At 37.4% G+C, this 144,179-nt stretch overlaps 1 protein-coding gene across 3 annotated transcripts; it reads right to left on the bottom strand.

Moving 5' to 3' along the window:
• Positions 1-47,530: 47,530 nt before the first annotated feature.
• Positions 47,531-130,716, bottom strand: KIT (KIT proto-oncogene, receptor tyrosine kinase). Of its 3 annotated transcripts, none has more exons than XM_074275701.1 (21): positions 130,521-130,716; positions 94,760-95,032; positions 91,019-91,300; positions 89,768-89,904; positions 85,384-85,546; positions 80,559-80,748; positions 79,825-79,940; positions 67,341-67,458; positions 65,507-65,700; positions 62,539-62,645; positions 62,323-62,449; positions 61,668-61,772; positions 61,472-61,582; positions 60,361-60,502; positions 57,940-58,028; positions 57,074-57,201; positions 55,355-55,477; positions 52,971-53,082; positions 52,686-52,785; positions 51,985-52,090; positions 47,531-49,488 (listed from the first exon to the last, which is right to left on the bottom strand). In XM_074275701.1, the coding sequence occupies exons 1-21, from the start codon at positions 130,582-130,584 to the stop codon at positions 49,360-49,362; spliced, it is 2,916 nt and encodes a 971-aa protein (XP_074131802.1). In that variant the 5' UTR covers positions 130,585-130,716; the 3' UTR covers positions 47,531-49,359. The 3 variants fall into 3 exon arrangements, with proteins under 3 accessions (XP_074131802.1, XP_074131803.1, XP_074131804.1); XM_074275702.1 differs by having other exon boundaries at positions 65,519-65,700; positions 130,521-130,715; XM_074275703.1 differs by lacking the exon at positions 130,521-130,716 and adding an exon at positions 125,882-126,028.
• Between the last annotated feature and the right edge of the window lie 13,463 nt (positions 130,717-144,179).

The following is a 144,179-nucleotide window of genomic DNA, read 5'->3' as shown; positions in this document are numbered from 1 at the left end:
GGTAAATGAGTTCGATATACTTGACATTGAGCAAAAATCCTTTCGAGTTGTTCCATGTTTAGTTTTCTGTTTGACTTGTTTTGGCAAGCAAGAGACAGGGAGTGGTCCAAGAGAGAGATAAGCAACAAAAATACTTTTTTTTTTTCAGAATTTCCAGGCAATTATTGTAGGATGTTACTGAAATCTAGTACAAATAAGGGTCACATCCTTCTCTTTTGAGAAAATGTTACCCGGTTTCCCAATCTGTCTCTGGACAGATGTAAATTTTTTTATTTTAAATGAAATGCTCTGCAAAACTCAAAGTCCTATATAAATATCTGCCCACCAGTCATTCATCCTCGCCATACGGAATTACAGTAATTCTTCCACATTGAGGGGCTAGGGATATGGTACCTTGTAATCTGGGAAATCCACATAAAACTTTTGACCCTCTTTTGTACCAGAGAAGTCTCAATGTTTACGATATTAAAAGATAACATATATTGATATAATATGTTTATACATTTCTGAGTTTCTGAACCCTTTTGTGTCATCTGCAGATCTTCACAAGTCATCTGCTGCTTCTGCAAAACTCCCCCCAAATTCCCATTTCTTTTGTCAGCTTGCAGTATATCAAAACCATGATGGGGAAAATCACAACGTGGAAGAGATTAGCTCCAATTTTGTTCTGTATTCACCCACTTCTAGATGCTAGTACAAGCTCTTCCCCAGGCTTAGCAGGTGCTCCTCCCTCATTTTTCCTTCCTTCTCCTAAACCCAAATTTGTGCTACCTCTTTCACAGGTTTTATCAAATTTTAATTTTTAAAAGACTAAATGATGGTATGTATTAGAGCTACATAAGCTCTGACGTTCCCCATATCTCTGAGATGCTGTGGTTCTGATCCCCACTCTACAACATAGAGCAAGCTCTCCTCCCTCCAATGTTCTTATTTTACTCTGTCCCTTTCACATTTTACCTTTATAAAATGTATGGCATATTAGACTGTAAGTAGGAGCAGGAATTGTCATTTTTCACCTTTATATTTCTAATATTCAGTACTTGCCCAAGGTCATAATCCATCTAAGGGGGATTTGAACCTACAACCTCCAGTTCCCTTATACATAGTAGGCACGGTGTATGGATGTTCAAGGAGAACTAGCATCTCTGCTGTGAGAGCTTGCTGAATCTACCTGGCACTCAACTCTCTCTCACCTGTGGTCCCACCTGTGTAGTTTGCCCAGTGGCCAAGCCTCAGGAAGCTATGTTGGTAGAGCTGGTTAAGAGGCCACAAACCCCCTAGGGATCTAGATCAACCCAAAGGTGTGAAGACTTGCCTAGATATGAACAAGTTGTTCCAAGATGAAGTCCAAAAAAGGAACACGGTGGAGTGCTTAGAGCTTGGTTAGGGCCTAAGATGCTGAGGGCCATTATCAGTAGACCTGACTTTTGTTCTGCCATTGACTCTGGAAGAGACCATAAGGCTGATGACTTAAATCCAATTCATGTTCAAGGCAAGACATCCCCCTGTAATGTTACTGTTCCTCTTTGAAAATGAAAAACAAACAACAAAATGATCACATAATACATGGTTTGTTGGTTCGTTTAAATTTAAGTTGGTTTAAATTAAATTAGTTAAATTTAACTTGTTTAAATTTGTTTAAATTGAATTGGAGTGAGTCAGTCATAGGAAGGTGAGGTACTCAATTAAGTAGTTACCACAGGGTTCAGTTCTAGGAGAGGGGAGCCACTTTGTGGGGACAGTCAAGGATCAAGGGATAAGATAATTTATATGGTGTTCTAGAGTGAGAGATTAGAATTAGGTAATTGCTCTCAAACTCCACGTGATAAAATTAAATGGAAAATTGTCATTTCTGCTCCTTAGATAGACATGTAGCCCAGCAGGTCACTGCTTGAGTTATAATGAATATGCTCAGAATGATAGTAGGTGACAATTGTTTTTATTTTCATGGGATATCTATTCAGAAAAAGTACATTTATACTGTAGCAGGATTAGTTATTTTAAAAGAACTAATTGCTGTAACATCAGTGAAACACTGAAATATTTACTGAAAGAAGCCCCAAATTCTTCTCCTAGCATTATGGCTAACATAGCTATAATTTGTCTTAATACTCTTGTCCAAAGCCAACCCAGAATATTAAGGGTTGATTTCTGACTTATAAGTTGTATTCATATAGGTCCGGAATGTAGTTTTTAGATTTGAAGATGAAAAGTAAATTTATCTAGAAATTTATAATATAGCATACTAATATGTCCTCGGTTTATTCTGTGCATTTCCACTAAAAATGCTAGGCCAAGAACTAATCTATATTTTTCCTCCAGCTGACATTGTTAAAATCCCAGAACTTCCCCTTCCTTGAGAGAAAAAAATGAATAAAAATTATAGTAATGATAATTTAATAATAATAAATAGCATTTATATAGTACCTTAAGTTTTTTTAACTTTTTAAAATTATAGTTTTTATTTACCAGATATATGCATGGGTAATTTTACAACATTGACAATGGCCAAACCTTTTGTTCCAATTTTTTCCCTTCTTCCCCCCATCCTCTCCCCCCGATGGCAGGTTGACCAATACATGTTAAATATGTTAAAGTATAAATTAAATACAATATATGTATACATGTCCGAACAGTTATTTTGCTGTACAAAAAGAATAGGACTTAAATAGTAGTACCTTAAGTTTTACAAAATACTTTGTATAATTATCTTATTTGATGCTTACAGCAACCCTGTGAGATAAAAGCTATTATTAGCTTCATTTCAGAGATGAAGAAACTGGAGCTGAATGAGATTAAATGGATTTCCCCAAATCATACAGTTAATAAATTCTAGGCCTTCCTGACTCCAAGTTCAGTAGTCTATCCACCATGCTAGTTAACCACTCTATTTTGATATTATTACAACATCATTCACATCATTAATTAGCTTATGCTTAGAAGGAAAAGGGAAGACTAGAAAAGAAGTTGGGGCTAATGGTATGATGGTTGAATAAAAGGGTTTATTAAGCACTCTATTTGCCAGACATTAAGTGCTAAACCAAGAAAAAGAGATAGACACAGAGACAGATCAAGAGAGACAGAAAAGCAGAGATAAAGACAAATGCAGCACTTGAAGGAGCTTACATTCTAATAGAGGAAGACTATATATGTGCAAGAAAGTGGTGATTTAAAAAAAGGTTGTTTTGGTTTGGGAAATCACCGAGATATTGGATAAAACTAAAAGTAATCCCTTAATAGTCCTTCAAAAAAGCAATATGATGGCTTGAGTTGATCATTATTCACAGAACATAGGAGAAGAAGCAGATGGTATGAACAGTCTAGCTCAGGGCAGGTAGAAGTCCTGAAGAAAGATCAATCTTGGTGGACTCTGTCCAATCAGGACACCGTGTCTGTAGGATGGAGTTCCAAAATTCCAGATCTTGGTTAATGGGATTGTGTTTGGGGTCGGAGGTGGGGAAGGAGTATTCCCTTCCCTGAAGCTCAGGTCTTCAACAGGTCATTTTGTCTAAGACAATGCCCACTAGTAATTGGAGGCTAGATAACAACTGAGGCAAAAGATGGCCCAGTTTGCCTTTGCAAAAGAATCAATCTGACCTGAGTTTCTGGTTAATTCTGTTGTAAACGAATTGTTAGAAATTTACTGCAAAGATAAAAAGGACCCCAAAGTGCATGAAGCAAAGTGGTTTATTTATGGTTCTTGCAAGAAAAGGGTGATCCACCTAGGGGCAGTCCCAGGTGCTTAGGCTTAGGAATGAGCCTTTTATTTCCTATCCTGAAGCACCAGGTCCCTTACTTGTAGCCTCAGTTGGCTGGGAATGATGAGACTGACAGATTTCTTGGTCCTCCCATTGCATGTTTCTCCTTGACATGTTCACCCTCCCTCATCATATAACCCATGTTCAAAAATGGAAGAAAACCTCCTTTGGGGAGGAAAAGCTAATATTTAATTAACTCATTAAGCATGAACACTTCATACTTGCAGTTACCTTTCACCTACTTGTTTTTGAGTGATTTTTATCAGTTTATCAGTTCAGCAGCTCTGTATCTTGTTTTGTACAACTAACTTGGTCAGTTAACCAGACTTTTGTCCCCATATGGAAATACAGCCCTATAGATTGATTATAAAAATGTATATAGTTTTTTATGCTAAGAAGAGAACATTGTACACAACAACAGCAAGATTATGTGATGATCAATACTGATGGACGTGACTCTTCTCAGCAAAGTAGTGATTCAAGGCAATTTCAATAGACTTGGGATGGAAAATGCCATCTGTATCCAGAAAGAGCATTGTGGAGACTAAATGTGGAGCACAACATAGTATTTCACCTTTTTTGTTGTCTCTTGCTAGCTTTTTTTTTTCCTTTTTGATCTGGTTTTTCTTGGGCAGCATGATGCACATATTTAGCATATATTGGATTACTTGTTGTCTAGGGGGAGAGGGATAGGAGAAAGGGAGGGAGAAAAATTTGCAAGGGTGAATGTTGAAAACTGTGTTTGCATGTATTTTGAAAATAAAAAGCTATCATTAAACAGAGATGACTATTTTAAAAAGAATGTATATCGTTTTAAAGATATTAAGATAGCTCACAACAGTTTATTTTAGAGACAATGGATTATTCATTTTATGATTCATCTCTTTGTTAGAAATACACTGTCAGACCATTCATTCATTTAGTCATTATACATTCATCCAGTTTATGCATTTATCCCTTTTGTAGTTTTTTGTATCTAGTTGTTTGCATGTTCTTTTATTAGACTCCTTAAAAGCCTTTCTTTTGTCTTTCTTTGTATCCTCAGCACTTAGCAAAGTGCCTACACATAATAAGGGCTTAATATCTATTTATTTATTGACTGATTGACTTTGAAGGCCCATTGACAAGCTAACTGATGCTGTGCTATGATATCTTCTATTAAAGATAATACTTCATCCTCTCCCTTCCTAAAACAAACTCCAAATAGTTGACAGTTATCACCAGCTCCTACTTGAATGTCTATTCACTTATTGCACTTAGGAAAAGAAAACTGAACTTCCTTTTCCTTTAACATTTTCAAGTCGAACAGATGTTTTAAAGCAATTCTTTAAAAATGAAAATAATTTTTCAAAAATCATATCTCAAAGAGTATGAAGACAAATCAAGTGTTTTGTCAAGATGCATAGAATCATGTATTCAGCCTATACTGGGTACTTGTAGGTATTAAAGTGATCTGCTTCTCTGGACACTAAGAAATGCTTTCTTGAGATATTGGGGGTTGGGGAGGAGGGGATTGGGAAAAGAAGCCCTTTCCAAAGGGAGCAGGGATGCAAAGAAATAAAATACCATCCTTAAAAGAAGGAGCTACTGTGCCATTTTTTAGGGGGAAAAAAAAAGCTCATTTATGCTTTTCCCTTTTCATGCATTTTGCTTGCCAATATTCATTACAGGGCTAATCTCCATGAGGCAAAGAGGTTAAATAGAAAATATTAAAGAAACTTTAGCTAATGAATCAGCCCAAATATGCAACCAGGTGATTCTTGGTGGATAAATTGAGACCAGGAGAAGGTCAGATTTCTTAGGAGAAGTTGGGAATATGAATCTCAAATTGGAATTAAAAAAAAAAGCTCTTAATAGCTAGCTCAATTTATCCTCTACTAAAATCCAAAATGAGGTGAAAGTGCAGTGAAAAAGCTCAGGAGTTATTTCTCATCTTATGATTACCTCAGTTTCTCCTTCTTTATAGATGAGGGAGTTGGATTAATTGGGCTCTGAAGTCCTTTGGTCTCTGTTTGCTTCCCCCATCTCCCCCAGCTATAAAATGGAGATTCTAACACTTATCTAGAAATGTGTTGTGAGAATTAAATGAAAATTTATAAGGCACTGATTGCAATATCTGGTTCATACTATTGCTACATAAATATAATATAATAAAAGCACCATATAAACTCCTTTTTTCCCTTTCTTTTCTAACTCTATGCCCATCATTTAAAAGCTTGGGCTGATGAGAAGACCCTTAGTTGCTATGCAAACAGGGCACAAAGCTTTGGTAGCTCTAATTTGGAAACTTGGTGTGGTGCTATTGACATCCTGGCAGAAAATTGGCCTGCGAAATGGTAAATGGTTTTTATTTTTGCTTTTGTTTTGCCCATACCAAGTCTTGGTTCTCTATCTACAATGTCGTGCAAATTATCTGGGACAAAGCACAACAATTTAAATTCATTGACATACAACCTGCCTGGAAACTATTTCATCTTTAAAAAAAAAAATGGATGTCATAAAATATGACCTTCTTTTGCCACAAGTCTTTGTATTACAAAGTTCAGAATTATGTTAGCAAGATTTTTACACAGATTCTTTAATATTTTATCTTGAGACCATGCTTTTATTACCATAAATATTAAAGCCTCTTTTAAGAGCAATCAGTTTTTCTAACCCATTCTGGCTGTGTTCCCTCATCACCTTAGCCATTGGGGACTAAAGACTCTGGGGCTTTCAACCAATTAACATTTACAAAGGGATATTTGCTTTGAAGATAGAACAAGAAGAGAAGTTACTAGTATCCCCCATGCTTCAGGAGCACAACTTTCCCTAGAATACTTTTCTTGATCTCTTAGGAGAGTGGGATCAGTCCTCATCTTTTCTAAAGAGGTTCCACCAAGTTCACATCCACTGTTGAGTCACTGTTGAGTCTAAGTAGCTGCTCAGATTCACTTAATCTTTCTCTGCTTTGGGGAGCTATAAAAATATAGATATAAATATGCATATATATATATATATATATATATATATATATTCAACTGAAGCTCTGAGTTAGTAGAAATCATAGCAATTTGAAAGAAAATCTCATTCTTTGTCTCTGCATCTTTGGGCAATGATAATCCCCCCCCCACACACACACACACATACACAATCTTGGAGAAACTGATTTTTTTTTGAGAAACATAACAAATACAGAAAGCAAACAGACTCTTAAAGAAATGAGGAGTGAGATCTAAAGCAAGATGAAGGACTGGCAAGGAGGTAGAAGTTTCAGCCATTTTATTTTTGTCATCATTTATGAAAAGGTATCTTAATATTGCTTAATTTCCATCCTGATGGAAATAGTTTTGAGTTTAAAAGGACCTTAGAGATCATTTGTTTTAATTCTACCATTTTGTGGATGAGTAAACTGAGGCTCAGAAAGGTGACTTGCTCAAAGATAAAAAAGAGCAGAACTCAAATAAAGAGGTCTTTCTTTCATACAACTATGACACTTTGTGGGTACGAAAGAACAGCCCAGAATATCCAACAATGCTCTTTGCTTGAATGTTTTCATGGGGAAAGTATCTGAGAAATACTCCTTTATATGTCAGGAAAAGAAAGTCTCTGATGAAAATCAGAACTCAGACATGTGGACTCCCACTCCATGTCCTTGCATGACGTCTTGAAAGCTAGGAGGAACCTTAAAGATCATTATTTTACAGGAAAAAACATTGAAGCCCAAAGGGGAGGGGAAGCAACCTTCCCAAGGAGCTCTTTCTAATATACTATGATGCTGAACAAAAGCACATTATGGAAGTTGGGAAAATCTGGATTCAGGTTTCTGCTTCTGCCCTGGTTGTCTGATTGTGGACGAATCACTTCGTACCCTCCAAGTTACAGAAATCTCCAAGTTATAGAAAAATTGGTGATCTGAATCAGGGGAGGATGCTTCCATACTGGGACCTCCCCAACACCAATGAAATCATAACCGCACTCTGTCCAAAAACCATCACCAACGACAAAGCCCGTTGCCATTCTGTTCTGTTTGTTAGCTTTTTCTCCATCACACCCCTAATCATTTATGTTAACATATAACAGCCAGCTCGAACAGTCTAATCTCTTCAGAGTGTAAATAAATTAAGACTCAAGAAAACATTTCCCTGTCTGTTTTTCCTATCACTTCACAGTAAGATCTTTGACTTACCAAAGCATCTAAGCATGAAGAGCATGCTGCTCTTGGTAAGCTAAGACTCACTCAGACTTGTTTTCCCAGTAGCCACAAGTACCAGTGACAAATACTCCAACAGCAAAAAGCAAACCTAACATTTCCAGAAGCCACGGGAGCCAAGGAAAGTGAGTAAGAGCAGAGCGGGGCCCCTGGCATCTGGGAAAGGGAACTCAAAAGCCGAGGAAAATAATGGAGCAAGCGTGGAGAGAACCCGGCACATCTGCAAACATCCTGGAGACAAGGAGGAACAAGCAGCTGGGCACAGACCCAAATGGTTCAGGCAAATGTGCTGGCGCTTGTGCGTGATGGGCGGATGCAGGGGAGGCAGCAGATGCAGCACAGCTGGACCATGGAGCTTGTGGACCCTGACTTGCAAAACTGTGCTTGAAAAATGCATTCTTCTCCTCCTCTTGGATGGGAACTGTCACCGGACCCCAAGTCAGCGAAAAGATCAGAGAAGCAAGCAAAGGATTCTGGAGCTATTTGTCTTGCATCTCCTTCTGGTTGGACCATTAGCTTTCATTGATGAAAACACACAGGAAGTGTGCTAAAATTGGAAGGGATGCTAAATTAAGACAACAGTAGAAAAGATGGAGAATACCGGAAAGAAGCAAATCCTGGCTAAGTGATACTCCAGTCCAGAGACCCTGATCTACAGTGACTTGTTAACCTATTCCCTATCTCTTTTGAAGTGTTTGAAATCAAAGATATTTAATAAGTCCTTTTCTAATTTAAGGTTTTTTTAGAAGTGCTTTCTTCCCTCTCAGTCCCACAACTGCAGGAAATGAGGAGTCAGTCCATTCGTCAGTTGACAAGCATTTGTTAAATGCTTCCTATAAGCCAGGCTGCAGATACAAAGGAAAAAAAACCAAACAGTCCTTAAAGAGAGAGAAAGTATAGTCAGATTGTCTGAAGTTAAGTTCCATGGAAAGGGGAAAAATGTTTTCTTCCAGCAAATCCAAAATCTAAAAGCAGAATCCTAAATTCAAAGAATCATAGACCTAGAGCTGAAATGACTTTGAAGGTATTCAGTCCAATTGCAATTACAGATGAGCAAATGGAGACCCTGGAGTTGAAGGGAAGGCCATCCAGGTAATGGAAGGCAGAAGGAGAGAGAAAATTGGATCAAAAGGAGGAGAACTGCCGACTTCTTTTACTGGAGTGGATTTTGAATTTGGGGACCTTTATGTGAATCTCAACCACTCTATCTACTCCCAACTTATTGAATCAGTGGCCAGTTTCTTCATCTGTAAAAAAGAAGCATTTGAACTCGATGTCAAAGCCCTAAATCCTACAGACCTTTGAGCTCTACTCCGGCAAAGAGATAAAGCCAAGAATTTGCCACATCACGCTCTCATTTAATGTTTGCTGATACTGAGCTTCCACAAGTCAATGATTCTCAAGCTGCAAACAGTCTTAGAGAGGTCAAGAGCAATTGGGGCTGGGCAGGAAGGAGAAGAAAATAGCCACTGGAATTTAAATGAAATCCCAGTGCTGGGGATGCTTTGGAATATCGCTGTGGATTGGCTTCTTGCTTTGTTTCTGCAACATTTCTTTGCTTGTGGATATTTGGCCAGTTATGGTCCAACCCCAATAAACCAGTGATAAGACCCCCCTGGGGGCCCAAGCCAAGCCTTCCAGAGCCCAATTCAGGTCAGATCACATCATGGGAACCGACTGAGGTTGTCAAGAGTTTGGCTCCGGCCTGCTTTTGACTTGCCAATACTGCAACTTTTGTTCTAGCTGTGAAATAATTAATTCACAATATGTATTTATTTAATATATAGACTGTAGCCAATTCATCCTGACAGCTACCGGGATCTCTACCCATTTGAAAGTGCTGGGTGCCCCTTTTATGGCTGTGGGGTCATCCTCAGAATATCTGGCTCACTTCCATATGTCTGAACACCTTTTCCCTTACTTCAGACAATAAATCAAATCTCAGAGTGTGACCCAAAAGCAACATTTCCTTCAAGGTCCAAACACCGTCTGGGCTATTCTGAAAGTAGGCTAAGTCTTAGAAAAGGGGGAAGGGATGGCAAACATCTACAATAACAGCTTTATTATAATTTAAGTTTTATTGCACATTTTCAGTGGAGAAAGCACCTAATATATGTGGAGGACTTTAAAAAAAAACCTTCAAAAATGTTAAACAAAGTATACACGTTATCTCACTTAATCCTCATGATGACCCTCTGTACTGTAAGCAGTACAGGTGTTATCAAGGCTATTTTACACATAAGGAATCTGAAACCCAAAGAGGGAAAGTCCCAAGGTCAGAAGGTGTGACCAGTCAATTAAGTGGGTTTTGTGATTCCAAAATTTTTCCCTATGACATATGTCACTCCTACAGGTTTCCTTATTTTTCATTGTTTTCCTTTAACAAATCTAATTTTACCTAATAAATACAGTATGTCCTAAAAGTTTTAGTGCATTTAGAATTCGAAACTACACTGAGAATTTTGGAACATCTATAAATATATGGGCAAATAGGAAAAAATAGAAGTGAGGAGTTCAAATAGGAAGAAAAAGAATAAAAGAAAAATAAAGATCTAAATAATGTTTGGAATGGCAGCAGGGGTTGGTATCTTCTCAGGATGATGCTGAATTCCTAACTTTTCTTAACATTTTTTCTCTTCTGTATCATTGCACATTATTCATTTCTCTCTTTTCACCATCCCCTAAAAAAAGAGAGACAGAGATGGAAACACAGAGACAGAGATAGAGAAGAGAAGAAAAGAAGAGGAAAGGCAGAGACAGAGAAAAGGAGAAAAGAAGAAGAAGAAGAAGAAGAAGAAGAAGAAGAAGAAGAAGAAGAAGAAGAAGAAGAAGAAGAAGAAGAAGAAGAAGAAGAAGAAGAAGAAGAAGAAGAAGAAGAAGAAGAAGAAGAGGTGGAGAGAAAGAGAGTGAAGAGAGAGTAGAGAGAGAGAAACAAAGATAGACTGCAGGTATGTAGTGGCAGACAATGCATTTGATGGAAAAAGTCTATAGAAACCTGAAAAAAAGATACAAACTTTAAATTGCAAGGCATGTAATTTTTATAATTAGCAACTTTTTTGCTCCAAATCACTATTGATCAGAGAAATGAAAATTAAGACAACTCTGAGATACCACTACACACCTGTCAGATTGGCTAAAATGACAGGAACAAATAATGATGAATGTTGGAGGGGATGTGGGAAAACTGGGACACTGATGCATTGTTGGTGGAGTTGTGAAAGAATCCAACCATTCTGGAGAGCAATTTGGAACTATGCCCAAAAAGTTATCAAAATGTGCATACCCTTTGACCTAGCAGTGTTTCTACAGGGCTTATATCCCAAAGATACTAAAGAAGGGAAAGGGACCCGTATGTGCCAAAATGTTTGTGGCAGCCCTTTTTGTAGTGGCTAGAAACTGGAAAATGGATGCCCATCCATTGGAAATTGGCTGAATAAATTGTGGTATATGAATGTTATGGAATATTATTGTTCTGTAAGAAATGACCAACAGGAGGAATACAGAGAGGCTTGGAGAGACTTACATCAACTGATGCTGAGTGAAATGAGCAGAACCAGAAGATCACTGTACACTTCAACAAGATTATATGATGATCAATTCTGATGGACGTGGCCATCTTCAACAATGAGATGATTCAAACCAGTTCCAATTGTTCAGTGATGAAGAGAGTCATCTTCAGCTAGAGAGAGAACTAAGGGAACAGAGTGGGGAATACAACATAGCATTTTCACTCTTTCTGTTGTTATTTGCTGGCATTTTTGTTTTCCTTCTCAGGTTGTTTTTTTTTCTAGATCCAATTTTTCTTGTGCATCAAGATAACGGTATACATATATATATAATTTGTTGGATTTAACATATATTTTAATATATTTAACATGTATTTGTCTACCTGCCATCTGGGAGAGGTAGTAGGGGGGAAGGAGGAGAAAATTTGGAACAGAAGGTTTTGCAAAGGTCAATGCTGAAAAATTACCCATGCATATATATTGTAAATAATAAGCTATAATAAAAATTTTTTAAATTAGCAACATTTTTAAGCAGATAAGAGAAAAAGCTTCAAATACAAAGGAAAGGCAATTTGAATAATGTAGGATTATTCCACATTCATGAAAAATTGCAGGAAAGAATAGAACAGCATTTTCCCAAAAGCCAAGGAAATCAAAGCAACCCAAAATAACATATCCTGTGATCTAGAACCTATTTATCAGTGGAAAATAGAAATTCAAAGCAAAAAAATCAATTTAATCACTTCTAAAAAAATCGTAGGCAGATGGTTCAACTTGCATACAATACATAGAGCAGAGGACAAAAAAGAATTACCATTACAAACAAAAAAAGTAATGAAATAAATTCATGTGTACAGATTATTTTTAGTTGTGTCCTTTACAGGGTAAAAGAAAGTATGAGTAAGAACTGTCAGAAGATGAGAAGCTAAGGAGCTAAAGATTTAATAAGAATTTAAAGAATTGATGAAGCAGACATGGGAGGCTTGAATTAATACATGGATGGAATCCCCTGACATCTTATAAGGGAATTATTTTCTTATGTGGAAAGACATGATAGACTGGATAGTTGTGTGAATGAAGAATACGGTCTCTGACTTGAGAATAGTTTTCCTTTAGCTTCAGACTCCCCCCTTTCTAACTTCCCATTTCAGGTGTGAAATATTCTTCTGGTTCTTAGCTCATTTGTAGAGTTGAAATGTCTAATAAATAGATCTGGGAACTGAGAATGTTCATAGCATTTTCACTCTTTTTGTTGTTGTTTGCTTGAATTTTGTTTTCTTTATAATTTTTTTCCTTTTGATTTGATTTTTCTTGTGCAAGATAATTGTATAAATATGTTTACATATATTAGATTTAACATATATTTTAACATGTTTAACATATATTGGATTACTTTCCATCTAGGGGAGGGGATGGGAGAAGGAGGAGAAAATTTGGAAGGTTTTGCAAGGGTCAATATTGAAAAATTATCCATGCATATGTTTTGAAAATAAAAAAACTTTAATTAAAAAAAAAGAAAAAAAGTAAATAATGGGTGGAGTCAAGATAAACAGATCACATAGGTCATAAACTTTGATAAAAAGATGAAGGTTAGATGTATAGCTTCACTTACTCCCCAGGCATTCTTTGATGATCTCTCTCTCAAATCACCTTTTCTCACCCTGATTCAGGAATGACCTTTTTCTGTCACAACAGATTTATGATGAGAAAAATACAATATACGACAAAATCAGGCAATTCCTACCAAGGGAAGGGTCATTCTGTGATAATTCCCCACAAGATGTCTCCGTGAATCCCCAACCAATGATGATGAAGATGCATTTTTATAGGATTTTAAAGTATACAAACCACCCCTCAAAGCAACCCTGTAAAGTAGATATTGCAGATATGAGACTCGGGGCAGTGAGATGGCTTACCCACTGCCATTATGGACGTACCCACCATTACACTAGTAAAGGGCAGAGTCAATCCTAGAAAACAAGTTTCCTGATTCCAAGTCTGAGTTTTAGAGCTCCAGTGTACAATGATAAAGTAATTTTTCAGGAAATATTTTTCCAGACTTTAAAATCAAAGACCATCTGTCAACTGCTAAAGTCATTGAAAACAATGTCAGGAAGATGCTGACCCGTGCCTTTGGAGGATTTGGGAATCTTCCTTTATTTAGGAATCCCACCTCTGAGTGGACAGATAATTCCATTCTCTCCCTTGGACCTTCTCACAAATAGCACAGCCACGCTACAAGGAATGTTTTACAACCGTGAGGTGTCATAGAAATTATTCCAGGCTTAGTTGGAATGGATGAAGTGTTTCCACCTGCACGAAGTGGGATTTTAAAATGTGAAACAGTCCTTTTGGCCAACTCTAGCTCTCAGAATTGGTGTTTTCCTTTAAGAAGTTTAGAAAATAGAGCTAGAGTAGCAAATCCAATCAGAAATGCTGCTTCACTGAATCCCTTGGAGCCCATGAAAAGTAGCTTGGAGCAGTCAGCCAGCTAGGCAGGAAGGAGTCGAAAGCATAAGAACATTTTGATATCTTACTGAATCACAATTTCTTTGTTCTGTCCCAGAACCAGCAAGCTTTTGAAAAGTTGGATTGGTCCCAACTCAGTTCCTTTGGCTTCCTATGTTTATTGGGGACAGGATACAATCAAAACAAGATTCATTTTTGGGTAGTCAGATTTATAATGACAAATCTTAGTGCCTGGTTCTATCAAATGAAGGGGAGGAGCCTACTGCTCTACCTTCCCTTTGAATTCCCTTTGTTGCAGGAGCAATGGAAGAGGGAATCATCCCCCCTCCACCTCAGTAGCCCCACTTCTCCCATAGCTTCCAGATTTTTTATCCCCCTGAAGAGAAAGCCAGCCACACTTCAAACAGTATCAGGGAAGATGCACCCCACCAGCACAAATGTCAGCTACTGTACAAGGTGCCAAGGTGTCCCACCCTAGTTACAGCTCTTAACAGTATTAATATATTTTTCTTCATGAATTTTCAATTTCAATGCAGAAGTTTCTATGAAAAGGATTATTACTAGGTGTCATTGTATTACTGTATAGAAAAAGGCCCATGGTTCAGCTAAGAACTAAGAAAAGAACTAAAGGTGAAAGGGAAGAAAATAGATGAAAAAAATGAAAATTGTGAGAAAGTAGAAACTTCTGTTTAGAAAGAGCTATGGAGAGTAATAATAATTGGCATTTATATAGCATGGAAGGGTTTGCAAAATGTTTGACATAAATTACATTGAGATGAGGGAGGGAGGAAAAATTGGAACACAAAATCTTACCAAAATGAATGTTGTGCAGTATTTTCACTTTTGTTGTTGTTTGCCTGCATTTTTTCCATTTATCTCTGATTTTTCTTGTGCAGTAGATAATTGTGGAAATATGTATAGAAGAGTTGCACGTGTTTAACATATTGGATTACTTGCCATCTAGGGGGTGGGGGAAGAGAGGGAGAAAAAAACTTAGAACACAAGATTTTGCAAAGGTGAATGTTAAAAACTATATATATATATATATATATACACATATATATGTATATATATACATATATATTACATATATATGTATATATATATGTTTTGAAAAATAAAAGTTTTAAAAAATAAAAAAATCAATGTTGAAAACTCTACATGTATTTTGAAATAAAATGTTAATGTGGATGATATACCAAAATAAATTAATAAATTACTTCATTGATCTGACCTCAAGGCAATTCTAAGTATTATGGAGATAAATGTAGCAAAACCACTGGTCACAGAACATGAAAACGGGAAAGAACTTTAGGTTTCATCTAGTCTGACTCCCTTTCTTTACAGATGAAGAAACTGAGACCTTGAAGGGATAAAGTTACTTTCCCAAAGTCACATTAATGCTGAGGTTTAAACCTAAGTCTGATTCCCAATCAGAGTTCTGTGGTCCTCTTGTCATCAGTCGCTTTATGAGCCCAGAATGCTCTATAAAATTGGATGTTCTTTACAATTTTTCGTACTCTGAAGGCCCAGATGAGCATAGGGGCTGCAAATCTCTCTTTTCTCCAACGCCATCCTTCAGCCAGCTCCCAAACTGATATTCCTAAAGCTCCCGTCTCCATGTGTCACTCTCCTGCTGAAGAGGATCCAGTGATTTAGAGGTGGGAAAGCTCTAAGGGTCACTCAGTGACCAATAACCACATTATCTAGCCCAAGAAACTGAGACCCAGAGAAACGGACTGAGTTGTCCCATTTTTTTGCCTCTGGAATGAATCATAGATTCCTCTCTTTCTCATTTAAAACCCTCAAAATCTGGCTCATCTTTCAGTCTATATTTCAACCCTTTATGCCCTCTGAATTCCTGCCATTTGTCTCCTGTACACGATCCCATCTCAAAGTTTTGCACAGAGATTCCTCTGTCCCTAGAATGCCTTCCCTTTTCACTTCTGACTTTTACTCTCATCGAGATCAGATGCCTTCACCTACACCCACACCCACCCACCCACCCACACATTCTTGGTCCCAACTTCTCTGAGATGCCTTCCAACTTCGAGTGTCCTACTATTCCTGCAGACCAAACCCTCCATTCATGTTCCCCTCCCGTGATTTTTGCAAAAATGTCTGACCCCAAAACGGGAACACAAGGTTGTGCAAGGGCTAATGTTGCAGAATTATATTTGCATATGTTTTCCAAAATACTTTAATGCTTTAATATAAAAATAAAAATAAAATTTTAAAATTAAAAAAATATTTTTAAAAAATTTCTGCCCCATCCACTTACGCAGCTTCCTAAGGAGGCAGACATTTGATTTTGTATCCACAAGCATGAAAAAGAATCTTACACAGAACTGGAAAGAGATAAAGGACAGCCCTGCATTTGTGATTCAGTGCATACTCTGGCACAGAGCGGGCTAATGCTTTAGTTACAGGCATACCTAAAGCCATCAGGAGAATATCAAAGACTTGTAAACCTCAAAATGCTATGTTGGACTAGAAGAGAGTGTGTTTTTAGAGCTAGATGGGAAATTGTCTCTCTCAGTAGTTCAAATAACATTCAGAAATTCAATTAATGTTGGGCTCTTTAAGCAGAATCTGTAATTACATTACTTCCTTTTCAATACCCCAAATTGTACACTTTGGTAATAAAGCAGACTTACTCAAGAGACAGACTGGAGCCATTAGGGAAAAGCTAGCTTTGCTGGATAAACTTCATCTTTGAAAAAGTAATACTTACTACTTGGATAGTGTATTTCATTCAAAAATCTGAAAGAATTTTTTAAAGAGTGTCCAATGACCACATTACATCTTATTACAGGATAATACATCTTCCATACTTCTCTTCTGGAAGCTTTAGCTATTTCCCAGTTTCAGTGTGAGGTGTTTTTTGTAATCAGTTGTGCGATCTTAGCTCTATCAGTCTCTATCAGTATAACACTCCAAGTCACAGACTAGTCAAGAGCCACAAATCAAATAGTAAAGTATTTCATTAAGACAGAATAGCATAGTAACTCACACAGAAAAATACCCTCTTTCCTCCATTTATAAGTTGATTCTGGAGAAAATAATTAGCTCCTTAGACTAAATCCCCCCATTTATAAGGGGCTATAACCTCGTATATCTACCCAGTTGATTCTGGAGAAAATAATTAGCTCCTTAGACTAAATCCCCCCATTTATAAAGGGCTATAACCTCGTATATCTATCCAGTTGATTCTGGAGAAAATAATTAGCTCCTTAGACTAAATCCCCCCATTTATAAGTGGATATAATCTCTTATATCTATCCAGTTGATTCTGGAGGAAATAATTAGCTCCTTAGAATAAATTGATTAGAAGTCAATTTCAGTTACAATATAGAAATATTCTACTGGCTTTACCTCAGATCCGCCTCTGGGATTTATTCAGTAAGCAAAGTATCTCTTATTTGCCAAGCATTGTACTGGGTACTGGATATACAAATACAAAAACACCAAAGCAATCCCTACCCTAGAGGAGTTTACATTAGAACATGTATATTTGTGATTATATACTCAATAAACAAAGTAAAAAGCTAAGTACTTTCAGAAGAGAAGGAAGAGCACCTTGGGGAATGAAGGAATAGGGAAAGGCCTCTTGTAAAAAGTGACATTTGAATTTGGCCTTGAAGGGAGCCAGAGATCTGAAAAGTTATTTGAGGAGGAAGTGAATTCCAGATATAAAGATAGCCTAAACAAAGACAGAGACAATATAGGGAACACTATGTTTGAGGAGCCCTGTGTAGGATGGTTTGGCTGGAATACAGAAAGCATGAAGGGAAATAATTTGAAATATAGGCTAAAGTCAGGTTAGAAAGGAATTTAAATGCCAACGAGAGTTTGTATTATATTTTAGAGGCAATCTGGAGTCACCGAATCTTCTTGAGTAAAGGAGAAACATGGTCATCTGTACATTGGGAATATTCAGTCTGGTAGCTTTTTGGAAGATGCATTAGCAAAAGAAGAGACTGGAGGTAGAGAAATCAATTTGAAGACTATTACAATAGTCGATCTAAAAGGACCTAAACTAAGGTGGTGGCTATATAAGTGGAGAGAAGGGTACAAATCATGAAAGGAGAATAGGCAAGACTGGCCAATCTGGCCAGAATCAAATGAGAGGTTGGAAAGAGAAGAGTGTTTGTTTTGGTTTGGTTTGGTTGGGGAGTGAGGTGAGAGGAGGTCTATTTTGGATGGAGTTTGAGATTTCTATGGGATGTCCATTTCAAAATGTCTAAAAAGCAATTGTAGATGCAGGGCTGTAGCTCAGTAGAGCCACAGGGGCTGGATATATAGGTTTGGGAGATGATAACTGAGAAGATTTAGTAAAAGAGTAAATGCAGAGAGGGAAGAAAAAGAATATTCTATGACACTCTGTAATTAGAGAGGGAGATTTGGGAGAATGATCCAGTAAAAGAGACAGAAAAGAAAGAAAGTGCCATGAAAATCCAGAGGGCAGAGTGTATCCAAAAGAGAAAGGGACAGTCAACAACGTCAAATGCTGAGGGGACATCAAGAAGGATGAAGACCAAGAAAAGGTCATTTTCTTCCCCACGGAGTTGATCTCTTGAGTTCCTTTCTCTGGAATTTCTGGAAACTGAAAGCATCCAGTATAGGGCATAATGTTAGCATCTCCTTCTTAGTACATTATATCACAAATGGCAGTTTGGAAACATCCCCAAAGATACCCGAGCTAAACATCTCCAAATATAATAAGGTTGTCCTCCAGTAACATGCATCCCTTGAAATTCATGCCTCCTGGTGCAATCCCAGTAAAAATATAGTCCAAACATTACTATTATCTCTAGCCAATCCAAAGAAATATTGCAAGAGAAGCACTAAAAATGATTGGTTTCAGGCAGCTGGGTAGCACAGGCGATAGAATGTTGGATCTGGAATCAGGAAGACCCGAATTCAAATCCAGCCTCAGATGCTTCCTAAGTTGAATAACGCTGGGCAAGTCACTTAACTTTGATTTTCCTCAGTTTACTCAATAGGGTTGTTTGTGAGGATTAAATGAGATAATATTTGCAAAGAGTTTGTAAATCCCAAATTGCTGTGAAAATAGTAATTATTCTTATTTGTTAATTTTACATAATATAGCTCTTACTGGAGGAAAGATGGCGTGATAAAAATTTGGTAGGCTGGTTGGTTTGTTTTAATGAATTTGCAAGGCATAAAAAATGAGACTGATTGCATTCAGGACTAGTTAAATTTCCACAGGCCAAAAAGGGCATTTATGATCATGGGTCAAACTTTGGGAAGAGATTATACAGATAGATGGGACTTGGAGGACAGCCAGTCCACCTCTGTCATTTTACAGCTAAATGGTACAGATGGTCCAATGGAAGACGTATTCAAATCCAGCCTCAGACACTTACTAGCTGTGTGTCCCTGGGCAAGTCACTTAACCCTGCTCACCTCAGTTTCCTTATCTGTAAAATGATCTGTAGAAGGAAATTATAAATCACTCCGGTATCTTTGACATGAAAACCCCCAAATGGACTGAAAATTGACTGAATGATAACATCTGAGACTGGGAGATACTAACTGACTTGCTCAGGGACACACAGTAAGTGTTTGAAGCAGGATTTAAATCCTAGCTCCTCAAATCTTCTCTAGTCTAATGTCCTAGATATTCATATAGTATTATTAATTTTTAGGAAAATGCATAGATACAGAGATGTGTGGATTACTTGGGAAAATAAATCATTTTGTTATGGCTTAATTCTGTGACAGCAATAATTATATTGTGCACTTCTATTAACTCTGGGCTGACTCAGAACCTCTCATCTTGAGAGCTGACAACTTACCTTTAGTTAATTCTCTGGATGTTATGTAAATTGCATGTCATTGCAATGTCCCATCGCTCTCTTTTGTTGTGTTTTTAGTTCTATAATTTTTAAGGACAGAAATCGCTCCGAGGAAATGTGCAGAAGGGGGAGACCCGGAAAAGCACGCTTCCAGGACTGTTAGAGACATTGCAGCAGCGGTTGGAATGGTCAAGGCAAAATTTCAAACATCATTCAGACAAGATCCATCCCAAAAGGGAAGCCAGACAGCACGAGCTGACAAAGAATTGCCTGGAGTCTAAGTAATCCTCAGAACTCAAGCAAAGACATTCAGAAGGATTTGGCAACTGGGAACGTTGCTATTGACTTCTCTGAGATATGGCCTAGACTTCCTGAATGGGAAGAACAATGGGAACAACTTTTCACTGTTGAATGTAGAAAATTGCTTATTATGGTCAAGACAATAGAAAAACTAGAAGGCTGAAGATTGGAAAAAGTAATTTTACTAATGAAATTCATATTTACATTCAAGACTATACTAAGACTGCTGTTAGAAAAGATCTAGCTAAGCCTATAATACCAGGGGATTTTTTTTTTTTAATTTCCAATTGACTTGAAAATCTTGTCCCACTTGATGGAATGATGAACTCTGATGAAAGAATTGATTTATTGTGAAGCATACTTGTTTGATAATTACAAAAAATATCTAATTGGAAATAGAATACTGGAACACAAGATTGCACCATGCTACATGTCATGAAAACTGAAGAAGTTTTCCAAGAAACAGAGATAAACATGCTTCAATGTCCTGGGAACACCTTTAATTTAAATCCCATTGATAACCTATGGACTATAATTATGGGTAGAGGAGGATATTGAATAATTTAATAATAATAGATAATTTAAATAATAAAAGAACTGTTAAGGAGGAAAGACAGTAATGGAGAGAAAGAGAAAAAGAGCAAGGGGGAAGAGAGAGAGAGGGAGATAGAGACAGAAAAGAGTAGGGGAGAGACGGACAGGCAAACAGAGACAGGGAGACAGAGTAAAGAGACATAGAGAGATAAAAATTGAGAGAGACTGAGACAGAGAAAGAGACACACAGAGAGAAAAGACAGAGATTCAGAAAGGAGAGACAGAAAGACAGACAGACAGCAAGAGACAGAGAAAAGAGACAGACAGACAAAGACAGAGAGAGAAAGACACACACAGAGAAGACAGAGAAAGGGAGAATAGAAGAGAGTGAGAGAGAGACAAAAAAAAAAAGACAGACAGACAGACAGACAGACAAACAGAGACAGACAGAGATAGAGACAGACAGAGTTAGAGACAGAGACAAAGAGACACAGAGGGAGAGAGAAAAACAGAAAAAACCGTGAGAGAGAAAGAAGGGAAGAGAATGAGGGGGAGAGAGAGAGAGAGAGAGAGAGAGAGAGAGAGAGAGAGAGAGAGAGAGAGAGAGAGAGAGAGAGAGAGAGAAATAGAGAAAGAGAGAGAGAGAGACAGAGAGAGACCAAGACAAAGAAAGAGAGAGAGGGAGAGGGAGAGAAAGAAAAAAAAGAAAGAGAGAGAAGGAGGGAAGGAGGGAGGGAAAGAGACTGATTTTACTTGGATACTTTGGCCAGAAAGTCTGCAACTCAGCAGAAAACTAAGAGGCCAGCTAATTCCCTGGAGAGCAAGTGTAAGCTTTACATAACTTGCATTTTTTAAAATTATTGTTATAGACTTACTACATTCTCTTGCCTTTATGGCCTTTACTCCTCTTTCCTAACTTTCTTTTTCCCCAAATCATACAAGTGCTGAATGAGAGGGGTGGGGGAGGGCGATAAAAAAGAAAAAAAAAAAAAAATAGAATATCAGCTCCTGTTTTATAAACTGAAAAAACACAAAAAAAGTCAGCTTAGGTCAGTGACTATTTTTAAAGTGCAAAAAGCCATAGGGCAATGGGTCACATGATTGTCATATGTCTGTAAGTCCGGCTCTGCAAAGGTCTGAAAGGAACATTTGTTCCTAATATATCCCAGGGACTCCAGAGAACACTTCTCATTAACATTAACATGTTTGATCTTTTTTAAAGCCACCTTATTAATAACAATAGTAGGAAGTGAAATGAGCTTAGATAATTGCTTTAGAACTACACTACCAAAAAAAATTTAAGCCTGTATCAGCCATTTTCTTTACATTTCTACTTCTCGCTGATAGGCTGGTCTTGAATATTATTGTCAGGCTTAAAAAAAGTCTTATCAATAGCACTGAGACAGTGTTGTGTAATGGGTACATTATTAGGCAGGCCTGAGTTCAAATCCAATCTATGATACTTCATAGGTATGGGACAATGAACAAGTCATTTAACCTCTCTGACCTTGGCTTATTCATCTAAAAAGTGATTATACACACTGAAACAACCTCACAAGACTGTTATGAAGATCAAATGAGAAAATATTAAGGGGGAGGAGGGGACTGCTTTGGGAACTCAGTATTGGCCAATGTCACACACAAACATGTACTTTACATGTCAAAATAATCTCCAAATGGAGATTTTTTTGATTCAGATATCATAAACAAATTAGAGGGGCAGGAGAAAAAACATTACATGACAGATATGATCAAATAAGTTAAGGAGGATCAAAAGATCAATTCTAATTATGTAAAATTCAAACATTTTCACACAAACAAAATCAATGCAGCTAAAATGAAAAGAGAATCAGGTAAATGAGGGAAAATTTTCTTCCAAGTTTTTCTGATAAAAGTAGTATTTCTAACATATATTTGTACTTTAAATTTATAAAAACAACAGTCATACTTTAATGGCTAAATGGTTAAAAGATATGAACAGGAATCTTCGGGAGAAAAAATACAAGATATCAAGATGCATAAAATTATTTGTCACTAATTATTAAAAATGCTAATTAAAACAATGCTAAAGTTCCACCTCACTTTAATTGATAAATTTAATTGACAAAGTATCCCAAAAAAGCAAAATGATAAATGCTGAGGAGTTGTAGGAAAATAAGTATGTTAATTCACTGTCTATAAAAATGTGAACTGGTCTAGTAATTTTGGAAAGCAATTTGGAGCTATGCCCTCCAAAATTATTAAACTATTCACAATAGCCTCCAACACAGTGATATAAATATTGGATTCATATTTCACAGAGATCAAAGAGGGAAAAGGCCCATTTGTATAAAAATACTTATATCCTATTTTTTGGTGGCAAAAAATTGGACATTGGAGGGGAGACCACCAGTTGGGAATACTTGATCAAGTTATGGTATATGGTATATATATCACATGGATGGAATGTGCAATAAGAAACAATGAAGGGTACTATTTCAGAGAAATCTGTGAAAATTTATATGAATTGACACAGAGTAAAGTGAGCAGAGCCAGTAGAACGAGTTATATAATAATAACATTTTGTAAAGATAAACAACTTTGAAAGACTTTAGATTTCTGATCAGTGCAAAGACCAACTATGAAGAAACATCCTACTCACCTCCTGACAGAAAGATGATAGGCTCAGAGGGCAGATTAAGACATATATTTTAGGAATATGACCAATGGGGAAATTTGTTTATTTGACTATATATGCTTGCAACAAGATTTGTTGTCCTTGCTTTTTTCTATCATTTTCAATCAGAATAAAAGGGAGGAAAAGAAGAAGAATTTTTAATTTTTAAAAAATTAAAATTCAATAAGGAAAAATTAAAAACTAGAATGCTATATATTGGATATATATAAAATATATATTATTGAATGTAAAAATGCTATGTAAATGTCAATTGAGAAATAGTGCATATTGACCTCAAAAGTGTGAAAGCCTGGGTTAAATATATTATACATATTATGATATTATATATGGTTGTATATAATATAATATATGATGTATATTAGCTGAGTCACAGTAAGTCACTTAACCTCTCAATGCTCAGGCAACCTTCTAAGACTAAAATTTCAGAGAATCTGCTGACTGGAAATGATAAAGGAAATTTCCTCATCTGCAAACTCTATACCAATTAAATCACAGATCCAGGTGAATTATGAAAGCATACAGGTATCTGGAAAAAAAAATTATCATGTTCTTAAAAAATGAGTGAAATTGTGTGAACATAAAAAACAAGCCTCCCATTCATCCATTAACTATCTTGACCATTTTTTATTAAAGCTTTTTATTTACAAAATGTATGCATGGGTAATTTTTCAACATTGACCCTTGCAAAACTTTCTGTTCCAAATTTTCCCCTCCTTCCCTCCATCTACTCCCCTAGCTGGCAGGTAGTCCCATACATGTTACATATGTTAAAATAAATGTTAAATCCAATATAAGTTACTGCTAACATTGAGTATTTGAGAAGCCCATGATTTTCCAAGGTTAACTGGACCTCTCCAGCCTTTGGTTTACTGAACTGTGGTCGTTTGAGTATGTTGGGAAACTTCAATATTGGCAGTATGTTACAGAGAGAAACTGTTTGGGATGCCCAACTGGGAGTTAATGTTTGAAGTGCTGGGAAAATCAAGACTGGTTAAGCCCTATACAAATCCCCAAAGTATTCCATTGTGTTCAGCTCTTGCCAGAGGCAAGAAATGGACCCTCTCCTCTCTGGCAAGTTTGCCTAACAGTTTCAGCATCTCTCAGAGAGGAAAAAAAAAAAAAAGGCTGAATTCACCTTCTCAGTTCTTTATAAACTCTTTTCAATACGGGAGCCAAAAAGAAAGGAAGAAAAAAAATTTACTCTACTTGGACTCCACCTGGAAACAGATTCTTGGAACTAAAAATATGAAAAACTCTGTGTTTTGCCCAGAGAAAAATGTGCTGAAACAGATATTGCCCAGGTTGGTGGTCTGTTCCCACTGTGAGCTCAACAGCAATTTATTTAGAAGATGATGTTAGTGCACTGTGCACTGGGGTTTTCAAAAGGCATTCAGAGCGAGTGACTGACAGTAGGCAACAGAGCCAATCCCCAAAGCTTAGTCCTGTCACTCCCTCCAAGGAAGATTTTGCTTTTTCAAGGCTTCTACCTTGAATTGGAAACTTATCCTCCCAGCCCATCTACCCAGGAAATAACTAAGTGCCAAGATACATCAAAGAGGACAGATGAGACTAAGATAACTACAGCAATTTTTAATAGCTCCCAAAGAGTGGATATAGTATATTTAAATAAAAGACACTAATTATTCATTTACCCAATGAAACATGTTTCAAAAGGCCCATAAAGGCCTCTTTACCAAATGTGCAATGTGCAATTATGAACAATCTATTGAGCAATCAATATTTATTTTAACTGTTATTTATACTTCCTTGGGAAGAGAGAGAGAGAAAGAGAGAGAGCATAAAAGAGAGAATGAGAGAGAGAAAGAGAATGTATAAGAGAGAGAGAGAGAGAGAGAGAGAGAGAGAGAGAGAGAGAGAGAGAGAGAGAGAGAGAGAGAGGAGACAGCAATGATCTATCAGAGAAAGGGCCCTCTTAATTTAGGGTCAGTTGACCCTGGTTGGAACATTGGCTAATTCTGCTAACATGTGTGACTTTGGGAAAATCAAGTAACTTTGCTGAGTTGCATTTGCTTCACCTGCCAAATGAAGGGGTTGGATTAGTTGGTCTCCGAGGACCTTTTTAACTCCAACTCCCAAGATCCTGTGAGATATTTGTTATATAGATAATTAAAAATGAAAAAATGCACAAAGGATCTCCAATAAACCAATTTTACAACTCAATAATTTCTGCAATATGGTCAAGACTAGTGAAGTATGAAGGCATACAGGTATCTGGGAAAAAAATGAATTATGTTCTTAAAAAGTGAATGAAATTGTGTGAATGTAAAAAAAAAAACCCTCCCATTCATCCATTAACTATCTTGACCATTTCTTATTAAAGCTTTTTATTTACAAAACATATGCATGGGTAATTTTTCAACACTGACCCTTGCAAAAACCTTCTGTTCCATATTTTCCCCTCCTTCCCTCCACCCCCTCCCCTAGCTGACAAGTAGTCCAATATATGTTACATATGTTAAAATATATGTTAAATCCAATGTATGTATACATATTTATACAGTTATCTTGCTGCATAAGAAAATCAGATCAAGAATGAAGAAAAAGAAAAACTGAGAAAGAAAACAAAATGCAAGCAAATAACAGAGAGAGTGAGAATGCTATGTTGTGTTCCACACTCTGTTCCCACAGTTCTCTCTCTGGGTGTAGAAGGCTCTCTTCATCACTGAACAAGTGGAACTGGTTTGAGTCATCTCATTATTGGAAGGAGTCATGTCCATCAGAATTGATCATTGTATAGTCTTGTTGTTGCCCTGTATAATGATATCTTGATTCTGTTCATTTCACTCAGCATCAGTTCCTGTAAGTCTCTCCAGGCCTTTCTGAAATCATTCTGCTGGTCATTTCTTACAGAACAATAATATTCCATAATATTCATATACCACAATTTATTCAGCCATTCTCCAATCAATGGGCATACACTTAGTTTCCAGTTCCTTGCCACTACAAAAAGGGCTGTCACAAACATTTTTGCACATGTAGGCCATTTTCCCTCCTTTAAGATATCTTTGGATATAAGCACCAGAAGCACTGCTGGATCAAAAGGTATGCACAGTTTGATAACTTTTTGAGCATAGTTCCAAACTGCTCTCCAGAATGGCTGGATCCATTCACAACTCCACCAATAATGCATCAGTGTCCCAGGTTTCCCGCATCCCTTCCAACATTCATCATTATTGTTTCCTGTCATCTTAGCCAATCTGATAGGTGTGTAGTGGTATCTCAGGGTTGTCTTAATTTGCATTTCTCTGATCAATAATGATTTGGAGCACCTTTTCATATGGATACAAACAGTTTCAATTTCTTCATCTGAAAATTGTCTGTTTATGTCCTTTAACCATTTTTCAATTGGAGAATGGCCTGAGCTATATATAATAAATTTGAGTCAATTCTCTCTATATTTTGGGAATGAGGCCTTTATCAGAACCTTTGAATGCAAAAATGTTTTCCCAGTTTATTGCTTCCCTTGTAATCTTGTGTACATTAGTTTTGTTTGTATAAAGTTTTTAATTTAATATAATCAAAATTTTCTATTTTGTGATCAATAATGATCTCTAGTTCTTCTTTGGTTGCAAATTCCTTCCTCCTACACAGGTCTGAGAGGTAAACTGTTCTAATTTATCTATAATATCATTCTTTATGCCTAAATCATGAACCCATTTTGATCTTATCTTGGTATATGGTGGGTCCATGCCTAGTTTCTGCCATACTAATTTCCAATTTTCTCAGCAATTTTTGTCAAACAGTGAATTCTTATACCAAAAGCTGAGGTCTTTGGGTTTGTCAAACACTAGATTATTATAGTTATTAATTATTTTGTCCTGTGAACCTAACCTATTCCACTGATCAGTTAGTCTATTTCTTAGCCAGTACCAAATGATTTTGATGACTGCTACTTTATAATAAAGCTTTAGATCTGGTACAACTAAGCCACTTTCATTTGATTTTTTTTTTCATTAGTTCCCTTGAAATTCTGGACCTTTTGTTCTTCCAGATAAATTTTGTTGTTATTTTTTCTAGGTCAGTAAAATAGTTTCTTGGGAATTTGATTGGTATAGCACTAAATAAATAAATTAGTTTAGGGAGTAATGTCATCTTTATTATATTTGCTCGACCTATCCACGAGCACTTGATATTTTTCCAATTGTTTAGATATGACTTTATTTGTGTGGAAAGTGTTTTGTAGTTTTGCTCATATAGTTCCTGACTTTCCCTTAGTAGATAGATTCACAAATGTTTTATATTATCAACAGTTATTTTAAAGGGAATTTCTTTTTGTATGTCTTGCTGTTGGATTTTGTTAGTGATGTATGAAAATGTTGATAATCTTTGTGTATTTATCTTATGTCCTGAAACTTTGCTAAAGTTGTGGATTACTTCTCATAGTTTTTTAGTTGATTCTCTAGGGTTCTCTAAGTACACCATCTGCAAAGAGTGATATTTTGGTTTCCTCATTACCTATTCTAATTCCTTTAATCTTTTTTTCTTCTCTTATTGCCAAAGCTAGCATTTCTAATACAATATTGAATAGTAATGGTGATAGTGGCCAACCTTGTTTCACCCTTGATCTTATTGGGAATGGTTCTAGTTTATCTCCATTACATATGATGCTTGCTGATGGTTTTAAATAGATACTACAGACTATTTTAAGGAAAAGTCCATTTATTCCTATATGCTCTAGTGTTTTTAATAGGAATGGGTATTGGATTTTATCAAATGCTTTTTCTACATCTATTGAGATTATCATATGGTTTTTGTTAATTTGGTTATTGATATAGTCAATTATGCTAATAGTTTTCCTAATATTGAACCAGCCCTGCATTCCTGGTATAAGTCCTACTTGATCATGGTATATCATCCTGGGGGCAATTTTCTGTAATCTCCTTGCTAATATTTTATTTAAGATTTTAGCATCAATATTCATTAGGGAGATTAGTCTATAATTTTCTTTCTCTGTTTTCATCCTACCTGGTTTAGTTATCAGTACCATGTCTGTGTCATAAAAGGAATTTGGTAGGATTCCCTTTTATTTTTAGAATTTTAAGTTTGTTATTTGAGTGAGGGTTTTAATTTGTTCTTTTTCTAGTTATTTTAGTTGCAAGTCCAATTTATTGATCTTCTCTTTCTCTATTTTGTGCAAGTAAGCATCTAGAGATTTTCCCTTTATTACCATTTTGGCTGCATCCCACAAATTTTGATATGTTGTCTCATTAACTATCTTGATCATTAAACTAGAAATTATATAATAGGACATCAGATTTAAAGTCAGGAAATCCTAGGTTCAAATTTTATCTCATTACTATACTGAACTGAAAAACAAAGGAGTTTGAGTACCCAGTTGGATACCTTCTTATAATCTCTGGATGAAAAATGACCTGGGTTCTAGTCTTTGCTCTAGTGCTAACTTGGCCTCGGAAATATTGGTGAAATTTCTTAACTCTTCCATGCCATAGGTTCTAGAGCTACAAAGTGAAGTTGATAATAATATATCATTTATTATGTCTATAATAGTATTGTGTTTATAATTATATTGGGTCTACATTGTAGAAGCAATTGTATTTAAATCCTGAGGCCACAGAGACAAAAATGAAAATCTCTGCCCTGGAGAAATTTGCAGTCTATAATAGGAGGCAATGAGAAAAGAGAGGAGCTATCTTAAGACTATAGTTCTAGAAATATTGCCATTCTTCCTTGGATAAGGAAATTCTCATCCACAGTTCCTGACATCAGGTTCAATAATAATAATAATGATAAGTCAGCAAAGTGGTACCCTGGATAGAGCTCTGGTCCTAGAGTCAGGGAGACCTAACTTCAATTATAGCCTCAAATGCTTACTAGTTGTGTGATCCTGAGCTAGTCACTTATTTGCTATCTCAGTTTCCATATCTGAAAAATGGAAAAATAATAGGATTGTTATAAAGAACAATGAGATAAAATTGGTAAAGCACTTTATAAAGCTTAAAGTGCTATATGAATGTTCTCTAATAACAATAATAACAGTAATAATAATAATAGAGATGGGAAACATAATGTAAGTCCTGGAACAGCAACTAGTCCATTTTATTTCTTTTATACTTTTTATTTATTTATTTATTTTAAATTTAAAAAGAAAATAAGGAAAGGGAAAAAAAAACACATTGCCATGTGCATAGCAGAAAGGATTCAAAATATAAAGCAATAAATTTCCATTTCAAGAAAACCTAAATAATAAATAATGAATTATATTCAGAGCTGTCCATCTTTTTTTGCTTCCTTGTAGGTTTTCTTTTGTTCTCTGCTGGGAACTTCTTACTTTTAATCTTTCCCCCCTTTCTTTCTCTCCCTAGAAGGCTATATCTAATCTTGGATATGCACATATAACACACATATACATATATATGTGTATATATGTGTGTTTATATATACATATATACATATAGATATAAGCATACAAACATGTACATGCATAAATACATACAGACACAGACATAGGCATAGATATTCATAATATGCACATACATGTACATTGATCTCCATCTATATAAGATTGTACTAGACCTGTTTATCCTCTGTTTCTCTGAAGGATGATAGTATCATCCTTCCTAAGTCTAAGTCTTTTTATATATTTTTAAATCCACCAACTCATCATTTTCTATACAGCAGCAACTGTCAGATTCTTTCATAGTCTAAAATAATATTGACTAATATGGCTGATATACATTTTTAATCTTTTGAATAAATCTATTTTAGCTTTAACTTTTAGATCATGATTATTATATTTTATATAATAAATTATATTCCTTATCTTTATTATTATGCTTGTGTGTATCTCTTATTTCCTCTTCCTCTTGACTCCTCTGCTACCTTGACCTCCTATTACTTAACCTATCTCCTTCAAAGGATCTCTCTCTTATCCCCCCATCTCCCTTGCCCTCTTATTTCTTTATAAATTTAGAAATTTTACACCTTTCTAGGTATATACAATACATGTATTATTCCTTCTTTGACCTTTTCCTGATGTGGGTAGGATTCCAGAACTACTAGCCCTCCTCTCCCAAATAATTCCTTTGTGTCAGTTTTTCCTCTTGCACTTCATTTGTATAAGATAATTTCTCTTTTTACCTTTTCTTATCCCAATCTTTCTTTCAAGCTATCCAGTTACCAAAGACAGTCTTTATATTTCCACATATAAAATATAAACAGTATGTTCTTATTGACTCCCTTGGAATTAGTCTTTGATATTTACCTTATATTTCTCTTGGATCTTTTAAGTCAAATTTTCCATTAAGTTCAGGTCTTTTTGCACCAAAAGTCTGAAAGTCTGGCAATTAATTAAATATTATTTTTTTCCATTCAGGATTATGTTTAACTTTGCTGGATATGATATTTTAGGCCAAAATCCCAGTTCTTTTGTAATTTGTTTTATAGCATTCAAGATCTGTAGATTTTAATGTGGCCACTGCTGAATCTTGTGTGATTCTAATTATGGCTTTGTCATATTTGAATTGGTTTTTGCTTGTTGCTCATAATATTTTTATCTTGACTTGTGGGTTTTATCTTGACTATGATGTTTTTGTAGGCTTTCTTCATAAGATCTCTTTCAGATAGAGATTGGTGGATTTTTTTCTATTTCTACTTTCCCCTCTTGTTCTAACACTTCAAAATAATTCTCCTTAATTATTTCTTGTATTAGTGTATTGTATTTTTTTCATCATAGATTTAAAGCAGTCCAATTGTTCTTATCTTTTCTTGATTTATTCTCCAGTTCAGTTGTGTTTTTTCTCATGAGATGTCTCATACCCCCTTCTATTTTTCTTTCCTTACATTTTGTTTTATTATTTCTGGATCTCATAACTTCATTGGCTTTCCCTTGCCCAATCTAGTTTTCAAGGAGTATCTTCTTCCATAAGATTCTTGATTTTCTTTTCTAATTGATTGACTTTCTTTTCATATTCTTGTTTTTCTTATATTGTTTTTTTAAAAAAAATTTTCATCAATCTCTCTTTTGATTTTTAAAGTCTTTTTTGAGTTCTTCAATGAATTCTTTTTGGACAGGTGGCCATTTTGGATTAGAAGAGCCTTTTTTTGCTACAATCTTCTCAATTCCCATAGTAATTTTCTATGGTTGGGTTCTTTCTCCTTTACCTGATCATTTTTTTTATTTATGAGAGCTTTTTGGTATAATTACTTCTAGTCCTGGGGCATGGGGATGGGACTTCAAGTCTCTTTCGGTTCCCCACTCTGAATTGAAATCAGAAATGAGCTTTAGGAGAATTATTATGGCAGTTTTATAGAGAATGGATCTTTTGAAATAAACAATGGAACTAGAAAAAACTAATCAATAAGTTATAATTACATCAAGTGACCTAGAGGACCTGACCAAGTAGGGTAACAGCTTTTCAAATAGACAAAAGATGAAAGATGCAAAAGCTACTAGACAGGGAGGATGAGCAGAAGGTAGCAAAGGATTGGAGCAGGAATGGGCACAGGAGAGTGTCAAAGGTGACTTCAAGGTTATGAAATCGGAATCCCGTGATATCCTCACGAATGATGGAGGAAAGCTGGCATAAAAGGGAAGATGAGCTCCATTTGGGGAAGGTGGAGTTGGACAGTACAGTAGAGATGTCAAAGTAGGTCATGGAAGTTTTGGGACTGAAGATCAGGGGAGACACAGGTACAAAATGTTTGTGGCAGCCCTTGTTGTAGTGGCAAGGAACTAGAAACTGAGTGGATACCCATCAATTAGAGAATGGCTGAAACAAGTTATGGTATATGAATGCCATGAAATATTATTGTTGTATAAGAAATTATGAAAAGGATGATTTCAGAGAGGTCTGGAGAGACTTACAGGAACTGATGCTGAGTGAAATGAGCAGAACCAGGAGATCATTATATACTTCAACAACAATACTGTATGATGATCAGTTCTGATGGACGTGGCTCTCTTCAACAATGAGATGATTCAAACCAGTTCCAATGATCTTGTGATGGAGAGAGCTATCTGCATCCAGAAGGAAGACTGTGGGAACTGAGTGTGGATCATAACATAGCATTTTCACCTTTTTTGTTGTTGTTTGCTTGCTTGCTTTTTTCCTTTTCCCTTTTTTTCCCTTTTTGATCTATTTTTTGTTGTGCAACATGATAAATGTGGAAACAAATATACAGAAGAATTGGACATCTTTAACCTATATTAGATTTTTGTTGCCTAGGGGAGGGGAGAGGAGGAAGGGAAGGAGAAAAAAATTTAGAACACAAAGTTTTATAAGGGTGAATGTTGAAAATTATCTATGAATATATTTTGAAAATAAAAAGCTATTATTTAAAAAAAACAAATAGAGCTTTTAAAAAAAATTAAGGGAGAGCTTAGAATGGGATGCATTGTTTGAGAAAATTCATGGGAACAAATACAATCACCAACAGAGAGTATACATAGAGATAAGAAAAGGGGGAGACCTGGACTAAGAGAACATTGAGGATGTTTATCTAGCAATGGAGAGTTCAAAAGCATTATTGCTGAGGTACAAGGAGAATTAGGAGAGAGCAATGTTATAGAAGACAAAGAAGGAAAGAATGTCCAGGAGGAGGAGGAAGGGGAAAAACAGAGGAACAATTCAAAAATGCTCATTCAATCAAGGCAAAATTAAGAACAATTCCAGTAGAGAAATCAGACTCTAAGGAAGTAAAGGGAAAAAGAATGGACATCCAATGTAGCAAACTAGTATGGCATTAAAAGGGGGAAAAGATATGGAATGATAGTTTGAGGGGATAGTAAGATTAAAAAAGGGCAGCTAGATGGCACAGTGGATAAAGTGCAAGGCCTGAAGTCAGGAAGACCTAGTCATACCTTGTAGTTATGTTCATCTGTACTTCTCTCATTATGAGATATTCCGAATAATTTTTCAGATGGTTATTAACAACCCATTGGGTCAATCAGTGAAGAAGCATTTATTTAACACCTATAAAATGGAAACTAGGTGCGATAATGGACTTGGTGCAATAATGCACCGTTGGACTTGGAGTGAGAAATACCTGAGTTCAAATTCTATCTCGCATATCTCATTAACTATATGATTCTAAACATCTTTTAGCCCCTGCTTCTTTCTTGTTCTTGTTCAGTCAATAATAGGTATTATTCTCAAAGAAGTTTCTTATTATTAAGAAAAAGAAAGCAAATTAAACTATATTCAATAAATAAATTAGAAATGAGGGCTAAAAAAACATTTTTATTATATCTGTCCACACATCATACTGAGAAACTGTAAAATAACTATTATATATAATATAACTATTATATGTAAAAATAACTATTTTTATTATTGATTTTATCTTATTAAGTAAATTTTCATGTTTAAGAATTCACGATGAAATAATCTCTGAGACCTCATTCTTTCTTTTTCTAATATTATATTTATATATTTTTCAAGTAATAACATTTACAGAATTTATTTATCCCCTCCCACTATCACCCCATGGAAATTTAAAAAAAAAATCATCAATACATATCTACATAGAAGGGCAATACTAACTCTCACATTAGCCATATCAAAAATGTGTCTCTTTGTACATCACCTCTCTATTAGGTGGTAAATAGTGTGTTTCTTTTTCACTTTTTGTTCTTATGGTTTATCATTATGTTGACCAAGTTTTAAATTCTTTCAAAGTTTTTTTCTTTAAAATGTTATTATTGTATAAATTATTCTCCTAGTTCTGATCAATTCACTCTGTATTAATTCACAAAGTTCTTCCCACTTTCTTCTGAAATTGTCTATTTTATCATTTCTTATGGCACAATAACATTCCATTAAAATCATATATGTTATTGTTTGTCCTTTGTTCTGGAAAATGGTCAATGACATCAGGAGGGTCATATCTAAACTTGTAAGTGAATTGAATTTAAGTGAAGCATCCTCCCTTTCTCCCCCAGTCATCAGAGTCCCACTGGTTAAGATAGGTCAGGATGAGTGGCAATGGCCCCCAATCATATATAACAATTTGTTTAGCTATTCCCCAACAGGTCATCTCCTTAGTCTCCGAGTTTTGATTACCACAAAAGAAGTATTATAAATATCTTTGTTTATATTGAACCTTTTCCTCTTCAATTTCTATGGAGTGTAATAGTAGCAAGGGTGAGTTAAAAGGTATATTCAGTTTTATAACTTTCTAAGCATAGTTCTAAATAGTCTTCCAGAATGGTTGGACCAATTAACTAGACCAACAGTGATCCAATATATGTTTTCTCATAGTCTTTCTAATATTTGCTAATAATTTTGTATTTCTATCATTTTTGTTTGTCTCATAGGTCTGCCAATCCCCTAGGTCTCATGGGTTCCAAAGTTGTTTTTATTTGAATGTCTTTAATTATTTGTGATATAATATTTTCAGCTTGGATATTTCAGCTTGGATTTCTTCCTCTGGAAAATGCTTGCTCATATCCTTTGATTTCCATTTCTTGGTTCCATGCATTTCCTTTGGTTACTTCCCTTTCTGGAATATCACCCCTTTGACTACTGGCTTTCTTTAAATCTCAGCTAAAATCCCAACTTTTACAAGACGTCCTTCCCAATCCTTCTTAATTCTAGTGTTTTTCCTCTCTTATGATTTCTTATTTATACTGTATATATCTCTTGTTTGTACTTATTTGTTTCCTTGTTGTCTTTCTTATTAAACTGTAAACTTCTTGATGGTAGAAACTAATCTTCACTTCTTTTTTTGTTTTCCCAGTGCTTAACACAGTGCCTGCCATATAGTAGATACTCAATAAATATTTATTGACTGGCTTTGGGCAATGATTGTTAGTCTTATAAATTTGAATCAGCTCCTTATCTATGTTGGAAATAGGATATTGTCAGAAATATTTGGTGCAGATATTTTCCCTTGTTACCTGTTTTCCTTCTAACTTTTATTACACTAAGTTTATGGGGAAACATTTTAATTTTATGTAATAAAAATTGTCCATTTTAACTCTTGTGATCTCATTACTTGTTTAGGCATAAATTCTTTTCCTATCCATAATTTCTTTCTTGCTCCGTTAATTTGTTCATAATGTGACTTTTTATGTTTAAGTCATATATCCATTTGGAATTTACCTTCAGATGTGGTGGGAGGAATATTAGTCTAATCCTAATTTTTTCCAGATTGCTGCCAACTTTTCCAGTTGTTTTTTTTTTTTAAATAATGAGTCCTCTTCCTGTGTCATAACTATGTTTTTCCAAGTTATAACAAACACTATGCCCATGTGTTTATTTCTGCATGAAATATACCTAGATTAGGTTCCACCTTTTATTAAAAACCAGTACTACATTGTTTTCGATGATTATTACTCTTTGCAGAATAGTTTGAGATCTTGTATTTGTAGGCTTTTTTTTTTTACCTTTTTCTTATTATTATCCTTGAGATTCCTAACTTTTTGTACTTCCATATGAATTTGGTTTTTTTTCTAGCTGTATCTGATTTGCTTGAATAGGAAGTATACAAGTAGGGCCTCAGACGCTGCATTTGTGAGTAAGAGATATATAACTTCCCTAGTGCTTCCTGAGAATAAATTATAACACTCTGGCTATTCCCTCTGGGAAAATTCTTGTGCCTTGGGATTAAATAAGATACATTTTAAAGAAAGGAACTTATATTGACTATAAGGGATGGACACCTTAGATTATTTCTTAGACAACTGGAGACTTGCTCAGAAGACTGTAATATGTTAATATTACATATAATATGGATATATTTTATATATTATATATATAATATTATTTTGTTCTAAGAAAGGATAGAAGGGATTATTTCAGAAAATCCTGGGAAGTGTGAACTAATGCAGAGTAAAGAGAGCAGAACTAGGAGAATATTTTATACAAGGATAGGAATGTTGTAAAGAAAAAGTCAAGAACTTAGATCAAAAACCAACCATGTCTCCAGAGAGCCTATGATGAAGCACCTTCCCACCTCCTGGTAGAAAAGTAATTCAAGTGAGGTGAAGGAAGAGAAACACATTTTTGGCCACTGTGTAATTTTTTTTTTGCTTAACTATACTTATTTGATTTTTAAAAATCCCTTTTCTTATTTTATTTTTATTTCATTTTTTTCTCTCTGCTTTTAATAGGATCAAGTTTGGGAATCTACTGAAATGTTTTTGATGCACAGAATTGACCAGAAGGAAGTTAGAAGAAAACACAGATAAGTAGAACAGATTTGAGAATAATACATTGAATTTATTATATATTTTTTTAAAAAACAAGTGGTATAAAATGGAGAGTCATCATTTCATATAAAGTCCTTTTTTTTTGTCTTTTGTTCTATGTATAAAATTATCTTGTTTTTTGGTGTTTAATTTTAGAATAACAAGAAAGAAAATCTAACCTGCTAACAATAGTATAGTAGTATATGCTGCTGTCTTATATCAACTAAATGGTTTTTTAACAAAAAATCTTTCCTTACCTCTCTAATCCCTGTACCTTGCTTTTGAGGTTATCTCCAGTATAGCCTATGTTTCTCCTGTTTTTTAGGTAGTTGTTTGCACATTTTTCCCCATTAGATTTTGACATTCTTGAGCACAAGTTTTTATTATTATTATTATTATTATTGCCTTTTTTAATCCCAGAATTTAGCATAGTTCCTGACACAAAGTTTACATTTACCAAATGCTTATCAACATGACTTGATTTTCCTTGATATCATAATAATTGTGAATCATTTGAAGAATTGGCATATTTATATTGAACTTTAACAAATTGAATAAATCAACAAATCACCCTTACTTCCCTTAGCTCTGATATTTTCCATCTGCGGAGAACACATTTGGCTTGAATTCATCAAATCTGAAGTATAAATAAGGCCTAAAGATTGATATTGAATCTGTGAGTAAACCATAAGTTTTTAAACCTATTATAAAAAACAAAAACAAAAACAAAAAAAACCTTTCATCAATTTAGAAGGAAGAATAACCCAAAAGCCAGTGTCTGTGCATTATAATGTATATAAAGGGAAGTAAGGTCACTGGGTAAAGTAAAAGGATGCCATACATAATGTCTATTGGTATATTGGCTATGGAGTCTTAGTCTGTCCAAAATTCTCTGTGAATTTTGTATATATGTAACATCAGACCATTTCAGAGCTCAGGACTGTCAAATAAGAAATGAAGTACCCAGAAGCTTCTTTGACATAGCTTTACTTGTTCCCTCTCAAATGAGGAGAGGGAAGAAGGAAGAGAATCCAGAATTCAAAATTTTTAAAACAAATATTTAAATTGTTTTATATGTAACTGGGAGAAAATAAAATATTAGCTTAAAAAAAGATTTGTTTGGGAAGTGAGGGGGAAAGGAGAGGAGCAAGCCTGAATCTCCAATCCATCCCAGTCTGACCAGAAGAGGAACTTGCAAGATTAGAAGGGGCTGGAGGATTCGGGATTTCTCCTTTTCCCATTGGCATCCCATTATCATATCTTGACCAGCTTATGGCAATACCTCTTTCAGAGATGAAGACAGACTGGACATGATGAGGAAAGGTGGATCTAAGGCTCTTCAAGAGCAGAAAAGCTATACCATGTAAGAGGAGAACTTTATAAGTACCTCCATAAAAGGGAAAAAAGTACTTCCAGTATCCAGGCACTGGGACTTACCCTTTGGACTCTGTATGTACTAATGGGAAAGTATGTCACAGATTTGGGGGAAAAGAAGGATGTTCTCAGTCACTTTTTTACTATATCACTGAAAAATATCCCCCTCATAAAAACTAATTAAGTCTGGCTATCTACTGATATCACTGATAATCAAGGAAGGAAGCCCATATAGCATTATAAAAATGGTCCCCAATCTCTCTGAGCTACCCCTAAACTCCAAGAGTAGAAATAGAAGGTTTGACTTGAGGATCTAGTTTGCCAATATCAATGAGGATGAGAATGTAGCCAGTCTCTCTGTAAATATTTTCCTGGGGCCAGAGTTATCACCATATTGTGAATAAAGACTATATGACAACATACAAGATCTCATGGCTACTAAATGGCATCTGGTTGGGAGCAAGATGAGGTTGGATGATGGGGAGAGTTACTGACATCGCTACTGGGAAGTATTTATTATTTAAATATTTATTATACGGGCATATAATTTTTTTAAATCCCGTAGTTTCATACAAATTGGACCAAAAATTCTTATTTTACAAATCTTTGTAGAACTGAGCAATGCAGCCAAATGGCAGAGATTGACCTTCACAAATTTAAGGGTTCCCCCAATCCTCACCCCTTCTCCCCCACATGGGTATCACTGACCAGAAAACAAATCAATTGCTTCAGTCAGTCCATCTTGTCCCATCTCATCAACGCAGACTATCATGAACACCAGGTAGGGCGAGAGTGGAAAGAACTCTTGCTTCCTGATTCCACAGTATTTTATGCCAGATTTCCATGAAGACTTTCCTGATTTCTTTTAGTTCCTGGCCAGGACTTCTCTTGCGGACTGAGCTGGCCATTAATCTCTCATTTCAGTGAGTCAGGGATTCTTTTCTGGGTATCCCAGCTTGATCCATCCAGCGGCTCGCCAGGGGAGACCATTTGGCTGCTTTTCTCTGCACTGCTGCTGAATCAAAAGCCTTGCCAACGGGAATCCATTACACCAAAAGTTACATACGGCACCATTTTTTAAAAAACTCCAGCTGAAGAAAAGAGCACTTGCGGGACTCAGGATGCCTCCTTTGCCCTTTTGACTCCAGTTCCTTAGGCAAGGGTTGATCAATAGGGCGGTTGATCCTCTACTGTGCTGTATAAGGCTTCCTGGGGTCTTGATCTTCAGTTCCATATCTCCTGTATTTCTTTTCTTTCCATTCACACCTAGGATAAGTCCTCCTCAACTCTCCCCTAAACTATTGTACTAAGCCATCTGATTGACTCCCTGCCTAAAATCCCTCCCCATCCAAGTCCATTGGACACTTGTATTGTTCTTTTAAATTTGCGTTAGTGTTTTGTTTTGTTCTGTTTTGTTTTTGAGTAGAGACTCATCTGTAAATATAATTTCTTAAAATATAGACCTCATCATGAGACCCTCCTCCCGCAGTGATTCCAAGATCACCTCCAAGATCAAATATAAAACGTTCTGGTTGGCTTCCAAAGCCCTTCCTATATTTTCAGTATTCATACACTTTATTCTTCTCCATGTAGTTGACAATCCAACCATTTGTCTTCTTGATCTTCCTCTCTCTCTCTTTATCTAATAGCTTCCCTGCCCTCCTTCAAGACTCGGTTACATCTTAAAATACTGGCTTCTGATTTGTGTTTGTAGCTATTGACAGGTGGTATAGGTGATGGTCTAATAAAAGGTTCCACAAGTTTTGAGCTAACTTTCATCATCTTGTATGTTAGTAAATTGTTTTGAGTTCAATTTTGTAGGAAAATTCTACCAGTGACCAGAGCTGGAGAAGAACAGACCAGAGCCACAGGACTATATCTGATGCATCTAGAGAAAGGGAGACATCTACTTTTTCCTTTGTGTCTTTTATCTGTAAGGTCTACCTATCAAAAGGGACTGCCCTCTTTGATTTTGTCGATATTATCAAAAGAGGGTTGACCCCTTTGCTTTTCCATTCCCCTTTTACATTGTCTCCCCTCGTAAGTTCCAAGAAATTCTTAATAAAGTGTTTGTCTTCGGTATTAAAGAGACAGCTAAATGACTAATCTTTTTAATAATCTATTGGCCTTGTTAATAAAATGATTAAATTTCACTCTTCCCCTAAAAAAAGACAGTTAAACTCATCTTCTAAAGACTTTTCCTGATTCTCCCTATTGCTCTGAGATTAATTTCCATCTTTTTGGTAGATATCTTACACACATGTAATATATGCACATATGTATTATGTGATATATGTACATATACATATATAACACATATACACATGCCAAAGTATGTTTTACTTGGTCTAGGAAGTGATACTGGAGTTGAAAATAAATTTAATGACTGAACGGAGGATGGATTGAAATAAAGAGAGACCTGTGGCAGACGACATTGAGAAGAGGGCATAATGAAGTTGTTGCAATGGTGATTATTCTCTATAAACTCTGCATACCCTTTGATCCAGCAGTGTTACTACTGGGCTTATATCCCAAAGAGATCTTAAAGAAGAGAAAGGGATCTGTATGTGCAAGAATGTTTGTGGCAGCCCTCTTTGTACTGGCCAGAAACTAGAAACTACGTGGATGCCCATCAGTTGGAGAATGGCTGAATAAGTTGTGGTATATGAATGTTATGGAATATTATTGTTCTGTAAGAAATGACCAACAGGACGATTTCAGAAAGGCCTGGAGAGACTGACATGAACTGTTGCTGAGTGAAATGAGCAGGACCAGGAGATCATTGTATACTTCAACAACAATATTATATAATGATCAATTCTGATGGATATGGCCATCTTCAACAATGAGATGAACCAAATCAGTTCCAATAGAGCAGTAAGGAACTGAACCAGCTACATCCAGGGAGAGAACCATGGTAACTGAATGTGGACCACAACAAAGTATTTTCCCTCTTGTTGTTGGTTGCATTGTTTTCTGTCTCATTTTCTTTTTTTAATCTGATTCTTCTTGTTCAGCATGATGATTGTGGAAATATGTATAAAAGAATTTTATATATTTAATATATATTTGATGTCTAGGGGAGGGGCAAGGGAAAAGGAAGAAGAAAAAAAATTTGGAACACAAGGTTTTGAAAGGATAAATGTTGAAAACTATCTATGCATATGTTCTGAAAATAAAAAAGCTTTAAAAAAAAAAAAAAAAAAAAAGGAAATGTTATCCATACCTAGAGAGAGAACTATTGAGACTGGATATGGATTAAAGCATAGTATTTTCACCTTTTTTGGTTAATTTTTTCTTCCTCATGGTTTTCCCTTTTGTAATGATTTTTCCTTCACAACATGACTAATATGGAAAAATGTTTAAAATGATTATACACACGTAACTTATATTAAATTGCTTGCTGTCTTAAAGAGGAAGAAAGTAGGCGAGGAAGAGAGGAAAATTTTGGAACTCAAAATCTTCTCCAAATGAATATTGGGAACAATCTTTACATATAATTGGAAAAATAAAATACTGTTAAAAAAAAAAAACAAAAAAGGCGCGTATTCTCACTACTATTCATGATTATGAATCGTGTAACCCTGATCTTAAAAGAATCATAAGTATAGATGGTTCTTTTGTCAATGGAAAAAGGCAAGGTAGGTGTAATGGGTTACAATATTCTATCAGTAATGCTTGTAAAAAATTGAGAGTTAGCATGGTACAGTGGGAAAAGAAACATTTTTAGGAGTCAGAAGATTTGGGCTTACTCTTGCCTTTGTTGCTGCTTACTATTGGGGGGATGTTAAGCAAACAAAGACCAACAGAGAAAATGAGAATGAGTAATATACATAATCTAGGTGTGCAAATAGAAAATAATACAAACAAGCAGAAATTGGTAGGAGGAGCAGCAATCATTTGGACACTCCTTTTTTTTTTTTTTTTTTTTTTTGCTGAGGCAATTGGGGTTAAGTTACTTGACCAGGTGTTGAACCCTCTTTTTGAGCTAATCAAGGGAGGTAGAATGCATTGGGCATGGAAATATATTCAACTCAACAGGCAAATAAGAGAAGAAATGAGGAAGGTATTAGTTATAAGCAAACTTTGGAGAATGGATCATGAAAAGAGTCATAAAAGAAAAGAAAGGAAGAACTAGTGATTGATGTAAGGATGAGGGAAGGAATTATAGAAGCAAGGTGCATTAGTAGATTATATCAAGCAGAGATCACCATTCTATGCATTTTCTTCTCTCGCTATTTTTTCTCTTTGTAAATGGGGAAGGATGTCAAAAAAGAAAAATAATAAGAAAATAAATTACATAATAATAATAAATATTAACACTAGTGTTTTGAATTCACCCATGAAATGGAAGAGGATAATAGAATAGGTTAGAAATTAAGGTTTTTATCTTGGGGAGAGGCAAATGGGGCTGACTTGCTCAGGGTTATATTTGGACTGGGGTCCAGTCTCCTGATTCCAGGACTGGTTTTATATTCACTGTGCCACCTAGCTGTCCCATAAATAAAAGGAATTTTTTTTTATTCATTTTTCCAAATTATCCCCTCCCTCTCTTCACTCCCTCCCCCCCATGGCAGGCAATCCCATACATTTTACATATGTTACAATATAACCCAGATACAATATATGTGTGTAAATACCATTTTCTTGTTGCACATTAATTATTAGCTTCCGAAGGTACATGTAACCTGGGCAGACAGATATTAGTGCTAACAATTTTCATTCCCCTCCCAGTGTTTCTTCTCTGGGTGTAGCTACCTCTGTCCATCATTGATCAACTGGAAGTGAGTTGGATCTTCTTTATGTTGAAGATTTCCACTTCCATCAGAATACATCCTCATACAGTATTGTTGTTGAAGTGTACAGCGATCTTCTGGTTCTGCTCGTTTCACTCAGCATCAGTTGATTTAAGTCTCTCCAGGCCTCTCTGTATTCCTCCTGTTGGTCATTTCTTACAGAGCAATAATATTCCATAACCTTCATATACCACAATTTACCCAACCATTCTCCAATTGATGGACATCCATTCATCTTCCAGTTTCTAGCCACTACAAAAAGGGCTGCCACAACCATTTTGGCACACACAGGTCCCTTTCCACTCTTTGGTATTTCTTTGGGATATAATCCCAATAACAGCAATGCTGGGTCAAAGGGTATGCAGGAATTTTCTTTTTAAATGAGACACCAAATTTAACAAGGCTGGTCTTTATAAATTGTCAAGCCTAAATACTAAAAGTATTTGCAGGTTGTTGGGGCTTACTATAGCATGTGCTCCACTGGAATAGTTTTTGACAACCCATGCCCTCCTGAGGGAACAGAGTAAGGCTTTTAGGAAGGATTGTCATCTATGCTTTTTGAAGTTCCATTTCTATTAACTCAAAGGATTTCGTTAACATCTGACCTCCTTAAACAGCATTTCCCTTAACATCTCAGTTGCCATTGGCAATCTTGATCTTGATCCACCAGATTACATGCGTGCCCTCAGATGAGTCAAAGGAAGCTATTGCTCAGATGTCTTCTTAACAAACACTGGGTCTTGCCTAGAACATGAGATTGGCTATAACACTGTTTTTTGCACCATTAGTGATTCATCATCAAATGTAAATTTATCTTCTTGGTTACCTAAAGATAGGATTCATTTTTCAGTGGTAACACATTAAACCTCAGTTAATTTGTTTATTATAGAAACTAATTAGGAATCCATTAGAGAACCAGCCTGTAATATGACTTGAATGCTAAACTTGGGAATTGGATTACACAGAGTTGGTATTGGATTGGGGGAAGTTTTGAGGGGTTCAACATGCAGTAAAACTTTGACTATCTGGAATTCTCAGGGAATAAATCATTCTGGACATTTTAATTTTCCTGAGAACTAGAGATTTGCCCTCTTAATCAACAACGCTTTTCTTTAATTAAAAAAAGATTAGATAGTATTCTTCATAAAATTCATTGCACAAGTTTTTGTGGTAGCAGAAAAAAAATTAGGGGGAAATGGGTGGCTATCAGTTGGGAAATTATTAACAACTTGAAGTTTAAGGGGTTAGAAGTCTTAACCCCACCTCAATCAATATAATTATAGAAGGCTAGCCATTTCAGTTGAATCAATCAACAGAATAAATTAGGAATGAAGACATTTTCTTAAAACCTCATCACAATATGAATAAGTCATTAATTAATTTGAGAGGATCATGGGACTCTGACTACTGGATGAAAGTAAATGATGCTAGATGATGATAGGATTACCTGAAAGAATCATCCCTCTAGACCTAAATATAAAAATGAGTCAATCTAATGGTGAACTAGTCAATAACGAAAGAATGTATTTCATTATCTGAGAATTTCATTTCCAGAGTTGGACCTAAGTGCCCGCAAGGGAATCAATCTTGGAATTCTGTTTCTCCTCTTCCTCCCCAAATAATCTGAAGGACTAGTGTATAGACTAGTATTTACAGCTAGGATCAGAGAGACTAGAATAATAGCTTAATTGAGAACTCAGTGACACACCGAGAACAAATGAATTTAGAAAAGCCAGTTAAGGAAGGCAAAAATTTCTGAAGCACGACCCTTTTCACCAAAGAATGTTACCCATAGACTTAATAGAGAACTTCGCCATGTAAAGCACTAGGAATCCCGAGTTAATCCTTTGTCACGCATATCTTAGACTTGTGCCTGTCATTGTACTCTAAATTTAAGCTCATATTTGCCATGTGTCTGTGTGTTCTTGAATGTACATGTTTTAGGCTTTTTGGCAGAGGGGGGAAATTTTTGTCTGCAACTGCATTTATTATATCTTAATACCTTTGTCAAAAGCTAATTGAAACTAAATCTGATTATTAATGAAAAGCATACAGATGGGGGCTCAGGAGTCATATTTGGAGAGAACCATTTCTTCTACATTACTTCTCCCTGGAATTCTAAGAGAATATATAGTCAAACGACCAAAAGAGAGTCTCAAAGCCTAAGTGCAAGGATTAGTTTGGGGAATGAGACCAGTGGAGATGATAAAATAGCATTATAAGAGTAGTGTCCAAGTCTCAGACTGATTATCTCGGTTTGTCTCCCATCTCATTCTTATTGTGTTACCATAGACAAACTGTTTAAACTTTTAAAAAAATTTTCCAAAATTGAAAAACTGGAGATTGTATTTGCACAATTTACCTATCACAAGATGCTTTCCTTACGACAATCTTAAAACAGGATAAAAAGTATGGAAAGAATTCAGCTTGTGGAGATGGTCATGGGGTTTTTTTGTGTGTGGCAGCCGTAGGGGAAGAGAAGATTTCAGCTTAGGGAACAGCTTCATTGAAGGCACAAAACCAGGAATGAGAGGGACAAACCTGTCATATTCATGGAAATGGTGCTGTGGGGTACAATAGTGTTCTAGGAGGCATCAGTCCCATAATGCATTTTACCCATTTAAAGAGATTTCTAAATGTAAACATATGAAATATAATGAGCATGGATCTAAAAATGCTGTGGCTCTAGAATTACCTTAAGTGGTGGAATTTCAAGCACTGTGGCACCTGGATGAAAGGGATTTAAGGGCCTCAGGGAGGACACAAACACTCCAATTACTTAAGTAAGCTACATCTTGCTAATTAAGTTGGCTCTAACTAGGAAAGAGCTGCCAATTAGAACAACCAAAACCTGTGTTGATTCCTGATAGTCCAAGGTTTTATTTGACTCAAGGTATCCAGGGAGCTTTTCCACTATTTTGTGTTAGCTTTTGTCTTTAAATCAGTCTGAGACTAAGGGAAGGTCCACACTGCATGTGCTTACCCCTATTCCATGATGATAGAAGCCTTTTTGTAGCTGGACAGTTCCCTTGGACTTTTGTCAATCAACTTAAAAGCATTTATTAAACACCTACTATATGCCAGGGACTGTATAAAAAAATCAAACTCTTAATATTCTACGAATATACAAGATGTCCACATATAAAGTTAATATATTATCCGGGAGAAAGTGTTGGCAACCAGGGAGGCAGTGAGTGAATGAATCTACATCTAAGATGTAGAACCCAAAAGGACCTTCTTAGGATGCTCCAGATTCAAGAGACAAAGGTGGGGCAGGAGGGGAATACGCCAGAGAAAAATGCAAGAGAAGGAAATGGGATAATGCTTAAAATATCCAATAAATATAAGTCCTTTTAATAAACTTTTCTGGATGCACGCTGTAGGGATTAGGCTAAATAAGTGTTCCTATTGGATCCTAGGAGAAGTAAAAGCTACAGCAATGCGTTTGAGTGACATGGTGAAACTTGTGCTTTGGGGATATAATCTTGACAACTGTGTGGAGGAAGGCAGAGAGGAGCTCCAAACCTGGATGGCCAGTTAGTGCATTTAGAATTCAGGGCAGAAAAGCTGAGACCTTGAACTAAGGTGCTGGTGGCTCGATGGATACCCGCAGCATGATGGAGGTAGAAGTCCCAGGATTTTGCAATTGATTGAATGGATTTTTTTCTTGGGAAGATGGAGGATTTGGAATGAAAGGCTCCTCCTATTCATCCCTATACATTCACACTCACCACTCACCCTTTCTATTCCTGCTATCGGAGAACACTCAACAAATGTTGAACCCAAAAAACTCCAATATGTTCATAAAGGATGGTGCCCTTTGTGTATAAAAAATTCTAAATAGGACCAAAGTTAAGTAGGATTCATAGTTTAAGCTTGGCAGAAAAAATTCTACTGCATCATTTCCAGTTCTTGGATACTAATTCTGGGTCACAGGATGTCAGTCTCAAAATAATGAGGAAATAACAGCCCTAACAGTCTAAAGTTCAGTTAGAATTTAATTACATGCAGAAAGGTAAGGTGAATCAAGAGGGCATGAAGAGGGAGAAAAAAGGCCATGTGGCAGAGACTTACCCACCATGTTCCCGGTATCTAGCTTTTTGCTTTTCTCACTCATAGCAAACTCCTAGATCTGCCCTTACAAGTTGCTACCTATGAGATGGTGAAGAAGAATTTCACCTGTGTGAGTCTGTTCCCTCCTCTGAAAGATGAAAAGGCTGGACCAGGTGAACTATTTTTCATCTTTTTGCTTCTAATTACTTGGACCCACCATCCCCTGACTAGATGGCAGGTCTCCAGCTACCTTGTCAGGTTTCCTAGACTACCCTACCAAAAAATACTGAATGTATCAAAAACCAATGTTTCCCAAGTTTCAAAATTCAGTTTTTATTGTTCCCCATTTATGAGTGAATGTTGGTGAAATTCTGTGAAAAATAGGAATAAGCCTTGTAAAAGAGATCAATAAAGGACATTTGCAAGAAGCCCTAATCTGGCCACAACTTTTCTGGCTTCCAACATCCACAGGTAACTCCCCCCCCAAAAAAAAATCACAATTTACTGATTTATATATTTACACCTTTTTATTAGAATTCTTTAGAACTGTCAACAACTGGGCAACATAACCAAAACAAAAAGAACAAAAACAAAAAACACGTAGAACAAATATCCTTTAAACTTGCACCACTTACATATTTATACATACTGTATTTATATTTATATATAATATATATATAAAAATATTTTCAAGGACTTAAGGATTTGGGAATATTCAAAAGACATTATTGCTACATCTCAATATTTACATAAAACACCACAAAACAATTTTAAACATCCAGCCACTGCAAAGTAACTTTCGATTTAAAAATTAAAAAAAAATTATAAAAATATAACCTTTCAAGGATATCTGAGACAAAACTTTCAGTGAAGTGCCCCTGAAGTACCTAGATATCTACAATTAGCAACTGCTTTTTTTTTTTTTTCTACCGTAACTAATATAATAAAAGCCAATGCTATGGGAAAGGAAGGTTCTGGTGATGAAGATAAGCTCCAGGATAAACTGTCTGCATAACTATAACCCCCCCCCCAGTCACCAATGTTTAGAAACAGCATAGGCGAGGGCAGTGCAAATGGTGATCTTCCTATGGCGACCAGAGATCCGCCAGTAAGCCCGATGGAGACACAAGGGAATCCTTGTGTAAAACGGGTCGCAGATTCAATTTAATCGTTACTCAATTTGGGTAGCTATTATGGGGACTATGGCAAAATCTATTACTTTGTGCCAGAGACCAAAAGGAGAATTCTCCTCAGTTCATCGGGCCCCAAAGCAGAAAAGGGGGCTACAGTATGTGGAATCCATAAATAACATGGCGCCTCGAGTGCGAGGGGGCGTAAATAGGTACTTTAGATTCTCTTCTCTCCTGCTTTGGGTCATCAATCTATCGGAACGGACGAAGCAAGAAAGCAAAGGCAGTTCTCGGGAGGGAGCAAAGGCTGCTTTGTGGGCCCCCGGTACCCGCTCTTGGACTCGGGCTGGGTTCCCCTCAAAATAGATTATCTCTACACAGACACACGCACATACATGAATTTTTATATATAATATATACTGGCCCAAGGTCCAGGGCATGCCCGTAAATGAGGCTGAATCTAAGTTTGTCTTCCTGCTACGTTAAGGATCCATAGGAAATAGCTCGCGCTCTCATGCCCGCAGACATCATGCACTAGATAGGTAAGTAGATATTGCAAATGGCATCCAGAGGATCAGCTACAAGGCCATTCTAGGATTTGCAGGATGCTTATGGGAAATCTGTACAGCAAGTCAATAGGTTTAAAGACTCTTAAGACTGTGCTTTCTTTATAAAAGACAAAAAAAAGGTGCCGACTAACTGCTTATGTGATTTCTACTCTTAACAGACAGCCCTTTCCCCTTGGGGAGGCTCCTGGTTGTGCATGAAAGCAAACGTGGGAAGTTCTTCCTCTAAAATACAGGGCAACTTCTCGAGGAACGTGCCAGCCGGCCGTGCACACGGCCGATCCCCCCGTCTTCCCCTTGGCCGAGCTGCCCCTCGTAAAAGAGACCCCGGGTACGGGGGAAAGCTAACGCAGCGGCCGGGAGGCCCTCCTTCGGGTTCCCCACGGGAAACTTGCAGCGCTTTTTTCCAGGGCTCTCGAACCTGAATTTGAAATATCTAGTTTTCATGCAAACAAGTGGGTGTTTCAGAAAATTGCCTTAACATAATATGCCTTCCTTCCTTCCCGCTCTCCTTGTCTTATAATCTGACATTTTATACAGAAATGCTTGGCTATGACGTCTCTTAGAAGTACTCGTGGGGCAGGAAAAATGGGGTGCCCCAACCAGGGCCACTCTTCTCGTACCCCAACTGCTAATGTGACTAAAAAAGGTCAAAAGGGATCGGCTACTCCTACGTATTATCTGACAAAGGAAAAAAGGGTCCAATAGCAAGCTCCCTTCTCAGGCCAGATGAGGAAGGGAATGGGCTCAAACCCCTCAAAGTCAGGGCCCCAGGGGGGTTTTCCCGGCTAGCTCCTTACTGAGAATATGTACAACTTCCGCCCCTGCTCCATGATGATGGCTGCGACTATGGTGAGTGAGATCATTCAGGCTATGACAGTGTATTCACAAAGGACAGAATTACAGCAACGCACCCGCCGGGCTCCAGTGGCCGGCAAGCGGACAAACAAAACAAAAGCCATGGAAACCAAAGGACCGGCCCGTCCTCCTCTGGGCCCACCGCCACCTCCTTCAGGCAGCATCTTCATGTACGAGCAGGGGCTGAGTGGACGAAGCACTGCTGCCCACGGAATTAATTCTCACAGAATGGTCAACAGGATTCTCGTGGTTGGGGCTGCTGGTTGTAATGTTGGAATAAACCTGAGGAGAGCAAAATTAACATAGACAAACTCAGGAGGGTGGATGGAGTGAGCACTGGGCTATCTCAGGCCCTCCTCAGGAGTGTGGACACACCTAACTGGGCTATCTCAGTGCCTCCTCAGGAGCCTGGACACACCCAGCTAGGCCATCTCAGTGTCTCCTCAGGAGCCTGGACACACCCAGCTGGGCCATCTCAGTGCCTCCTCAGGAGTGTGGACACACCTAACTGGGCTATCTCAGTGCCTCCTCAGGAGTGTGGACACACCTAACTGGGCTATCTCAGTGCCTCCTCAGGAGCCTGGACACATCTAGCTGGGCTATCTCAGTGCCTCCTCAGGAGCCTGGACACATCTAGCTGGGCTATCTCAGTGCCTCCTCAGGAGTGTGGACACACCTAACTGGGCTATCTCAGTGCCTCCTCAGGAGCCTGGACACATCTAGCTGGGCTATCTCAGTGTCTCCTCAGGAGCCTGGACACACCCAGCTGGGCCATCTCAGTGCCTCCTCAGGAGTGTGGACACACCTAACTGGGCTATCTCAGTGCCTCCTCAGGAGTGTGGACACACCTAACTGGGCTATCTCAGTGCCTCCTCAGGAGTGTGGACACACCTAACTGGGCTATCTCAGTGCCTCCTCAGGAGCCTGGACACATCTAGCTGGGCTATCTCAGTGCCTCCTCAGGAGCCTGGACACATCTAGCTGGGCTATCTCAGTGCCTCCTCAGGAGCCTGGACACACCCAGCTGGGCCATCTCAGTGTCTCCTCAGGAGCATGGACACACCCAGCTGGGCCATCTCAGTGTCTCCTCAGGAGCCTGGACACATCTAGCTGGGCTATCTTAGGCCCTCCTCAGGAGCCTGGACACACCCAGCTGGGCCATCTCAGTGTCTCCTCAGGAGCATGGACACACCCAGCTGGGCCATCTCAGTGTCTCCTCAGGAGCATGGACACACCCAGCTGGGCCATCTCAGTGTCTCCTCAGGAGCATGGACACACCCAGCTGGGCCATCTCAGTGTCTCCTCAGGAGCCTGGACACATCTAGCTGGGCTATCTTAGGCCCTCCTCAGGAGCCTGGACACACCCAGCTGGGCCATCTCAGTGTCTCCTCAGGAGCATGGACACACCCAGCTGGGCCATCTCAGTGTCTCCTCAGGAGCATGGACACACCCAGCTGGGCCATCTCAGTGTCTCCTCAGGAGCATGGACACACCCAGCTGGGCCATCTCAGTGTCTCCTCAGGAGCCTGGACACATCTAGCTGGGCTATCTTAGGCCCTCCTCAGGAGCCTGGACACACCCAGCTGGGCCATCTCAGTGTCTCCTCAGGAGTATGGACACATCTAGCTGGGCCATCTCAGGCCCTCCTCAGGAGCCTGGACACACCCAGCTGGGCCATCTCAGTGTCTCCTCAGGAGTGGGGACACACCTAACTGGGCTATCTCAGTGCCTCCTCAGAAGCGTGGATACACTGAGCTGGGCACTTCATCAGGAGCACAGATATACCTAACTGGGCTATCTCAGCTTTTCAAATACAACCTGGCCACAAGTTTCTAAGGACATGGATCGTGTCATTATGAACACCTCATATGGGAACCTTTTCTCACGAATTAAGATCACAACCTGCCTAGGACTTAGATAAATTCTAGCACTGTCTCTAAAGCTCTACGAGACTAACTGATTTTTCTGGTGTTACTTTATAAATCCAGAGATGGAATTTGAACCTATGGCTTCTGAAGTTTAAAGCACATAAATATCTATCTCTTCCACTGGGATGACTGTTTGTTTTCAGGATTTTCAGAGTTATCAAAACACAAATGACATCACCAAACACTTTGGGCCAATCTTAAATTTTCCAATAATTTCTCATTGAATTATTAAGAACCCACGGGCAGAAAAAGTGGCCAAGTCAAAGTCTGCGATAAAGATTAATTGGGGGGTGGGGAGAAACAACCAATGACTTAAGGGGGAAAAGTTGGCAAACATTACCATCAACAAACTAAGAGGACCCTTACTTACAAAAACCTGGCTTAGTGAATTGGAGGGATGAGGAGGAGAAGAGAAGACAAGACCCAAGATTTCACACGTGCCATCCACTAAGGTAAGTATTTGCTTTGGAACTCTAAGCAAGGTTTCCATAGAACTTAAAGCTTTGTGCATTTTTCCCTGCTTAGGTGATCTCATCACTCAAAAAGTTAAAAGGCATTGATTAAGTTAGGATTTGGAAAGCCAGGGACCATTTGTGCAGTGCTTATGGCTTTGGTCAAGGCAGGTCAACTCTTGGCTCTGGGTCTCATTTCTTCCACTATCCAAAAAAAAAAAAAAGGAAGCCGGAAGCCAAACGGGAAGATCTCTAGGTCCCTTTCAGTGCTAACACTCTATGCCACAGACTACAAGATGAGAAGACTCACTGGTGATGATGGAGAAGCAAGAACAAGTCCCCTGAACTCTGAAAGGGGACTACCTTAGGCCAGGAGAGAAACAAGTCATAATACTCACGTGGTTAGTACTGTCCATGAGCTGCTGCTCAATGAGCTGCACGATAAGCTTGAACGTTGGTCTCTGTAAAGGATCTGCATTCCAGCAGCTTTTCATAATCTCATACCTAAAGAAACACAACCTTTAAAGATGGCGACCCAGCTTCTTCTCTTACCTTTCCTTCCAGTGTGAATAATACATTGATGTTCCCTGCTCTGTCCCTTCACCAATGTCTGGCACATTACAGTTACTTAATAAATGCTTATCCATGGCCTGACTGACGTGCTAATTTTAAAAGTATTATCAAACAAATTGGATCCTATCTGTCTAAAGTTAGACATGCTGTTTGTTTAAAACGACTGGGGAATTCGTCTCATCTTTGAAAACATCTTGTTATGGGGGTAAAAAGTGCCACAAAAGTTAACATTTGGCCAGCTATAATAAAATGACTCATGGAGCTTGGGGTCTGGACTCAGGAAGATCAGAATTCAAACCCAAACTAATGTGCAAATCACTTAACTATTTATGGATCATAATTCACTGAAGAAAGAAATGGCAAACTGCTTCAAGAAAAGGCCCTGGATGGTACTGGTAGGCCATGCTAGGATCCACAAAGTCACAGAGAATTGGATACAACTGAACCTCTTAACAATAATAAAACAGAACTGGGTGTGTGCTAGCCAAACCCCCACACACTCCCCCTTGTTCGAGAAAGGACTCACATTTCAGGAGGTGCACATTCCGGGCTGAGCATTCGGAAACCTTCCTTAATCATCTTGTAGAACTTTGAATCGACGGGCATGCCAGGGTACGGGCTGCTTCCTAAAGTGCAAACATGACTCAATTCAGAATGAAAGTGAATGCTGAAAACTGCCCCAAAACAGTCTCAGGGAGATGTCAGGAGCTGATTCAGTGTGACATTTCTATCTCTTGCTTCTTAACTCTCAAATATGGTGTTATTCTTTATAGTATAATGGTAGAGTATAAACAAATCAGTTCTTTTTTACCTAGAGAGAAGAGCTCCCAGAGAAATATTCCATACGACCAGACATCACTTTCAAAGGTATAAACACAGTTAAAAATACTTTCAGGTGCCATCCATTTCACAGGTAGCCGGGCCTGTGAGGAAAGAACAGGACAATACTTTGAGAAACTCACAAGACTAGTTAACAATTACCACTACAGTTGCAGATGGTGGAAAGAAGAGAAAGGAAATATTCTCAGTCCCCCCCTCCCCTGGATTCCTCCTCTGAAATGGATCAAACACTCTTCCAAATGCAAACTTTCCATCCATTGTCACCCTGACTTACTCTTTTATTAATATGAAACTCTTCAACCTTTATTTTTTTTCATTTCTTTTAAGGCATAATGTAATAGATAGACAACCAGCCTCAAGGTCAAGAAAATCTGAGTTCAAATCCTCCCTGGGCTAAGTCACTTAAATATTTTAAAATCAATTCTTTAGAATCAATAAAATGACAGTACTGGGGCAGCTAGTTGGTGTAGTGGATAGAGTATCAGCTTTGAAGTGAGGAGGACCCAAATTCAAATCTGGCCTGAGATACTTAACACTTCTTAGCTGTGTGACCCTGGGGAAGTCACTTAATCCCTATTGCCCCAGCAAATAAATGAATGAGTAAATAAGTAAACAAATAAATGAAAAATGAAGTGAAATAAAATTACAGCATTAACAATAATACTACTGCAACAGAGTTGTTATGAAGATAAGTAGGATTAAACACTTTTCAAAGCCTACCATGCTGTAATAAATAAGAGCTACCTTTTGGCTGTCTGATAATCAGAACAAACAAATGTTTAATGGTTCCTAAATCCAATAGCTTTTCAAATGGTCTAAACCACAGCTCATAAAAGATGCCAGCTGAAATGCCTACCAAAGGGATTAGATAAATTTAAATCTTAATTTTAATATAATTCTTAACAAGTTAGATAGACACAACAAAGTTAATGGGGAAATATTTTGCATGATCACATAGGTAGAATCTATATCAAATTGCTTGCCTTTTAAAAAGGAGACTTTAGAAATAAGAATTCTAAAATATGTGGAAAAGAAATGAATAAGATGCTCTCAGAAAAACCCAGAAAAACTTCCTTGGACTGATGCAAAATGAAATATACTGTATAAAAAATACTAGCAACATTTGTAAGATGATCACCTATGAATGGCCTAATTAGTCTTAGCAATACAATAATCCAAGACAACTCTAAAGGATTTATGACGAAAAATGTTATATACCCAGAGAAAGAATTGATGACATCTGAATACAGATTGAAGCATACTTTTTAAAAAATGCATTATTTTTGAGGATTTTTTAAATCTTATATTCTCTTTCATAGCATGACTATTATAGAAATTTTTGCATTATTACTTATGTATAACTCCTATCAAATTCCTTGTCTTCTCAACAGAGTGGAGTAGGGAGAAAGGGAGAGAACCTGGAACTCAACATTTTAAAAACAATTTTTAGCATTTTTACATGTAAGTGGGAAAATGAACTATCAAATAAAGGGGGAATACACTGAAAAAAGAAAAACAAAAAACAAAAAACTCCATGCAGAAGCTGGTGCTTGAGTTCAGTTTTGAAGAAGTCAGGGTAAAAAGTGAAGGACAGGAGTGAAACATCCCAGATTTGGAGTGACAACAATGTCTTGATAATGACTACAAGGTGGCATGGGTGGGAAAGGGCAGATGAAGCTGATGCAGTTGAAGTTGATTACTCTTCCTAGGAAACTCCAGCTAAAACGAAGGGTTACCTCCACACTTCAATGTTCCTCCAGAAGAACTTGAAAGGTTCACTGACAATGTTGATCATCAGGCAGTACCAGGTGCTTTAAGTGACCAATTAAGGAAGTCACTTAATTCATCTGAACCTCAGGGATTTGCCATCCCTGAAAGTACTTTTGAAATAGGTTCTCTGCAAACTATCAACACTAATCACCATTGCTTTATTGATTAAAATGGGAGCTCCAACACCCTGGATTTATCATGTTCTAGATTTTTGGGATTATCTTTCACATAATGAGTATTTTCAACTTGAAGGAAAAAATATCTCCCACTGTGACCTTCAGGTCTACATTTGTTACACTTCAGCAAAATCAAATCCTTTGCTATTCTCAGTCTACAATGAAAATTAAGCTTATTTCTGTTTCCTTCATGAGGCCCATAATTACACAATTACCATTAGGAATTCTATTATCGGAGTGTTAGTTGTAGTAATGCTCACCACACCATGCAAACTCTGTTTGGGATGCACTTACCTTGACTGCTAAACAGTACAAGAGACCCAAGATGGATTCACTCCCCCAAAACTTTTCATTTTTATCTAAGAATCTTAAGTATTTCAACTTTCTTAAAAAGCAGTCACATACTCACATTTCCTTTAACCACATAATTAGAATCGTTCTTGATGTCTCTAGCCAAGCCAAAATCACAGATTTTTGTTATTCGACCATGGGTAAGGAGAATATTTCTGGCTGCCAAATCTCGATGAATACACTATATTAGGGCAAGAGAGCAAGAAAGGGGAAAAATAATATTAAGCATTTTAGTTCCCAAATCTTTAACAACAAGAGTTTTCATATGCTGCTGAGCTATAAGGACACAAAAGTCAAGTATTAATATTTTTCTTACATTGCATTCAAAATAATATCTTGAGTGATATAATACTCACACAGAACAATTACTAGAAATCATTTATTCCTCAAAATGAACAATAACTGCCTATTTTTCCCTCTAGACTTTTCTCATTTGATGTTATCAAAAAAGGGAAAGAATACAATGCAAAGCCCACTTTTTGAAAAATTATTTTGCAGCTCACTTTTTAAAAAGTTTTTTTAATGAAAAATGGGAAGCTAATTGTGTCTCAAATGTTTGTTATGAATTCTTAAAGGAAAACCTTAGCTAATGATGTAAAATTTTAAAATCTGGTGAATCTGAGGCTCTGAGTAAGATGTTCCTTTCTTTCTACCACCTTGAGTCCATCCTCCTTTTAGTCTGTTATTTTGTTTGCAGATGCCATAGATGATGATTTAGACAGGACTTTCAAACATACTTAACATTAAATTAACTCTTAAAATGTATTATATTACTGTTTCCATGATAAAATGTGATTAAGGTGTTCAAGAAACATGCACTCAAGATACTTTTAATGCTAAACTTTCCCACTAATCATCAGATCTCTGAATTAATTTTGACCTACAAATAATATCAGCATGGCATCCTAATTGTGGATAAGTACCCAGTTTTGATAAGCTCAACAATTCAATGGGTATATGTGAAAATTCAATTCTATAATTTCTAGGCAGTCACCTTCCCGTTCAATGTCAATCATCAAGAAGTCTCCACGACAACTTAAAATCATATTAAAGCATAAGTAAGTACTTGTTTACTAGCATTATACTTAACACTCCAAAATCAGCACTGTCCAAGGAGAAAAGATGCCTGATTGGAATAAAAAGATCCGAGTTTAAAGCCTGCCTTGACTAACCAGTGACTCTGAATAAGTTCATCTCTTTGGGTCTCAGTTCCTTTTCTGTAGAATGAAGAACAACTTCACTTTCACCAGAAGGTGGAAATTAAACCTCAGTGACTTTCGTGTAATGGCGAAGGGGGTTTCAGTATAAGTCTTGTACTTGACAAATTTTAATTTCTTGCATGCGGGGATTCTATATCCTAAAAACTAAGGGAAAAATTAATCTGTTCACCTCCCATAAACACTCAGGAAAAAGAGATCTGAACGGGGTTGTATAAACTGCAAAGGCATTTGCAAAAAGATGGCAGCTAAAACATAAACGAACAATAAATTCTTAACTGCTCTGGGTTACCATCTTTCCAAGAGATTTTGCTATTATGTTGTGGCTTAAGATCAGGACTTAACTAGGGGCCCGTAGCCTTTTTAAAAGTACGCGTCTGTGTATATAAATATATAGAAAACAACACTTCAGAATAACTGGCCTCCTTCATGATCCCACATGTTTTATCTTATGCATTGAAAAGCACTATTTCTGACAAAGTCATGGGCTTTGCCAGACACTCTAAAGGGTCAATAAATGAAGAAAAAATTTGGCTTTTCTGGAGCTAACGTTCACTTACATTCTTAGAAGCAAGGAAACTCATGCCTTTTGCAACCTGGTAAGAGAAGCTCAACAGGTCTTCGATGTCCAAAGCCAATTCATCATCTTCCATGATGGCGGTTGTCACATCTCTCTCTATGTAGGAGCCTATTCAATTAGAAGTAGAAGAATTTTCAAGATCTCTTCAAAAAGTTAAATAAGTGAAACCCAAAATAAGGACAGTACAGGAGGGGGGACCTCCTGGTCTCTACTTGGACTGAATGAAACCTTGGGATTTATTTAGCGTTTTCCTAATATCTCACTATTAAAATACTAGACATCAAAAGGCGGAGAAAGAACTAAGGGTCCAAAAAGTCATCAGCTGAGGGCCAAACAACGTGTTTGGGTAGTGGGTGGGAAACTCGGCAAGATACGTTTCTAAATATTATTTTTAAGCAAAGTAAAACATGTTAATGTCAGAAAAAAATCCAGCATCTTGTCTATAATCTCTAAAAAGGAAGAGAGTTCATTTTCCATATAATGGGCTAACAAAGGAGAAACAAGGACATCATAAGTCCCGGATCCATGGATGTGCAGTCCGTGGACTAATCTACCTTCTCTGGACAGATCTAACTTTCATCCACCTCGAGCCCATTCCAGCTGCCAGGGATAACATTCAGCAACTGAGAGAATTTAGTATTAAAATCCTCCTTGCCAACAAGTTGCTCCCCTTAGTGGCCATGACACATCTTGGTAGAGAAGGGACTGGATTTGCAGTCAGAGGATCTGTTTTACAAGTCATGTAGCCTATTGGACTTGACCTCCCTCCTCTCTAAAATGAGGGGATCAGAGACAGAGTCTTTCCCAAGATTACTTCCAGCTCCCATTACAAAGACATTTACCCACCTACTCTGGTAGATCTCCTTTTGTCAGCCTTTGTCGGGACGACATAAGAAACACCGGGTTTCATGTCCATATATTCATTAGCACCATCACTGTGTGGGCAAAAAAGCAGAGTTAGCATCTGACAGAATAGTGGCTCAGAGGATACGACTGAGGGCCCCCTTCCCAGCTATAAGGTGGTGTAACAGTACAGAGCTAAACTTAGAAGCATTTCTTTTCCAAACTGTACGTATTTCAAAGAACTAATTACAAACATCAAACTCTAAAACTAGATTACAAAGAAAGAAAAAAGTGAATAGGAGTTTATGAACTGTGACGTGAGGAAATATAGAAATTGTTAGCATACAGATATTGATGAAAGAGCCTAAAATTGAGTTTGGTTTAGATAAACACCAATAATTTGGATGATTTTCTGAACCATCTGGACCTCTTGAATCTGCAACATTTGGCTGGAGACTCTTCAAGATTTCTAGTACTTCCTGCTTCTGATTTGCATGGAAACACCATGACAACCGTCTTCTGCACGGTATTCTGGTGCTTCCAGTCCCATATGGGATCCCAAAGCACAAAGTACATTAGAAAGGAGCAAAAAGATTTAGGCTGTGTTGGATTTTCTGTCCCTCTCCTTCAATTTAAAAAAAACATATAAATTACATACATCTATACAAACACACACCAATTTCAGAAATTAGCAAAAATTCACTCTTTCACACAAATAACATGTACTCTGGAAACAAGGTTGGAGGGTAAGTTTACTTTTATTTCATGTTGGGCGTACTTTGTATTTTGTTAAAGGAAATTTCCCTTGGAATGCAAAATTGGTTGTCAATTTTAGTTTGGAGCAATTTGCAGGTGTATTTATTTCTTAAAAGCCTAAAGCAAAATAAAATATCAATAGATATTGTTAAGAGTGCTCACTATGCTAGCAACATGCCAAAAGCGGATTTTTTGAACACATGAGCACTTGAGAATGTAAGCTCATTGGGAAATTAAGAGCTTTTTCATTTTTCTGTCTCTATCACCGGAGCCTCGAATAACTGGGGAAAAATTAATAGTTGGACTGGACTGGATGAAGAAGTTACCTAACAATGAGGAAGACGGGCCTGCCTTCATGAACATATGCCCAAATATGTCATGGACACTATGGAAGATGACACAATTAGAGCCTCCTGCTGATATTCCACTAGAGTGACTGGAACAACTGAAATCAAGCTGAGTAAGTAAGGAAAAGCTTCGTGTGTGTGCTAAGTGGTGAATATTAAGAGTTGCATATGAAAGAAAAAAAAAATTGACACTGTAAAGAAGGAAGTTTGGCAGTAAAACACGTGAGCCTCCCTTGGGAGGAATGGGAGCATTTTACTATAAATGCATGACAGTCAAAAAATTAGCTGGGACTACAAGGTGTTAACGGTAATAATGGTCGTTTATAGGACTGACTCATCTTAATAGTCTATAGTCAACATGGAAGTAGGGTAGTTATTTTCAAGATACGTTAGTATGAAGAAAAATAGGTGTTTCTATGGTACATAAACAAAGAGGCACAATACATAAAAATGACAAATTTCAGGGTTGCAGAACAAAATCCAGGGCTTTTGACATTTTTGACATGGGATTTTTTAAGGAATTTGTTTTAACAACTGACAAATCTCCGGACACAAGGAAGATTTTGCCTTTACAAAATTAGCAATAAAGAAACTCATGGTAACAGAAAACATGGAAAGGAACGGTGTCAGAAAGAGACAAAATCCATTCAATCTAAAGTTTAGGAAAGACTCATCTTAATAGTCTATAGTCATCATGAAAGTAGGGTAGTTATTTTCAAGATACATTAGGCATGAAGAAAAATGGGTGTTTCTGTGGTATCTAAGCAAAGAGGCACAGTATGCAAAATAATTACAAATTTCAGGGTTGCAGAACAAAATCCAGGGCTTTTGACTTGACATGAGATTTTCAAGGAATTTGTCATGACAACTGACAATTCTCAGGAAAGCAGGAAGAGTTTGCCTTGACAAAATTAGTCGTGAAACTCAGAAATAACATTATGGAAAGAACAGTGTAAGAAAGAGACAAAATTCATTCAAACAATCTAAAGTTTAGGAGACTGTGAATAGAGGGGAAGAAAACACCAAACAATTTTAAAGAAGGGTATGTGTGTGTGTGTGTGTGTGTGTGTGTGTGTGTGTGTGTGTGTATACACACACACACACACACACACACACACACACATATATAGGCAGAAACATCAATTTAGATTACTATACAGACTCACTTAAATCCTATTTAAATGATTTATCAGTTTAGATTCTGCATCTTAAGTCTCCCTTGGCTCATTTTTCAAAAAATAAAAAATAAAAATCAACCTTGATTGCCAGCTCTCATGACCTCTTATGTCTCCTATGTACTATTTATGTAAATCAGCCTTACCATGAAGGCTCCTTTGACTGAAGAAGGTTCTTATAAAGAGCTGCTTCTTCATGTTTTGAGCAAATAAATGAATCCCGCTTTCTTCTCAAAAAATTCAAAAGATCTCCATAGCAACAATATTCTGTAATGACTAATGTGGGCCCTGCAGGAGAGAGAAAGAGTTAGAAGAGGCGAAGTTTGTAGAGTAGCCACCAAATACTCAACTAAGTCAGATACAGTTGCAGAGCTCGAGCCTACTGATAGCAAAGAATTTGATTTTTCATGCTCCTCCTCCAAAACAAAATGACATCCATGTTTTTACTGAACTGCTAGATAAGGAATGAAACAACTGAGTCTTTTTTGCCTTAATTTTCTTATGGGAAAAGTCCACATCCGGGGCCCAATGCATCTGGTTGGTTTTGCCCATATCCTGTCGGAAGTTCTTTCTTTCAAACATTACGCTATTAACAGGCTTCCAGCATCAATCCCTTTGATTCACTTCTGTTTACCACAGAGTGTGACACCCTCTCTGTAATGTGATTGAAATGATGAAGGGCACATCTTCTGTGGTGTAATAATGAAAGCCGCTCACGTGGAACAGCCTGCTGTGACATGAAGTTGGATGGGATTTTAAGAAATCTAATGGAAATCTGGAAGTGGAGGAGCGGGGCAGTTGTTACCTGGGCGATTGATTGTTCCTATTTTATGATTCTGTCACTTCAAGTCTAAATTAACAAATTGAGATTAAAATTCAATAACTTAACAAGTCATTATTATTTTTTTTAAAAAACCCACTTTCCTAAAAACCTACTGACCGTAAATATGCTTTGTTTTATATGTCTTACAGGCCAAGAGGTATGTATTTTCTCAAGCATGGGGGCTGACTTCTGTTGGTGGCTAAGCCCTTTCCAACTCTGTCAAAATAAAGAAAGTATATATCCAAAGCCCCCTCCAAAGTCATCAAGCTAAGATTCTTTTAAAAGAAAGATTATTTTGAAATTCCCCAAGGCAAACCTTTAATGAGATAAAAGAATAGTGTAATGTCTCATGGGGAAACTTTCATCAAATGTTCTGGTCACAAAGTTCCCTTCCTTTGCTAATTAGGCAGAGAAGAAAGGATTCTAAATGTTACCTCCAATAGTGCACGCTCCAAGAAGATTCACTATATTCATGTGGTTACCGAGGTAACTCAGGACCTTCAGTTCAGACATTAGAGCCTCTCGCTCGGTCAAATGGGCACTTGCTGGAATTAAAAACATCAGATTTAGTAAGTTATATGTACAGCGGGATGATGATGCTACAGCTCATCTGGTACCCAGGACACTTACGCTTCAGCATCTTCACAGCAACGGTCATCGCCGCATCCGACTTAAACAAGCCATAGGCTGTCGCCTCCACCACTTTCCCAAAAGCTCCTGCACCAAGTGTTTTCCCTGTAACAGACCCAAAAGAGAAAGTGTTCTTGTTCTAAAATGCATGGTAAGCGTATCTTTAAAGTGTTGAAGGCACAGACAGAAGGGATAATAGCAAGGTTTTGCAAGGGCGAATGCTGAAAACTATCTTTGTACATGTTTTGAAAATAAAAAGCTTTCTAGTTGTGTGATCCTGGGCAAGTCACTTAACCCCAATTGCCTCAGCAATCAATCAATTAGTCAACCAATCAGAAAATAGATATATAGATAATAAATACAAAGCTTTATTAAAAAAAAATAAATAAAGAAGTGATGAAAGGAAGGAAAAGAAAAAGGTAATTTTGAATCCCACCCCCCTCTAGTTAAGGCAAAGAAAGAAAAGGAAACAGTTTAGAATAGAATTTCCCCCTCCCATGTAAACATCCATTTCAAATCAGCCTCCTTTCATGAGAAAAACAAGAGCCATGATTTCAGGTAGAGTGAAACAGAGGAAGTTGTTAGAATGATTTCCCCAAATTCACTCGGAGGCGTCCACAGAAAGGTTACATGGAAAACCCCGTTTCTCACTGACCAAAACTCAGCCTGTTTCTGGGAAACTCCCATTTGTGATCATAAGGAAGTTGTGTTGGGTCGATGTAAACATAGTTGTTTCCATTTATCTCTTCCACCACTTTCCACTGGACTTCATACATGGGTTTCTGTGAAGGAAGGAAAAGGAGAAAGATTTATCCAGAGAAAACCCCCCTTCCGATAAAAGCACTTCAGCCCTCCTCCTTAAATCAGTTACCTGGAAGTACTTGTAGGTGAGAACTATGAGGATGATGCACATCAGTACCGCCGCGACCACAAAGCCAATCAGTAAGGGTGTGAACAGTGTGTGCGAGGTGATTTGTTCTAAAAGGGAGAAAGAGCACAGTGGAATTACAGCCCAGAAGCAACCATCCAATCGCCTCTCCCCCCGTGGAGTACTGCAAGTGACAACAGATCTAAAGCTTTAGTCAATTCAACAAACATTTATCACCAGGAGCGAAGCACTGAGCTAGGTGCTGGGAGACATGGACAGAAGAACACAGACTTAGCCCCCACCTGCCTGCAGGTGGTCCCCAGGAGAAGAGAACCAAGGAGCAATAAATAGCACAGCCAATGGGAAATGCTAGTGGAGACCCCTTGTGAGGGATGGAGAGGGACCAGGGAGCGACTTGGGGAAGGGCAAAGGCCAGGAGGTGGAGAGGAGCCCGACCCATCAGGTCCAGGTAGGGGAGCTGTCTGTCCTTCCTTCTCAAGGAGAGACACAGAAGGCGGTACTGGGCTAAGGTAAAGCGGTTCTCTCCCGGCCTCCCTGCGGACTGAGGAGGCTGAGTAGTAAGGACACAGCACAGGATAAAAGAGGGAATAGATTGGACTGAACAAGATCCATTGACAAGCATGTTAAGCAAGTACTAAGTGCCAGCAGTATTCAAAAGCAAATATAATGTCTTCCCTCAAAGAATCACATTCTACTGGGGGATGGAGCATACAGAAAATGGTACAGACAAGATATTGGGGAGGAAGAGATGCAAGTGTGTGTGTGTGTGTGTGTGAGTCTGTAGAATTAAAAGAACTAGTCAAGGGAGTTGTTGGGAATAAACTGTGTTAAAAGAGAGAAGCTACAAAGTCTGGGAGTTGTGGGGAGGAGGTTTTTAACTTTTTGGGAGCCTCTAAGAATAGTTTTTATGCAGAAAATAAAATGCATAGGATTATAAGCAAAATTATTTTAAAATACAGTTCTCCAAATTTTTTTAAAATTATGGACCAAGTTTTTTTTTAATAGAAAATAAAATGCATAGGATTACAAATGAAATTTTAAAATATAGTTCTCCAAATTTTTTAAATCCATAGACCCCAACAGGAAGTAAAATGTATAGGATTATAAATGAAATTATCTTAAAATACAGTTCTCCAATTTTTTTTAAATTCATGAACTCCCAAGTTAAGAATCCCTGCCAGAGTCATCCCAGTTAATGGGCATTTTTCTCAGATGGTATTTTGGTTGCTAGAAGCAATGCTAAGAACACTGAGATCAGATTCTGTCTAGCCCCGATGTATGGGACTCCCATCCATCCAGTCCCTGTTCAAGATGCAAATATATTAAAGAGCATTATACATCCTAAGAGGCAGTCATACAAGAGGCTATGTTAGGCAAAGACTGGAGATTTAGAGACTTCAAGAGGGAAAAGTTTCAGAGCCAATATTGAAAGTGGAATAATCAATAAGAGAAGAATATAAAGATGGGGAGGAGGCTTTTGAGTTGGAATAAATTTGTGGTGGATCAAATTGATTTTGTTTCTCAATTGCCTCCAACAACCAGCCATTCATTCCCGGCGTTTACTCAAAGTTCCCTTTCCAGATTTCAAAAATCTTACAACTGTGTGAGAAAAGTTGTGTTCTCTAATACTCTGCAGGAGGAAGGGGATATCCTGGATTACTTGAAGAGTTCTTTCCACTTCCATGAAGTTTGGATGCAAAGGCTTCATGAAGAAATTTATGTTTCCTTTCTGAAATCCTTTTCAAGTTTTTCAAGGTCTTGGTCAAGAATCAGCAATGCAGAATAAAATAAGAATCTTTTCCCTCATTACTCAAAGACAAAGCTTTTTTGGAAGCACCCTAGTTACTAGTCCTTTGCCAAAACAAGGAACTAGAATGGAAAACATTTTCAGGTCTCCTTTGTAAGAACTCCTGAGGTTTTAATATTCTTTCTTCTGGACTTAGCAACCTTATGATCTGCTCTACCTTACAATAATGCCTTAGATGAGCTCCTTTGAAAAGAACACTTCCCCTTCTCTCATGATGACCAAGTAAGGGTCATTAGAGGTTTTCCATAGTAGAGTACAGCTCCATTACAGATAAAAAGAAACTGCCATGAACCACATCTTATATTTTACTAAAGTGGCTAACATGACATTTTTTAAAAATAGAAATATTTTGAAAATCTAATGCTTAAAGTGAATAGAACTACTATCTAGTCCCTTTCCCTATAATGGGTACATCAAGTCTCTCTTAACTACCTCCACTACTTTCCTTTAAGTTCTCATGCTAAAATACCACTGGTTCAGTAATCCTTTGCAATCAAATCACCTCCTACCCCAGGTCAGAAATTATTTTTTCCCCTATCTTCTTCTTGGGGCATAATATGATACTGGATTTGCACGTGGGACATTCTATTCATCTTGCATGACTTTTTAAACTATACATATATATTCCTTATTAAGCTAAGTTCCATGTCTTAAAAAAAAAAAATCTGCATTTCTCCCAGCACCTAAAAGGGCTCTGCAAACACCAGGTGCTTAATAAATGTTTGTTGTAACTGAAAAACAACAGAGCAGAATTATGGAACTATTCATGTTTTCATAACCATGATTATATGGGGTGTCCGATATCTTTCTCCATTCTTTCCTCCCTCCACTAAAAGTCTTGCTAGGTAGGGGAACAAGATACAATTTAGCTCAGATGGACGGAAGTGAAAATGAACAAAGTCAACATCAATCTTCAAATTCCCAATGATATGGTGACATTTCATGAAAAACACAAAATGAACTAAACTGTTTATGAAATGGAGTTTTAATATTGTTTGGGTCATTCAATACGATATGGTAAAAAAAACCAAAACAAAATCAAAACCAAAAAAAAAAAAAAAAATGATGAGATGTGCTTAAATCATGATGGACATGGTGGAAGAGACTAAATATCCCCTTAAATTGCATTAAAAAGAAATATACCTTTAATGTTACCTTTAATAGCAAAGTTAAAAAAGGCTGAACTCTTGCCAACATCATTGGAAGCCTTACACTCAACAGTGCCATTGTTTTTAAATGTACTGGAATCAATGGTGCTTTCAACCACTATTTTTCCAAAGGGTGACAACATAGAAGAATTTATCTTCACATCCAATGGCAGAACGGATGCTGGACACCTAGAAGCAATTAACAGTAATTCTTAGTGCATAAAAAAGATCTAGCATATATCCTCTTTAAAGAATATTTCTAATCTACGTCAGACTTCATATCTTAACATAAGCTTTCTTCTCTATTCTCCCCAAAAGCAACTCATTCTGAAATCAACATTTATTCCACAAAAGACATTGCATAGTTACTTAGATATGTTCATGGGGCATCTACTAAAATTTAATACTCAAAGATAGAAGGGTTTAGGAACCTTATCATCTGGTCTACCAGATGGGAACCACTGAAGCGAACACCTTCCCTTCCTTCATAATGATGAGCAAGTGAGGGTCATTGGAAGATTTCCTTTGTAGGGTCTATTGTGGGGTAAAACAATTCTGGTATAATCAATAGCCACCTGAGCATAGTTCTCTCTAAAATCTTAAAATTTTCCTAAATCATGATAATATGCCCAAGATGGGAAAAGAGGAGAAGAATAAGAGAGAGCTCCCCCAAATAAAAACTCTTTCAGTACCAAGATTAAAAAATGTCTCAGATCTCCTACACTAAATCTCCAAGACTACCTTTCTGGTAGTCTTCACCATAAAATACAATGATTGGACTAGCCAATAATATAATATGTTTTGTCTCCCCCAATTTCAAGTTTGAAGTTGTGATTCTTAAATCATAAAATTACTATTTTTGCTGACAAATTATGTTTTGAATCTAATCATAATAATTATGTTAATAATATATAATTAATATTATTATAATACTAAAATAAAACAAAGCAGTGCTGATTTATTTTTTAGTCTTCAGATAATAAAAAAGTCAATTTAAGTTATAAGTGGTTTTGCTGTTGCTCAGTTTTGTTATAGCTGATTCTCTCTAGGACCCTATAATTGGGGTTTTCTCAGGAAAGATATTGAGGTGGTTTGCCATTTCCTTCTTAAGTTTGTTTTACAGAGGGGGAAACTGAGGCAAACAGAGTTAAATGACCTGGCCGGGGTGACACAACTACTAAGTGTCTGAGGCTGAATTTGAAATCAGAAAGATATGTGTTCCTAATTTCCCAGTCCGCTGCCCCATCCACTTCACTGCTTTGATGCCCTAAGTGTGGAATGAAGCAAATAAGAACCTCCAAACAAGAACAACAAATATACTAGATGTGTTCTGTTTATGTTCTGTATAGCCAATCAAGGAAAGGAGTCTTTTTAATACCCAGCTTACAAATAACGTCTGTATGCTTGTAATTGCATGATCATTATTTTTTGGCAACTTGGTAATTAACTTCTGAAGTAATTTTTTCATGATCACTCCAGCCACATTTCCCACATACATTACCCCCTGTGTATAAAATGGAAATCTAATTACTGTGTCCTGGAAAATTGCTTTATCTACCTGCAGGCTAGAAATTGCATGATAAATCCAAAAAGATAACCACCAAAATAGAGAAGTCATTCAGTAATCATTTTTCTGGAAACAAAATTGCAAAAATTAGTATCTACCAAGGAAAACACAGCAATTATCCACCCCCTCCACTCCAATCAAAAAGCTACGCCAATAAAAAGAAAAATCAAAGATTTGCGTGTGTGTGAATGTATTCTGAATTCAACTGAACAGAAGTTGTTCCTTTTGAATTTAAAGTAGTGCCAGAAATAAATCATCTCACCTCTGAGGCTCAGTTCCTGGACAAAAATACCAATCTATTGTAGGTTCGGGATACCCCGTTGCCACACACTGGAGTAGACCATTCATGAGTCTGTCAGAGGTAAGAATCTCTGGCTTTGCTGAAAGAGAAGAAAAATAAGCACAATTCAGCCTGCTTCCAACGTTCACTTGCTCAAAATTCCCTTCCTTCTTCTTTATCACAGGTTCTCAGAGCTAGAAAATATCTTGGCAAGGAAGGAAGCTCGGTAGACAATGGAAGAAGGGCAGAAGACCTGGGCAAGGGCAAAGAATGGGTATATGACGGTGGGTAATAGGTTACATATATCTCTCTGGGACTCAATTTCTCCATTTTTAAAACAATAAAACTTATTATTTGTGAGTAGTGTCATAAAAACACTATTGTTCCAAGGTACAAAAACAGACCTAATGGATGGAAGTTTGAGGGAGGCAGCTTGTAGCTCAATAAAAGGTAGGACTTGCTAAAAAGTTAGGGCTATCCACTTGCCTGATGAGATAGTGAGGTCCCCGTCATTGGGAATGCTCAAGTAGAGACTGGATAAAATTCTGGCAAAAATGCCATACAGGAAATTCCTACTTTGGTTGAGAAACTAGATTAAGTTATCACAAAGACCTTCAAATCATGAATGAGCAAAGCCCTCAGAGGCTATCTCTCCTTGATATTTTCCAAATAAACAAATAAATTAAGGGACCTCCCCAAATCCCTTCCAAATCTCTCTTTTGGATTAAAAAGGTATTTGTCTTCAGGGCAGGATTCCTAAATTCCCACAGGAATTAAAAAAAGACTGAAGAGAGGCAGAAGAGAAAATCTTTGAATCATTTGAGATATTTTCTCCTACAAACACAGGATGGCCTCTAAGGTCCCTTTCCTAACACTACTATTTTCAATATAAAAATACCATAATGGAGAAGAAGGGAGAGGGGGAATTTCCTATCTCGTACTTTATTCCAAATATAGATAGGTTTTTAACCAAGAGATGAGTAGGTCAAGTAAAAAGTAGGTTTGTGCTCCAAGAACATCCTGATATGACACCTTTTAACAATGACAAAGAAACCTGGAAAAATGCTCAGTTTCCTCAAAGATTCAATATGGCGCTCTTCTCACAAATCATTGCTGGTCTAGGTTTCTTTGTTGGTTAGTTTTGCCCAGCCCTGTTATTTAATTTAAACAGGGAATAATTTACATGGAAACTCCTTCCCCCTCTCTATCAACTTAGGAAGGACCCACTAGATGTGCTTAAAGATTTGAATGTGAAAAGATAAGATTAAAATTGGCTCTGCTCAATCTTAAACAGAGAAATGAGATGTAACATCAAGGTAAAGTTAGGTTTAATGTCAAGGGAAAGCAAAATCAAAATCAACCTCCTCTCAATTGGAATTCTTCAGGAATATAATTCAATCCATGAGGATTTTCAAGCAAAGGCTGGCTGATCCCTTGAGTGAGGAGATTCCTTTCTCAATCCCAATCTCCCTGGCTACAAGACCTGCTCTTTTAACCTCAATATTAACAATGTTTGCCCTGCAATCATTCTATTTTCAGATGAGTTGCTGGTCTGCAAAAGTTGCCCCTCACCAACAAACAACATAAAAATTTAACATTATCAGCATTTTATAGAGCTTCAAACAACATTTACATGGGGACTAGCCTACATCCACAAAGCCGGCCATTTCTTAGGTGGCTTGAAATCCTATTTTTCAGCATCTGAAAGCTGTTATTTTAAAAGAGGGCAGGGATGTCATTTTAGTTCCACACATTACGGGTGGCCGCGGCAATATTATTTAAACAAACGACTAGTCTATCCTGGATTTGCAATATTACAATGTTGCTAGCAACTGATAGAAAATGTGACAAGAAAAAGGATTGAGATTTTAATCTTTGGAAATTTATTTCCTGAAAGGGCGGACACACTAAGAAAATGACAATTTCTTTGTAGAAGGATTCCAGCGACTCGCCTCCCCCCAAGCAATATGTCTTGGCACATGGATAGCATAGCACCCGATCCTTTAAGCCTGTTGGGGGGCAGCCCATGAAATCACACACACACACACACACACACACACAATTGGGTTCTCCAGCAATCCGAAGGTGGGCACTCTCAAGCACTGGAAGCCCATGCCAACTCTCACAAATAGAGCAAGGAGACAAAGCAACATACCATGCATGCATCCATCTGGCAAGTTTCATTTAATTATCCCAGCCAACAATGTAATTGGGCTGAAAGTAGGGCATGGTGCTAGCACACTGGAACCTGGGGAGCACATTATATTCCCTCCGTTTTGGGGTATGGCTGCTCCAGTTCCAGTCCCATCCGGAGTGACAATCAGTCGCGTCCCCAAGAAAGACCACCATAATGGTGTGGAATAAAGTATACAAGTGCCAGTATGGACCAGGTTGTAGATGGAAAACTCTATATGAAAACGTCTCACGTAATCAGAATAATGTCTTTAAAAATGAAAAGCTAAGTTTCTCTGCAGACCATAAGTCTTCTCTCAATGCATTATAACCCATTAAATATGCATTTCTTTTTTAAAGACATATGATCTATGTTGGACTGCTTGCCATGTAAGTGAGGAGGTGGGAGAAAAATTGGAACACAAGATTTTGCAAGGGTTAATGTTGAAGAATTATCCATGCATGCATTTTGAAAAATAAAAAGCTTCAATAAAGAAAAAATTGTTATCAAAAAGAAAAAAATAAGGACATATGATCATTTGAAAGACTACCAAGATCTGATTTCCTAAGTATTCTCTAATGTGCAGGGGTAACAAGAGGCACTTTAATTCTAACAAGGATAAAGAGAGTTGGAAATGTAGACAAGGTGTTGAAGTAGCTCCTTGAAAGCAGGGACTGTTTCAATTGTTGTCTTTGTTTCCCAGCACGCAAAAAATATATTTCATATGTCCTTGCTGATGATATTTTTCCTATGCAAATAAAAATTGCACTGTGGAAAACCAGGGTATATTGCTCTCTTCAGCACTGGAAGACCATGTCATCCTACTGCCAATCAATTACCTATCAACTTTTGCAGATGTTTTTCAATACTCTCTTGATTAATAAATTAATAATTTATTAATAATAATAAATTAAAAATCCCTTCTTAAAGTACAAAACTGACCACATTACCATGAAGGCTGATGATGCTATAAACATTTCTCTTGACTAAGAGGAGATGAGATTCTGATAAATGTTCAGAGGAAAAATCAGAGGAAAAAATTTAAAATCAAATTAGAGCCCCAATATCTAACGGTCAAAGGATAGGAATAAACAGTTCTTAGAAATTAAAAAATATTCTCAAATTTCAAAGGCATCTCCAATTCCCTAGTAATAAGAAATACTAATCAAAGAGAATTGGAGGATATCTACTTTATTTTCAGTTTTTTTCTACTACAAAAAGTTTTGCCGTTTATATTTTGGTATTTTTTATTTCTGACTTTATTTCTATGTTTTGTCAAAAATGACTCATCAGGGTATGGCAAAAATCACTGTGCTAGAAGGAACAATTAATATGATGAATTCAGAGGAATATGGGAAAACTTCTATCAACTGATGCAGTGTAAAGTAAGCAGAACCCCAAAATATTACATACATACTAACTGCTATCAACTGATGCAGTATAAAGTAAGCAGAACTCAAAAAAATTATTTATATCTATATCTATATCTATATCTATATATCTATATATATATAGATATATAGATATAGATATAGATATATATGCACACACTCCCCAATTTGTATTAACTTTTGCAGTGTAAATTAAGCAAAGCCAAGAAAATACAACATACACAGTGACTACAACATTTGGCAGGAAGAACAAAAAAAACCCAAATTTTACAATAACCAAACTTGGTCCTGGGAGAAGAGATGAGAAAATGTCTTTTCTGTGAAGATATGAGGACTCTGAATATAGAATACTGTATACACTATAAGGTCCTAGTTAATGTTTTGATTTTTTCTTTTTTTAACCAAACCATCTCATCTTTCTTATTTGTTTAAGACAATGGTTGGATCAATGGTTGAGATAGGATGGAAGAAGAGGGGCACATTTAGACATGACAATCATATAAAAATAATTAAATTAGAGCTAATCAACCAATAGGTCTCTGGAGGATCTGAAAGGCCTTCAGGAGGTCACTACCACTAGGATCACCCTAACCATGCACACAACCACTTTCTCTTAGCCAAAGCTGATGGGAGTACCACTTCTTATCTTAGCCAATCACTGATACATCAAAGATCCTCTACCCAAAAAGGAGTTCAAAGAACACCGAATTATAGATTTCAAGTAGAAAGAGATCTCAACCTCAGCTTATTTTACAATAAGGAATCTGAGGGCAACAAAGTGATTTCACCCAGGATCACCTAAGTGGTAGGGAAGGATTTAAAACTCACACACTTTTGAACCTGGTCTCCAAATAATAACTAAGAAAAAACTGTCATCATCACTTGAACTTCAATTCACTCAATTAGTAAAAATTGACAGTGCTCAGGATCAGATACATAACATAGTTATTTAAAAAATAACATTTTTAAAGAAAAATTAGTCTGGGGAATCATTGTTTCTATATATTATAAATCAGAATGATAATTTACCTTCAAATTCCAGTAAATGATTTTTTTCATTCATACAAAAATATACCTCAAACCTTAATTCATTTCCTGACTAGTGGGGGTGCTTCCCAGAATACAGGTCATATTTTTTTTAAAAAGCACCACCTCCTAATTGAGGTGACTGTTGTAATAGGAGCTGAAGAAGCTCCTCTAGTCCCCAGGTGAAATGGAAGATGGATGTGGTTACATGGGACAAGACGTCCCCAGAGTGCCACAGTGAGGTATTTGTGGTACCAAAGTAGCTGAGATGGGCACATACTGGTAAGTTTCCGACAGACACAATATCATGCAATTACTGTTGTGGCCAATGGGCATGAACCTGTAATGAAAAAGTCATTAGTTGGTGATTCCCCTCCCACCCTCAGGAAGTGAAGTTGTGATGTGAAGTACTCAAAAGCAGAGTTATTACACACTTGATAATCTTATACTAAAACTGCTACTTAAATTTCAACTAGACACCTCCGTGAATGGTGGAGGCGAAGGAGTTTGAATGAAAGGGAAAGTCTGGGCTCTGATTCCAGCCTTGCCACTTGAATAAATGAAATGTATAAAGTGCTATGTTTAATCTCTATCAGATTACTTGTGTCTTGAGAGGAGAAGGAATAGGCAAAGAAGGGAGGGAGAAAAAATTGGAACATAAAAGTCTTTATAAAAATGAATAGTGAAAACTATCTTTTCATGTATTTAGAAAAATAAAACACTACTATTGAGGGAAAAAAGAAATTTATAAAGTGCTGACTAGGCATAAAGCAGTATTAAGCATTCAAACAGAAAATATGAACCCTGTTCTCACAGAGGATATATTCTAATAGGGGGAAACACACACCCATGAAGAGATTTTAGGTCAGACAGAAAGGCCCCATGGTCTTTTAAGAGGGCAAAGACATTGTAGACACTAAAGCATCCTCTTTAATGTTATTTTCCACTGACAAAAGCACATCATGAGCCATTTAATAGTCCAGAATTTTTAAGAACTTTCTATTCCAAGCAGGATGGGCTACTCAGGTCAAATCACCACCAGAGTCGCCATTGCCATCACCTCCCTTCCAATCCAAGCTTTTGAATGACTACAAGATGATTAAGTAGTCATTTGTTGTCAGATAAAACACTGATTTTCTCTGGGCCTCAGTTTTTATAAAATTAAGGGGAAAAGGGGATTGGAAGAGATCATCCTTACAATCTCTCTAGCACTAGAATTCTTGAATGGCCGACTGCCTCGAATTGCTCCTTTATTTTCTTGTCACTTCTATGGTTATCCCAGTAATTACAGGAGCTGCTTGCCACTTCAGAGTCTCAATAGTGAGTTCTCCAAACACTCAGACCCATATCTGAATCTCAGGCTCTTTGCCAAAGGGATAATAAGGACGGCTGGTGGACAGATTGAAATCTTATACATGACTTTCTACAGTATCAAAGAACTGGGTAGAAATAGAGCAGTGATGATCAACTGCTGGGAAAGCTGCATAAACTTTAGTAGACGAAGGAAGGGAATGCTATTATGAGGTAAATTGGTAAAAAACTGATGGAGGATGAAATAAGCAGAAACTAAAAACCACTACATACAATCACTATAAGAATATCAAATCACACAAAGGAAGGAAAATTCTTCAGTAAATTAAAAACTATTAAGAAAAACCAAAAAAAAAAAAAAAAAAAAAAAAAAAAGAATAATGAAACACAATCCCTTCTCTCAGCAAAGAAATACCAAATTTTATGGTAAAATATCTTAACTCAATCTTAACTCAACTAAGCTCTTAAGTGCCAGAAGAGAAAAAATAATCTTAGATTTCTAAGCCCAAAAGGGTTGGCCAGACCTTACTATGTGTTCTTTTAAGGTGTTCTTACACCTGGGGTTTGTATATAGATTAAAGGGGTCCATGAATTTGGATGGAAAAATTAATCTTCAATTACCCCTGAAATTCAGTATTTCCTAACTATCTGAAACGTTATTTATCTGAATTATGTGAAAACGTTATTCTGAGAAGGGTTCCATACTCTGCCAGCCAATAGGGATCCATGACAAAAAAAAATGGTCGAGAAACCCTAAACAAATTACATAGACTGTCAGACAGTCAATCGGTATTATTCAATGTTTTTGCTGAAATTTTTTATTACAAGGAGGGAAAGGAAGTGTGCACTCTTTGAAGAGGGAATAATATTTCCAAAAATTTCTGATGAAATTGAAATGAAAAGGGTACCTTTGACTAGGCTTAAAATAAGTCACGGGTCTATTTTACTTATGGGTCTATAGATGTCTTGCAGTGCATGAATGGGAACCTCTATTAGGAAGTCTTAACCTAGAGCTATAAGGGGGAGGGGATAGGGAGTCAACCATAAACTTGAAGTTTTTAATAAGTACATTTCAATATTCCCAGTGCTAGGTCTAAATGATATTGTATACATTCTATAAGCAGTAGAATTTCATTTTTATAGAGGCAAATCAGGATTTCTTTTTGGTGAGCCACAAGTTATCTCAAGAATCTTGGAAAAGGAGATACAAATAAAATAAAATCCTCTATAATTCTATGTATTATACTTAACAAATTCTAAAACATCATTCTGAGAAGGGATCCCTGGGCATCATCAAATTGCTAAAGACTCTCTAATATAGAAAAGATTCAGAGTGTTTGGTTTGTACTTTGAACCATTCTTGGGGTAGTATTCACTAGGAAAGGAACATATCTTTACCTTGAGTACTTTTTCCCCTTAAATTATTTAAACCATCCTTTACCTGGATTTACCTTTGGCAAAAATAAGCAAAAGCAGATCAGGTTTTGTGAGGGGCTTAAGGGGCAGAGGAAATTTTCTCAACAAATGGCCTCATTCTGGGCAATTTATCGCTTTGGCTGCTTCAGGATACTTTATGATCTATAAATAATCACTAACACCAGACAGGATGTTAATTATATGGTGTAGTGATTCAGAAATAATACATTATTTAGCATTTCCTCAAATTGTTTCGAAAGCCTCTCTAACAGCTAGCCATAAACGGAACGAAATCAGTGGTTTTAGGAAACGTTAATTTAATACCATTTTGGAATCCAATCTAATTCAACATTTATGATGTCTTATGTGACCCCAAGGATGGGTGCACGGTTCATTAGTTCTCAATCTCTTCATCATGTTGCCCTACTTCCACTGTTAAAGAGTTAAGTATGAGAGAAAGGGGTACTCCAAAATGAAGAGAAATTCAATTATGACTTCAAAATAACTTAAAACTATAAATTTGCCCCATATAATTTTAAGTGCCAGAAGAGAAAAAATAATCTTAGATTTCTAAGCCCAAAAGGGTTGGCCAGACCTTACTATGTGTTCTTTTAAAGCAGGTGTTCTTACACCTGGGGTTTGTATATAGATTAAAGGGGTCCATGAATTTGGGTGGAAAAATTAATCTTCAATTACCCCTGAAATTCAGTATTTCCTAATTATCTGAAACGTTATTTATCTGAATTATGTGAAAATGTTATTCTGAGAAGGGTTCCATACTCTGCCAACCAATAGGGATCCATGACCAAAAAAAAAATGGTCGAGAGACCCTATTTCAAGGAGGTTGCACATTCTCCAGGGGAACAGTCACTGAATTTTAAATGTTAGTTTTCAAAATGTTCAAAGTATAAATAGGATTCAAAACATAAATGATACCAAGCGATAAATTCTAAACAAAATATTTTGTTTATGAAGGTAGCATTAAAACATTAAAGCTGATCAAGTTATGAAAAAGGTAGAAATGAGCTTTTCATTCCATTCTCAGGGACTAGATCAAAATGATGCTGTATACATTCTATATTTAGGAAGTAGAATTTACATTTCTATAGAGACAAATCAGGTATGGTATGGAGAAGGCATTAATTCACCTAAGGGTCACTTTTCCCCTACCTGTAAAAGGAGATACAAATGGGACAAAATCATTCATAAACAAAATCTGGGATGAAATCACTGACTTTAGAGCCTACTTTTTATAAAAGTATATTGGCCCTTATGATGAAACTACGGGTAACTCCAGGTGATCCAAGGCTAAGCCAGTGGGACGCAAGTCCTTGACAGGACCTTCCAAATTAGAAAGGCTTCAGCACCTAGAAAGCTTCTGAGAATTAGCCCAGGACAATCTGGCTTGTTAGCCAAGTCTAAAAGATAATGATTTCTTTTTTTCATGTCACAGCAGCTCCTAGATATTATCTACTAATTGAGGTACCATGGCATAGTAAAAATAGCCACTGAACTTAAGTCAGGCAAAGACCCAAGACCTCAGAGCATTATTAAGCTGGGCAACATTGGGTATGCCATTTTACTAGTATGAAGTCCAGTTCCCCCAGGAACCGGGAACAAAGGAAAATATGCATTTCAAACCTTAAAGTGCTCCTTATCAGCTATTTTGAAAGATAATGTCATAGTTCAAAGCATGTTGGGTCTTGAAGTCAATGGAGAGTCTGAATTCTGTCAATTATCTAACAAAGACTTACAAATCAAACCTTGGCTGGAGGGCTGACACATTTTGCTAGTAACTAAGCAAATTCAAGAGAGCCAGGATTTTGAGCATGAAGGGGCAATACGGTCCATCTAATAAAACTTGCTGATTTTATAAATGACAAAGCCAAAGTCCAAAGAACAGAGATTTCATTTAAAGCTAATAAAAGATTTTTAAAGCTTCCTCAAAAACTTATATATGGCTTCTCAGATATAAATTGGATTTCCAAGGATCCAACTACTAGTCCAAATTAGATTTACCTGTGAGAAATCTAGTGAAAGCAGAAAATGAATATGCACTCAACACCAAATATTTGGAGTTTAGAGTCCAACCTAAATGTTGCCATTTAATCATCATCGTTTAAAAAGCTGGCTTTTCTGTTTAGAGTAGCAAAGGAGGGAGGGGGATGCAGGATGACAAACTTTGGCTATTATGATGATGTTAGCAATTTCAGGTTCTTCTGTTTTGAAAAACAAATGGAAAAAGCAAGGAGATGTTGATTAGTGGGGAATGGGTAAATGAAATCTGGTTGAGAGGAGAAAAGGAAACACTTCAAGCTGAAGCAAATTGAACAAAAAATGACATATGCAATATCTATACCAACACAATTGGAAGTAAACTACCAACAAAAAATCCCCCAAACTAGTAACACTGTAATAATAGTTAAGGTTGGCCATCATGCGTTTTCCTCCTTTCTTTTCAGAAAGGGAGACTGGAGGTGTGGAATATGGCATATACTATCATTATTGGTTAATGTGATGATTTTAACAAACTACCTTTTCTCTTTCTTAATTTTTGTTACAAGGTGATGGTTCTCTGGAAAAGAAGAGAAAGATGGAGGACACATTTCCTCTCCCCCCCATTTCTAGGAGACAACTGACTTGCCCCTTCTGTTAATCAATCACCTTTTGCATAAAAAGAAAAGTTAAGCTTAATAATCATATTTCCAACCCTTTAAAGCAATATGATTCTTAACTGGGCTCCTTTTTACTTATTTAAATTAAATGTGACAAAAATTATTTTTCTTGATTAATATATTCAAATGAAACCCATAAGACTGGACAAAAACATCTGAAGTTTAAAAAAAAAAAAAAGCCTCATCTCTAAGGCAATGTCCTTAACTCAAGTAAAAATATCTTTCCAATTAAAAAACAAAACACTTTACATAGTTTGTAAAGAACTGGGAAACATTCCAGGATGGAGAAAGTTCTCAATTTCCTACAGTACTGATACTTCTAGGAACAAAACTCAGCTCTTGAATACTATAGCTCTGGACAATGCTCAGGGTTCAGCGCTTTTCTCAAATCAGAATCAGAAAGTTAATGGGTTCTCAGGCTAGGTGAGAGCTGACACCTGGAAGGGAATTTCTCTTCTACTTCCTCTGATAACAGCTTTTATTCTTGTTCTTCCAAGTTCCTCATTGGTTTTACTTGCAGTCTGCAGACATCCACAATAAGCCTTGTCATTTCCTACTGTTAACATTCATTTTCAATTCTTAGAGGCTTGTCAAGTCCTACATCTTACAACCTAACACAGCAATGCCAGAAGAGTTTGGGTTTGAAGGAGATAGGCTTGTTTCTTGGAAAACTATGGGATCATTTGGGAAGCGTTGTGGTTTCCTAATGGCAATCTAGTCCAGGGCTTCTTAAACTTTTTCCACTTATGATTCCACTCTTCTTGTTCAAGGCATTTTTACGTGATTCTGGGCTATAGGTACATAAAATAGGTATACAACTCAAACATTTACTGATAATAAATCATCATTTTGCGACCACCACATTCAGTTACAAGACCCCAGATGAGGCTGTAACCTGCAGCTTTGATCTAGCCTGTTCTCCTATTTCTGTTTATTTCCTGTTGTCCATTTGTGCCATCTGTCCCAAGAAGGGGGATAAATCAATTTCGCGACCACCACATTCAGTTATAAGACCCCATATGGGGGGTTGTGATCCAATGTACCAAGCTTTGATCTAGCCCGTTCTCCTATTCCTGTTTATTTCCTGTTGTCCGTTTGTACCATCTGTCCCAAGAAGGAAGGCTGATGAATAAAGCCCTAGGAACTGTCCATCCAAACAGTCTGGCTACAGATAGTTTTCATCCATATTTCTTTCCAGCTCTTTTGGGTGGGTACCAAGCTCTTTTCTACTGAACCAGGATAATTAACACAGAGGACACATGAACAACTTTATTAAGTCTACCATCTTCTTCCTGGACCTTGTAATGGATCTTTTCTATCACAGGCTCTCATTCCTTATTTTATATCTCACCCTAATGTTTATGATAAAGGAAGTCATTGAATATCAGAGTTACTTCAGATATAAAAGAATATCAGGGTTAGTTCAGATATAAAGGAATATCAGAGTTACTTCAGATATAAAGGAATATCAGGGTTAGTTCAGATATAAAGGAATATCAGGGTTATTTCAGATATAAAGGAATATCAGGGTTATTTCAGATATAAAGGAATATCAGGGTTATTTCAGATATAAAGGAATATCAGGGTTATTTCAGATATAAAGGAATATCAGGGTTATTTCAGATATAAGGGAATATCAGGGTTATTTCAGATATAAAGGAATATCAGGGTTATTTCAGATATAAAGGAATATCAGGGTATTTCAGATATAAAGAAAGTATGAAAAGGATAATCTCCATTGGTATGAGAAGGAACCAAACTGATAACCAAGATGCTTGCTACCTCAAGGATTAAAGTGAGGTTATAAAACCCCAAACAGACAAAGATTTGGCAACCAAAACCGAAGCTTTCATACACAGGCTTTCAAGAATAAAGTCTACTGGCTTTTAGATTTCTTGACTAGAATTGTTTATATGCAGAATCACCACAAAGAACTCCAATCACAGAAACTCCTCCTATCCCAGAATGACTTAAGGAGTCAAAGACATTAAGAGGTTAAGTTACTAGCCCAGGGCAGAACTGTATCAATGACCAACAGTCCTCCATCCATTATCCCATTTACCTTACAGAAGGTTATGATATGCATCAAAATGGTCACACTGAAATACTATTTAAAGGGCAAAGGAATTAATCAACTTCTTTCTCAATCTCTGAATTTCCATTTTAAATAACAATTCGTGAAGTTTCGTTTCTTTTCTTTTTTTTTTTTTTTTTTTCTACCACACAGTAAAGTTATCTTAAGAAAGGGGAAATTACAGCAAGCCAACTTGGAAGAACACCTCCAAGGTCACCCAGTAATAAGCAGCAGCAGCGGCAGCAGCAAAAGATAAACTCCCAGGTGCAGGGTTCTCACCACCGGTCCACCCTATTTTTCTATTGGTCCCGTATTTACAGAACACATATTCTATTCTTCACCTGTTACAAAGACAAATCCCTTAGGAAAAAATTACAAAGAACCATGGAGTTTTACTTACTCTTTACATAAACATTAAATGTTACAGAAGCGGTGACATCCTTATTAGACACTGAAAAAGTGTAAGGACCTCCTTCAGTTCCTTTTAATCTGTTAAGGTGAAGCTCACTTATATACCTACAAAAATAAAATGAAAAGAAATGGTCACAGACCTGGGGAATCATGCATTTTTCATTATCTCCGATTGGAAACATGCCATTTTAGTCACCTGGAGAAAATAATCAACGAATGTTTAGAGAGGCTTCTCACAGCTTGGGATGATGAATTCTATCATGTGGGACTTTATACTTCTGATCTTGAAATCAGACAAAATCCTGGAAAGTCAATTTTGTATATGAGAGGTGTATAGCAAATTTTTGTGGGCATGGCTAGAATAAATTTCTAAAATTGAAAGTGTAGGGGAACAAGGCACAAAAATCTAAAATGATTTCCTAAATTTTAAGTGATTTTATATACATGAATATGTATATAAAATTTTATTTTTTACATTTATTTTTATATTATATATGTGTGTGTATAAAATCCACATAAAATATATATGTTTATACACATATCCACATACATAATATATGAAATTCATGCCTTGCTCATATATCTCTGCATAAACGAATGGGAAAATTTTGTTATATTGTAAATACAGACAACACTCTTTAAGAACCAAAGAACAAAGAATATTCCAAGATTTGTCTCAAACATTTCAAATCCCAAGTATCAGATCTGCCATCTTTGCTTTACCTGATAGTGCTCAGACTTCCCGGCTTGGTGTAATCATCCCATTTGTCACTCACTGTTCCATTCATATATATCCACTGAAGTTGTTCAGGTTTGGGAAATGCTTCATATTCAACCACTAAGTCTATGTTTTCTCCATCATTTATAAAAATTGTGGTATTCGTCTTGGGGAAAATGTTAATGAATCCTTTTTCTAATGATAACAAAGAAAAAGCCAAGGGGAAAAAGTTAACAATGGCATTTTCCAAAGCCTTCATTTATCAGACAGAATTCTCACTCTAAATGGATTAAATAAAATATTAAAAGATTAAATATAGAGTAAATTCATTTGTAGTATGGAAATGAAGTCAAAGCACTTCATCCATTCATCAAATAATTATTAAAATTCTATTTTGGACAAAATACTGTATACAGAGGGGGTGAAATCCCATTAAAGAAATGTAAGGAAAAAAAGAAACCTATAATTACACATACAAAATTTATGAGTACATACTTCACCAAGGAGCTTTCTTAATGTCATATAACTAAGAAAATCATGTTACCTTTGGGCCGTCAAGATCAACAATTAAGGGAGTTACCTGAGATTTATTTGGATAAGAACCAAAGTGACAATAGAGAACACCAATTATAATTATGTTAAGTCAATAAAGATAACTTAATAATAATCATCGCCAAAGTGTGGGGAAAAAATACTAAAAGGGAAGGGGGGGTTCGGAAGGGGACATTGAAAAAATTTAATTATTCTGTTAAATATACACATTTTGAAAAACACTGTAAATAACTAGGTTTGCAGTTCCATATTCAAGAATTTTTAAATTTCCAAATATACTGAGCTGAGAAGTGTCAAATACATCGCAAAAGGGGAAGAGAAATATTTTACTATATTTGAAATTTGCTGTTACACACAACATTCAGTATTAATGTATGAAAATCAGTTTACAAATCGAATCCAGAAAACCTTAAATTTCTACTTCCTATTATTTAAATACTGTTATTTATGATGTGAAGTTCAATAAATATGTACTTCTAAGGCTTATCTTAAAATTTATTTGCTTAAAAATACTCATTAGTTTTCACTTAATTCTATAAAAGAAATAAAAGTTGTTGGTGAACTTTTTCATTCCCCTCCCTTTTTCTTTTTTAAAAATGTTTATACTATGGATAGCTTTTATGTATTGAGAAATAAAAGTAATGAAAGAGCAAATATTATCAATAAATAGCAAAATTTCATAGGAAATTGTTTCTTTCTATTATAGCCAACTCCTTCACCCACATCAATTTTGTAGAAATTAAAGAAAAAAACAAAAAACTGTCCATGTACTATTTAGACCTTTTATAAATTGACTTGGGAATAGTCGGCTCCTAATAAATCATCTAGATGTTTCCCTTTACTTCCCAGTTTTCATCATAAACTACCGTGGAAGCTACAAAGGAGTTGAAAACATTCTAGTCAACTACTGGACAATGACTTCCTAAATTAATTTAGGTTAATTTCAAAAGTAACAATACTCTCTTGAATATGGCTAATTCCTCAGGTTCTCAAGCTCATAACTCAAAGTGCTACTTGGCAAAATGTCCAGAAATGTTTGCCAAAAAATATTTGCATTTAAAAGATTTCTCTCAGGTTCTCTCTCTCTCTCTCTGTTACAGCCTTATCTTAAATCCCCTGTGGTTTTTTCCCCTGCTATCTTTTTTTCACATGCTCAGTGTAATTTTTTTGTCCAGTAGCTCCATCACATCTCTTGCCTAGGAAATGAAAATATTAACAGAATTGCACGATTCCTTATGGTCTGCCATTATATAGATACATACCCTAGGATCTCTGTATTGAGAATTAGATGATATCATTTTCATACCCAGTTAATTAAGTGATCGCCGACTTTCTCCCCTTTTCCAACACAGAACTCCCTTTGCCCAACCACACCCCACCAAAAACCACCCACTAAACATACAAACCCAGATCAGGTTTCAAAGCCACTCTTCCAGTTATACATCATTGTATTCTTGGAAATAGATGAATGGATTAGGGGAAAAAAATCCGATTACATACCAAGATGCGCTTATAACAGTTTTACTAATTGCTTTCTGAGGCTGATATCATACCAACATGCTCCCTAATCAACTTAGCTAATTAGCACTTATGGAGTTTAATATTTAAAAAGCATGGCCTTCTATTCAAATTAATAAAAGGGCTTGCAATCGCATTTGGGGCCAAAAGAGTCTCCCGTCTCTGTATCCTGGCACCATAATTGTTAGCAAAGTATCTCTCCCATGTTCAATCGGATGAAGTAGTTTCCATTATGACATTGGAAGAGATGCCAAACTATAAAACAGCAATTGAACTAGAAAGTGCACAAATCTCCAACACTGTTAGAGAAAACATTTGTGGAATAAACTTAAAAATGAAAACCAGAGGAAACCCAAGACCACATTCAATGGGGGACTACTATTCTCCACAAAGTAGTGATGGAGGGAGGGATGCTGAAACAAGGTGGATATTACACATTTCATTGCTATAGAAAATGTCACAGAAAAGGAAATCCCTTCTATCAATGTTAATTGTTACTTTCTCAGCAATTAAAGAATTGCCTAGAACCTTAAGGGGCTGATTAAGCCCAAGAACTCATAGCCTTTTTTCCATGATAAGTGTTGGAACATGAATTTTCTTGATAGTGAAAATGACAGAAAAGTTTAGGCTTTTGGAGGGATTGTTGCTATTTTAAACTTTATGCCTTTCTCATTGAGGTGAATTACGTGAAACATCATTCACCTAACACTAAAATATCAGTTACCTGCAAATATTCATGCAGAAGGATTGGCTGGTCTTAACACCTCACCTACATGTAAAAAGCATAAAGATGATTTCAGCTAAAGCTTGTAGGGAAGATGGAGGAAAGTAGTGGTAACACCAATTACTAACAATTTTAAGCTGAATTGTGTTTATTTTCTCCTCACTAGCTCCCTCTCCACTCTTCAAGAGCAGTGACTGATTTTCCAATGGCTTTTCCACCAAAGAAAAGAAATGCAATGCATCAGTCTAGAACCTGAAAGCGATCCAATAACATTATCTAAGTTGATGGAGAAAGGGGTTGGTGGGAGGATGTTTGAGCAAAGGATCTGAGTAGCATGGAGCTAAAAGCAGATTTCTGTTAATTAGAAGAGAATATTAAAGAGAATTCAATTGCCTTGTTTCATGGAGGAGGAAACAGATCCAAAGATTAATTACTACCCAAATCACATTGCCAGTGATGAGATGAGAACTAAATTTTCTGATTATGCAAAGTCTATTCTCTTTCTATTACAGACCACAGAGTAAATGGGAGCTGAATGAGTTCATGATGAAGTAAGATAGGAGGCCAATTTCACCATGAAACTTATTTCCTGAAATTCTAAGAAGTCTTTAAATGCATTTCTTTACATTTCTAAATTCATCCTGGGTGGCTAGGTGGCTCAATGGATAAAGCTCTGGACCTGGAGTCAGGAGTCTTACATACTTACTAGCTGCATGTGTGATCCTGGGCAAGTCACTTAAAACTAGTTTGCCTCAGTTTCCCCATCTGTAAAGTGAGCCAGAGAAGAGAAATGGCAAAACCATTCCAGTATCCTAACCCCAAATGAGATCAGACAACTGAAAGGAATGAACACATCCTATGTGCTACCATTGCTTAAGTAGACCACACATCCAAACTGAAGATGAGAAGTGCCTTGTAAACCTACATGGCATTTCCCCAAATTAAGTATGCTTCATTAAATCATTAACTGCAACTTATATTCTGTATCGTAGATAATAGTCATTTTAAACCCAGCCACTGTCCTAGAGATTGGTGTTAAAAGGTAAGAGAGAAAAATATAAAAATACTAGACAACATCGAGAGGCAGCGTGGTTTAGCTAACAGAGGGCTAGATATCTGTCAGGAAGTCCTTCCTCTGAAAAATACTAGCAGTGCAAATGTGGTTAAATCACTTAACCTTTCTGCGACCTAGGGAAAGCAAGTTAGAAATGTGCTATCCATCTGCATTCGTTGTGAACTCACAGGTCCAATTTCCTCCCGACTCTAGCCCTCCACCCTCAGACATCCCAAAACTATCCTCCACCACTTTGAGATTCTCAGTTTCAATTATTCTTCTACTACCCTCTTAAATTTAAAAGGTCTCCTAGAAACATTAGTCTATCACAGTGATGTCAAATAGAAACCATACATTAAGTTATGAAGGTCCCTGTGAGCCACACATTGATTTAGAAAACCATATGTCAACATTATCTATGTTCAACTGTATATTCACTTTGTTAAATATATTTCAATTATATTTTCTCAATTAATTCTGGTCTTCAGAGTATCAGTCTTCCTGAGGGTTCTGGAGGCAAGCTATAGCTACAATGTTAAAAAAAAATTGTTGATGGTCATAAGGGTGGGGAAAACAGAAAAGATTAATGATCACCTCAAGATTTATTACATTAGGTTTTTCCAGTAGAGAAATTTTCTTCCTTTTTTCTCAAAGTAGAGTTACAGAAGCACAAGAAGATTTTTCTAAATTGCAAGCTTAAGTTTATGTTGGCAAACTGGGTTGTGACTTGTATGAGGAAAAAAAATAAAGAAAAAAAACACAGGTCTCACCTGAAACAACCTTATTTATGTCTTCACATACCCTTTTAAAAATTTTCAAAAGGCATTAATTTGGTCTCTGTGTTACAAAACATGTCAGGCCCATAATATCTATTACAAAGAAAGCTCAACATTTCATAACAGTGAAGAAAAAAAAGTACCCATCACCCAATTTCATTTCTAACCAAGACAATAATATATATATTCCCACACAAGATATTTACCTACTACTTTTAAGGTTGCTGTGACATTTGCAGGTGCATAAGTATTATTGGCAAAACACATGAAGATTCCAGAATCATTAACTCTTACTGAACCGATTTTCAGTATGTGCTGACGTTCATAAGCGTAATCACCAAAATGCCAGCTTTGAGTACTGGTGCTGATCTGTGGGTTATAGGAGAGACGAAAGGGAAAAAAAAAAAAAATCAAAGATTAACATCTAAAAGAGATGCAAAATCTTTCTCAGATAAATTAAAAATAGCAGCAATTAACTTCATCATATTAATATTCATGTCCTACATTGCTTAAGAAGGAATAATAAGGCATCATGACAAATCTGTCACTGGAACCTCTCTTCATATTACAATACCATATTGAAAGTATGTCATTATAGAGAAAAGAAAAGAAAATGCGCATGAATACATTTCTTACAAATAAATATGGAATCCAAAACTCCACATGCCACAAAGATCCAATTTATAGCCCTCAAGATAGGGAATCAGTCCTCTATGGAATATGAAATAGATCTATGGACATCTTCTCCAATGGAATGGAGACTCCATGCGGGCAATTCACCTTTGCATCCTAAAGCACCAGGTCGGCACAGTGTCTGATGCACACCTTGGCAAATGCTAGTCGACTGCTTGATTGATAGGTTAATGCTAATAAAGCCTCTAAATTACATGGGTTAAGGAGGAGAATGACATATTCAAATAAAATTAAGAGAAAGCTACAAAGGCATTTGGCTGGGTTTTCAATACCTCCCATTAAGTGATGTCTGCTTTGCTTTCTTTGAAATAACTGATAGCTCTAGGTCTTATTCAGCAGAAAATTACCCAAAGTTGGAGAATTCCCATGATACAAGTAGTTTGGACCCTCCTAAGTCTGGAGACCTAGATTTGACTCCTACACTAAAGGACTGGCCATAGGTTAATCCCTCTTTCTGAATCTCAATAAAATAGTAGCAATATTTTCTTTTTTATTAAAGTTTTTTTTATTTTCAAAATATACACATGGATAATTTTTCAATATTAACCCTTGCAAAACCTTGTATTTCGATTTTCCTTTTCCTTCCCCCAATTCCTCCCTTAAATGGCAAGTAATGAAATATGTGTTAAATATGGCAGAAATATATGCTAAATCCAATATATGCATACAATAGTTATACAATTATCTTGGGTAGCAAAATTTCCTACTCCATTGTTTATTTGTGACTGTTCTAAGAAAAATGTGGCAATTTTGAGGGACTACAGAAATGTGGAATTTTTTTAAATGTTATTTAGCATGGCATTACTACAATAGCTGCATTTATTTATTATTAGTATCTTATTTTTATTTTTTTATTATTATTAAGATACTTCAGCCAGACAGGGTAAAGCAATATCCCAAATTATCTGAAAGTTGGCTAAGGAGGAGTAGCAGTGAAATTACCTCAAAGGTGCTTAACGGGCAGGCATTGGGAGGGTTTTTCATTTTAAAAAGTGGAAAAGGGGGGCAGCTAGGTGGCGCAGTGGATAGAGCACCAGCCCTGAAGTCAGGAGGACCTGAGTTCAAATCTGGACTCAGACACTTAACACTTCCTGGCTGTGTGAGCCTGGGCAAATCACTTAACCCAACTGCCTCAGCAAAAATAAATAAAATGAATAAATAAATAGAAAAATAAATAAAAGGGGAAAAAATTAACACTAGCTACAATCCTTTTTCTAGTAGAAGAAATTAAACTACTAAAATGTAATTTATGATTTGCATCAAGAATACGATCAGCGCAGTTACAAAAAAGGAGCTAAGAATAGTTAATATATATTTTTTCCCCAAATCAAGAGATACTTGTTTGGCCACTACCTACTGAATAACCACAGAGAAGTCCTTTTCCCTAAATGGGCCTCCTGTTCCTTATCTGTAAAATGAGCAAGTTGGGTTAGGGGACCTTAAAGGTATCCCTTCTAGCTCCGCAATTCTGTGAAATCAGCCTTTGCCATATCACGGGGTAGAGTTTAGAATCACCGGCAGTAATCGACTACTGAGAATTCAGGCCTTAAAAACAAGGTTTGCAAGCGGAGATAGTAAGGTCAAGTGACATTTTCACATTAGCCTTTATCCAGTTCAGCGTTTGACAGACATTTCCTGTGGCTAAGTTAATGTCACCGAGCAGAGAACAGAACAACTCTGGAGCTGCCTTCTGCTATCTACTTCTATTTCCTACAACAGGCAGCCCCAACCATTTCCATGATCAGTAAATTAAGTCATTCAGGGAAATTCAAGAAGTCGTTGCTAGAAATAAATAATCCCTCTCCTTAAAGGATCTAAAAATTACTACCAGACCCAAACGTCATCGGGAAGGGTCCAGTCTAAAGTAATTTTAAAAGGACAAGTGAGAATAAACAATGTGATTTTCCAGGGTTACAACTCATCAGAATTTAACGAGTTTTAAATGACGTCTATGACTTCTTTGGTTAAAAAAGAATGTTCAATGTTAAATCCAATCAGATCAATTTAATTCCAAATTGTTTATAGAATCAAAAAGCATATGTTAAAAAACCAACAACAACAACCTGCAAAGCCAATAACAAAAGCCTTTCCTATAGAGAAAAATATAAAAAAAATTTAAAAGGACTAAGATTATTCCTGAATGTGGTCACTCAATTGAGGAGCCACAATTAAGCAAAATGAAGGCAATAAATGATTTATAGTGACCTGGCACAAAGCCAGAAGCCCCATCTGCAAGTCACATACTGTCTGCATATGATTCAGTTTTTCTTTAACCCTTGATGCTACAGATCAGGATTTCCCCAAAGAGCTCCCACAGCTAAGTGCTTATCAACCAGCACCAGTGGATTAATTGGGAATGGCATGCAGGGCTCTGGGGAAACAGCATTCAGAACAAATTTGCCAGAGGCAATTTGATTTGACCGGCTCAAAATGGCTAATTTTCTCTATACACAAAAGGCTAAAACACACATATAATTTCAATTTTTCCCCAGTTGAAGCAAGGGATTATAGAAAGCCAATTAATATGGGATTGTATTCTGTAAGATTAGTAGAAAATCCATATATATGTTTTTGCTTGATTAAATTATATGATATGGAAACTAAACTTGCTTCCTCTGCTAATTCAAACCAATGCCACAGGCCATGGTTCACACCATCATCTTAGTCAATAGCAGGCTTCATTTAGCAAGGTATCATTACAAGTCTACATGAATACCATTATAATGACTTTGTATTGTGTTAATCACCATGGTTACCTGTCTGGTAAAGAGTTCTTAAAACAAGCATAAAACATCCTATGGCATATAGTGCCTGGAGAGGGGGAGGGGACAGAAAAAGATCTCTTTCCCTCCCTCTCCTTCTCTCTCCCTCTCCTTTTCCCTTACTCACCCCTTATTTATTATTATTTTTTTAGAATCTTGCTTACTTGGGCCATGAACAGTATAAATTTTGACAGTTAAAAAAGCTATAGCTGTGACATTATCCTCAAAATTACTAAGAAAATTCTTATAGGAAGAGTTTAAAGAAAGTGTTTATTAAAGACAAAGAGGATTTTAATGAATTTTAATGAAAGGAAAAAAATGAGCTGGTGTTAATGTGTCTCCTAAAAAGAGTCCTAGGTAACCTGAGGTGCAGAAAAAGATTCCTAGAAAGATAATCAACCATTTTATTACCAGAGATTAAGACAACTAAAAGGTTAGTTAATAGTGTTTTGGTACTAAGTACCCAGTTAAACAGCAGGAAAACCTCCAGCAAAATTGCTAAGGAATATTTGGCAATCAAATGCCAGTTGGTTCTTAATGGATGGACCATTCCTTACACAGGGGAACTGCAGGACAATTCTTTAACTATAGAAGAAGAAATTCCATACATCTCTTCCTATCACTTTAATAATAAAAATATAAGTGAGATGAATAAGCAAATCTGCATATTGTTGATCATAACATCAAAATAATGAGTCATTTGTACTTTAATCATTTCCCCCACAAATCTCACATCAAATTCATCACAGAGATACTCCTAACATTCAGCTTTCACTCTCAAAGTTGCTTTTAAAAAATTAAAATATAATTAAAAAAATAAAAACTGAAGGATGCCATGCTTGTAGCTTTATAAATCTGTACATTTCTCTTCTTTGGAAGGTAAGGGGGGGAGGAGGAATGTTGAGACTAACAAAATAGCTTCATAGTTCTGTTTTACTCATTTTGCCTAATCAGCTAAAAACTTGTAGGCAGACAGTGACATCCCTAGAATCTCTCATTTTAAGGTTTTTTTAAGAAAAAAGAAAAAACATGAAGAAATTCACATTTTGGGGATGAAAGCCTCTATATTTTAAAAAAATTCTCTTTAAAGAAGAAACCAAGACAGTGTAGAAGCCAAATACCATCACGGACGTACCCTGTTATTCTCCGTTATCCACATGGACACCACAGAGCTAGCCACATCTTTAATGGTGCACTTGATCTCAAAGCTCTCTCCCTCCCTGAGGAGGTGGTTTGTTTTGGACAAGCTGACTTCTGGAGGGCTCTGAGGGGCTGTAAGAAAAGAGTGCATGTTTCAATCAGCAATTTCCTGAAAAGGATTGACTCCTCTGATAAAATTTCACCATTTAAATACCCTAAATTTATTAAATCATGGGACAACCCATGTCCAAATTTTAATTTTTATCACCACTTAGGAAAACATAAGCTTAGGGCTTTATCACCTGCTTATCTCAACTCTTTTTCTTAAGATTCCAACAGTCAAAATATTATGTCGAATAATGTCATTAATATTGGTCTGAAAAGTTTAGGAATATATCTAGACAGTCTTTAAAAATATGTTTAGGAGCTAACTCAAGTTTGGAAAAGACCTAATCTTTAGTCCCAGATAACTGTTAGTGTACTCAAGTTCATGGACTGGTATGATTAAGCTCTTTTAATCAAATAAAAGACATCCCTTTTCCCTCCATGTGCTTTCTGAGACAATGCTTTGCTTCCTTCTGATTTTAAATTATTTGAGAATATTACACCTTCCAGCATGATCCTGTATCTCCAAGAAAGAATATACCATTTGGTGCTTCTTGGTTTAACTTTTTATCCAACAAAGAAGTGCTTTTCAGGACTGGATTTCAGGAGTGCTGAAAGGGATCTCTAGAGTTTTGTTATTTAGTGTTTTTTTGGGGGGAAACAATTTATTTATGTCATTAATTTATTACCTCTTCCCCCCCCAAGGACTATCTGAATGGATGTCACCAGAAGGGTTCATATCTTTCAAGTCAACCTGTTTTATAAGGTCTGATTCAAAATTCAAAAAGAAAAACTTTTATAAGCTTGGATGTATTTTTAAGCACTAGACAAATTGTTTAAATAAATAAAATGTTAAATAAATCCTAACTCGCATACTCCATTAAAATTCGAATTACTCCCCTATTGCTGATTAAATAGATTTTAATAGCGTGATGAGTAATATAAACTTCCACTAAAGTGGAGTTGAGTAAACTCTTGAACTTTCTTCCAGCTCAAAAAATCTGTCTGATTCCATGACCATCCTCCTAATCCAGATTAAAGTGAACTTCCCCCCTCTCTCTTGCCTAGGGCCAGTTTTGTAACCTGCAATATTCTACAAGGCTAAAACTCCAGCCCCAAGACATCCTCCAGCTCCATTTACCTGGTCTCACTTTCAAAGTCAGTCTTTCAGACAGCTTCAATTGCCCACCTAGGTAGGCAGAGCACTGGACGCAGATCTTATTGTGACTTCTCTTCACATTTTTAATCACGATGCCTTTCTGGATGTCAGGAATAAAGATCAAGTCTTTGGGAGGTGGCTTTCCATTACATAATCTCAAGGTAAAATTGGACACCTCCGGGTCTGTTACAGGGCAATTGACTACAGCATCATTGCCTTCTTTTCCGTAGAGAAGAGGGTCCAAAAGGAAGGGAATTTTGGGATCTGTAAAAATCAATAAACAAGGAAAAAAACACTCAGAGGTATTATAAGAATGGATTTTAACATTCCCTATATATTCCCTGAGTTCAAACCTCTCAGTTTATAAATGAACAAACTAAATTTAATGGTGGCCCAGAATCACAAGGAACATAACTGTTGATAACAGGATTTGAACACAGGTGTTAATGCCCAAAGTCCTATTCATCCTGACTCTCAGTTTTACAGGCAGTGAAATGTATTTCAGGCAGCAGAAAATGTATCAACTCAGTTTACATTCTGCCCTAATCCCAAGACCAAAGAATTAGGAAAAAACGAACATATCTGAGATATTCCAATGTATCACTATCCATATTATATTTCTCTATTCTTTGTCCCTGTAGGGCAGCTTCTTTTCCTCTGATTTTCTTGAAAATGAACCTTTCTCCTATTTACAGGAAAGAAGGAAAGGTATACTCTTATGAGAAAGGAGGAAAAGACTATCAGAATTCTCCCTTTCTTGACTATCTCGTCCAGCTCTTTAGTCTCCCAGTTTCCAGCTTGGGGATGCATCTAGAATGGCACTAATTCTAGAGTTTTACCTTCTTTTACTCTTACAAGTACAATAGTACTAATACTAGAACATTTCAAGAGGAAATACTGAAATTCTGCATTTCCAAAAAAAGTATCAGCCCTGAACCACAATTTCTTTGTTCAGAAGAACCAGGACTCTCGGATATAAGTTTAAAAAAAAAAAAACTCAATTCTTTTTACAATTGTTGCTGAGTCGCTCTTAATCATACCCTACTCTTCATGAGCCCACTTTGAGGTTTTCTTGGCAAAGATATAGGGATTGGTTTGCCATTTCCTTCTCCATCTCATTTTACAGATAAAGAAACTGAGGCAAAATGGGTGATATGACTTATTAGTAAATGTCTGAGTATGAATACCAACTCATGAAGAGGAAAGCCTCTGTGATTCCGAGCCCATCACACTATCCACTGTGCAATACAGCTGCCCATATTCTTCCCTCAACATCTGACCTTAAAACCTCTAACATCAGATTTTAATTATGTTTTAGAAGAGAACATAGTCTACTATAGTAATGAACTTAAAAAATAATTATTCCAAGTGTCAGGTATAGAAATAAATGTAAGTGCTAGATGAGACTAAAGAAAAGCTCCATTTGATTTCACAAGTAGCAACAGGTAAGCTAGGGAACATAAGCTACAGGTCAGTCCCATCCATCTAATCATGAACAATGGAACACTCTAGCAAATGTAAGGTGTATAGATCTACCTTTTAACCTTTACAAAGTCCCTTTGTACCTGTTTCTAGATCCACAAAGCAGAGTCTACATATTTTGTCATGTCAGCTATTTATATGAAATGGATTTATTCTATATACCAAGATGCATCATTGTACCCAACCATAAGGCTGAATGTATTAATTAAATATTTAAATATCAGCTAATTTAGTATGTCTTTGCATCTGTTTTACATTAACCAACTTAAGTTGCACATAAAATTATCCATGGATGGATAGATGAAAGAGATAAAAATAACAAATCTGAAACAAGCCAGCAAATAGTCCCCAAAAGTGAGAAACCCTTTGTATTTTTTTTTTTTAATCAGAATAGCCTTTATTAAAACATTCATGCATAATTTCAGGATTCTTTAGTCTTTCAAAGTCTGATCTGATACCAGAGAGAGATTAAATCACTCAAGCCCAAATACAGTGATTTATATAATTCCCTGATAAAAGCCCTAGCATAAATTAGGGAAGAAGCTTATCTGATAGAGAACACTTAGAAAATGTCTTCTCAAATGAGATGCTTCTAGACTGTAAGATCCTCAAGGACACAGACTGCCCTTAATTTCCTGGACATCCCATCTTGTGTCACACAACAAATATGACAAACATTTCTGAAGAAGAGCTAAATGTCATAGAAAATTGAAATTATTCCAGATAGTGGCGAGTTTAATAGGATTTTTCCCCCTTAACTGGAGGATGTATTTTCTGAAACTGTCTCAATTGGGATAGGAAAATCTACCAGGAAGTTAGTTTCAAGGATTCCTTAGTAAATACATTTGTTTATTCACATTAAACACCTTTGGTTAAATGTGAAAGCATGTTTTTGTGCTCCCTTTCCTCCAATTCAAATACTTTTAAATTTTCTGATTTGCCAAACTTTGCAAATGCAAAAAGTTTCAGAAGAAGAGGTCACACTGAAAACTTTGGGAAAGAAATTACTTGTTTAATATTATTCTTTTGACCTTCTAGTGAAATAAGCTTTCTATACAATTACTCTCTAACATCAGATTTTAATTATGTTTTAGAAGAGAACATAGTCTACTACAGTAATGAACTTAAAAAACAATTATTCCAAGTGTCAGGTATAGAAATAAATGTAAGTGCTAGATGAGAGTAAAGAAAAGCTCCATTTGATTTCACAAGTGGCAACAGGTAAGCTAGGGAACATAAGCTACAGGTCAGTCCCATCCATCTAATCATGAACAATGGAACATCCTAGCAAATGTAAGGTGTATAGATCTATCTTTTAACCTTTACAAAGTCCCTTTGTACCTGTTTCTAGATCCACAAAGCAGAGTCTACATATTCTGGGACAACTCATGAAACCTTTAAGTATTTCATGAAATGTGAAATACACACTAACTGTTTCCAGGGGGTCAAGATTCCTAAACAAATCAAATATTTATTCAGCACTTAGATTGCTCAAGGAACAAGTGTTTAATTTTACTATGGACCAAAAACCACTCCCTGCCTGTTCTGCTGACCATAAGCACCACCTTTCCTAAACACAAATATCTGGTTTTATGGGTAAATTAGAGCCATGTTGGATTTTGCTCAATGTTAAAATAGTTTTCTGGCAAGAAGGATTAAGTCTAGATTTAAGAGTCTAGACTGACATCATGGAATATGTCAGAGGATTTTTACCTTGATCATTAAATGAAAAAACCCACTGATGTTATTTGAGTATGTGAAAACTGCCACTTCTCAGAAAAAGTCTCCAGTCAGTTTCTGAAAGGTACATTTGTTTAAGCTTTTAAGGAATTATGGTAGTCTTAAAAAAAGGGGGGGGGTGGTTTCCTAAGTGGAAAGATGAATATTTAAAGGGTAAATGTTATTTCTGAAGGGAATTTAATTTACAATCCAAGAAATGTGTTTAACATGATGGGAAAATCTGATTAAACATACAAGATCATCATTTTCAACAACAGTGGACATTTCTATACTATTTTCAGGGCTGCAAAGCACTTTATACACTAATAAAGGAGGTCTTTATTAATACTTCTAGATTAGGCTCTGGCCATGAGGAAAAAGCAGAAAAGGAAGAAAGTTTGCAAAACTAATGAATTGTGTGCTATGTTCCTTCTCAAAGCCAATGACCATTTTCTTCAGGGCTAAAGATTTCTGTACTCTCTCAGACTCAGACCCATAGAACAGGAAAGCCAACACATTTACCTTTAACGAATACATAAATGGAACTGCTCAAGCCTTTGTCATTAGTACATGTATATCTGCCTGTATCTTGGGCCTTCGCATTGGTTGTGACCCACATTGTCGCATTTTTGCTCGATTCAAGATGGATGGCATTCTCAAAAGTCCAGTTTACCGAAAGATGATCAATACAGGACAACTTAATCTCACTTCCAGAATTCACTGTTAACTGGGATCCAGGTGGAAAAATTGATGGTGGAGAATAACTAGCTGGACTACTAGTAGGTTGAAGATAACCTGCAAAGAGGAAAAAAAAAAAAAAAAAACAAACATGGTCAAGAAAAATAAGAGTGAATATTGAAAATAAAAAACTTTGATTATATCAAATTGAAAAGTTTTTGTACAAACAAAAATGATGCAGATAAGATTAGAAGGGAAACAATAAACTGGGAAAACATTTTTATAGTCAAAGTTTCTGATAAAGACCTCATTTCCAAAATATAATAGAGAATTGACTCTAATTTATAAGAAATTAAGCTATTCTCCAATTGATAAATGGTCAAAGGATATGAACAGACAATTCTCAGGTGAAGAGATTGAAATTATTTCTAGCCATATGAAAAGATGCTCCAAATCATTATTAATCAGAGAAATGCAAATTAAGACAATTCTGAGATCCCACTACATACCTGTCAGATTGGCTAGAATGACAGAGGAAGATAATGTAGAATGTTGGAGAGGATGTGGGAAAAACTGGGACACTGATACATAGTTGGTGGAATTGTGAACACATCCAGCCATTCTGGAGAGTGATTTGGAACTATGCTCAAAAAGTTATCCAACTGTGCATGCCCTTTGTATTACTACTGGGCTTATATCCCAAAGAGATTTTAAAGAAAGGAAAGGGACCTGTATGTGCAAGAATGTTTGTGGCAGCCCTCTTTGTAGTGGCCAGAAACTGGAAACTGAGTAATAAATTTGGGCATATGAATATTATTGTTCTGTAATAAATGACCAGCAGGATGATTTCAGAAAGGCCTGGAGAGACTTAGAGGAACTGATGCTGAGTGAAATGAGCAGGACCAGGAGATCATTATACACTTCAACAACAATACTGTATGATGATCAATTCCGATGGACGTGGCCCTTTCCAACAATGAGAGGAACCAAATCAGTTCCAATAGAGCAGGAATGAACTGAACCAGCTACACCCAGCGAAAGAACTCTGGGAATTGACTATGAACCACTACATAGAATTCCCAATCCCTCTATTTTTGTCCACCTGCATTTTATTTCCTTCACAGACTAATTGTACACTGTTTCAAAGTCCGATTCTTTTTGTACAGCAAAAAAACTGTATGGACATGTATACATATATTGTATTTAATTTATACTTTAACATATTTAACATGTATTGGCCAACCTGCCATGGAGGGGGGAAGGGTGGGAAGGAGGGAAAAATTAGAACAAAAGGTTTGGCAATTGTCAGTGCTGTAAAATTACCCATGCATATGTCTGGTAAATAAAAATTATTTTTAAAAAAAGAGTGAATGTTGAAAATTACCTTTGCATATATTGTGAAAAATAAAAGGCTATTATTAGAAAAAGAAAATTTTGTAAAATCATGGTCAAATGGGGAATTTTTGACACTTCTGATTCTCATATCTTAGGAGTCTCCTCAAAATACAAAAAGGAAAATTATCCTGTGGGTTTGTCATTAAACAGTTAGCTTTGTCTGAAGTTCTGATAAAGTACATTCAAAAAAATAACTTTCCTCTGCAAAAATCATGGAATGATGAAGGTCAGACAATATACAGGCCTGAGCTTGCTGAGTGCTAAGGGCTTTCTCCAGGTTAAACACAGCTGCAGGTGACTTTGGACCCACGCCATTGCTGAGTATCTGACATGTTGAGGCTAGACTAGTGGTGAAGGGTGAGCCTGATTTTGCCATAATACTCAGCATTTTGGAGTTTTTCCATAATTCCTCTTAATTCAAATTACTTCAGCGGGTAGGTGCCTGGATAGTGTTATCATTGCTATTAATGATGATGAGCAGGGCCATCATGAACCAGAGATGGAAAAAAATAAATAAACCTCTTCAATAGGGTGGTAGGATACAGATTACATTTACAAAAGGAGAAGATATATCCACGTTTGTAGGTAGAAAAGGATGAACCTTAGTAGCAAGAAGGAGCATCATCATGGAGACATGAAGTAACTGATCAGACCCCAAACATGGCAGGGACAAGAAGAGTCAACAATGTATCCCAGCTGCATCCATCCAGGCAACTTTCCAATTGTAACATCAAACCATAATGCTAATATTTGAGGCAAAATGCAAATAAAAAATATTCCCAGGAAGGATGTATGCCAATGTGGAATGAAATGAGCAAAACTAATATAAAGGGGGAAAAATACTCAATTGTTTCAGATTTATGATTAAATCAGTCAATAAAAATAAATAAAGATAAAGACAAATAGACTAAAAATAAATATAAAGACAAATAGATAAATAAAGCCAGGTAAATAGATAAGGACAAATAAAGAGATAAAGACAGATAAATAAAGACATAAAGATAAATAGATAAAGGTACGTATATGTGTGTGTATGAACAAAATGCTCAAAAGGAAAAAGTCACTTAAAAAGCACTAAGAATGTGTCATATGCTAAATAAAACACCACCATTAGGTACTATCTAAATTTCATAGCTGAAATTCTATTGCATACTATTCATAATTTGATCCCTTTCCTTAAAATATTACATTGTTTTGTATAATGGTTTTATTGTATTATTAAAAACTTTTGTAATGTAGTTGTATTAATAATAAAAACACAAAATTGCTTTAAAAATGAATTCGATAGCCAAAATGCCTAAAGAGAGCTTTTATATTTATTTAGGTCCTACAGCAGTGAAGAAAATAAAGACAGAGATAGTAAATAAATAACGATAATTCAATTTATTGTTCCCCGTTTGGGGGGGAAAAATCAGTGTCTTTGGTAAAGGAACATGGTCGTTGATATGGACAGGGCTAAATTCAATACAGGGACTCTTCTAAATAGCTTGAGCCGGTATATATTCCAGGCAATTCAATTAGCTCTTTGCTGAGAGACACTTAAAAGTACATAAATGCATTAAGATTCAGTCAGGTAAATGTGTCTGTTGCTGCAAAGCTCCAAATCAAAAAGTCAACACGTCTGACAGAAAACTCAGCATCATTCCTTCATTAACGGGGGCTGCCAACAATAATTTTCCCAGTTAATTCTGCCCCAAATCCAATCCTCTATTGCTTTTCCTTCCCTTCCAAGGCCCACTTGAGTCTAGGACCTGAGTCTAGGACATGGAGCCATGGTACAACCTCATAGTACTGGGTGCCCTTGGTCTTGACATGGGTTCTACTCACTGTCCCCAGATCATCCCTATTCCTTCCACATGCCCGTGCCTTTATTTCCCCAACTGACAAGGCCCTCCAACTACACCCAAACCGCATCTTCAAAGCTCAGGTCATGGACCACTCCATCTATGAGCCTTTCCTTCCATCCTTCAGACCACAATGACCTTCTCTCCTCCCCCATCCTCCCCCCTTCTGCCAGACTTTCAACACACACTATCCATAGGATTCCTTTAGCACTTTAATCAACACTCTCACTTGTCTAATTTTTGTCGCCTGACTGTTGCACCTGTGCCTCATCTTATTGGCTGTCAAATACCCAAAGGCAAAAACCAGGGGTCACACTGCTCTGTGGACCCCAGTGTGTGGACGGTGATCCATCCCAAATAGCAGGTGCTGGAAATTTTCTTGTTTAATGAATAAATAATGAGAAAGGGCAGGCAGCAAAGAAAGGCCTCTAAATGCTAGCTAGCTGCTCTTATTATTATTGGTGACCTATCACCAGAATAATATGAATATTCCATGAATAATCTTAGGCACTTGAAACTGGTGGGCTAGAAAGAAAATGAAAATACAGAGTGATTGCATGATGAAATCTTTATAGAGTCCACTACAGAATTAAAAGGTGGTCCTACATTAGCAATTAAAACGTTCAGTTTTGTTTGGGAAAAATCAATCACGTCTAACAAATTCTCAGTTTCCCATGCTAACAGATGAGACACTTCTTGACTGGTTTACACTTTTTAATGGATTTTGATGTTTGAGTGACAGAAGCCTTTGAGGCTGGGGAAGCAGTTCTTACGTGTTACATATCCCACATAACAAAATTCTCTTTTAAAGGGTCTTTTTAGATCCTGATTTAATGAAATACATTGCATGAACTCCATTAAGCCAAGTAAATATGGTTTTATGAAGAAGTGACCAGCAAAAGAGAAGAGAATTTCATATATCTTTGTCTTCAACTTTGGTTTTGTGCTTTTATCTTATTAACAGGGGGGGGGGAGCAGAAGCACAAGAGCCATGCTACTATATAAAGACAACTTTAAAGAGCAATAGGACTGGGGTCAGATACACTGGAGCCAATTTATTAAACTCAGAGCAAAACTGTTTCTCTTCCTGTCAACAAACTAGTCAAGTGTTACTGCCTAGAGCATCAACTCCAATCCCTCAGTTTATTCAATTTAGTTCTGGGTTGTCTTGTTTTTCTTAACACTTTTCCCAAATTATACTTTACAGACATGGGAAAGTCATGCTAAATTAGGAATTTGATGAGATCTATAGGTAAACTGTCTTGAAACAAACTTTATCAATGACCTATGACACTCATTTTTGTGACCTCTCCCTTCAGTTTTTCAAAGTACAGGTTGAATCTTGTATTTTTCAAACAGTAATACTGATAACTGAATGATCGGTGACAAGTGATGTCTCTTAAAGGTACAGATTTTAGTATTTCTTTAGGTACTTGCAGTAGCTAGCAAGGTGCCAGGGCTCATAGATGGTACCCCAGTAAACAGAGGTTTAATGTAAAAAACGTAGGAGCATATATGCTAAAATGTTTGTAGCAGATCTTTCTGGGGTGGCAAGGAATTGGAAATTAAGTGAATAGCCATCAATTGGGAAATGGCTGGGTAAGTTGCAGCATTTCAACATAATGGAATACTGTTGTTCTGTGAGAAATGAAGAGAGGAGTGTATTTCAGAAAAGCCTTACATGAACTGATGCGGAGTGAAATGAGAAGAACCAGAACACTATACATTGTAACAACAATATTGCACAATAATCAACTTCGACAGAATTAGCTCTTCTCAGCAATACAGTGATCCAAGACAATTCCAATAGACTTGGGATGGAAAATGGTATTCACAAGCAGAAAAAAAAAAAAAAAAGGCTATGGAGATTGAATATGAATCAAAGCACATTATTTCATTTTTTTTGCTTTCCCCCTCTCATGCTTTTCCCCTTTTGTTTTGATTTTTCTTTCACAACATAACTGATATGGAAATATATTTAAAATGTTTACATATATATATAATCTATATCAGATTGTTTGTTGACTTAAGAGGAGGGAGATAAGGAAAGGAGAAAAAAATTTTGGAACTCAATCTCACAAAAGTGTATGCTGAAAATATTCTTACTTTTAGTTAGGGAAAAAATACTATTAATGGGGAGGGGTGGCGAAATAAGAGTGTATAAGATATTTAGTTTTCTTCAGGTTAAACATACAACTGAAATTGACTTTTGGATATGTAACATCAGTGAATAATTGTCATTTGGGCCAGACTAGATTGGTGGGGTGGGGAATGAATGGTTCAATTTTGCTGAAATACACAGCATTAGGGATTTTTTTTCCATAGTGCCTTTCGATTCCAACTTTCTTTCCACTTAAAATATTTTTATCCAAATAAAATCAAGTCTCATATAAGCATTTAATTTAAACGGAAAAGCAGTTTATGTGGAGAAGGAACAAGGTACAACAATGAGGAAAAAAACCTACACAGAGATAGCTAGCCTAATTTGGGGAAGTGAAGAAGGAAGAACTGATTAGATGTGTTGTTGTAACTAAGGGAACCAACTTAATCTTAAGTTATCTGGTTCACCTACCCTTCAGTTCCTATATTGTTCATAGACTGAGACATGGAAGGCCCTTAAACCACAAGGCAAAATAAAAAGCACATGAGGCCTTTCACATCCCCAGGGGGTAAAACAAACCAAAGTAAATTTGGAAAATTTCTCACCGATAGGGGACAATTCATACCCTTATGAGTAAAAACCAGTGGATGACCCTAGATGTAGAACCAATTAAAAGTTTATGGATTCCAGTTCACATCAAGTCACTGTTCATCATCTTTAAAAGCCAATCAATAAAAGCATCTACAAGTCACAGAGACAAATAAAATGGCAGAAATAAGCCAAATGGAGCTTAGATTCTACTTTGAAAATATATTCTTAGCAATAGTTAAGACTTCATAATTACACAAACCAGTTTGATATTCCTGGAGGAAAATACATAACTTATTAGTGGGAAGAACAATGGCTCATGTTCTTAAGACGTAATTGATTCTTATAACTTGGATGTCAAAACTTCAGTTTAAGGTTCATACACATATCCTTCCTGTTCTCTGCATATTGGAATGCTGATGTTTGTTAATGATTGTTAAATTAAGTTTTAAAACAATTTTAAATACGTTTAAAAGGTAATAGGAAAACTACTGGATTTTGGATCCAAAACTTACTATATTTATGGTTTTTTTTTCCTTGGAATACATTTTTCAGGGATTCGGATGGCACAATACATACAGTGACACAATCGCTTCAAATCTCATGGATCCTTGTTCCATTTGTAAAATGGGTGGGGAATAGATTTCAATACAACTCTAAATCAACGATGTCTCCATCCTAAATCTAATTCAAATATCTCTTATGATGTTTAAATTTCTGGCATCTCTTTAACCACCTCAACTTCATTCTTTTATTCCCTTCCCATCATTTTATAGCCAAATTGGACTGCCCCATCCTTCAAATACTTTGTAATCTCCTACCTCCCTGTCTTTGTTCATACCATTCTATGAGCCCAACATGACATCTCACTTAACAACAGAGTAGATGTGAGGTGAAGGATTTTTCCCTGCTCTAGGTCTAGTATTTGCTTTTTCTAGAACTCAGAATTTTTCTCCTAGTAAAAATCATCTCCTTCTCCCCAATGCCTGAAATGATCTCCCTTCTAATCTCTTCTTGAAATCTCTAAAACTGAGCTCAATTTCAGTCCTCCATAAGACCTTTTCTCATCTCCCATCCGAGTATTTGATGCTATCTCCTTAACGCACCCTGTAAATCATTTTATACTTTGTCTACCAACTTCCCCATTACATGGTTTTTCCCCTTTGTTAATTTTAAGGCAGGAATAGTTTAACATTTTGCCATTGTGTGTGCAGCTTAACACCTAACAGTTCCCTACACACAGGAGATGCTTAATCAGAAAATATAAATAACTAATAGAAGGGAAGGATGCATCTCATTTGTGCTTGTATTGCCTGGCACATAGGGCTCTCAATAAACTTTCATTCTCTAACTCAGGAGAGTCGTAAGGAAAGTATTTTGTAAGCCACAAAGCATATACATGAACTATTTATTATTCCTATAATCCAGAGTTGGTAGTTTGATAGTTTTGCTATGCCTAAGCAGTTCTGAACTCTGTGCTGCTGCAAATAGGAATTTCTGGGCAAAATAGCATATGACAGAACCTTCATTATACAGATTAAAGTCCTTATCTGGTCCAAACACAACATCATTAAAACACACACAAGCCCATGAGACGAGGGCAGTAATAAATGTAGGTCTGTTATACTGATGCTATCTCATCTTCTTCTTAATCTTGTTTATGGGGCCATTCATTTTTTTATATATATATGAGGAAAAAACCCTCCTTATTCAATATCGTTTCCCATGCATCCCAAAGCAAACACAAATCAGAAAACTGAGGTTATCCAAACAGAATCATGGCAAGAGCATTTGCATCAATTTCCCAGTGAAGAAAGACTATCTAGCCCTCTGATCTCCAGCCCCATTTTTAGCATGCAGTTTGAGCTGAAGTTCCATCACAGCCTTCTAAACTTTATGGAATTAGACCTTGGCTCTTCAAAGCTTTATGAATACCTTCTCACTGTTAAATGTGAGAACCTACAGGACTATAAAGGAAGACTTCAAAGGGGAAGGGGAGAAAATGGGCTGGTCAATACATTCCTGGTTAAACAAAAACATAAAAGAATGACCCAATTTGATCAATTCAAGGAGCATTTATTAAGCACCTACTATATGCCACAAACTGGGGCAGGTATCTCCATTAAGCACTTACCATATGCCAGGAACTGGGGCAGATACCTCTATTAAGCACCTACTATATGCCATAGACTGAGGTACATACTTGGCAAATATAAAAATTAAGAGAATGAGATTAACTGAGATTAATAATTACTAACAACTTTTTTCTAAATTTTCAAAGGTTTTTTTCACCAGATACCTCTTATTTCCTGATTCATCTGGTACCCCCCTCCTAAATATATATATATATATATATATATATATATATATATATATATATATATATATATATATATATTTATTTATTTATTTATTCTCCATAAATACCTTGCTTTTATTTTGGATGAATTTACACATGTGCATACTGAATCCCCCAATTAAAACTAAGCTTCTTAAGGGAAAATATGGTTTAATTTTTATCTTTCTTTGTCCAGGATAAAGCATAACAGTAGGCACTTAATAAATGCTTCCTATACTTCAGTTACATTTCTCAGCTTAAATTAAATATAGTTGATGGATACGATAACTTAAAAGCAAGGATTGCTTTGAGGGCTGTTTTGTAACTCAGTTGTTAAGTCCATAAAATGTAAGTAGGGGTAAAAAGGAGAAAAAAACTAAATTAAAAAAAAATTCATTTGCTTTGAGAAGTGAAAGTGTCTTAGTTTCTTAAGTATAACATTGATTTGAGAAGCCTTACTCCAAACTAGCCAAAATCCAACAAGGATTTTTTTTTTGCTTTTGGCCATGAAGACTAGTAATATGAAGGGGGTGATGGGGTTGGGTTCCAAAGACCTGGAAGGATTTCCAACCATCCAAGCAAGGAGTGACTGACTTCTTTAACAGAGCAACCAGGACTCAATGTAAGCAAGATTGAAAAAAAATCAGTTACTTATATTCTATACAGTTTGCTGCATGGGAAGATGCAGCTCTTCAAGCTAAAAGATGACATTTCATTTCCTCTTTTTTGTGTTTGTCTTCTAAGCTGCATTTGTACCACTCGTAGGATGTACTTTCTTGGATTTCACAGGTATCCAAGGCCCTGGGTCTTGCAAAACACCTATTTAAGAAGGGAGGGGAAAAAAGAATGGAAAAGGAGGAGACAGTGTTTAAAGGAAGTAGGACTTCCCCTTTCATCAATGTTCTGATCTTAAAGGCAGATATATGGTGGGGAAAGCCCTCACTCATTATGAAACAATTCTTTCACGGTCCGGCAAAGGTACATTTATGATCACATGAAATTTAGTTCACCTGGACACCAAAGGGACTCTCAATGTGGCAGAGTGGATCCATCCCTAGAACTGGAAATGTATGTTTCTAATGTCTTTCCTCCAAATAGTGCTCCCCTGGAGAACTGTAGATATTTAAATTTCTGAGGTTTTGTTTTTTAAATTTATGGAAAGCATTTATTGAAAACCTAATAGGACAAGAAAAGATGGCTATGGATCTGAGACACCTGAATAAGAAGTCCCCCTCACCTGGGATAGCAGGTTGTGGACATGTTTAAATGTTTATTCCCCTGAATTAAAACCCAGTGGAAGGCACCTAAGGGAGAGCACCAGGGGAGGCTACCTCCCAACATAAAAGTGCTGACACAGACTGACTTTGTCTATCCAGGCACACAAACAAGAGGAGCATTTATTTAAAGGGCCTTTTCTCTCAAGATCCCACAGCCTCACTGCCTCAGAAAGTGTGTCTTTGGCTGCTGCTTTCCAGGAACAGATGGATTTCCGCAAGATCCTGCAACAGACCCAGTGAACATAAACTGCTTTCTTGATGGCATTTTCCAGAGTACATGTGGCACTCATTGGGAAGCAAATCATGGGAGGAGGAGAGCATTTGTAAATTAATCGACCACCAGGCCCGTTTTCTCTCCAACATAAAAATCAACCTTAAGCAAAAGCAAAAAGGCAGATTCTCCATGAGCTCCAGAGCTTGAAATCACTTTGATTAAGAATAGAACTTTCCCCAAACTTGAATTCTTTTGTTTACAGATTTAAAATCAAATAGAAAAAGAGCTACTAAAGCTTACATTAAAATGCTTACAAATTGCAGATTGACTTAGAAAACCACAAATTGACATTACCTATGTGCAATTGTATTTTCCCTGACTTAAATATTGCCCAATTACATCTTCCCCCCCCCCCAGGCTGGGGTTAAGTGACTTGCCCAGGGTCACACAGCTAGGAAGTGTTAAGTGTCTAAGAACAGATTTGAACTCGGGTCCTCCTGAATTCAGGGCTGGTGCTCTATCCACTGCGCCACCTAGCTGCCCCTCCCAATTACATCTGGTTTGGGCCACAATTTTGATGCCGTTGGCTGAAAATCCCTATAGACCAAGTACATTTTTTAAAACAAGAAAAATCAACTGGTAACAAAAGGCAAATTTCTATTCTGGGACCTAAGATGATCTGTGTTTTGGAAATGAGAAGGAAAAAAAAAAAAAAATATATATATATATATATGAGGCTCCCATTCTTCACCAAAAATAATGACTCTGACTTCCCTGAAAAATAGCTACTGGGTTTACCTTAAGCTGGGGTACTTTTATCAGTGCTATCTTGTACCTCAATGACTAAGCCAGTAAGTTGCATTAGTGAAAACCCTTAAAATCCAGGCCTGACATTATGAAAATGGTTATTTTTCCCTATCTCCTATTTTTTGGGTAGACAGTACATTTTTTCCATTCTCTGTCATTTTCAAAATGACACCGTTTTTGCAGCAATAATGCAGCTGTTCACAGGGAAAATAAAAACAAAAGCAGAGAGGACGTGTTTTATCGGGGAGGCTAGGTATTTTTCAAGTTGTAAGCAGCTATTTTTGCCCTTCATCGCTCTCTGCCTCTGGACAATCCCCAACACTCCCCCCCAGTGGAAGGAAATCAGGTCCTTGCATCTGCTGCTCCAGATTGTTGTAACAATCACCTAAGAAGCAAAGGCCTATCTATACCTAAGAAGGGGATTCTTGGACCAAAATCACCCCTTACTCAAGGTCCAGCATTGAGCAGGTCAATTTCGAGTTTAAAAAGTCCCTTAAAGATTATTTATTCCAACTGCCTCATTTGACAAACAGGGAAAACTGAGACCCAAGAACTTGGCTAAAGTCACCTGGATGCCAACTTTGGTGGCATTCTCTGCAGTGCTTCCAAAATACTCAGGTATGAGACAAATATCCAGAATGTGATGCATGTTACAAAGAGAAATTACATATGAATCAAATTCCAAAGGTAAAATTTTAATCTTATGGGAAAGGTTAAAGGGAGCACACTGGTAAAAATTACCTTGTCATATACATATGCCTTTTTATTTAAAAATTTTCAAAGCATTTTCAACATTCACCCTTGCAAAATCTTATATTTGAATTTCCCCCCTTCCTTTCCCCTGCTGTCTCCCCTAGAGGGCAAGCAATCCAATAATACACATACTCTTGAACACTAGTGGAAGATTATTCTTCCATTGACAGTTTTAAATATGACTTTTTTTACACTTAATAGCTAATTGTTATATTCTTTAGGGACTAGTAGCATTACCTTAGTTAGTTTTATTCTTAACTGGTTAAAATACGCCCTTCTCAAAAAAATTAACTGTTAAGGAAAATGATAAATGTTGAAGATGTGGGAAAATTGGAATACTAATCCACTGTTGATGGAGTTGTGAACTGATCCAACCATTATGGAGAATAATTTAGAATCATGTCCAAAGGGCACTAAAAATCTGTATCCTAAGATCATAAAACTCGCCAAAAATATCTATAGCGGGTGGCAAAGAACTGGAAATTGAGGGGACAATCACCCATTGGGGAATGGCTGGGCAAGTTAGGGTGATTGAACGTAATGGAGTATTATGTGCTATGGGAAATGATGAGCAGGTAAATTTTAGGAAAAACTGATAAGACTTAGAATTGAGGCTAGATGAAATGAGCAGGATCAGGAGAACATTGTACACAGGTGTACTAATGACCAATCGTTCTTGATACTCAGTTCTTCTCAGCAGTACAGTGATCCAAAGAAATTTCAAGACTCAGTGATAGAAAATGCTGGCCACATCCAAAGAAAGAACTGTGGTGTTTGAAAGTAGATCCAACAAGACGACTTCCACATTTTATGTCAGTTTTTCTTTCTTGTGAGTTTTCCCTTTTGTTCCATTTCTTCTTTCACAACATGACTAACGTGAAAATGTATTTTGAGAACACATATGTGCTCTATCAGATTTGTTTGCTGGCCTGTGGAGGAGTGAGGGAGGGGGAAGGAAAGGGATGGAGAAAAAATTTATAAAACTTACAAAAATTGAACGTGGCCCTCTCCAACAATGAGATGAACCAAATCAGTTCCAATAGAGCAGTAATGAACTGAACCAGCTACACCCAGTGAAAGAACTCTGGGAGATGACGAAGAACCACTACATAGAATTCCCAATCCCTCTAATTTTGCCGCCTGCATTTCTGATTTCCTTCACAGGCTAATTGTACACTATTTCAAAGTACGATTCTTTTTGCTCAGCAAAACAACTGTTTGGTCATGTGTACATATATTGTATTTAATTTATACTCTAACATATTTAACATGTATTGGTCAACCTGCCATTGGGGGTGGGGGGGAAGGAGGGGAAAAATTGGAACAAATGGTTTGGCAATTGTCAATGTTGTAAAATTACCCATGCAAATATCTGGTAAATAAAAACTATTAGATATGAAAGAAAAAAAAAACTTACAAAAATTAAGGTTGAAAACTAATCTTTACATGTAATTAGAAAAAATAAAATACTATTAAGTATCCAAAAAATATCATTGAGAATATTAAGTGTCCAACATTCATGGCCTGCTAAGAGCAACTTTATCTAACACCATGCAAAACTCAGCATAATTTGTTCAACAATCCTAATTCAAAAGACTAAATTTTGTCTCTGCTTCTTCACTTGTGAGGAAAGCTGGATGACAGCCTGGGTTAGAGGGCAGTCAGATGTAAAAAGCAAGTTGACAGTGGGCTGTGTCATACTTACCTGCGTAACCTTGACCAACGGTCATTTCACCTTTGGTCAAGGTCACTTCACCTTTCTGGGCCTTCCTTCATCCATAAAATGACTGCCATGCATAAATGCTGACAAGAGCTCATTACTCCCTTCCAAATCTTGTTTGGATACGAAACCCTATGATATCCAAAACAAGGAATTCCCACTGGATAGAAGTTGCCTTCAATACCAAGTTACTGATTCATGTTCCGGTGAGAAGAGGTGATGCAGTGCTATCACTGTGCAGGGCAGAATGAGGGGAAAGAGGTTCTAACCACCACATGACAAAATAGGCTGACTCCTTACATTGGCTTTGGATGGCTCCCTTTACTCTCATTCAGTTCACAACTGACTTTCACATTGGCTTCCTTGCCAAACTTCATAGGCCCCCAAATGGTGGTGGTAACAATGACAATTCATCTGAGTTGGGGGGAGATGGAAGAGTCAAGAGCAAGGTAGCCAAGGGGCATCTTGAATTTCAGACTTAGAGTACCAGAGTTAACTCCAGCACAATATAAGACAAGTCATCAACCTTTACTTGAAAAGCCTTCAATGAGGGAAAACTCAGCACCCCAAGCATCTCCTTCCATTTGGGGATCTCTTTAGATAGACAATTTTTTTTTTCTTGAATCAAGTCTACCTCTTCTCCTTTGCAATTTCCACCCACTGTTCCTAGTTTTCTTTTCCCACCCACATTAAGCTAAACAAATCAAATCCCTCTTCCATATGACAGTATTTCAAGCACTCAAAAACACTATTACATCTTCCCCCAAGGCTTAGCTTCTTCTGGCTAAAGATCCCCAATCCCTTCCATACATTCTCATGGCACAGTCTCAGATGGCAGTAGACAACAACTGTCACAAGAACATGGAAGGGGTATACTGGTGATAACTAGCCAACGTACCGCTGAAAATCTCGCCACATGCCAACTTTAAGCAAGCAAGACATCAGCTGCCAACTGGCTGGAGGAATAGCTAATGGTTAGAGAAGGCATTTCTAACTCCCACACTCTGTATCACAGCTGGTTCCAGGCAACGGGACCAATGAATTAACATATATAAAGTGCTTTACAAACTTTAATGAGTTATGTAAATGCTAGCTCGAGGTTGTTTGTCCTTTGTCATGGAAAGAGAGTGATGATATCCCAAGATAATCAACTTGGAGTCAATTGGATTTAGTTAGTTGTACAAAGTCATTTGCCTCATTCTCTCTTCCAGTCATCAACAAAATCAGCAAGACAAAAGTCAGTATGACTGGTGGGTAATTCAGAGTGCACACCTACAACAAATTATTCTCATCCACCCATTCCTCTGGAGAAGTCTCCCTAGACATCCCCAAGTCATCCACAAGTTGGTCAATTATCCTGTCAGTTTACCTCAACCAAGACCATTTTCCTGGGTAGCAGGGATGCTGCTGAGCATGCTACAGTTTCTTGGAGCCCCTGGGGAGAACTGACCCCAAGTGGATGGATGAGCAGCCTGGCAAGGTCTCAGCAAGCCCCCCCAGAAGCGCTGCTCCTCCTTGAGGAACTCAGTAAATTTGAAATAAAACACTGATACCATGGCAGGGGTAACTGTGCAGTAGAGAGTCAACTTATTGAGTTCAGTTATAGCCTCAGATACAGAGACCTGGACAATGCACTTTGTTTGCCTCTGTTTCCTCATCTGTAAAATGGGGGGTTGAAGGAAATGGCAAACTACTCCAGCATTTTTGCCCCTAGCATAAATCCTCAGAGTACACTGGAAGCCCTCTGTAAGGCCCTTGCTTCCATCTCCCTTGGCCACCTTATTTTATATACTTTTCAATCCAAACTAGCCATTCCCTCTCCATCCCGCTTCCTGCCTCTGTCTCTGGACATTGACCATCTTCCTCCTATCCTCCCAGCATTTCTAGAATGTATTCTCCTCACCTGTGCTGGAGGTATAGACCAGTATCTTATATGCTATCCCAAGATAAGCTCCAAATGAGTACATATGAAATGAAATAAATAAGGAAATTACCTATTAGAGCTATAGATAGGGAAAGAGTTCATGATTAAATAGAAATTCAGATTAAATGAAAAATGCTGAGTGCATACAATTTAAGAAGCTTTGCACTAGCAAAAACAATGCAGCTCAAGTTAAAAGGTCAGCAAGCAGATAAATAGAAGGAAAAAATCTTTACCAAAAGTTCTCTGATAAAGGCCTCATTGCTCAAATAACTAAGGTTCGAATTCAAATCTGAACAAATGACAGCTATTCTCCAGTTGATAAATTGTTAAAGGAAGAAATCCAAATTTTCCAGAGCAATTGAAGAATTTTCTCAATCTCTAATAATTAGAGAAATGGAAATTAAAACAGCCAGGATATCACCTCCCATCATTAGAGATGCAAAATTGAGGAAAAAAGGAAAATGACATGCTATGAAGGGCTGTGGGGAAACAGGTATATTAATGTACCGTTGGTATAATAGTGAACTGTTCTGTCCATTCTTGAAGAAATTTATACTGAAAAACTATTAATTTGTGCCTTTTAACCCAATAATATTGCTAAGTTTCTTTGTTTTGTTAAAGCTTTATTTTCAAAACATATGTTCAGATAATTTTTCAGCTTGATCCTTGCATAGCCTTATGTTCCAAATTTTCCCCTCCTTCCCCTTCACCCCCTTCCCCTAAATGGCAAGCAATCCAATAAGTTATATGTTAAAATATATTTTAACATATATTAAAATATATGTTAAATCCAACATTTGTAAGCATTTACACAATTATCTTGCTTATTGCTAAGTCTGTACCTCAGAGAGCAAAGAAAAGGTTCTCTATAGTAATAGCTCCTTTTTTGTAACAGCAAAGAATTTAAAATTGAGGAAGTGTTCAACAACTGGGAAATGACTAAATAAGTTATTGTATATGAGTGTGATAGAATATTACTGAACTGTACAAAATGATGAAGGGGATGATTTTAGGAAATCTTAAAAGATTTCTGTAAACTGAATGATGCAAAGTGAACTAAGCAGAACTAGAAGAATGGTTTACACAGTAATAATTGTAATAAAGACAAATATAACTTTCAAAGACTTAAGAATTATGAACACAATAACCAACTACAGCTCTAGTGGACTAAAGATTAAACATGTTATCCATTTCCTAAAAGGGAGCTAGCTGATGGATTCAAAGTCAAGAGTAAGGTTTGTTTTTGAAATGAAAATTTACTTAACTATCGTTGTTTTTCTTGCTTTGGCTCAATAAGGATAGAGGAAAAGTAGGTAATAAGATAGACAAGATAAATATTAATTTCAAAATAAATTAATAAAATAATTGAATATAAAGATATCTAGCTTCCTTTAGAAAGTCAACACAAGGATCTTCCTGATTCTCCCTCTGCTCCTTTCCTTTCCCTCAGTTTTAAGTGCTCCCTCCCTCCTGAAATCACTTTGTATGTACTTTGTATTTCCATTTTTAGGTATATGTTGTATCATTTCTACCCACAGTACATGCGAGCAGACTATAACTTGTTGAAGGAGAGGAATGATCCTGCTGTTTTGTATTCCCATCATTTAATATTTGCTGAGGGAGAAGAGGGGAAAGGGAAAAAAAAAGAAGGAGCACTTCAGGCCATCCACTCCAACCTCCCCACATTTTACAGGGTTAGGGAACTGAAGCCCAAGTGGTTAAGTGGTTGCTGAATGTTACCCAGGTGGGAGACAGAGGCAAGATGGCTGAGTAAAGGCAGGAACAAAGGTTACCCAGATGGGAAGTGACAGAACCAGCAACCAAAGTCCAGATCTTCTAGCTGTCTCCAAAGGCAGCACTCTGAAGTGATTGCGATGTAAAGACAAAGGGTATCAATTAAACCTTAAAAATAAAAAAATGTGTAGAATCGAATGGGTAAGTTTAATATTGTACTATTTTCTTTCTACACCATATAGAATCTGTTTAAAATGCAATTCCAAATACAAGCAGCCCTATTCTCAATATGTCTGTATGACGCCTTCTTTGTTAAAGAAAAACCAGAAATGAAATCTAAAGACCTTGAAGCCACAGCAAGAAGATGAAAGCAAAGAGGAAGTGGATGATAGAATCAAGTGAAAAACTGGCCACAGCACACTTAGGGACCAGCATTGGATACAGCCAGTCTTAAGATAACCTTGCCAGAGGTCTTGTTATTAAGCATGTCAGCTGTTTATTTAACAGACATGAGGCAATTCTACTTATCCAAAGGCATAAGGGAAAAGGGTTTTTGGATTTTCTCTTTTTTTTTCCCCCAAATATGAAGCAATGATCTGGAAGTAGAACAAGAATGAATAACTCAAAAAAAAAAAAAAAAAAAAACATACTTGGGATCCTGCCAATCAGTAGAGACTATATTTTTGGAATTTTCTAAACTAACACATATTTTCTAATGGTCAAAGGAAGTAAAACTTAAGTAAGCAAACTCAAAAAAAAAAAAAAAAGCTTTCTGTTCTCTTAACTTTGTCACTTTAATGGCCAAAGGCCACGAGAGAGCTAAATATATTAATGAATTATTGTAAAGTGCACCTAGTCAGACCTCAAGAACATTAGGTATTTACTCAGAACCTGCCATGGCAGGATTTTGTAATTTTTTTAAACAATTAAAATACAAGCACAGCGAAAGCATATCACCTAACAGAACGTGATTTAGAATCAAGAGGACCCAAGTTCCAAATCTGACTGCAGCACTTGCTTCCTGTGTGACTTTAGATAATTCACTTAAATCTCTGAAAAAAAAATCACTTGTCAAATGGATTCCATGACTTCTCTAAGGTCCATTCCACTATAGTCCAATGAGTCCAATATTCTAGGCCTCCCACTGACCAATGCCCCATTGCCTACAAGAGTCAGACAGCTACTTAATGAAACCCTAATGAGAGAAAGCCAAGAATGAAGTACAAACTTTGCCAGGGTTCTCTATCTTGGAAGTTAATGCAAACCTGCAAAAACAGATTTTCTTTAGTGAGCAAATCTGCCTGGCTTTTACACCTAGCATTTGGCCTAACACTGGGTCTCCCTGACAAACTCTGGCAACCACTCACATGGGCACAGACTTCTCAATTCCCCAGGCTTTCTAAAGTGTAAAATTTTGCAGCGTTCACCAGCCACAGCTACAGTGATTCTAGCAGAGACACTAGATTACGGATGAAACTTCAAGCATATCTGAACAAAATCTGGTTAGATATATATCCCATCTCCTAGAACTCTATTAAAGCTTCTTAGAAGAAACACTCAGGAAATACACCTTTATCATACCAAATTAGCTACACTGGCAAGTGTTTTAAACACTAACCACAATAGCAACCTTTTCATTATTTAAGAGACTAGTCTTACATTTTGTTTGTTTGTTTTTTTAACTAGATTTCTAAACTGCTAGTCAGATAATAAGTCTCCCATAATTTATTTTGTAGCCATTCTCCATCTGAATAAACAAAATAGAAAATTGGATCAAAACAATTAAATTGGTTTAAAAGCACACTAATGGGCAAGATTAGCTTATTCAAATTTGTTTCTGCATTTATCAGAACCCTTGCTGGTCAATTTGCTTAATAGGTTTTCACTTTTCTCTTAAATTTTTCTTTGGTGACAATCACTCAAAATAAAATAAAAAACCCAACACATTAAACCTGCTTCCATTTAAAAAGAAAAAAAAAATCATTAATGATAGGCATGGTTGTGAAATTGTTTCTTCTCAATCTCTTTGTAGAAAACAAAAATAAGTCATTTCCGTAAGAACTCTATTATTGCCCTCTATTTTCACAGATAAAAAAATGTTTCCAATCTATTTCTCAAGAAAGCTTTGCTTTTTTTCATTGTATGGCTTTAGAATAATGGGCATTCCTAGGAGGGGGGGAAAGGGCCCATTCCAAAATTGTAGCCTTTTACTATGTAATTTAAATCAATGACCAGTTGGAGGAGACTCAATTGAGGAAGGAAATTTAGTATTTTTGGAAATCTGAATTAATATTATGTCAAGCCCTGGCAGTATTTTTATCAAATGACTATAATTAGAGATATGCAAATTTTTCTCCCTGACAAAAGCCAAAGGAGGAAAAAAAGCACCTAATTGAGTAATGATATTATCCTCGTTAGGGAATATTAAAAACATACATGTGTGGTTCAATACTTTTAAATCCAGGAAATATCATTATCTTTATCAGAACTTAAGAAACATTACTCTAAAACAATTCCACAGCAGCAAAATCATTTTGAAATCCCCTTAGAAGTAACTAATTCCAAATATCCTTTCTGGTGCCTGGATCAATCAATAACTTTTCAATAATAATGACAGTAATGACTTTGAGACTGGCAAAAATCATTTATTATTATGATCCTGGGAAAAAGGCACCATTATCATGCCCGTTCTAAAAATAAGAAAACTGGGGCCCAAGGATATATAGATGGTAATATCTGGGATCAGAATTCATACTCAGGATTTCCAAACACTCTCACCACCCAGGCACCATATACTGTAGCTACAAACATCCCTGCCCTCAAAAGGATTATGTTTTGTAGTGGGTGTCTAATATGTTCACAGATGAGACAAGAGATATACAAAATACATAGAAAGTTCTCTTGAGCAATATAGCCTAGAAGGGAGGAATGAGGGTTTCCCCCCAAAAAATGGATGTGACAAAGCATTCCAGGTAAGAAAGCAACTCTTTTTTGAGGGAGTAACAACAACTGCTCTGGAAAATCCAGGGACAAGTCTGTAAAGGCCTTTAAATACCAAAGGAGAATGCATTTTATCCCAGAGCCCACGGGGGCTCCAGACAAGGTGACTGATGATTATAACAAGCTTAAATAGCTAATATCAGGCAGTTTAAAGAGCTGTGTCTAAGCAGGGGCTGGCTGGTTGTCTTCCCTCCCTGTTTTAACATTTTATCGGTTTCAATTTCCTATCATCTCTTCTTTAATTGCTTCCTTAGTATAAAGCCTGCTATCAATGACCAAGTTTTCAAGCTGGTGGAGAGTGCTAGCCTGTGATTTACCCAGAGTGCTCAGCCCTGGGACCCTGAGGATGTCCTACCTGAGGGAGGCTCAGCGAGCTCAACCATTGGATCAACAGTCTCTAAGGCCCCTTCATCACTCAAGATGCATCCCCAAGGTACCAAACCGTACCCACACCTTCATTTCCATCTTCGACTATCTGCTCTCTCGGAGTCAAGGAACCCAAGGCCGAATCTTGGTGATTTTGAAAGCTGCTTGGGAGATGGATACTTTCCCCTATTTAGGCCTTGAGTTTCTTTATCTTTAAATGAGTCTCTGTGGTCTTCTTCCAGCTCTAAATTCTATGTGCCATTATTTCTGATAAGCCTATATTCCTATCCTCCATCCCCTAAAACTTTATGAATTTAACCAAATAAAATTGTAGTTTTGCTTTTAAATAAAAGTCATCTTATTCTTTTCTTTGCCTCATATATATGTATGTGTGTGTATGAATGTATATACATATGTAAATGTGTGTATATAAACATATACTGAATCATTCTTTACTAGCTCATAAATGTTACTAGAAGATACAAAGATATATAATTATATATGTGTATGTATATATATAGAGAGAAGAAGAACAAGAACAAGAAGAACAAGAACAGGAGTTCTAAACCTGGGATCTGTAATGTTTTAAATATATTTGTGTGTAAATATATGAACACATGATTTTGATAAAATAATCAGATAACTGATAACTTATTATTGTCCTAAACCTGGCATATTTTGCCCAGATTCCTTGAGTTTTAGTTCTTATTTTCATCACTAGGTGAATACAAGTCAACTCCAACTTTTGCTTGAAAGAGTTGGGGCAAAAAACTTCAGTGATAAGCTGCAAATGGAACAGTAATTAATGGTATACAGTTTAAGGGATGCTTATCAAGTAGAGGATGACTAAATAAATTATGGCATATGAGTATGATGGATGCTGTAAGAAATGAAGGGAATGGTTTCAGAGAAAGCTGGAAGATGTGTATCAACTGATGCAGAATGAAGTGAGTGGAATAAAAAAATGTAATTTTCATAATAGCAATACCATAAAGACAAAAGCAAGTACCTCCAGGATCAATTGTAAAATCCTGTTTGGTGTTCAAAGCTCTTCATAATAATCTGCCTCCATTCACCAAGTTTCCAGTCTTCCATATAGTGACATTAGCTTCCTTGCTGTTTCTCAAACATCCTTCAAGATCAGGAAAGCCTGATCTTTTTATAAAGTAAAGCAGGGGCAGCTAGGTTGCGCAGTGGATAGAACACCAGCCTTGAATTCAGGAGGACCCGAGTTCAAATCTGGCCTCAGACACTTAACACTTCCTAGCTGTGTGACCCTGGGCAAGTCATTTAACCTTAGCCTCAGGAAGAAAAAGTAAATAAAATAAAGTAAAGCAAATGAATTTTAATTTGACCCTGAGAATTCTGCACACCCTCTCCCTGGGGGCACTGGCACACAAACCTGATCCAGGTATCACTTCACAACAGAATGAAGTTTCACTTTGCCCTCTGGTGCCATTGTCTCCTTCCTTCCTTCCAAGTCAGGATCTCCCATTAGTCATCCACAGAAGGGCAGGTGCTCAGTGGCACTATCAGTTTTCATTCTTTCCTCCCTATCCTCTGAAGATCCTAGGCAGCCACTTATTTTTCTGGTTATCATTTTTAGTTGCTCAAGATTCTTTGTGGGAAAAGTCCCCCAATCTCATCCTTAACCCCTTGGGAGTGATTCTCTGTAGCTCACTCCATTTGCACCTGCAGCCCTGCTTGGTCTCCCCTCCATGGAACAGGATGCTCTCCTACTGAAAACCTTGCCGTTCTACACCCTACCCCCTAGCTTCTTGTTTGCTGTCTCATCCCATTAGATCATAAACTCTTTGAGAGCAGGAACTATCCTTCTCATTTGTATCCTCAATACTTAACAGATAGCCTGGCAAAGTAGACAGGAGGCACTTAATAGATGTTTCTTGAATTAAAAATCGAATTCTACCTTTCAGAAAGAGAAAAGATTTCACACACACACACATATATATATATATCACTGCAACAAACTTTTGCATCAGAATCCAGCTACTTGAAAGCATGATCAAGGTTTTTAAACTATGATTTAAGGCAAACACATTTTGAAAAATTCCTTTTACAAACAATTTTAAGCAATAAAAGTCTGAATTTTAGAGAAACAACGAGAAAATGTTAGCTCCACCCCAGAAGAAAAATAAGATACCAGTTGCAGAAGGAGGGAAAATAAGTCATTGGATTTGGCTTGAAAATGAATATTGGTTACAAAAGATTTTTTTTTCCTTTTGTGCGAAGAGGGCTCAGGAGGGATGAGATTTTTATTCATTGAAAAAATTAAATTAAAAAAATAAAAATCTCTTTTTGTGATGGAGCATGCTAACTGGGTTATCATTTTGCTTAAGACTGTAAAAATTGATCCTTTGAGAGAAGAATCAAGGTCAGCACAGTTCCAACAGCGGATCCAAATCACCAGCGAGTAGATGAATGAAACGCTCATTCAAGATACTAAAGACATTGCCAACTATCAATGCTAGCAAACCACTGAATAGTAACGTGAATGATCCAAAAGGGAATTTTTAAAAATCATTAGCTGTTCTGTAGAGAAAAAATTCATGTACTTCAAAGCCCAATTTCCCTTCCTTTTTAATTATACTCTACCCAGAATGGCATTAAAATGAGTCTGCAAGCTTCTAGAGCCATGTCAGCTGATGTACCCATAGGAGTGGACTGGTGACTGGTGGGGAGCTAGGCTAAGATCAAAAATAATGTTAATTCAACTGACAGAGAATGACAAATATGAAGAACAGACAGATGTGAGGCAACTAGTTTAAAAGAACCTTAAGCATTATATTCTTAATATAGCTATTATGGACGTTTACAAATTGATATACAAACTGTTATAACGTAAAAATATCCTAAGGTCATAAAGAAGTTTTATAATATATATTTCCAAGTCGATGCTGATGTTTACATTGTTTATCATAGATGTTTACATTGTTTATCATAAAACTACTTAAACAATTTTTGAGAGTCATGAATAATTCAGATGAATAAATATCATTCATTCATTCAAGAGCCATTTATTAAGTATACTCATGGATAATAAAGAGCTCACTGAGAGACGAGGAAATGTTAAACCACAGATTCTATTAAGGGACTTAGTATACCCAACAATACACATATATAACACGTAAAAAGTTATGGTGCTCATGTCATGTTTTTGATCAGTTCCCTGACTCAAACCCATTTCTAAAAGTCTCAAGACAAAGAAGTTTGTTGTTTTTAACTGCAGTTACTGTGGGACAGAGCAATAAAGGTTCTCAATAACTCATAAATCCAAGAACAAACAAACTTCCTGGGATATAACTTTCTTCTTGAGAAGATCTGCTGAAATCTGGAAAGATCTCCCCATCTATCAACCAGGGCTAAGAGAAGATCACAAGTAATAATAAAAAAAGGTCATTTTAATTAGATGAAATTGAAAAGTTTGGCACAAAGTCAAAGCATCTAACACAGCAAAAGGCACTGTGGACTGGGAAAATTTATTTGAATACAATATTTAACAAGAACTCTACCCAAAAATAGGTAGGGAAGTAACACAAATATCTAAGACTAAGAGCTAACTCCCAGTGAATTGAAGGGGCCGCAGTGAACAAATACTTTTAAAGATGCAATCTATTAACAAGAAAAGGGCATCTAAACCACATTTCTTAATACACAAAATGCAAATCAAGACAACTCTAAGGTTTCACCTTCAATTCAGCAAAGTAAGAGATAACAAGATAGGGTCAGTGTCAGAGGGGGTGCAAGAAATTGCGTACAATATGCATAGTGATATGTAAAATAATAATGGAACTATGGACAATCAATTATGCTTCTTAACGTATCCTAATGTCCTTATCTTTTGATCCAGAAGTCCTATTCCCAAAGCTTAGAAAACCAAGGTTAAATATAGGGGAAAAAATTCTCTATGTACAAAAAATATTTGTAGCAATGTTTTTATGGTGGTAGAGATTGGATTCAAAGTAGGGACCGCCCATCAACTGCAGAATGGTTAAGCTGTGCTACACAAATGTAAGGAAATTATCGGATTTAATAAATAATTAATATCATACCACACAGAATAATGAACATATAATAAAAACTCAAGAGAAGCATGGGAAGATGTATATAAACTGATACAGTGAATCAAACAGAAACCAGGAAATCAACATGCCTGATAACAATGTAAACGGAAAGAACTATATAATTCTGTCAAATTACACGTTTGGTACCTAAGAGTTGAAAAAATGTACCTTGTTCCATAAGTACTAGACAGACTATGGGGATGTGATATTGGACATACTGTCAGATGTGACTGATGGCTGATTTTACTGATTTTTTTCCACTTCTTAGTCCCCCCATAGCTAAGATCTTTCTCTTTGAATGCCTTCTACTACTTTATTTCACCTTTCCTTCTCATCTAGTTTTAAATTTGTGTTATATGGCTCTTTTGTGGTAAAACCTCTTCCCTCCCAAATCATAAGCTCCCTGAGGAGAGGAACCATGTGACTTTCCATCCACTGAACACTGTGCACTATGATATCAGGCATTAAATAAAAACTTGTCCAAAAACAAAACAAAACAAAACAAAATCACTTTTTTTTTTTAACTCTCTGCAATTTTCACCCATTGCTTCTGGCTCCCAACTCCCATCCCAGCTCCACTTGTAACTGACTTCCTAGCTCTCTGTATTCCTCCCACACACATTCTTAATTTTAGCATATTTACCTGTGCATAAATTTTAGCAATCCCACAAGCTTATAAATTCCTCGAAAGCAGGGATCATGTACATCCCCCAGGTCCCGGAACAATATATCACACCACATAGGCGATTAATAAAATCTCACTTTTTTTACAGTGCTGTACTGTTCACATTGATGTTTTTATGTGAGGGAAGCACAAAGACAGACAGGATAGTGGTAGACCCCCAATGTTATAAAGGAGGAAACAGAAGTTCAGAAAGAATAAGATATTTATCCAAGATCACCCAGCTCAAAAGAAAAGGCTTATTTGAATTCCAAGTCCAGCACCCTATTACTCCATAAATCCCTTAGCTATTGAAGAAATATACCTCCTTGTGACATCTTTTATAATAAGTTGTCACTGTATTTTAATCAGAATTTCAAGATTTTAAATTACCTTAGAGATTTTCATCTAGTCCAACCCCCCACCCATGCTCAAGGGTGATATTGGGACTCATATCACATAGGATGTTACACCCAACACAGGTTTTCTAACCGAGCTCAATTTCCCCTTTGTTATTTTAACTTTTTATGCATTTATGTATCAGCCACTTGTTTATATTTCTCCCAGTCCTTAAGTGGTAGCCTGTACAATACACAGTTAGTAATTATTTGTTAATTTAACTCCTATTAGCCAGTCCCTGGGGTTTTCCTAGTTTATGGGCTCCTATAGTCAATGGGGACTGCCTTGCTTTTCCTATACAATCTTATCACTTAGCACAGTGTCTGGCACACTGTAGCCACTTCAGAGTTTATTAACTAACCAGTGACCAAACTAGGAGCTGAGCAGATGGGGGCTGTAACAACAGCTAACATTTACATAAAGCTTTAAAAGTTTTGCAAAGCACTTTGCCTATTATCTCATCTGATCTCCAGAACACTCTGGAGGGGAATACCATGTTTCTCTTATTTTTACAGACAAGGAAGCTGAAACTGAGAGGGGGTTAAATGGTTCCTGCAGAGTCCGGGTTAAGTGCTGGAGCCAGGACTTTCCCAATCCTGTCCTAGAAAGTCTCTGCAGAAGGGTTTATACAACAGTAGCCATAGCCTCCACAGGCCAAGGCTTTAGAGTGGGGCTGTGGAGGTCAAGTGTGAACTGATGGGCAGACAGAGGTCAGAGATCTCCCAAAGGGGAAAGTATCCAAAGAGTTCTTGTATCCAAATAGCCAGGCAAAGACCCAAGAATGAACCTGAACTGAAGCAAATTTTCTGTGAATTCTCTGTGCTGATTCTGTTGTACAACTCACAAATGAGGTAACATCCCTGAATCAGAGTGAACGGCAATGCCGGACTGGCCCCTTTCTGCCCAGACAAAGGGGTCACACCCTTGGTCTCAGCAAGTCCTGCCCATGTGGAGGATGAGCCCCTGGTATATCTCCCTATAGGAGCCCCTAAGCCAGTAAAACCCAAGGGATTGGCTACTAGGAGTTAAATTAACAAATACAGCCAAGGTATTTATCCCTTCTGCCTCAGAATCCCCCTAATTACTTGCTGACATTTGTTTAAATTTTGTGTTTATTTTTATAGGGTAAGTGATCAGGTTATGTTTTGCTTTTGTATGGTATCTCTGGAGTTTGGACACATAAGAATTGTTCAAGAAATGGTGATTGGTGGGGTAGAGCAAACTATAAAACAATCGGATATGGAAAGAAAAAGGTAAGGAAGGAGCAATTACCCCAGTCCTATAGTTATATACATATCCAAATTTCTTCTCTTGAATAATATCAACTTACATTTATGTGGGATTAAAGCTTAATGGCATTAAAGTAATTAAAGCCCTTTCCTCAGAACAACCCTGAAAGGCATGCAAGAATGATTACCCTTATTTTATAGATGAGGAAACTAAGAATGAGGGCTAGTGTGAATTGCCCAACATTTCACAGCTCCCAAAGTCAGGCCCCCTCTTACTCACAAGAGCAGAATCCTTCCATCCATTATCACCACATAGCAATTGAAAACGATTAATCTATCCCTCCAGCCTTTCTTTGTCCCCTTTCTAGCACCTAATGTAGTTAAAACCTTGGGTCCTCTGGATGTCTGAGCTTCCAATCTCTCAATCTGTAAAATCAGGACAATGGATCCCTTCTCACCCAAATGAAACTTCTGAGTTCTCTTCCAGAGACCAATCTCATTTGTGATTTACAGGACCCTCAAAAGATCCACACTATATGGTTTGCCTCTAGTGCTAAAGGGAGTAGCTCATTAGCATTTATGAGAATCTACCACAGACCATTTATGATCCTCAGGATAAGAGGAAAAAGAAAAACTGCTATTGCTTCCAAATAGTTTGGAAATTATTTGGGGAATAATTGAGATAAACATTTGAGGAAGAAGCCATCTGATCCATTCCACCTGGTTTGGGCCAGGTCATCACTCAAATGATTCCAATAAAGGCCTTAAAGAGATGCCCCTAGTGTACAGTTTTCCAACTCGTAATGGCACTGTTCTCCCCTAAAGTTATTCACTCTCCTAGTTTGAATGTTCTTCCGTCTTACCGGCTTCACATGTCTTAAACGTGAAACTCATTCCCATCACCTCAATCCCAACTTTTTCCATTTCCAGACTCTAGAAACCTAAATAAGATGTTAGAATCTAGGATTGGGATGAACCTTAAAGATCATCTAATATCAAGTTCTTAACTTTTTAAAATCATGGACTTTTTTTGGAAATCTGGCCAGCCTCTTCTCAGAATAATTTTTGAAGGATAAATTTCAGTAAAAAGTTAGTGAAAATAAAGATGTAATTTCCTCCTATACTCCCTTTTTTTTTTTCCTCCTTAAGTCCACCTAAAAACCTCTAATTAAGGGCCCCAGATTTAGTATTATAGTCTCATGTTAGAGGGGAAAACTAAAAAATCCAAGCTCACAAAAGTAGGTTAAGTGGAAAAGCCTGAATTTATACCTCTAAGTTTAGATTCCAAATCCAGTGATCTTCCTCCTGTACCACCTCAATATCTTCCTTCTTCCAATGTCTTTTTGGTTTTGTTCCATTCCACTGCAGCCTTCCCAAGATATCCATTTCACTTAGAACCCAAACAGTATTTGACCATGATGGAACACTACTAGTCTACTATAAGAAATGATGAGCAATCCTTACCCAGAGAAAGAACTCTGAATATAGATCAGAGCATATTTTTTTCCACTTATCCTATTTGTTAGTGTTTTTCTTTCGATCGTTTCTTCTTTCACAACTGTGACTAACATGGAAATATGTTTTACACAAATGCACATGTATAAACTAGAGAAGAAAAACATCAGGAAAATGCTTTCAGAAAAACCTGGGAAAACTCGTGAGCTGATGCAAAGTGAAGTAAGGAGAACAGTACACACAGTAACAGCAAGACTGTTCAAGGATCAACTGTGAATAATGACTTTGCCATTCTGGGCAATACAATAATCCAAGACAAATCCAAAAGATGTATGATAAAAAATGCCATCCACCTCCAGAGAAAGAACTGATGGAGCGTGGATGCATATTGAAGCATACTTTTTAAAAAACCTCTTTATTCTTATTGTCCTTTTTCTTTCGCATATGGAAATGTTTTGCATGACTTCACATGTATAATCTATATCAAACTGCTTGCCTTTTCAAGGAGGAGAAGAGAGATGGAAGGATAAAATTTAGTAATCAATTTTTTTCCTGAGGAAATTGGGATAAAGTTGACTTGCCCAGGGTCACATAGCTAGGAAGTATTGTCTAAGGCTAGATTTGAACTCAGGTCCTTCTGACTTCAGGGCTGGTGCTCTTCTATCCACTGCCACACTTAGCTGCTCAGTAATCGACTTTAAAAAAAAGTTTAAAAACTTAACACATAATTGAGAAAAAAATAAAATTTTTGGAGGGGAATAAAGAGGTCCCATAAAAAAAGGAGGAAAGGGACTGAATAATAATGCAAAAAACAAAAAGTCTTATTACTTTTTATGCATAGTATAAGTCTCTGTTCTTTCTTCCAGATTCCTAATAGTATCCTTCACACTATCTTTTACCTTCCTCCCCCTCCATTCTTCTCCCAGGGCTCATTTATTCATTCAATTCCACAGCTTCAGGCATCTATGCAAATGATTCTCAATTCAGTATCCTTCATCTGGATATTCCTACCTAACCACCAACTCACCATGAGCCTAACAGCTTTTTTTCCCCCCTCTAAACTTCATTCTGACATCCCCATTTCTCTCTGAGCCAGCCCCATTCACACAGTATTGCCTGGCTAAAAAAACCGTAATTTTTTTGGAGGGGAATAAAGAAGTCCCGTTAAAAAAAAGGGAGGAAAGGGACTTTCCTTCTCTCTGCCATCAGGGACTGTCCATTTCGACCACTCCAATCAGGCCCTCCCAGGAGGTTTTTCTAGCCCTACTACCTCCTCTAATCCCATTCTCCACCTTTGCTAGGAAAATCTAAAGGCACTAAGTGTGAACCGTCCTCAGACTCAGACAGCTGCTCTTGCTCCCTACAACTGCATCCGGCCCACATCAGGTGCTTGACTAAATCTAATCCTGCTTGTTCATTTTATAAATGAGGATTTTTTTTCCCCAAATCCGGCTCTGTAGTCTATCATCCTAACCTCTCTTTGGCTTGTGGCCAATCATGTTCCTCAGATCTTTTACTAATGTGCTCCCAATAAAGACAGATCCTATGTCAAGTGTACTTAAGCTTATTTATATGGTATACTTCACCCCAAATAAAAACTTCAATAAATCATTAAGCCTTTATTAATTTATTATGCATCCCTCCACTTTCTAGACACTGTTGGGTCTACCAAAAGGTAGATTCCCTGCCCTCAAGAACCTTCCATTTTCCTTGGAGGAGACAACATATACATCTAAGTGTATATAAAAAATGCAACAAAGTAAATACAATGTAATTTGGCCAGGGCGGGTACTAGCGGGCTTAGGTGAATAAGAGGGTGCTTTGAGCTACAATTTTTCAAAAAACTCAGACAATTCTAAAGTATTAGAGATAGGGGGAAAACCAGACCAGGCAAACACAAAAAATTGTAGGTACTCAGCAAGAAAACTTTACCACACTATGTAAGGAAGGGGAGCAATATAAAATAAGTTTGAGAAAGGTAGGTGGGAGCCAGGTTATAACAAGCTTTCAATGATAAAGAGAAGGGAGCTTTTTTAGTTGAGCCTAGAGTCACTCAATTGTGGGAGTGATGGAAGTAGACCTGTGCTTTAGGAATATTGTTTTGGTAACTTATTTTGGTGGATGTATCAGAGTCCATAAAGCCCACTGACAATAATTCAGTAAGAAAAGATGTGAACCCCCAAACCAGAGTGGTGGCAATTAAGACTGCATCAAGTCCCCCCTGCCATTTGGATGCTCTATCACCTCAAATTCAGCACCAGAAATGGAAGGGGCCTTGGAGGCCAGCATGGCTCCCCTATTTTTATTAATGAAACTGTATCACTAATGTCTCATCCAATGAAGCAGAGAAGCACTTTTCCCTTCTCCTTTCTCTCTGGCCCCAAAATTAAGTCTCCATTCGCCTTTCCCCATCCTCCCTTTCTAGATTGGAAGTCAAGTGGGATGAATCCCAGCTCGACAACCAAAAGTAAACTTGAACAAATTATTTCATCAAAGGGATTTTGGACTTGATGTCTTGAGTCCCCTTTCTACTCAAATTCTATAGTTTTATTCTTCATTTCTCAACACCCTTGAGGGTTGGCAGGGCAGTTACTGACAGTTGGCAGTTACTATCAGTTAAATCCCAAACTGTGAAACCTGATTAGGAGGCCTGACAACAGCCAAAGGCTTGGAAATAAATCAGGTACATGGGTACATCCACCCTGTGCCCCATGTTTCCCACCGCTCCCCACTGACTGTATCTGATATTTGACACACAGTAGGCAAAGAAATGGGGGACAATTTCACTCAGTTCACCAAAATCTGATCACGACAAATGGGAGCTCCACTCTTAATTCAGAGATTTTCACTTCAGCTCTCTCAAAATTTGGACTACTTTGAAACTAATCAAATCTACAAGTATTTGAGTGCCTAATATTCAATATAAGACTCTTAGTGGCCCTATGGGCTTGTCTGTGGGTTGTTTTTTTCCTGTTTGTTTTTTGGCAAAGATACTCAAATGATTTGTCATTTCCTTTTCCAGCATGTTTACATTTTATAGCCCGGGAACTGAGGCAAATAAAGTTATTAAAACACTTACCTAGGGTCAAACAGCTAATAAGTGTCTGAAGCCACATTTGAATTCAGATCTTCTTGACTCCAAGTTTGGTGCACTATCCATTGCACTACCTCTGAATGCTTACTATAACATGAACAAAAAGAAATCTGACCATTATAGACAGACCTGACAGGGAAATTGGAAGTCATCCGGCTCAACCTTTTTCAGTTGAAGAAACCAAGCCATAGAAAGTGATTGGCCAAGGTCGCTAAGATCATAGAATTAAGAGTCTTCCAGATGGAATTTTGAATCAACTTGATATGGGTTCCCTCAGTTTACAAATAATACTAAGTCATTAAGTGACTTGCCCAAGATTACAAAGGAAGCAAAGAAGAGTTAAGACTCAGAACCTTGGACTTTATTCAAATCCTCTTTTTCTGTGCAAACTAGAAATAGTGTCTTATTTGACAATCTCAGGTTTGCCATCTTTCCTATGTGATTCTTAGATAAATTACCTTGGGTATTAGCTTACCTACAAAAATGAAAAGACTGAACCCAATTACCTCTAAGGTCTGGTTCCAACTCTAAATCCAAATACTTTTTAAATATATACCATATTACTCATGAAAAAAGTTTGAAGAAAATCATCTACTTGCCAACTCCACTTATCAAGATGGTTTCACCTTTCAAGACTCCTTTCCACTTCCAGCCTCTCTCCTAATCCTCTGCCAAGATTTCTGGCGTTAGCCATTAAAATCATTTTAACCAGAGTTATATTTTTAAACCATCTGACAACATTTGAAATGGATCTGCATTATGAAATAGTTCTTCTTCTTTTAAAATCTGGTTTTTTTTTAGTAGTTTAAAAACTTGGAACTGGAGAAAGAGTGCTAAATTTAGAATCAGAAGGACCTAGATTAAAATTCAGCTTTGACAATGTAATGTCTGTCTGACCTTGGGCAAGGTCTCAGTTTTTCAATCTATATAATGGACAGGATGGCCTTTCAGACCCCTTCCAGCTATATATTATCCTATGAACAAAATAAATCAATCAATTTTTAGTCAATAAATCCTAAAAACTAAATTGAAATCACTTTGGAGAATGCTGAAGAACTCTCAGCTCCTCTTGGAAAGATTTTTTAAAAAGAAGCAAAGAAGCCTAAGTGTTGTCCACTACCCTGGCAGCATTTTTCACAACTGAAACCTGGTTCTGTAAGTCTGTGGTGAGAATTCTTTTCAGGATATCAGAGCTCATTTCCTTGTGTCCTTTAATCAACTGGAAGAGACTTAAGGAAATGAGTCAAAATCCTGAAAGAAATTTCTAACTGCAATGAACAGAAAATAAATAGCTCACAACAACATCTGTAAGTATATGGGTGTTTAGACGGGAAGCACAGAATACATGATGGCAGCTCTCCTGAGAATTAGCTTTCAGGGAAGGAAAGCTACAACTGATAATCTCCCCCCACTTAACCCTTTCCCATCCATCATATCTTATAACCTTCAGCAAGCTGGTAAAGGTCCCCTGTTGTACAGCATTAGATAGCAGCAGTCCTTTTCTTTTTCTCTTTAATAAACTCGAGAATTACAAGAAAAATAGCCCAGATCCTTAAATAGCAGTCATTAAAGAGAGAGAGAAAGAGAAAGAGAGAAAGAGAGAGAGGAGAGAGAGGAGAGAGAGATACTATTAATAGTTAGTATTTTAAACACTTCACATGCTAATGCTATTTCATTTGATCTTCACAACATCCACTTTAGAGACGGAGAAACTGAGGCCGAAAAAGATCAGACAACTAGGAAGGAAGGATTTGAACTCAGATCTTCCATGTTTGATAGATTATCCCAAGTGGCAAAGTGATAGAATAACTTATGGTTTCTCAAAGTATAAAAAGCTCCTTCTTTCTAATTGAATTCTACCAAGGCACATAAACCAGATTTTCTGAAACACTCAGGGCTATACAGAGAACTAAGGGACAGAGACAGGATTGGAACTCAGTACTCTGCTAGTTCCCCTAGACTAAACATGCAAAAAAACAAAACAAAACAAACACAAGTGCACAATAGGAATTCATTCTCTAATAGGCTTCCATTGTCATTTTTAAGTACTTCATTTGCATAAAGGCTACCATTGAAGCTAAAGTCTTTGCTCCCTCACCCACTTTATATACAAATCACTCAAAAGCAAGAAGGAAAATGGAGTTATTGCAAAGCCTTCCTTCAGGGGATCTCTTTCAAAAAAGAGAGGCTCTTTTTGGGAACGTATCTTACGGTTTGTCCAAAAAGCAGGTTCATCCATAGTTAGTGAAGAAGTTGTTTTGCTTAAATTTCCAAAGAAAAAAGAAAAAAGAAACAATTTTCATAATTATAAAATATAAATATAAAATGATGCACTTGGGCAAAGTGAAATTTTAGGACAAAGTAGACTTTTATTTGAACACACACATCCGAGCCTTTGAAGGCCGGGTAGACCCAAGGAACACGAACAAGCCCCTCAGGAAGCTTGCACTCCAGCTGGAGTAGCCGAGGAAAACGAGAGGAGACAGCCCAGGAACTGGCGTGCACCACGCTTCCAGCAGTCCCAGCCGCCCGGCCTCGGGAGAAGGCCCGGAGTCGGTGCTCCGGCACTTTCATCCCGCTTCGGACAAGAATTCGGGGAGAAGGCTGCACGCGCACGCACAAGAGAGCCCAGAACCCAGAACCCGGGAGCCAGACTCGCGGGCGGGGAGTACGGGCCCCGCCCCCTGAGGCTCACCGGCTGCAGCAGAGAAGCTGGGAGTTTGAGGCTGCAGGTAAAAAAGGAGGCAGTGCATACAGCAGGTGTATCTGAGGGCCCGGCGCAGGACTGGGAGGGGGAGGGGATGGAAGATGCAGAGCATCTAGCAGGAAGGGAAACTGGCTTCCCAGGACCCAAATAGACTCTGGCCCGGCTCGGCTGGCGGTCAACAAAGCTCTCCCGACCCGAGGCTCGGACCGCTGCACTCGCAGAGGCGGCCGTTCGGGACGAGTCCGGGAACCGAATCCTGCGTCTGCCCGGGGCGGGACCCTCCGGGACCCTCCCCCACCGGACAAGCCGAGAAACGGACGCGGGAGCGGGCGTGCTCAGCTCGTCCAGGGACTCCGACCCAGCGTTCTCATTCATTCCAACAGTCAGTGGCTGAATTCCCTCCCCTGAGCTCAGCCCGCTCAGTCGGTTCCCCCTTCCCCGCGGAAATGCGCGCTCTCCTCGCCCCCCGCCCACCTTTCGGGTTGCAGAAGAGGGAAAGGAAGCGGAGCCCCCGGGTCCCCGTAAGGCTGTGGAACCCGGGGGAGGGCCGCCTCGCTTGTCCGAGACCTCCCTTCGTCAGGAGGAGGAGTCCGGGGGCTGGGTCCCAACGCCCCGGTTTTTTAGACATCTCGAGGACGAGGGCGCGGGGGTGATTTATCACCGACCCAACAGCCGGGGGGAGACCGGGCATTGGCGGCACCAGAGGGTCAGCCGGCCCGCCAAGTCCCGAGCGCTGCCCCGGCTGCGCGTGAGGAGGCTTTTAGACCTCAACTTTCACGGAACCCACGGCAGGAATAAATAAAACGCGCTTGCCGCGCCTCCCCACGCCTCCCCGCCGGCTCCCGAAGCGGCTTCCTAGAGCTCGCCTTTCGGGAAGCCCTAAAGACGCCAAGTACTAACAACAGCAGGTCCCCCGCGCCGGTCCCTCCTTCTTCCACTGGGAGCGCGCGCTGCTTTAAGTTAGGAAGCGCACCGGGGAAATCGCGCAGCCCCTTCCTCCTCCTCTGGCGCGGGAGCCCCCTCCTCGCCCCCTCCCACCGCGCCTGGGAGCCTGGAAAGCGCGAGGGATGCGGGAGCTGGCAGCCGCCCCCCCCCCCCCGGACCCCAGCAAGGGCGAGGGGTCAGCGTGCATTTTGTAAGTCTGCAACCTCTGGAAGAGAGCCCCGCACTCACGGACCCCGCCAGCCCCAGAGCAGCACGCTGCGGCTCCCCGTGGGGAACACAAAACCAGCGTGCCGATCGTTTCAGCGGGAGGCCGGTCCGGCTGCACGCCGGCCACCTCGCGGGGTGACCGCGGGGACCAGAACGGGTCTGGCCGCGTCCCTCTCTTTCCACAGCCGCGCTCTCCGAGCACAAAGGGCGTGCGAGCGCAGCCAGGGGCGGCTGCAGACGAGCCGAGAGCCGGGATTGCAAACTTTCCCTCTCCGTGGAAACCAAAACCTGCTCGGCGGCGGACGCGCCGGCCGCGGACAACTTTCAACAAAAGGGAGCTGCGGCCGAGCGCCTTCCAGCGTGGAGAGCTGCAGCTCCGCGAGCCGTGCCCCGGCCCTGCGCACCCACGGGCTCGGCACAAAGAAATGCGAAGGCACACCCGCGCCCACCCGCCCGCAGCCCATCCCCGAAGCCCCCTCTCGCTCCCAGGCTCGCCCCCAGCCGCTCTCTCAGCTCCACCCGGCCAAAACGCTTTGTTTCTGCACTAGGGAGCAGGTACCCAGTCCTAAACGCAAGTAAAAAGCCAGGAAAGCCCCAAGCAAAGTCTCGTGAGTGCCCACCCCTCCAGAGCCTGCGGCCGGGGGGCGCACGAGAACTGGAAGAACCCTCCAACGCTTCCCCCGGAGCAAAGGCTGTGCAAGGTGGAGAACATTCCCAGGGAAAAGGCGAGCGGGCAGGAAGGTGTGGAGGTAGCCGCTAACCCACCTGTGTGGAGGCTCAGCAGGATCAGGAGGCAGAGAAAATCCCAGGCGCCGCGGGCCCCGCTCATCTTGGAGCTGCTCCGGGGTGGGAGCTCAGCCCCGCGTCCCTCCTGTAGCCCGAATGCACCCAGCGCGGCAAAGAAGCCGAAGCCCCCAGAGCAGGGAGCGAGGAGACCAGAGGATAGCGAAGGAGAGCAGCCCCTCCTCCCAGCGCCCTCCCCCTGCCGCGCGGCCACGCCCCTCCTCCCCCCTCCCCTCCCTCTCCCTGGCTCTTCCTCTGGCTGCCTCCTAGTTCTCACCCCTGCAAGCCCCCCCGCCCAGTCCCTCTCCTTAGACGTGCAAGCTCCAGATCCCGGAGGAGGCAGCGAGCAGACGCCTCTCTGTTCCTGCCAATCTGCCCTTCACAGCTCCCGGGATGTGCTCGGGCCCGGAGGTGTTTACCGGGCCAGCGCCGCTCAGCCCGAGAGCTTCCTAAGCCATTCGCCCTGCCCAGTGCCACCTGCTAATTGGCAGTCGGGGCGGCCGTTTCTGCGGGGCGGGCGTCTCCACCTGCCAGGTGCTCCCTCTTTCAAGGAAGGAGGCTCGCCTCCCAGGCTGGGGCCAGCGCCGGGAGCATGTGCTAGGGACCCGTTCTAGACGCGGCCTCTAACCAGAATCCCAAACTGGCCGGTGCAGTTCTCCGTCTGAGGAGGAGGAGAAGGGGGCGGGGGAGGAGGGAGACCAAAATGTGGCCAGGGACAAACGCGAGGCGCTTGATTTAAAATTTTAAAAAATGATGTTAATTTTCCCTGGCTGTATTGTTGGAGGGAAAACGCTAGCTTCTAAACTCGTGGGCTTAACCGTGGCCCTGGGCCCCCGCACTATGCAGAGGGCTCGTTGGCCAGTCCAGAGCCGGGGAAGGGATTTCTGTGAAGTGTTTGGGTGAGGGTGAGGCAAACGTCTGCTCCGGGCCACGCCGAACCCCTCCTTCCTCCCTTTTCTGGCTTCCTAATCCCTCAACAATGGTCACTGTAACACGGTAATAGACGAGGACGACCAGCCCCTTTCGGCTGCCTTTTCAGCCTTTTCTCCCGCCTTCTTCCAGACTAGAAGGAACGGAACTGTGGAATAGTACAGTAAGCACGCAGAGGGGGGCTGGGGACCCCGCAGCGACCGCAGGACTTCCGGCCCTTCCTACCTACCGTCCTAAGAATTCGGGCAAAAATCAGTCCCCGTCCTAGGTCCACAGTCTCCGGGAATACCCGGAGAGCGCCATTGAACCGCCTAGAAAGGTGTGATAATGCCTTGATATTCAAATGGGTCCGTGATCTCCCTCTAGTGAGGTGCAAACATAGGCTCTCCGGCCCCGCTCAACTCTAGCTTTCCCATAAATTTGCTACAAAGGTCCACCCCAGACGCTCGGGGTTAGGGCTAAGCTTAGGCTAAGGCTAAGTGTTTGCTAGAGCTAGTCTTGTAAGATTTGCATACACATATTTGCTACTTTTTAATTTTTATTATTATAGCTTTTCCTTTCCAGATCTATGCATGGGTAATTTCACAGCATTGACAACTGCCAAGCCTTTTGTTCCCATTTTTCCCCTCCTTCCCTTCCCCCAGAGGGCAGGTTGACCAATACATGTTACATATGTTAAAGTATAAATTAAATACAATATATTTGCTACTTTAACAAGAACAGAAAGAAAAAGCCCATTTATAACATAGGGGTATCTAGAATTGTCCCAACTGTAATTACCCAGATTTCAAAACAGTGCCTTTTGGGGCCTAGAATGATTTTTTACCGATGATTATTATGTCGATAAATCAAACAAAAAAAAATGTTTTTCCTCCTAGAGGATTACAGGATTTGAACTGTAAAATTCAAAGGTCATCTAGTCCCTCCTCCCCACTCCATTTAGATGAAGAAACTGCTTTTCCCATAAAGGTAAAGATCGAAAAGACAGTCAAGTTAATAACATTAAGATTTTACTACGTACCAGGCACCTAGGATCTCCTCCTATAAAACAGCAAACAGACCTAGGATCCAAATTTGAAGAAGCAACAAAAATGAAATAAGAACCTTTTCCTTTTTGTATATTTTTTCCCCTCAAGATGACAGAAAAGCTCAAAGCAATCATGAGTTTCTGGGACCTTGATTTATTTTTTTTTATATAAATCCTTCCAATTTAGGTATGGGGTGGAATGGGAGAGGAGAGATAGATGCAAGTTAAAATATCAATATTATGCCTGAGATAGAAGAAATAAATTGCAATTTTCTTTCTCCATCAGCTGATGCTGGAGGGAGAGTGAGTAAGTAGGCGAGACATTGCAATCAAGTTCCTGGCAGGACCCTTCCAGCAGAAAAATCCTGAAGTGGGCATTATGCAAGGCTGAACTGCTGCCTATCTGACTCACTTTTAATTTGTCCTTTTTATCTGCTTAGCTGAGTGAGGATTTCTGAGGCATGATCACAACAGATTATAATGGCTTCTGTACACCTGCACCAGGAAATTTGCTAGAATATGCAAATGCTTAGAACACACATATATAAACTTGTAAAAGAGAAAATTCTGAGCAAATTACAGAAAAATGAGAAACATGGAGGCATTCGTGTAGAGGCTGATCTTAAGAATGATTTGAATAATTTTACAATCCCAACTTTTATATCCCTATTCTTGGAAACCCAGAGGAGTAATGAAATACTTAATAATGCATTAATTAATAGTAATAAAATAATAAAAATAAATTATAAGGCATCTTAAAATTTGCAAAAAAAAATGTACAGCCATTATCTCATCTGAGCTTTATATACCTCTATGAAGTATATGGGTATTATTATTATTGGGAAGGAGGGAACAGAGAAATAACTTTCCCATGATCACCTGAGGTATAACAGAAAATTAATCTACTACAAATGAATTCAGATTAAATATGAGGCTGGATAACCCACAATATATATATAATGTGGATGATCCAAGGTATTAATCAGATTTTCAAGTAATGACAATGACATGTGCTCTATCATCGACATAGCTTTCCCTGAGTGTTTTCTGTCACAGGTCATAGAATCAGAGATTTACACCTGGAAGAAATTTTAGATCACTGATCAGTTCTGCGCTTTACTTAGTGATAGATCTGGTCACGTTTATAAATTATATTTCAATATATTTCTATCACAAAGCTGAAATGAAGGGAGGTATTCTTTGTATTTTATAACATATCCCATGAAGTCAACTTAATTGGATTTGGGGAGATCAGTTAGTTGTGTCTGACTCTTTATGACCCCACTTAGGGTTTTCTTAACAAAAATAATAGAAGGGCTTGCCATTTCCCTCTCCAGTTCATTTTGCAGATGAGGAAACTGAGGCACACAGGATTAAGGGACTTGTCCAGGTCACACAGCTATTAAGTATCTGAGACTGACTGAATTTAGGTCCTCCAATTGTGGAATTGACAAACATATATGTATATGTATAGATGTGTATATATATATATATATGTATATATATATATATATAGATGTATAGATGTATAGATGTGTATATATATTTATGTATGTATGTATTCATAGATTATAGGATCATAAAAAGCTAAAAGAGACTTTAAAGGCCATCCAGTAAAACCCCCTTAATTTACTGGGGAGGGAAAAGGTAAAGTTATTTTCATCTACTATGGGCAAGATATTTGGCACTACTTACCTATTATAAATAATAAAGATTAATTTTATGACTTCAAGGAGTCACGATGACATGATCATAGATATAGACTTGAAAGGAACTTCGATTAACCCAGTCCAGCCCCCCTCATTTAACAGGTAAAAAAAAAAAAAAAATTCACAATCACACAGGTGCTAAATGTCAAAGCAAGGTTCGGAATCCTGGTTGGTTAACTCCAAACACAACACACTTACCTTCCATTGACACAGACTACTTCTTCATGGGTTTTTGTGGCCAAAGCAAACTTATCCCTAGTAGCCAGACTTCTAGTGATTGATGTTCTATTCATCTCTGAGCTAAAGTTCTAAGCCAATGATGAGGTCTAGATAAGAGATACCTAAATAAAATTAGGTTTAATTGAGGTCTAGTGGCAGGTTCCGGGTACAGGGAGTCAAATAGACTCCCCTGCAACCCCTTTGGATTCAGCGCAAGGATACAAAGTTAAATATGTTCTAGTGGCGGCATAGAGTCCCCTGTAAAGGAATGTACAGACCGAAAAACCTAGATTGATAAAAAAGGTTTATTGTAGGGTTTGGAAGCAAGGTTAGGCTGGTTAGTAAAAGGTATTAGATAGAGAAAAGAATATACCATAAGTGGCGGACAGAGAGTCTGTGATGCAAAGCATGGTACTTGCATGTTTCGACCTTCTGCCAAGAGATGATTCCAGCTTGGCTCTTTTATTTGGTAAAAGGGGCCTATGGGTGAAGTACCAAATTGGTTGCTTGCTGAACCCAATGAGGGGCAGAACCCGCCAGGTGGGGGTTGGGAAACCTGAGCAGATCATTAAAATGGGGGCTGGGAACAGCCTAAGTTAGCTCAGATCCTGGATATCTCCCTTTGGAATACAAAAGGGTGCTTTTGACCAGGTTTTGTAAATCAAAGGTCAGCCATGGGGCTTGGGCAATCAGAAAGGAATCTTAAAGGGGATGGAGGTTGAGAATTGGAAAGGAATCTTAAAGAGGCTACCGCCCACCCGCATCACTAGGCCCAGACCTGCCTGGGATTGTGGTCTATCACAATAGCTTTTAATGAAATACAATGGAGTTTTAAAATAAGACCTAAGTTAAAGGTCTTTAGATCAGAGTTTTTTAACCTGGGAGTGGGGGGGGGGGGTGAGGTGGTCATGAGCCCATCTGGCAGTCTGCTAACACCTAGGAATGCCTCAGAATGTTTTTGAGTAATTGAAGGAAATACTAAATTTCAGTTAAAAGTTAGTAAAAATAAAGATGATTTTTTCGCATCCAAGTTTATAGATTCCCTGAAATGTATCATCAGATGCTCATTATCTGCAAATCTCAGACTAAGATTCTCCATCTTAATGGTAGAGCTTATAAAGGTAGAGCTTATAAAAGCATGTGTTTCCACACAATTCCTATAGCCCATGAAACTTTAGGACACCACAAAAAATGCTACAGCCAGAAAGACAATCATGAAGATGTCACTAAAAAGAAAAGAAAGAATATGAGAACACTGCTGTGGCAGAAGGTGTGAAATGCATGGGCTATATGTGTGTCTCCTGGTATAATCCAGGCGAATAGCTGCCTACTACTGTACCCTGATACTCAGAGTGCTTCTCTATTAGTACAATTTATCTGTTTGCCAATTTTCCCCCTAGGTTTGCTGGGGAGAGTGTGCTCCTTGAGTGAGAGGGAATGTTGCATAGCTATTGTTCTTATAATACCATCTCAATAAATGTCCCTGAGGAAAGAAAAGGAAAAACAGCAGAGCATCCCAGTACAAAAATAGGATTTCAGTCTCACTTAGACAGCCTGAGGCAATACGTATGTATGTTGTCCTTCACTAGCTTCTCCACAACTGAGCAACAGAAGGATCCCTTCTTCAGTTAACCCCCAATTAATCGATCCACAGGCAATTATTTAAATGCCTACACAAGCACCTACTAAGTGTCAGGCATTATGGTAAATGCCGGGAATACAAAGAGGTAAAATTCAGTCAATCCCTGCCCTCAGGGATGGTTTTCCAATGGTGAACCTCCTGAATAATGGTGATCCTCCTCGGCTAAAACTGATGTAAAATGGGACTGCAATGACTATAAATGTGAATTGTAATTATTATGAGTCTCAGAATCCAATAATGCCCCCCCCCCAGCCTACTGGTAGGAGCTTATAATGGAGAGAGACATTGTATTTAGCAATCTGAGAGATCTGAGTTAACATCTAGCCTCTACCATTTAATTCTCTCTGTCAGTATGGACAATTTATTTAATCTTTCTAAATCTCATCTTCCTTATAGGGAAAAAGAGAGTAGATGTTACCAATAGACTCCACTTTACAAAGTTGCATGGAGGATCAAATGTAATAGAGTATATACTGTTGTATGTAATTTTAAATTGTTAAATTCATTAATTTGTAGAACACTATTGTTGTTATGGACTGATCCAATCATCCTGGAGGGCAATTTATAATCCAAAGGTCTATAAAATGGAACATGCTCTTTGATCCAGCAATACCAGTCTGCATCCCAAAAAGATCATAAAAAATTGGGAAAGGACCCGCATTTACAAAAATGTTTTATAGCAGCTCTTTGTGGTGACAAAGAATTGGAAACCAATTGGAGAGTGGCCGAACAATTTGTGGTGAATGGACATAATAGAATACCTTTGTTCTATTAAGAAATGATGAGCAGGCAGATTTCAGAAAAACCTGGAAAGATTTACATGAACTGATTCTGAATGATGTGAACAGAACCAGGAAAACGCTGTATACAGTAATAGCAACATTGTATGGAAGATCAACTTGGATAGACTTTATTTTCATCTATTTTCATCTAGAACCTATTTCCAAAAGGTTCATCATGGAAAGTGCCATTCACAGAGAGTAAGAACTATTGAGTCTGAATACAGATCAAAGCCTTCCATTTTCACTTTTTTATTGTTGTTAGTTTTTTCTTTCTCATTTTAAAAAATTTGTTCTGATTTTTCTTTCACAACATGCCCACTGTGGAAATATGTTTAATATGACTATATATTTATATATATATATATCAAATTAATTGCCATTTGGGGGGAGGGGAGAGCAGAGGGAAGGAAGAAAAAATGGGAATCAAAATATTATAAAAGTCAAAGTCAAAGGGACAGCAAGATAGTGTAGTGAATAGAGCACCAGCCCTAAAGTCAAGGGGACCAGAGTTCAAATCTGACCTCAGACACTAGCTATGTGACCCTGGGCAAGTCACTTAACCCCAACTGCCAATATGCTAAAAATGATGTATATGTATAACCTCTATCAGATTGCTTGCTGTCTTGGGGAGGGAGGTTTAATCTTACAAAAATGAATGTTGAAATGAATAGTTTGAAAGCTATCTTTATGTGTAATTAGAAAAATAATATGCTATTAAAATTAAAAAGAAAAAAATGTAAAAGAATGTTTTTTTAAATGTTTTCTCCCAGTAGGAGTGACCCAGAGCTGATAATTTCGCAAAAGAAGGGGGGATAAAAAAATCATTAGCACTTCTCACTGATGACTATGGAATGGATGGCCTAAAATCATCCCTTCAGATAGACAATTAGAAGATTTTTTTTAATTAAAAAAAAATTATGAAAGCTTTTTTTTTCCTTTCAAAATATATACATAGGTAATTTTCAACATTCATCCTTGCAAAAAACCAATTAGAAGATATGAAATAAGCAAACAAGATTCCCTGCTCTTATAACAGGAGAACAGGAAAGGGATTTGGGCAGAGGGAGGGACAGGGAATGTGAGCTAGAAGTAAAGATACAGGAACTGCTTAACTTACACTTGTCACTTTGCCATTTTTATAAGCATCTCCTGTTTACAGGATACAGAAAAGCGGAAAGGCCCTCCCATATATCCTCCATGACCCAAATTCCCACCGACACATAGAAGACTCACAGAGCTTCGGCTTCCTTGCTTGGAATTCCATCCAATCTTGATTCTCACTGCCTGAGAGCTGACCTTGTAGCTATAGCTGAGAAATCAGAATTCTGAAGCAAGGGAGCTTCCAGTTTAGCATAGTGGAAGGAGCCATGGATTTCTTTTTAGGAAGACCTGAATTCAAAAACATTTAATCTCTGGGGTTCTCAGTTTCCTTATCTGTAAAATGGGAATAATATCAAATGAGGTAACAGATATAACACAACTCTTAAAGCACCACATAGATATGTTAGTTCTTCTCCTTTGTGTCAGAATAACACAGGATGGTAGACAAGCAAGATTCAGGTTTTTTTCTGAAGATTAAGATCACATTTGTTGTTAGCCTGAAACCCAGCCTCCTACTCCAGCTAACAGCAACAGCAAAAGCCATCTTATCCAGACAGAAGGAGCCCAGAGCAGGAATCCCAAAGATAAATTACTCAAGGAAGAATTCAAAACACAGTTTAAGTGGTGAGGGGAGTGGGGGGGGGGGGAATCTGGAAAGTTCTGTTCTGTCTGACTGTGGCCCTCAAACACACTGACCTCCAGGGAACAGGAACACTCTTTATGGGACTGCCTCCAGGGCCTGCAGTTTTCAAAAATTCAATCCAATTCAGCCAACTTGAATTAGGAACCTGCCCTCCCCTGAAATCCTTCTAGAGTTACATGGTTTCTGGACTGGACTGTCCTGTCAGGGGAGCCCAGGCTCCCGACAGGTACATCTGCCAAGCTGGGAAAGCTTCACTTGGGGGCCTGGCCTGGTCTAATTCTGGACTGACCTGCTAAGTTTAGAGTGGCCCAGACCAGGCTGGCTTTGGGATGGGGACCTCATTTATATATTTTGCTATAATATATAACTATATATTATATATATTTATAATATTTAAATATTATTGTATTTATATATAAATTATTATATATTTATAATATATTATATATTTATGTTTATATAGATTAAATATATATTTATATAACTATGTAACATAATATATAGTACATAATTATATATAATATATTATAAGCAATATATAATATCTTATATATTATATTATTATGTATTATAATTACATGTGATTATTATATTATATATTATATGTAACATAATATATATTATATTATAATTTCCAGTAATTCTGAAAGATCATCTAAGCCAGAGAGAGAAGCTGCAATCTGCCTCAGAGGAGGTATCTTCCCACTAGACCATCTGCTAGACCTGGGCACACTGTACAAAAGGATTTAGGGAAGAGAAAGAAGGGATTGATGTTTTCTTTGTTGTTTGTCTTTCTCTAAGAGGACTGGGACATAGATCAGGACGCTTGAAGATGGCCCTGGATGCAGTGGGGGACCTTGGACTTTTTAAGCTAAAGTCATCAATGGGGCTCAGTGTGACTGAAGTAATTCCCATCTAGTGATTAAGGCTGGGTAAGAAATGAGGCAGAAAATGGCTTTTTTTTAGATAGAGGAAACTCTCTCTCTCAGTGTAATCATTTTAGAGAACTGCCTAGAAATCAGCTGGTTAAATGACTTGTTCAGAGTCACATAAATATTATGTCAAAGCACCCTTGAACCCAGGGCTTCCCAGACTTTGGGATTAGACAAGTATTCACTACCTCAATCCTGAGCTCAGGGAATCTCTTTTACTTTTTTTTTTTTCCCCTGAGGCTGGGGTTAAGTGACTTGCTCAGGGTCACACAGCTAGGAAGTGTTAAATGTCTGAGACCAGATTTGAACTCAGGTCCTTCTGACTTCAGGGCTCTTCTTTGTCTCTTCTTGTATCCCTACTTAACACAGTGCTTAGCACATAGTAGCCAAATAGTACTGGTGCTATTGATTTGTACACAAAAAAGTATAATTTAGAAGAGGGAAAAAAGAAAATCACTTAAATATAATGATTATATGACATCTCTTCCTGCTTAAATTTTATCACATTAGCATCCAAATTTAAAAGTCTTTTTTTTTTTGCATTAAGAATGTCAGATATTATATGTCCATCTCAAGAGTCCAAAATCAATTTTACTGTTCTTATCATCAAATTCTGCATCCTCAAATCAGCATATAAATTTTTTTAAATTTGCAGCAAGAATATATTTCAGATATTCTATGTCTAACTCAGTAATCCAAACAATACTATAATACTTTCGATACCAGCACATAGATAGAAATGTTATGAATTTTCTAGATAGGTGCCTATCATACTTGATTTTAAGAAAATCATATGTTTAATTTAAAGGTTTCTACCAGTGAAGGGCAAGTAAGAAGAACTCTGTCTTTCATAAATTGTTCATTTCTCTTTTATTTTAAATTAAGGTGCTAAAAATGGTCAAGGTGAAATATATAAAGAGGCTCCATGCTGTAGTCTATGAGCAGGGACTTAAACGCCAAAGGCTATGTCTTCTCCACATTTTGTTCAATAATTACTAACATTACAAAATATTTAAGATGTTCCTAAGTGTCAACGTAGATTAATGGGTCATCTACTGAATGGAAACTGGGGAAAGGGAAGACCTTCCAATGAGGAAATACACAAGAATGATTTTCTAGGACTCATTCAATAGTTCATAAATGATTCATCTGTGAATTCTACCATTTTTCTCCAGGAAAACTTTAAAATGTACAGCACATTATCAATGCTTATTTATTAATCCAGCAAAGTCAAAATGTGGAATCGATCAGGGTATAATCAGAAAATTTTGTTAACCTTTTTTCCAGTTTTTTTGAACCTTTAGATTTAACAAGTCATTCAACTCAAATATTTAGTAGCTGATTGTATAGTTTGTCAATTATCCACATCTCATTCCTTTCTCCAGTGAACCACTGATCACTGTACTGCAACATTGACATAAAGGTCAAGGGAAAACACTCCAATTAATCAAATTTCTCCTGCTAAAGGCTAATAAAAAAAGTCTGATGATGCTAGAAGTTGAAATGAAGAGTTAAAATTAGATTTTAGATGATTTGTGGGTTTTGCTCAGTCATGCATGGTATCTTTGTCTTAAGTGCTATCTTTGTGATCCAGCAAATAATTAGAAGGCATTCAGTCACAATCCCAAAATGAACAATTTTCAAGAGTCACACTGGAAATTTGGACACTAAAAGCTGTAATTTCACCTCTGCTATTAGCCCAATGTGTTACCTTTCTCTGTAAGTCTAATCCCTTCTGTCACTTTGCTGACTGAATGTTTTTGAGATTTAATTAATTATAGCTGGTTTAAAGTATTAGAAAGATAAAGGAGGAGAAGAGGAAGCCGAAAAGAAGAAGATGAAAAAGAAGAATAAAAAGAAGGAGGAGGAGGAGGAGAATAAGAAGGAGGAGGAAGAGGAGGAAGGAAGGAAAGAAGGAAGGAAGGAAGGAAGGAGAGAAGGAAGGAAGGAAGGAAGGAGAGAGACAATTGAGTTGGATACTTTTTACAAAAGCATCTAAGAGCAGAATTTGTCCCAAATTATTAAAATATACAAAGCAGTCCTAGTGAACCCTAACACCTTTTCTTTTCTTTATTTTATGAGATTTTAACTTTAAAGGCATGCTCCCACCAGGACAATCTGATAAAATTAGGACATTTAACAGGATAGTGACTATATTTTATATGCAAGGATTTCCCTTACATAACCAAAGTCCCTGAAGACCTATTATATACTTGCCCTATTGAAAATAATTTAGTTTCCATAAAAATAGAACAGGATCCATATACATGAACCACAATACAACACATAGCAAAAAAAGCTAATATCATTCTCTTTTCTTCTTCCACAACAGCTTATTGCTTCTTTCTAATAACTAGACTTTGCTATTATTGAGGTTTTAAAATCACATTTAGATGACAATTTATTTTCTGCATTCCAAATAATATTGAGTCCAGTTAGGAAAGGAATAATATGGATCACTCTAAAACTTTAATTGCATTATTACTATTGGCTTCCTTCTTAACCAAATTCTCCACAAGAAGCAAAATTGGCCAACCAAAGTTTCACGTGTAGTTCCTTTCTGCCATGATTTAACAAGTGACCAGAAGGGAAGGAATGGAGGAAGACCAAAAGAGGTAGAAAATCCACATAAATTCTTAAATATTTGAAATTTGAGGCATTTTACTAAGACTTGGAATCAGCAAGGCCATGGTTCAATTTTGTTTTCTATTTAGCAGCCGCCAAATGAACATGGTCAAGTCGTCTAACCTCTTAATGATCCAACAACTCTTTTGAGACTAGATAAATTGCTAATCTGTATCAATAGAAAGAGTTTCATACTGGGAGTCTTAAACCCCCACCCCCAAAAAATATAATTAAAGATCATGTCCTCCCAACTATCTATTTCACTTACCTGTCCTAACATATAGCTTATTTTGAAGAACTTTTTTCAAATGCCTATGAGATATGCTCAAGTGTAATAAAGTATGTTGTTAAACTGAAAAAAAATGGTTAATAAATTTTAGTTTTAAAGCAAAACACTCAAGTAAATGATAAGAAACAATGGTTACAAAGTCAAAATTTTGACTTGAATTTGAATCTGGTTTTGCTGGATGAATTTTAATCAGGTTGATGCTCTGGACCTCATTCTCCTTATCTTGTAAACTAATCACAACTCTAAGGCTGACATTTTGCAGCTTCTAGCGAATGTGGTCACAAAGCCCTATGGGAAGGACTATAGGTGACTATTTTTGCCTTCAAAAGTAGGAAGTGCTCCATTTGCTCCAGATAAAGTTTAGTGTCCACTTGGGGAGAAGGGTTCATTCTAGTTTGTTCTAGGACTTCTCTATTTATACTGCTGCTAATAGCTTGGGAGTGTACACAAGCTTAGAGAAAATTAGTACCTCCAGTGTGAGGGCTCCCTGAGCCCTTTTCAGATCTGCTTCCACTTTGGGGTCCCATCTGCCGCCCCCTCTCACTTGGAGCCCTGGGAAGCTGGAATCCACACAGCAGACACAGCCCAGTAAACCATTTCGGCAGATGGGTGAAAGGCCTCAAGCTTGTGGCTGAGTTATTCCCCCAAGCATGTAAAGACTTCCCCTGTAGGATGACAGACTGACAACAGCTTACTCCCATGAAAGAGGCCAGAACAAGCACTGGGAAGCACCCAAAACTTGGTTGGAGGATGCTGAGGGAATCCACTGCATCCCAGGGGACCCACTGCATCCCAGGCCATCCACTGCATCCCAGAGCATCTGCTGCATCCCAGGGTATCCACTGCATCCTAGGCCATTGCGCCAGTTTGACTTTAGTCTTACCGCAGGATTTCAACGAGGATGTAAAGCTGGTGTCCACCTTTGTGCAGCTCTGAAATCCAATTTATGCTCAAGTAAAAGACAGGTTAAAATGAACTTACTTAATCAAAAGAGAAAAAAACAGGGAAACTACACTATAAGTCAGCCATCTTAATTAATGTTGTTTTAGACTGTTTAAAACAACTAGATGGAATAAGCTTGGAATGCTGCTGTAATGTAGAAAATGATGAGTGGGTGGATTTAGAAAAATAGGGAAAGACTTGTTCTTACAAAGGATGGTGTTATCCTCCTTCAGAGAAATGGAGAACAAACAAGTTTAGTACAGCCTTTGATAGATATATATGAATGTATATGTGTATTTATATGTAATATATTTGTATTTCTGTAGATGATGATAGATATCTCTATATGTAAGTGTATGTATTTATATGTATATATGTAAAGGATTATACATACCTATGTAGATTATGTATTTGTATCTATATGTGAAATATGTGTATATGATTATACATATTTATGTATATTCATGTTTATGTATTTACATGTGAAATATATATAGATGACTATAAATATCTATGTATGTGTATGTATATGATTATACCTATCTATATTGAAATATATGTATATATGTAGATGATTATAGTTATGTATCTATATGTGAAATATGATGATTATATATGTGTGTATATATTTATATGTGAAATATATGTATGTATATATAGATGATTATATATGTCTATGTGTATGCATGTATCTAGATGTGAAATATATGGTGTGTGTATATACATATGTGTGAATGCATATATACATGTACACATATGTAAGCATGCATATTTCTCTAACTCTATATAGATATAGATAT

This window comes from Sminthopsis crassicaudata, chromosome 6 (genome assembly GCF_048593235.1).
Source record: "Sminthopsis crassicaudata isolate SCR6 chromosome 6, ASM4859323v1, whole genome shotgun sequence".
NCBI classification, from domain to species: domain Eukaryota; kingdom Metazoa; phylum Chordata; class Mammalia; order Dasyuromorphia; family Dasyuridae; genus Sminthopsis; species Sminthopsis crassicaudata.
The sequence above is the reverse complement of the archived record's forward strand: the minus strand, read 5'-3'. Positions and strand labels throughout refer to the sequence as shown.

Coding starts and splice junctions, on each gene's coding strand:
- KIT (XM_074275701.1), bottom strand. CDS start 130,584: ATGAGCGGGGCCCGCGGCGCCTGGGATTTTCTCTGCCTCCTGATCCTG. Junction 79,941..80,558: donor GGAAGTCTGAGCACTATCAG/GTAAAGCAAAGA, acceptor TTATTTTTGTAG/GTATATAAGTGAGCTTCACC. Junction 61,773..62,322: donor CAGAAACAGGCTGAGTTTTG/GTCAGTGAGAAA, acceptor GGTCTGTTACAG/GGAAAACACTTGGTGCAGGA.